This window comes from Aquarana catesbeiana, linkage group LG06, assembly GCF_042186555.1.
Source record: "Aquarana catesbeiana isolate 2022-GZ linkage group LG06, ASM4218655v1, whole genome shotgun sequence".
NCBI lineage: Eukaryota > Metazoa > Chordata > Amphibia > Anura > Ranidae > Aquarana > Aquarana catesbeiana.
This window is the reverse complement of record NC_133329.1, coordinates 334,700,513-334,814,520: the sequence shown is the minus strand read 5'-3', so window position 1 is coordinate 334,814,520 and position 114,008 is coordinate 334,700,513. Positions and strand designations below refer to the sequence as shown.

The window sequence follows — 114,008 nt, the reverse complement described above, 5'->3', positions numbered from 1 at the left end:
CCTGTGCAGTGGTACACAGGAAAAAGTAGCACATGCGCTACTTTTAAAAATGCGCTGCTCCAAATCGCATGGTACTGTAGTACTATGCAATTTGGTGTCTGCAAATGCACTGCATTTGGGTGCCATTAACATTACATTGGCACCTGCATGCAGATCGTGGTGGCAGTGCGGGTCGAGAAACGCACACAAAATTTAGAGGACATTTTCTAAATGCATGTATTGATTTTTCGAAGAAGACCACTCGCAATGCGTGACTAGCTGCACTTAAAGTATAATTCTATGCAAGCAGGTTCTGATTAGATGCTCTGGACATGGATAATTCTGGTATAAGGCAGGGACCATTAAAAATGTAGGAAAAACGTGATCTGGAAGGCTTAAAAGTTGTTTATACTTCCCAGGTGACTTTGGCTGCTTTTTAAAAAGCACACAGTAGTGCTGTTGTTAATAAGGCCTAAATATATTTTTCAATATGTTGCATTATGCTTTTCTGTAAAATCTATTTTTTTTCACTGAGAGATACAGGAATGTTAGGACATTCTTAAACGGTCAAATCATACTGCTGTATTCAGGAGGTTGGGCTCACTGGCAACAAAAAACAAGCCAGCCACGTACAACCCCAATTCCAAAAAAGTTGGGACACTGTGTAAAAGTCTACATAAAAACGTTTTGCAAGTCATTGCACATCTCATAAACCCATATTTTATTTACAATAGAAAACATATCAAATGTTTAAACTGAGCAAGTTTACAATTTTCAGAGAAAAATAAGGTAATTTTGAAATTGATGGCAGCAACACATCTCAAAGTGGGGACAGAGCCATATTACCACAGTGTAGCATCTGCTTTTCGTTTTAACAACACTGTGAACGTCTGGGAATTGAGGAGACCAGTTGCTGGAGTTTTGGGAGAGAAATGTTGTTTCATTCTTGCCTGATAAAGCATTCTACCTGCTCAATAGCCCTGGGTCTTCTTTGTCAAATTTTTTTTTTGGTTAAGATGTGCAAAGTATTTTTAATTGGTGAAAGGCCAGGACTGCAGGCAGGCTAGTTAAGTGCATGAACTCTATTATGAAGTGATAATGTTGTCAAAGCTGAAGTATGCAGTTTAGCATTGTCCTACTGAAATATGCAGAGCCTTCCTTGAAAAATATGTTGTCTAGATGGGAGCATATACTGCTCTAAAACCTGGATATATCATTCAGCATTGAAGGTGCCTTTCCAGATGTGCAAGCTGCACCCCCATACCATCAGAGATGCAGGATTTTGAACTGAGCGCTGATAAGCCAGAAGATCCCTCTACGCTTTAGTCTGGAGCCAGCTGCTCCTGTCACCGCCACAGCCCTGTGCTCCAGTAAGAATGACAGTCACTGGCTCACTGAAGACCAGCGGTCTTTGATCGCTCAGTTCTCAGTGTAGAGCTGGCAGAGGACAGCTGCAGGATCAGATAAATGCTGCAGCCATCTAGGTGAGTATGTATGTTGGTTTTGTCAACCGGTACTTCTCTTAAGTAGTGGGAGTGTATGGATTAATTTTGGACAACAAGGATATTGTTTAGTGTCACTTAAGGTGATCACTAACTGTAGAAAAGGGTAGGCAGAGGTGAGAATATATAATAAAAACCAACATGGAAGATCCTCTGGACGAGCGGGATGAGAAAGGAATCCCTTCATCCAACACCCATTGGTGTTTTACGGGTGTGGTAGCCACGCTGCCACCTTGCTTAATCAGTTGTCTAACATACCTCCCAGAATCCTCCACCAAGAAGCGAGGGGGTAATAATTCTAGCACTAGAAATTGATGATGGGAAAGAGGAAGGAATCTTGGGAGACTTACTCAGAAGACCAGTTTGGTCATAGAAGAGGTACTATCGTCAAGTATTAAGGACACTGCAGAAAATCTGCAGTAGGGCAACAGGGGTAAATGGGAAGAATCTGCTACAAACTATAAGTGGTAAAAAGTCCACAGAGAGTAAGCTTTATAGTGAGGATTTGAGGCGGGCAGTTCCACCAATTTGTAGCTAGACAAGTGTTACAGACAATAGGACCCTCAGCATAAACTGAGAAAATCTAGGTAACTCACTCTTCAGGGGAGGTCTACTGAGTGTTCCTAAGTAATGTCAATAGGGTGGACTAAATGGTCAGTGCTATGGTTGACCTTGTAGTACAAGAGGTCCCTCAGGGAAGGGTTAATGCCATGGAGAATTAAGCATTAAAAGGGGAGCAACCACCTGCAATTTAAAAAAAAAAGCTATCATTCACAAAGATACGCTTCTACCAGAAATCAGGTGTGAGGAACCCAAATAAATCTGGGATGCTGCTGAAGAAGATGCCTGATTCAAGAGTCTATACAGAGCAAAGCCTGAGCATCCAAACTGTAAAAAGGTTAGTTACCAAGGGACCTAGTAGGATGAACAAATAGGTCCCCACTTACAAACGTTGGGGTGCACCTTCATGCAGATGAGACAGAGGGCTTTGAGAGGGAGGTCGATAGTAGTTGCTTTTGAGGTACTACTGCAGTAATAAAGATTGAGGTTCCATCTACTCATCTCCTGCATTGAGGCAGGCACTCAGTCTGACTCCCAGTAGTATTTGGAATGACCTTGTCAAGTGCAGCTCCCGAGATGCCTTTCCTTAAAGGGCAAGTGAATCAGATGTTCTTTGGGTGTAGCCTTGATGTCCAAGGCATGTAGCCAAACTGCCCTATGCATATGAACAGACATCACTTTTATGCAATAGATGAGCTTAGATACTTGTAAAAGGCCATCACATCTGAAACACAGGGCTCTAGACATTTGTTTCAAGATTACCAGGACACAAGGGTTTGCTTTGGAGGGGTCCACGTTAAAAGATTTTAACCATAGTGACATGGATTCACAAATCTAATTCACTGCCTACAACACCTCTTCAATTAATTCAAACAAACCTACTGTAAGTGGAAAGTCCAATTGTTTTGTTGGTGAAATCACCAAGGGAAGAACATCTTCAACTTGTTCAGATTCAGGGGTATGTTTAACTGGACAGGACTAGAGTGTCTACACGGTGGACAGGGAATACTTAGCAATAAATTCTCTTTCAAAGGGAAACAGCTTCTCGACATTGTCAGGAGGGTCCATGTTTCTATAGGTTGTTTTCAGTCCTCAGATAGGAAAACGCCTCATAAATCTGAGTTGTATGAAATTTGCTCAGATATTCTCTTCAGGAGTAGACTGAGGATACTGAATCAGAGATGGTAAAAGGGGCTTTAGGCACATTAGGGATGGAGGCCCAGCAGGGTCAGAGTAATGCCGCATACACACGAGCGGACTTTACGGCAGACTTTGCCCGGCGGACGGGATTTCGTCGGACAATTCGATCGTGTGTGGGCTCCAACGGACTTTGTTTTCTCAAAAGTTGGACTGACTTATATTTGAAACGTTTCAAATCTATCCGACGGACTCGAGTCCGGTCGAAAAGTCCGCTCGTCTGTATGCTAGTTCGACGGACAAAAAGCCACGCTAGGGCAGCTATTGGCTACTGGCTATGAACTTACTTATTTTAGTCCGGTCGTACGTCATCACGTACGAATTCGACGGACTTTGGTTGATTGATTGTGTGTAGGCAAGTCCGTTCATTCGAAAAGTCTGTCGGGCAAAGTCTGCCGTAAAGTCCGCTCGTGTGTACGCGGTATTAGAGTTTGTTGTGGATAGTGGCAGAGCGGGGTTTAGAGCCTCAGAGCAGATTGCGCCATTAAATGTGCACAAAACAGCAAGAAATCTTAAGTGGGCAAAACAGGTCTTGTGGTTTCAGCCCCACCCCACAGGAGTTGTAGAAGACACTGTTGAGCACAGACCTGTGTGAGCCCTCAGAGTCGCACTAGAGGCTGTGCCACAGGTTTGGATCTGGAGATCACTGTGCAGCTCAAATTAAATACAAAGGTCCAGAAAGTGCCACAATGCAGAGTTCAGTGCCCAAATGTCACATTCCAGGCTAGCCCTGAAATCTTCTGTTCAGCAGGGTCTGGGTTATTAATCAACTGCTTGGTAGAGTTCAACACCCCTTGCAGGCAAGTGTTTGTGGCACATACCGGTTATAGATTTTCAAACTTATTTATGAAAGTTGAAATTTCCTTTAATTTTCAGGCTTTGTAATATTTACCACTGATGTCAATATATGTTTTCTGCCATGGTTATTTCTTGCACTATGCACAATTGATGTGAATGGTACAAAATAGTGATCTGCAGAGTTTATGTAATTGTACATATCAGTGCTTCATTTAAAAACAAAAACAATCAAGTAAAATAATCCAACTGTATTTTTATTAGAGGGAGCTCTTGGGTGAAAACAAGCACAAGCCAGGCTGAATTTGTATGGATATTTTGTTGCATATGCAAATATTGCAGCTTTTTTTGGGGTCAATAAAAAAAAAAAAAAAAAATCACACTGGACATAATATATGTAATGGTTCTTGTGTTTGTACAAAATGATTCAGAGCATGGCATCATACTTTAGAGTTCAACATCAGTCATATTTAGTGGTAGATGTTTTACATTTCTGCAGCGAACAGTTATAGATAGTACAATATTTTTAAGTACTGTAAGTGATCAGTGTGCTTATATTCAAACTCATTAAACAGTCAAAGCTCCACTTGGCAACCCAATATTTCGTTTTATTGGGACCTATGTACTAAATCTAACTTTTTATAAATAAAATCAGTTTCTTGAGTAATAATGGGGACAGGTCAGAAGTGTGGCATCCTGTAAACTTGTATCTCCTCTGGTGCTAGTCACGTGGTCTCTGATAAAAGTCTGGATCAGAGGTCAGGCATAGTGGTGACTGGTTAACTCTGCTAATCCATTGCTCCCCAAGCTTATTTGGCTAAGACCATGTGATCAGTACTTCAAAGAAAATTCCAGGTTTCCTGGCACTGTAAACAATTAATTTGGACCAAACTAATTCTTTGCATGCCAGATAAGACTGACTGCTGGATAGGCTGTAATATACTGTAGTAGCTTGTCTTTGTACAGTAAGCAGCTCTGTGTTCTGGCAGAGGTACCAGAGACTTCCCTTCTACTCCAAGATGTACAAAAGAGTTGCCCAAACCACATACCCACCATTCAGGTGGTGCCTTGTTTTTTTTTGTTTTTTTTTTTTTTTTTTTTATAATCAGTGAATACAAGGCTTCTTCTGGCTGTTCGTGGTGGAGATTGTGATATCATCTACCCAACTCAGCCAATCAGAGGAAGCCTTGCATTCTCTGATAAAAATGCATGGCTTCTACTAAAGCCTGGTACACACTAATAGCGGGTTGAAGGGGGGAGAAAAAAAAAAAAAGATCGGTCAGAGCCTCTGTACTAATGATCCAACGTTAGTACAGCAATCTCCCCCGCTGCGCTTTTGTGTTCTCCCCCCTCCCAGCTGCTGGTTTCCAACATGCTCAGCCAGCTTCTATTAGACCGGCTGACATACACGCGGGCCAAATGTCGGCCAGTTTTTTGAGCCATTCTACTGGCTGACCTACACATGGGCCGAATGTTGGCCAGTTTTTATTGAACCAGCAGATGTCTCCCGACATTCGGCCAGTGTGTGCTAGGCATAAATGGCTGAGATGCAGTGACTTTTTATTTACCAGTAGAAAGAAAGTCACTGATACTACTGCTAGAAAACAGCCCTGCTTACTGTACATAAGGCAAACTACTACAGTATGTTTCAGTCTAAGCAGTGGTCGGTTCATTCTGGCAGGGAAATAATTCATTCGGGTGTTTGACATTTCATCATATATTTGTAGAAGAGAGGCCGAAGCCACCCAGGAATGCTCTAACCCCAAGATCAAAACTACAACATAACAAATATTGTACCATTATTGACCACCAGCTAATAACTAGTTGAACATTAATGCATTAAAGTTCTGAAGTAGAATTTATATTTACTTGCTACTTTATATGTCACAATAAAATCATATGGCTTAATTTTGGCACTTCTTGCTGTTTATGAATTTGCATAAGTGTTTGCCATTGAGTCAGGAAATTGAAATGCATAAGCATCAAACTGTCTTAACTAAAGCAATAAAGTAGTTTTAAAGGTCTAAGTTTTTTAACTTTAATGCATTCAGGTAAAAAAAACTTCTGTTATTAGGATATTAGGATCCCTAATACAGGGGGTCCCCTAGTTACAAACATCCGACTTACAAACAACTCCTACTTACAAACGGAGGGAGACAACAGGAAGTGAGAGGAAATCTACCCCTAGGAAGGGAAATTCACTCCTGTAAGAGCTATTATGGGGAAAAGGTACCTCCACTGATGCTTTACCACCAAGGTTTGTTTGCACAACAAGCCAACATTTTCAAAATCCAATTGTCATTGGGACAGAAAGTGAGATAAAATCTTCTGAACAGGGGCACGCACAGCAAAACAAATGTTACAGGGGTGTTAACCCTTCCCTATGCTACCCAAAAAACTTAAAAATATTTTTTCTGGCTGGAGCTACACTTAAAAAATGTACCTGTTCTGAATTACAAACAGATTCAACTTAAGAACAAACCTACAGTCCCTAACTTGTTTGTAACCAGGGGACCCCCTGTATTTAGGGCTACTCCAGTACCACGCCCTTATAGAATTTAACACAGCGCTGGCTGGAGATCAGGCTCAGGTAAGTATAAGGAGGGGCTAAGGGGATCATAACAACATCATAACTCCCAAAAAAAAGGTCGGACTTTAACCGTTTTCCGACCGGCTCACGCCAATATACATCGGCAGAAGGGCGCATACAGGCATAATAACGTACCTGTACGTTGCCCTTAAAGAAGCTGTTTGCGGCGTGAGTGTGATCGCGGGGACACCCGTGATCGTCTCATGGACAGGAAGAACAGGGAAATGTTGATGTAAACAAGCATTTCCCCGTTTTGCCTAGCAACACTGACACTGATCACTGCTCCTTGGGGAGCAGTGATCGGTGTCATGTCACACATAGCCCAGCCCCCTCACACTTAGACCCCTTTCACACCGAGCCGCCCCGGGTGTCAGCGGTAAAGCAGCGCTATTTTTAGCGCCGCTTTACTGTTGCTTTAGCGGCGCTATTTGGCCATTAACGGGGCGGTTTTAACCCCTTGCTAGCGGCCGAAAAGGGGTTAAATCCGCCCGCAAAACGCCGCCGGTATCGCAGCGCTGCCCCGTTGAATTTAATGGGGAGCAGCCATGGAGGAGCGGTGAGTTCCCCGCTCCAAAAAAGCTGCTGGCAGGACTTTTTCTGACGCCCTGCCAGCACACCACTCCAGTGTGAAAGCCCTTGGGCCTGAAAACGCCCCCAGTGTGAAAGAGGTCTAAGAATCACTCCCTAGGACACACTTAACCCCTTCACTGCCAGCCACATTTATGCCGCGTACACACGAGCGGAATGTCCGACACAAAAAGTCCAACGGAAACTTTTCATCGTCTATTCCGATTGTGTGTATGCCGCATCGGGACTTTTTTTTTTCGAAAATTCTGACGGACCTAGAAATGGAACATGTTCTAAATATTTCCAACGGAACCAATTGCTATCGGGAAAACCAATCGTTTGTATGCTGGGCCGACGGACCAAAAACGACGCATGCTCTGAAGCAAGTATGAGACAGAAGCTATTGGCTACTGGCTATTGAACGTCCTTTTTTTAGTCCCATCGTATGTGCTGTACGTCCGTGTTTGGTCGGACTTTGGTTTGACCATGTGTAGGCAAAACCGCTTGAATGGCATTCCGTCGGAGAAACCTTCGAAGTTTATTCCGACGGCAAAACCGGTCATATGTACAAGGCATTACACAGTAATCAATGTATTTTTAATCGCACTGATCACTGTATAAATGTGAATGGTCCCAAAATAGCGCCAAGTGTCCTGTCTGCCATAATGTCGCAGTCACGATAAAAATCAATGATCGCCGCCAAAAAAAAAAAAATGAATAAAAATGCCATAAAACTATCCCCTATTTTGTAGACGCTATAACTTATACGCAAACCAATCAATAAATGCTTATTGCGCCTTTTTTTTTTTTTTACCCAAAATATGTAGAATACGTATCAGCCTAAACTGAGGAAAAAAATGTTTTTTTTTAATATATTTTTTGAGGATATTTATTATAGTAAAAAATAATGCTTTTTTTTTCAAAATTGATGCTATGTTTTTGTTTATAGCGCAAAAAATAAAAAATGCAGAGGTGATCAAATACCACTAAAAGACAGCTCTATTTTTGGGGAAAAAAGGGCATCAATTTTGTTTGGGAGCAGTGCCGAATTGCAAAAAGTGCTCTGGTCTTTGGCCAGCCAAATGGTCCGGGGTTTAAGTGGTTAATGGCACAGAAAGGAGCACATGCGATACAAGTAACAAATACTTGTAAAATTCTATATGATACCATGTGTGCTCCTTTCTGTGCGGTCATGGCTGTCCTCTTATTGAGGTTTTGATATTATTAGGATCCCTCCAGCCCCTCCCCTTATGCTTATCTGAGCCCTATGTCAATCCAGCGCTGTGCCTGAGAGCTGCATCTTTCTCTGCTTGTTCTCTCCTCACAGGACCGAGAGGAAGCAGCGGGAGCCATTGTCGCCTGCTGCTGTCAATCGAATCCCGTGACAAGGGAGCATGGGGCGGGGCTAAGCCACGCTGTCTGTCTGCACGAACACAGCCACTGGTCCCAATTTGTCAGCCATGCAGCTGCATGTCACCGAACACAGACAGTGTGCGTCCCAGGCCACACGGCTGTCAAATTGCGACCAGTGGCTATGTCCATGCAGCTGCTATGTCTCAATAGACATGAATGGGAATACCTGGCATGTGGAGGCACAGAAAACATGTGCATCCCGCGCAGGCAAAGACGGCCCTTCGCACAGTCGTACCCTGAGGTGCTTCCGTGTGGAATTAGTTAAAGCCATTGTTCTCATTGTTTAAAATATGTACGGTTTTAAACAACATTTCTATAGAAAACTAAACATAATATATTAAATTTGTTAATAAATATATTCAGATTATGTACAAAATATTTTACAGCAGCACTGTGTAGTTGTTATTACAAGTACATGAAGGGAGGGTAGCCAAAAATGCTTTACCTTAGAGGGGGAACAAAAAGTCCAGACTGGTCAGCTAAGCGCCTGTGTCAATGGGCTTTGGTTCTCTTCAAATGTGTCTGTATTCTTATACAAGTCAATGGGAATTCAAAATCCACTTTGAAGAAAGTCAAATGCACATGTCCATAAATGCTGAATGATCTCAGAAGGGTCTCACACTGGTAACATTGACAAGCCTAAAGGCTGTCAGCCCTGGTCCTAAGTAAGGGTGACAACAAAATGGAGAATGTTTCCTCACATCTGAAAATGGTCATCTCATGTTTATGGCCACTTAAATGCAGAGATTTATGTGATACAGCATTCGTGTTATAATTTTCATTTGACACTGAAAAATGGAAGAGCTCTAAAACGTAAAAAATGTATCAAACGCCACATTTAATACTGCATCACAGTTGTAGATTTCTGTATAGCAGGCAGCAATCATGCTACACGATCGCTGAGACAAGAGAAATTAGCCATAGTGAGAATCTGTTTTCAGTTATTATGAGCAGACTAACAGACTTGTCGTAGAGTAACAGTAAAGCGCAGTTGTTAATACAACAATATGACTACCCCATGTGCATTTACAAACTAACAATGTGCAATGTTTTAAAAACTTTACATGTTTAAAGTTGCAAATTACAATATCTCTAAAAATATACATTCAAAAACGAGGTATTCTCTTTAAGTAAGCTTTAAATTCCTAAAAGACACTATTAGGGTCCATGCACACTGGGCTTAAAAAAAAAAAAAAGCTGCTTTTTCAGGAAAATTTGTGTTTTGCCTGTAAAAGCAGCTCAATGTTATCCTATGTCCATGCATATTAGGATGTTTGGAAGCAGGCAAAAAAAACCTTCTGGTTTGCATTTTAAAGGAGTTTTCCGGCAGAAAAAAAATGCTAAACGCCTGTACAAAATTCTCTATATAGGCGTTTTCTTTTCTGCCAAAAAGAATTGGTGTGCATGGACCCTTATGCCATGCAACATAAGAATTTACATAAAGGTGCCTTGCATGGCCAAACAGCTCCACTCAACATAACCAACCGCAACATATTTAAAAGACTATACAGCAGACAGAGGTGAAGGATGTACACAGTTTACTGCTGGTTACACACTCCTGAGGTGCCAATTTATAAATCATTGTTATGGCTTAACTAGGCTCATACCATTTCTTTAAGGCTGGGTTCACACTAGTGCGCATTGGATGAGGGTCTCCTTGCATCTAATTCGTATGACATGAGAGTCTGCCGGCTCTCAGTGGAGATGGTTCACTCATCTCCGTGGTGGCCACAGAGCGAATTGCACAGGGGTCCTGAGCGTCTTTGGCTCCGTTTCAGGTCCGAATTTAGGCAAAAATTCGGGCTCCGATTTGTCCCTGAAATGGAGAACAGGGAACGCCGAACTCCTGCTGTCAGCTGCATCCGCACTAAGTGTGAACCCAGCCTCAAAGTAAAAATTCTAGCTTTTTTTTTTTTTTTTATCAAGCACAGTATTGTGCTTTACAAAATAGCTTGCTGTGTCCTTTGCTTTAGAACTCAAAAGCAAAGTCCCATTCATTTTGAATCCATAACAACAAAAAAAATGCATGGAACAGGAAACCTATCACATGACTGGCTAGTCATGTGACAGGGCTTTCCTATCCTGAACTGTTCTCTGCAGAAAACACTCTGAAGGCCCCGGCAGGCCCCTCATCACACTCTGCATTTTTTGAATGAAATACAAAATGGAGGTGTACTGTGGAGTAGTCCATGTCTGCAGATAGTGCCATCTGTTCTATATTATAAATAAGGACCCAAGTCATCCGACAGCAGTTCAAAAGATAAAAAAAAATATATGATGATAAATATATTATCTTATGGATGGCACACAGTATATATATAGTTTGCTGCAGCGAAACATGAGGCTCAATTCACCAAGCAATGTCTTAGGCAACTGAGCCTCTAAATTTAAAAGTCTGTCCATTCTGCAGTAAAATATGTGTAGTGCACCAAACTGAAGATCATTGCCCACATCTCTACCTTGTATAGAGAAAGGAATGTTGTAGCCAACAAGATGATAGTACATCTATGAAAAGGCTCGGTAGTGCTAAGTGTCCTCATATCCTCATCACATTTTAATTAGACAGGAATAGAGATGCAGAAAGACTAGGAAAACAGAACTGCTGGATATTTGTGAGCACTGTAATGCAAATGCATGTAAAGCGATGATTGCACAAATAAAATAAAAAAATCCCCCTATGTGTGCCCAGCCTGCAATTATCAGGAGTAGCTTGGGACAAGCAAAACATAATGCACTATTTTGTCCCCTTCCCATGGTAATCTAGGCTCAGTGGGGACAAATAACATGATACTCTATAGGGCAGAGCAGTACTCGGTGCTGTCCTATTTATTCTGAGATTGAGGCAGCCGAGTGAACAAGTCCTACAAATGACTGAACATACATGAATAGTCCACCAAGCTACTCAAAGAAAGTGTGAGCACTAAGGTTGGGGAATCCTCACCATATGGCAGAGGTAACTAAATTAATAATGCAAAATTTACCCCTACATTTAATCAAATGTTGACATTTGGGTACGTTGTATGTACAGTTCTAGCAGTGTTTAGCTTTGTTAGTCATCATAAAATGTTTTTTTTTTTCCTTCAGTTAAAACCCCCAAAAAATACTTAGTAAATAAATTAATAAGAAAATCGCAAGGGTTTCATTGTGCTTCAAAGCCATAACCCACCCAACAATGCCAATTCAGTGTTAGATGGATTATTTTGACAAAGAACAGACCAAAAGCTCCAGTGGCAAAAGTGAATGGCTTTAGAGCATGGTCAGTGCCGTTTCCAATTATGAAAGCAGCAGACCAACTCCACCTCTTGGTTTCTACCATAGGAGTAAATGGAGAGTTTGTATTAGACACAAGAGGGGCAGGAACTCCAGGTGGCAGATTTTACCCCTAGGTGAGCAGTCACTGTGAAGTTGACTTATTAAAAATGAGGGGCACAAAATTTGGGGCAGCTCTGCATTGTAGCCAATAAGCTTCCAGGTTTTATTGGCACAGCTTAACTAAACAAGCTAAAACTGAATGGCTATTATGCAGCGCTGCACCAGATTTTTGCACTCTCCAGTTTTAGTAAATCAACCCCTGTGTGCTTTTTCACATTGGTTCTCTGCAGCAGGGACTAGCTTGAGCACACATACAGTACAAGCTGAGCCGCAAACTAGTTCTGTGGCCTTTTCCACGGCGATCACAATACTTTTAACAGTGCCAGGTTTACCAAGGCTTTAAACAGCCAACCCTGATGATTTTGCATAGCTATAAACACAAACACGTCAGCGTGCTTATGTTAATGGTGTCTTCAGAAATGTTAGATACAAGTATTAAGACATACAATATCCAAGACAATGGAAACAAGTACACAAAACTGCAGATGTGTCATCTTCTCTGGTATGGGACACGTCTAGTTTTCATCATGCGGTAGTAGAGGTTTTCATCTCGAAATTCGTATTCGTCTGTGATATGCTGAATGATGCCTCCTTTCAGCAGTCTCTCTCCATACTTAACTGCTTCGCCACGATCGGAAGATAATCCCACTTCAACAAGCCAGCTCACCAAATCCGAGCCCCAGAAGATTATAGCGGAGTTCCTGGCACCACACCTGTGTGTCAAAGGAATGATTCACCCAAATGCTCTGTAACTCTTGTGCCAGGGCTGTGATTGGCAGCAGGTAAAGAAAAATAAGAGGGAAAATAGGATAGCATGATATAGGCAGGTTAGATCAGTACAGGGTCATAGAACATTAGAAGCCAGTAAGGGGGAGTGGGAAGAGCATGAACTAAAAATACATTTGTGTATAAGCTGTAGGAGCCAACTGGAATAGTCTACAATTTGGAAAGAACACATATTGATGTAGGGTTTGGGAGACGTGTATTGTTATTATTATTATTATTATTAATATTATTAACGGGCATGTAACAGTTCCAATTCAAAGTTTAGAAAAATGTATGATTATTTCCATGAAATACCATGACACCCCTAAGCTCCTAATTGTCAGGTACCCATACAAATTTAGTTTTGCTCCTGTTCATGGCCACATCTCACCATGTCCACCATATGTCTGAAGCAAGGAATAAAAAAAAAAAGTCTAATAATGCAATGGGAGCCTTCACTGTTTTGCTTTACATAATGTAGCTTAGTAGTGACCATAAATACATAGACCAGAAGGGTTTGTGATCCTAGAGAGCTTCCAAATGGCACATTTGTAATTCTACTGTAACAAATATAAAGTGGAATTGGCCTTAAACCTGAGCCCCCTACTTCTAACACCTTTACCAGCAAACGTGTAATGCCTGGTACATACACTACAGTTTTTTTTTTTTTTTGTGCAACCCCGCAGCTCTGGTCGGAAGCTGCTGTAACCATGCGAGGTTAGTCCAGCGATCTCCCCCGCTGAGCTGTTGTGTGCTGACAGGGGGGACGCCCGCATCCCCCCCCCCCCCCCAAGAACCCTGCCATTGGCTGAGAGTGCTGGTCAGGTTTTCAAGCATGCACGTCTGACATACACACAGTCAGAATGTCGACCGGTATTCTGCCCGTGCGTACGGGGCTTAAAAAAGATGTATATACTTCTCCATTTTCAGTCCGCTCCAGTTTGGTCACATGATCTGGTTCCCCTATGTCAGCCAGCACCGCTTCAGGAAAGAGGAGAAAGCACCAGCAAAGGATGGACCATTGAAGCCTATGAGTGAGTTCACCTCGCCAGGCTTTATTAGCCATTGTTGGAACGTACTCTCCTCTCACCTGCAGGAGCCAATAGCTGACACAGGGGAGATCACATGACCAGACTGGATCGAGATGAAAATAGTAGATGAACGCCGCGTCTCCGTGTCTGAATGGACACAGGAAGCTGCGGCTTGGCTCGGTTGCCCCCATAGCAAGCTGCTTGCTGGAGAGGCACTCAACAGGAGGGAGGGGCCAGAAGCACCAAAGAGTGACCCAAGAAGAGGAGGATCTGGGCTCCACTGAGCAGAACCACTTCACAGAGCAGGTAAGTATAACATGTTTTTAACTAAAAAAAAAAAAAAACGAGACTTTAAATCTCACTTTAGGGTGTTTCCAGTGAAGGGTGCTGTAAATGTATATTAACATTTTAAACAACAGTTTACTTCTAACCATTGTGGAAAAAGTTTGGGGGAAGGCCGCTTTTCTGTTTCAGCATGGTCTTATGGCTGAATCTGCAAGAACACACTCCAAAATCCTGTGAAGCCTTCCTAGAAGAGAGGGGGCTGCTCTATATCATTGTCCAAAAAAGAAAGCACAGCGATGGCTGTCTACTTTACTGACCTTCTCCAACTAAAGCCTTATATTGAGCTTTAGGAGCTTGAAAGGGGGTGCCTGTCCTCTCTCTCATCTGTGTTGTCAATCGATAATTACAAACTGTTCACAGAAATGTAGTAAAATAGCTCAGCAGATGTGCTGAAAAAAAATGGACTAAACTGCACCACTTACTGATTGTAAATGGAAAATGTGAAATATTAATTTGTAATATATATATATTTATAATATATGTGATATGGCTCTGTGGACAAATAGAACAAGATTTACATGTAGTGCAAATTAAACTGCAGACTGTTACAGTCAGGAAAGCAAACAAGAAACAGAAATGAAGGAAGCGAGGAGGAAATGGCAAGAAAAGGGATGAATACAGACTTGCTACAAAAGCAACATGCATTAGAAAAAATTATGAAGTAAAACACCTTTGTCCACCTGGGGCATTACTGTTTGGTATGTACCACTGTATACATTTTAAAGGGTTGTAAACCCTCGTGTTTTTTCACCTTAATGCATCCTATGCATTAAGGTATAAAAACTTCTGACACTGTCCAGTCCCCCCGGTTTACTCACCTGAGCCCATTCGTTCCCTCGGTGGAGACGTGCTCTTTCTCTCTGCCCATTGTCTCAGCTCTTGATTGGATATATTGATAGCAACGCAGCCATTGGCTCCCACTGCTGTCAATCAAATCCAATAACGTGGGGCCGAGTCTCGCTTTCTTTGTGAATACACGCAGAAGCAGGACTCGGGAGCACGCCTGCATGGGTGTTCACCAAGGAGAGCGTTTCTCCAACGTGGACACCTGTTGCGGGTAAGAGCTACCAGCTCCGCCAGGTGACCCCAGAAGAGGACGATCGGGGCCACTCTGTGCAAAATGAACTGCACAGAGGAGGCAAGTATGACATGTTTGTTATTTTTTTATTTTATTTTTTTAAAAGGAGGGGTTTACAAACCCTTTAAGAGGTGAACCTAGGAGGAAATAAGAGGGAAATCATTGGCGATTGCTAAATATTCTTCTTAGTTAGTCACTCCCCGAAACACTATGCAGGATGGGAGATACTAAACACATACTGTTTAATTTACATGGTCTCTTATATTTCTGTATGTGGATGATGGCACTGTAATTATTTTAATAAAAAAAACAAACATTGAAATAACTTTTTCCTAATCAATATACAGCTGTCACATGACCCAAATTTTTCCCAGACTGTCTGCAGGGAAACAAGCAGGAGGAGCTTCTAGTCCTCTATTGCTGGTCACGTTAAAAAAAAAAAAAACAGCAGTAAAAATAAATAATATCAATAAACAAACAGTTTTAAATGGTCATCTAAATATATATTTGAAATCAAATCTTTATTATTTTGTGGAAATAACATGGTGTGGGCGGATTTCTGCCAGTCACAGGCTATGTCACGCCCCTCCAGGCTGCGTCTTAGAATAAGAGGGAAGTTAAAGTGATTGTAAAGGCAGAAGCATTCTATGCTTTAAGATAACAAGCCTTCTGTGTGCAGCAGGCCCCCCTAATACTTATCTGAGTTCCATCTAGATCATGCAATGTTGCCCCTTGTCATTGGCTGAGACAGCAGAGCGGTGCCATTGGCTCCTGCTGCTGTTAGTCAGCCAATGAGGAGAGAGAGGGGGCGGGTCTGGGCTGCGGCTCTGTGTCTGAATGGACACAGCTCAGGTGCCCCCATAGCAAGCTGCTTGCTGTGGGGGCATTCAACAGGAGGGAGGGGCCAGGAGCACTTAAGAAGAACCTGAGAAGGGGGGGATCTGTGCTGCTCTGTGCAAATCCATTGCACAGGGCAGGTAAGTATAACATGTTTGTTACTAACTAAAAAAAAAAACCCCAAAAAACTTTAGTATCACTTTAACCGGTTCCCGACCGGCTCCTGTACAGTTACGTCGGCAGAATGGCGCGGCTGTGCAAAGTAACGTACCCGTACGTTACTATGAATTTGCCGCCGTGTGCGCGCGCCTGCCGCGATCTCTGTGAGTCAGGTTGCAGGTCCCGCGGACTCGATCACCGCGGGCATACGCGCAATCGCCTCACGAAGAGGACGAACGGGGAGATGCCGTTGTAAACAGCATCTCCCCGTTCTGCCTAGTGACAAGTGTCACTCGATCTCTGCTCCCTGTCATTGGAGCAGAGATCAGTGACGTCACACACCAGCCCATCCCCGACAGTTAGAAATCACTCCCCTAGGACACACTTAACCCCTCCCCGCCCCCTAGTGGTTAACCCCTTCACTGCCAGTGTCATTTATACAGGAATCAATGCATTTTTATAGCACTGATTGCTGTATAGATGAAAATGGTCCCAAAAATGTGTCAAAAATGTCCGCCATAACGTCGCAGTCACAATAAAAATCGCTGATCGCCGCCATTACTAGTAAAAAAAAAAAAAAAAAATTAATAAAAATGCCATAAAACTATCCCCTATTTTGTAAACGCTATAACTTTTACGCAAACAAATCAATAAACGCTTATTGCGATTTTTTTTTTTACCAAAAATATGTAGAAGAATACGGATCGGCCTAAATTGAGGAAAAAAAATGTTTTTTTATATATTTTTTGGGGATAATTATTATAGCAAAATGTAAAAAATAATGCGTTTTTTTCAAAATTGGCGCTCTTATTTTGTTTATGGCGCAAAAAATTAAAATCGCAGAGATGATCAAATACCACCAAAAGAAAGCTCTATTTGTGGGAAAAAAAAGGACGTCAATTTTGTTTCGGAGCCACGACGCACGACTGCGCAATTTTCAGTTAAAGCGACGCAGTGCAGAATCACAAAAAGTGCTCTGATCAAGAAGGGGGTAAATCCTTCCGGGGCTGAAGTGGTTAAGCCTCCATTAATCTACATAGAATATTCCACCCACATTGTGTTTAGCTGGTTAGTGGGCATGGAGGAGGAGGGAGGGTGTGGGCTGTCATTTACAACTGTGTAAACACCTACATGTGTGACTCTATAGTCACATTGGCTGCTCAGATGTGATAGGGAAGAAATAGAACCTCACTGAAAACTGAGCATGTGCAGAGTTGCCAAAACAGCTGCAAAATTCCTATCTGAATTAGGGACATTAACAGAAGGGGGAGATAGAGAGCAGCAGGATCAACCAGGTTTATTGCAGAATACAGAAAGTGAATCTCATAGAGACTGTGATAGTATGAACAGCATGTAATACACCATTTATCGATAGTTTATGATGTGGGTTTAGTGACATTTTAAGACTTTTTGCACTTCATTGGAAGCATACTTGTTTTAGGTCTCTGACTCACTAGGTAGAGAAGCCAGTATCAAGACAACAGTCCCAAAAAATGTTACCCTGCACTAAAATGTTGAGAACCAGTCATTGGTGTAATCCTCTCAGATTTGGTAGGCTTAATTTTACAGAGAACTAAATACAGTGAATGACACGGTAGAACAGTAACTGGTGTTCGTAATATTTTGGGTATTATTTTTAGATGACAAGGTGACATGTTATTAGTATAGCTCTCCAGCTCAGTGACAGTGGAAATACCTTCTCTCCTTTACGATATTCCTAACACACAGGTCTTTGTGGTATTGTACAAACTGGTGGCATGTCATGCGGATTTCTTCTGGCAGCCGGGTCTCCTCTACAGCCGCACTGGGTTCTCTGCCATTCCACAGGAATTCAAGTCTAAATGTGCAAATAGGAGACATTTCACAAAACAGCCAGATTTACACAGCTCACAATGAACGTTTTTTTTTATGTAAAATTTTGTTTAAAGAAAGGTTCGTTATAGACCCCAAGGGTGATGGGGTGAATAGATAAAAGTTTGGGAGTGTTCTGCACTAAATAGAAAAGCAACTTGTGTGTGTGTTCATTGGTGTGGATCCAGGAACTAAGGTAAAGGGGGGCAGCTAAGAAATGTATAGAACTACAAATCCCTGCTTTAATAGAGAGCTAAAAATGTTTAATAAATCTGACTTGTTAATGGATAACAACACTTCCGAGCATGTATCTTAAAGTGGTTTGTATTCAGATCCTCATTTAAGCAGCTGGTTTCCCTGATCCTACAACCAGGTCTCAACTTCGCTCTGAGCTTTGTCATACCACCTCACTATCCAATGGAAACCTACTCAATAGCGAGATCGCACTGAGTGGAGGGGGGTCCGTTTGTTTTAGAGAAAATGTGTCTAGTTCAATTTAATTTATGTGTGTTTTTGATTAACAATTTTTTTGCTTGAGGGTCTTTCCCAAGGCTCTGATGGAAGCAGCTGAACCTATTTAGTTTCACTAGGGGTAAATCACAAGTCACTGGCTTAGAACAAATGACTTTGAGAATGGATACTTCCATCAGAAGCTTTTCAACAGGGCTTTTTTTTTAATTTTTACTCCTGACAAAGTCCTTTTAAGATCCATTTGAAGGCCGACACATTTTTATGTCTTTATAATACTTTACTCATGTAGGTCATTAATTGTGGCTTATAAATGCTTGGAAGTGCCCTTAAAAACACCTTAGTAAAAATGCTGCTTTCTTCCCGCTCACTCCAGTGATCTATTTTGCCATAGTTTAGTAACAGCTACACCACTTAGCACAAGTGTCCTCGCCCAGACATGTGCTGCACTAGAAGAATGTGTGTATCTGACTAATTCTTTTACTGAGCCCTGACTGCAAACTGAACTGGATCTACCTCTGGTGCCCGTTAGACCACACAGACATATTTAGACACCTTGTATAATTGATAACAGGAATAGGGAGGTAAGAATATGAAAATGGAGGTTGTTGGTACATTGTCTATCTGACTAGATATTTTTGTGACTTGACCTTGGCTCTGAAAGACGTTAGCAGAATACCAAATTACATACAATTCTACAACCACAGCTAAAAAATGTTCCATATATAACAGTCTAAAAATGTCAGCTTTAAGTGTTTGCTGTGATGTCCAGCACTGCATCTCTAAATGTTCAGTTTGGTACATATATAATTTGTATACAGGCACAACTTTCATACTTTTGGCTCTGTATGCCACCAGGATAAAATTAAAATGAAACAATCCAAATGAATTTGAAGTGCAGACTTTCAGCTTTAATTCAAGAGGTTGAATATAAATATCAAGTACAAATTTTAGGAACTGCAACCATTTTTTACACACACCCCCATTTTCAGGGGCTCAAATATAATTGGACAAATGAATATAAATCATAAATAAAATGTTCATTTTTAATATTTTGTTGAGAAGCCTTTACTGGCAATGACTGCCTGAAGTCTGGAACCCATGGCCATTACCAAAGACTGGGTTTCCTCCTTTCTGATGCTTTGCCAGGCTCTAACTGCAGCTGTCTTCAGTTGTTCTTTGTAGGCCTTTCTGTCTTTAGTTTTGCCTTCAGCAAGTGAAATGCATGCTCAATTGTGTTGAGATCAGGTGACTGACTCGGCCATTGCAGAATATTTCACTTCTTTTCCTTTAAAAGCTCTTGGGTTGCTTTTGCAGTATGTTTTTGATCATTGTACATCTGTACTGTAAAGCGCCGTCCAATTAACTTTGCTGCATTTGGCTGAATCTGGGCTGACGGAATATCTCTAAACACAGCAGAATTCATCCAGCTGCTTCTGTCACATCATCATAGGCATGCGCAGCCTATTGCATTAGGATGTGCACCCCAAAGCTCAAACACACATGCGCATATACAGTGAGGCAAAAAAGTATTTAGTCAGCCACCAATTGTGCAAGTTCTCCCACTGAAAAAGATGAGAGAGGCCTGTAATTGTCATCATAGGTATACCTCAACTATGAGAGACAAAATGTGGAAACAATTCCAGACAATCGCATTGTCTGATTTTTGAAAGAATTTATTTGCAAATTATGGTGGAAAATAAGTGTTTGGTCACCTACAACAAACAAGCAAGATTTCTGGCTCTCACAGACCTGTATCTTCTTCTTTAAGAGGCTATTCTGTCCTCCACCCACCTGTATTAATGGCACCTGTTTGAACTTGTTATCAGTATAAAAGACACCTGTCCACAACCTCAAACAGTCACACTCCACTATGGTGAAGACCAAAGAGCTGTCAAAGGACACCAGAATCAAAATTGTAGACCTGCACCAGGCTGGGAAGACTGAATCTGCAATAGGCAAAATAGGCAAGCAGCTTGGTGTGAAGAAATCAACTGTGGGAGCAATAAATAAATAAATTATATATATATATATATATATATATATATATATATATATATATATACACACACACACACACACACACACACAGTGGGGATGGAAAGTATTCAGATCCCCTTAAATTTTTCACTCTTTGTTATATTGCAGCCATATGCTAAAATCATTTAAGTTCATTTTTTTCCTCATTAATATACACACAGCACCCCATATTGAGAGAAAAACACAGAATTGTTGACATTTTTGCAGGTTTATTAAAAAAGAAAACTGAAATATCACATAGTCCTAAGTATTCAGACCCTTTGCTCAGTATTTAGTAGAAGCACCCTTTTGATCTAATACAGCCATGAGTCTTTTTGGGAAAGATGCAACAAGTTTTTCACACCTGGATTTGGGGATCCTCTGCCATTCCTCCTTGCAGATCCTCTCCAGTTCTGTCAGGTTGGATGGTAAACGTTGGTGGACAACCATGTTTAGGTCTCTCCGGAGATGCTCAATTGGGTTTAAGTCAGGGCTCTGGCTGGGCCATTCAAGAACAGTCACGGAGTTGTTGTGAAGCCACTCTGGACGGCCAGCTCTAGGAAGGGTTCTAGTCGTCCCAAACGTCTTCCATTTAAGGATTTTGGAGGCCACTGTGCTCTTAGGAACCTTAAGTGCAGCAGACTTTTTTTTGTAACCTTGGCCAGATCTGTGCCTTGCCACAATTCTGTCTCTGAGCTCTTCAGGCAGTTCCTTTGACCTCATGATTCTCATTTGCTCTGACATGCACTGTGAGCTGTAAGGTCTTATATAGACAGGTGTGTGGCTTTCCTAATCAAGTCCAATCAGTATAATCAAACACAGCTGGACTCAAATGAAGGTGTAGAACCATCTCAAGGATGATCAGAAGAAATGGACAGCACCTGAGTTAAATATATGAGTGTCACAGCAAAAGGTCTAAATACTTAGGACCATGTGATATTTCAGTTTTTCTTTTTAATAAATCTGCAAAAATGTCAACAATTCTGTGTTTTTCTGTAAATATGGGTTGCTGTGTGTATATTAATGAGGAAAAAAGTTAACTTAAATGATCTTAGCAAATGGCTGCAATATAACAAAGAGTGAAAAATTTAAGGGGGTCTGAATACTTTCCGTCGTGTGTGTGTGTGTGTGTGTGTATATTTTAACTAAAACATATAGAATTAGGTGTAACAATCTAAAAAATTAAAATTCAGAAGTGCTATAATGGTGTGAACCTCCCAACTAAAAAGTTGTTGCACTTGTAACCTCAGTAACTTACTGAAGTTACGTATTCATCAGGGTATAACACGCACAGGCAGTCAGTGCCCATCTGCAGCCTCACCATTGCCATCAATGCAGCCTGATCAATGCACATCTGCAGCCTCACAAGTGCCATCAATGCAGCCTCATCAGTCCACATCAATGCAGCCTCACCATTGCCATCAGTGCAGCCTGATCAATGCCCATCTGCAGCCCAGAGGGGACAGGGAGGGGGCGGGACGAGCGCCGACAGATTACATACAGTGAAAATCTCCTATGATAGACAGAACAGTGGTCCCATAGCAGCCCAAGAGATGGGACTTCCTATTACAGAGGCCGCCAAGTAAACAGGAGATTCTCACTGTATGTAATCTGACGGTGCTCATCCTGCCCCCCCTCCCTATCCCCTCCGAGGCAGCTAAAATTTAAGTATTGGTGTATAACACGCATGCACTATTTGCACCCAATTTTCATGGTGAAAAAGTGAGTGTTATACGCCAATAAATTTGTATTGCAATTATCTATAGAGGGGTTTCCACCAGCCTTGCTAAGTTTAAAAAAAAAAAAAAAATGCATGTCTTATTCTCATTTTGATGTGTATTACATGTGAAATCACACATCACTGGAATGACTGAAGTTAATCTGTATGGCAAATATCTGTAGGAGGGGTTTCCACCATCCCTGCCAAGTTTCATTTTTTATGTCTTTTTTCAGTTTGATGTGCATTATATGTGATGTTACAAATCACAGAGTCCGGTGTTGTGGTAATATTGAAGTTTATTGAGATTTCCATACATTAGAGGGTTCCACCATTATTGTTTAGTTATTGAATAGTAAGTTAGCGCTACACTTTTTTTTTTGTGGTGTGGGAACATATAACAGTGCTTAGCAGCCTTTTACTGACACTTTTTTATTTTACCTCCAGTAGTTTATTGTAAATAGTGTGGTGATTAAAATTTTATACTAAAGATCGGCAGGTGGCATTAATAAACATCAACGGATTTCAGTTGTGCCCCACCAGGCCGGCCCCCCGTGGACAATGTGCCTGGCTGCTGAATTCATCTTCCCATCCCTACACTCAGTGCACTGATGGACACTGATTGGCAGCACTGATAGGCAGCACTCATGGGCACTGATTGGCAGCACTGATGGCTACTGATAGGCAGCACTGGTTGGCAGCACTGATGGGCCCTGATTGGCAGCACTGATGGGCACTGATAGGCAGCACTGTCACTGATAGATATTACTGATGGGCAACACTGATTGGCAGCACTGGTGGGCATTGATAGGTGGCACTGATTGGAAGCACTTATGGGCAGCACTGATTCGCACTGATAGGCGGCACTGGTGGGCACCAATTGGTGGCATTGGTTGGCACTTATAGGCAGCACTGATTGGCACCGATAGGCAGCACTGATTGCCACTAATTAGCACTGATAGGTAGCATTGGTTGGCAATGAAAGGTGGCACTGATAGGTGGTACTGACTGGAACTGATAGGCAGCACTGATAGGTGGCATTGGTAGGCACTGAGGCAGCAAAGATAGGCAGCACTGATGGGCACTAATTGGTGGCATTGGTTGGCACTGATAGGCAGCACTGATAGGCAACACTGATTGCCAGCACTGATAGGTGGCACTGATGGGCAGCACTGATGGGTACTAATTAGTAGCATTGGTTGGCATTGATTGGCAATGAAAGGTGGCACTGATAGGTGGCATTGGTTGGCACCGATTGGCACTGATAGAGGAGAGGGGGAGTTTCACATTGAGCAGTCAGCGAGGCTTGAAGGAGCCGCTAAGTGTGTGAAACTGTCATGTAATATAACTGCCAGCTGTCAAAACTCAGGGGTGATGTCGGGGGTGGGCGGGACCGAACAGCTATCAAACACCAGCCAATGATTGCTGATGACTGCTTAAGAAAGGTGGTGGGAGCGGCCCACCCAGCCCCTATCCCATTGGTTGGTGTTTGATAGCTGTTCGCTCCCGCCCACCCCCGAGTTTTGACACCTGGTCTCTCTCCCTGCATGCAGTTACATTACATGACAGTTTCACGCACTTAGTGGCTTGTACAAGCCTCGCTGACTGCTCAATGTGATACTGTTAAGCAGGCAGCGCACTATACACTATCTTGCAGTATTTCAGAGCAAATCTCGGGAGACAGCCGGCATGCAGCTACACTAACACGCGGGGGGTGTGCACATCCCACACCCTGTGCACACGCCTATGCACATCATGAATGGACATCAATGACCCAGTGCCACTGGAAGCCATGCATGCCCATGCCATCATGCTGCCTCCACCATGTTTTACAGAGGCTATTGTGTGCTTTGGATCATGAGCTATTCCAAGCCTTCCCCACACCTTTTTCTTCCCGTCATTCTGGTACAGATTATTCTTAGTTTCATCCATCCAAAGAATAATTTTCCAGAACTGGTCTGTTTTTTTTGGCAAAGTCTAACCTGGCTTTTCTATTCTTAAGGCTTATGAATGGTTGAACCTTGGGGTGAACCCTCTGTATTAGCTTTTGTGATGTCTTCTCTTGATTGTGGACTTTGACAATGATACGCCAACCTCCTGGAAAGTGTCCTTCACTTGTTGGGATGTTGTGAATGTTTTTTTTTTTTACCATAGAGAGGATCCTGCAAACATCAACCACTGTTGTCTTCCGTTGAAGTCCAGGTCTTTTTATGTTGCTGAGCTCACCAGTGTGTTCTTCATTCCTCAGAATGTACCAAGCTGTTGATTTGGCCACTCCTAATGTTGCTGCAATCTCTCTGATGGATTTGTTTAGTTTTTGAAGCCTTACAAAGGCCTGTTTCACTTGCATGGACAGCTCCTTTGAACGCAAGATGTAGGTAGTTTCACAGCAATAGATTCTAAATGCAAATACCACACTTAGAATCAACTCCACACCTTTTATCAGCTTAATGAAGAAAAAAGCCAGTAGCCCACAACTGGCCATGAAACAGCTTTTGGTTCAATAGTCAAATTACCTTTGGCCCCTTGAAAAAAGGGGGGGTGGCTATTCTTAAAAGCTGTAATTCCTAAACTCTTTCTCTGATTTGGATGTTCATACCCTCAAATTAAACCTGAGAGTGTGCACTTTCAGCCCATATCATTATATACGGTAACTATAGCTTGAATATGTTTTGTTAAATACCTGAAAAACAAACTAAAATTGTGCCTGTGTCCAAATATATATGGACCTAACTGTACATCTTCTTAAAAGATATTATGAAATCAACAAGACCATTGGTTGGAACTTTAACTATTCTGGGTATTTTGAAATATTGCATGCAAATCAAAAAAAATATTGCAAGATATACCTTTTTTTGAATGGAAGAATAATCAAGTGTTTGTCCAATCCAAAAATGGCAAATGACAGGAAACCCTATAGAGATCAATCAACAAAGTTATAAACAGAAAATGTATGTGATGGTGTGAATCGCTGCAATCTCCTCCTCCAAAGCCACATAGCCCTAACAAAGTTACATTTTGCCCCTGCAGCAACAAGTCTCCCCATACTTGCCTGGTACATGTCCCGGCCAATGGTGTCAATGCCAATGGCATAAGCTTACTGATTATACTAGCTCAGGTAGCATTTAACAGTGGCACAACGTACCCATTGCAGTTGTCTTGCATACAATGTGTTGTACACATGGTAGCCAACAGTCTAAACCTCTCCCATTAAAAAGAAATTCTTACTGGTTGTTTAGTTATACTCCTTTCAAAAATGAAAATTTAGCTTTGAAATACATACAGGGAAAGCTGCCTACCTGCTCAGAACTCCATTTTTTTTTTTACCAAGGCAAAGTTGTAGTGCATATCGCCAACCCACTGTATTTTGTCAGTAATCTGGGAAGCTGTTTTGCATAGCTGTTTGGAATGCTGGACAAGTACACCCCTCCCCACCCAAACGGCCCACCATGTGTCCCACATATAGAAAGCATTATGTAACCCAAACAGTCATTACCAAGTACCTCTCAGCCAACAATCACAATAAACCTGTCTTGGAAGTTTGAAATGCATTGTAAAACATTAAGGAGAGAGAGCGGTAAGTTACATAGTGCAGGCTTTAGGAGAGCCACCCCACATGCAAGGGACTCTGTGAAATCTGACTGCAAAGAATTCTAGTTATATTCAGAAATAAAGAATAATACAGCTAATGTTAGTTCTTCCATTAAGAGTGTTCACAGGAAAAGCTCATGTTCTGTAAGCCATGGCATTCCTGTTTAAAATGCTTCCCAGCCACTTCTACACACACACACACACACACACACACACAGTATCTCACAAAAGTGAGTACACTCCTCACATTTTTGTAAATATTTTATTATATTGTTTCATGTGACAACACTGAAGAATTTACACTTTGCTACCATGTAAAGTAGTGAGTGTACAGCTTGTAAAACAGTGTAAATTTGCAGTCCCCTCAAAATAACTCAACACACAGCCATTAATGTCTAAACCGCTGGCAACAAAAGCGAATATACCCCTAAGTGAAAATGTCCAAATTGGGCCCAATTATCCATTTTCCCTCCCCGGTGTCATGTGACTCATTAGTGTTACAAGGTCTCAGGTGTGAATGGGGAGCAGGTGTGTTACATTTGGCATTATCGCTCTCACTCTCTCATACTGGTCACTAAAAGTTCAACATGACACCTCATGCCAAAGAACTCTCTGAGGTTCTGAAAAAAAGAATTTCTGCTCTACATAAAGATGGCCTAGGCTATAAGAAGATTGCCAAGACCCTGACACTGAGCTGCAGCAAGGTGGCCAAGACCATACAGTGCCCTTCAACCTCCGCAGCAATGTTGGCAGCACTCATACATCTATTTCCCAAAGACAACCTCTGAATATGATGCTGAGCACGTGCACTCAACTTCTTTGGTCGACCATGGTGAGGCCTGTTCTGAGCGGAGGTTGAATCGTGCTAAAACAGATTGGTGATCATACACATCATCACCAAACCAAATATTTAGAACTAAGTGAAGAGTTCCCCTTTAGTGTATACATAATATACAAAACACATGTCAAATGAATAATCAATCCAAAAATAAAATGTTCAAAGTGATAATAAAAAGTCCATGTATAAAAAATAAATCACCCAAGTGATATGAAAGTATCTTAAAAAAGTTCCAAAAAACATAAATTCTTGCTGTGAGAAGAAAAAAGCGTGCTTGCTCCACCACCGTGAAATCAGACTGGCCGCTTACCAGAAACTCATGATCCCCTGTCACAGAGGATCAGAGAAAGCTGTTTGTTAATACTGCTTCGAACCACGACCAATGGATCAGAGACCTTATACCGAGATGGGACATCAAAGACTGCAGGGTCAGGCTAAAGATGTTCACACTGACAGGTACTCAGACATCAGCCTACAGCATTGCAGATACGGTCATAGAAGGAAAAAAAGGCTCCATATAGTGTAAAATCATTGACTTTATTGGATAAGTAAAAAGTTAAACTCGCATGTTAGTAGACAATAGTAGGCATGTAGTGTAGTCTGGAGCGCCGGCCGGAAGCTCACAGACAGCTCGTCCTACTGGTAACAACAGCAGCAATGGGAGGTGACGAGAACGCGTCGCGTTTCGTGATAGAGTCACATCATCCAGGGGCACGGGCGGCACGTCTCGTCACCTCCCCTTATAGTACTAAGAGCCTGACCAAGCCTCACTTTGAGTTCCACTCCATCGGCAGACTTGCACAAAAAATTGAAAAATCCCAAGCACTGATTGGTGCCTCACTAAACCAAGCCTCACTGTGAATACCGAATCATCAGCGAGCCTACCCAGGTCAGATAATCCCAAACACTGAGTGGTGTCAGGTGCGCAAGTGTGTGCACAATCACTGGAGAAATAATTAATCATGAATTGCAATAAACCGCTGGCTGGAAGGGGGTATGAGGTCAGGTATCTGGGAACCATAGAACTCATATGGAGATAGGTACCCCAAAAAAAACAATAAAATGTCAACAAATTACTAAAATTGTCAAGTCCACCAGTGCGATCCGTGTCACAGACTGGACATGAATTGACTTGAGCATAAGGAGACATGCTAAAAGATAAAATAAACAAAGGCCACCCGGTGGCCATGTTAAAAATTGCAAAAAGATATATAAAAAGATAATAAACTAATAATAAGGATTCATTTAAAAATATCAATATTATTATTAAATATTGTTTATTTGTCTTTTGGGATCTATTCTTGCAATGTTTTCTATCAATATTTTCCTCAAGACGAATTTGTGGGGCTATGGTCCTATTACAGTCATGATTAGGTTTATTGGTTCCAATTGATTCAATATATCCATTGGGATTAGTTTTCTGACATGGCTCTATAGTGCTGTGCCATTTTGAATACAGCCACTAGGTGGCCACCGTGCTTTTCATTGACATGTCTCCTTATGTCTTTTATAAGCCAGGTCCTGTCTGTGATACGGACCATGCTGCTAGATGGGACCTATTTGTTTAGGATTATTTTGAGGCTTTTTTGCCTTTATTTTATTTATACAATATAGGTATGACTTCTGTGTGTTCGTAAGGATACACAGCTCTATTACCTAAAGTTTATTTTATTTCTATTTTCATTTATATATCTTTTTGCAATTTTTAACATGGCCACCGGGTGGCCTTTGTTTATTTTATCTTTAGCATGTCCCCTTATGCTCAAGTCAATTCATGTCCAGTCTGTGACACGGATCGCACTGGTTGACTTGACAATTTTAGTAATTTGTTGACATTTTATTGCTTTTTTTGGGGTACCTATCTCCATAGGAGTTCTATGGTTCCCAGATACCTGACCTCATACCCCCTTCCAGCCAGCGGTTTATTGCAATTCATGATTAATTATTTCTCCAGTGATTGTGCACACACTTGCGCACCTGACACCACTCAGTGTTTGGGATTATCTGACCTGGGTAGGCTCGCTGATGATTCGGCATTCACAGTGAGGCTTGGTTTAGTGAGGCACCAATCAGTGCTTGGGATTTTTCAATTTTTTGTGCAAGTCTGCCGATGGAGTGGAACTCAAAGCGAGGCTTGGTCAGGCTCTTAGTACTATAAGGGGAGGTGACGAGACGCGCCGCCCGTGCCCCTGGATGATGTGACTCTATCACGAAACACCGCGTAGGGCAGAGCGACGTGTTCTCGTCACCTCCCATTGCTGCTGTTGTTTCCAGTAGGACAAGCTGTCTGTGAGCTTCCGGCCGGCGCTCCAGACTACACTACATGCCTACTATTGTCTACTAACATGTGAGTTTAACTTTTTACTTATCCAATAAAGTCAATGATTTTACACTATATGGAGCCTTTTTTTCCTTCTATGACCGTATCTGCAATGCTGTGGGCTGATGTCTGAGTACCTGTCAGTGTGAACATCTTTAGCCTGACCCTGCAGTCTTTGATGTCCCATCTCGGTATAAGGTCTCTGATCCATTGGTCGTGGTTCGAAGCAGTATTAACAAACAGCTTTCTCTGATCCTCTGTAACAGGGGATCATGAGTTTCTGGTAAGCGGCCAGTCTGATTTCACGGTGGTGGAGCAAGCACGCTTTTTTCTTCTCACAGCAAGAATTTATGTTTTTTGGAACTTTTTTAAGATACTTTCATATCACTTGGGTGATTTATTTTTTATACATGGACTTTTTATTATCACTTTGAACATTTTATTTTTGGATTGATTATTCATTTGACATGTGTTTTGTATATTATGTATACACTAAAGGGGAACTCTTCACTTAGTTCTAAATATTTGGTTTGGTGATGATGTGTATGATCACCAATCTGTTTTAGCACGATTCAACCTCCGCTCAGAACAGGCCTCACCATGGTCGACCAAAGAAGTTGAGTGCACGTGCTCAGCATCATATTCAGAGGTTGTCTTTGGGAAATAGATGTATGAGTGCTGCCAACATTGCTGCGGAGGTTGAAGGGGTAGAGGGGGTCAGCCTGTCAGTGCTCAGACCATACGTTGCACATTGCATCAAATTGGTCTGCATGGCTGTCGTCCCAGAAGGAAGCCTCTTCTAAAGATGATGCACAAGAAAGCCCGCAAACAGTTTGCTGAAGACATGCAGACTAAGGACATGGATTACTGGAACCATATCCTGGGTCTGACGAGACCAAGATAAACTTATTTGGTTCAGATGGTGTCAAGCGTGTGTGGCAGCAACCTTGCCTACAGTCAAGCATGGTGGTGGGAGTGTCATGGTCTGGGGCTGCATGAGTGCTGCCAGCACTGGGGAGCTACAGTTCATTGAGGGAACCATGAATGCCAACATGTACTGTGACATACTGAAGCAGAGCATGATCCCCTCCGTTCGGAAACTGGGCCACAGGGTAGTATTCCAACATGATAACGACCCCAAACACACCTCCAAGATGACCACTGCCTTGCTAAAGAAGCTGAAAGTAAAGGTGATGGACTGGCCAAGCATTTCTCCAGACCTAAACCCTTTTGAGCATCTGTGGGGTATCCTCAAAACAGAGGGTAGAGAAGCGCAAGGTCTCTAACATCCACTAGGTCTGTGATGTTGTCATGGAGGAGTGGAAGAGGACACCAGTGGCAACGTGTGATGGTCTGGTGAACTCCATGCCAAGAGGGTTAAGGCAGTGCTGGAAAATAATGGTGGCCACACAAAATATTGACACTTTGGGCCCAATTTGGACATTTTCACTTAGGAGTGTACTCACTTTTGTTGCCAGCAGTTTAGACATTAATGGCTGTGTGTTGAGTTATTTTGAGGGGACAGCATATTTACACTGTTATACAAGCTGTACACTCACTACTTTACATTGTAGCAAAGTGTATATATATATATTATATATATATATACACACACAGTGGGGATGGGAAGTATTCAGACCCCCTTAAATTTTTCACTCTTTGTTATATTGCAGTCATTTGCTAAAATCATTTAAGTTCGATTTTTTCCTCATTAATGTACACACAGCAACCCCATATTGACAGAAAAACACAGAATTGTTGACATTTTTGCAGATTTATTAAAAAAGAAAAACTGAAATATCACATGGTCCTAAGTATTCAGACCCTTTGCTCAGTATTTAGTAGAAGCACCCTTTTGATCTAATACAGCCATGAGTCTTTTTGGGAAAGATGCAACAAGTTTTTCACCCCTGGATTTGGGGATCCTCTGCCATTCCTCCTTGCAGATTCTCTCCAGTTCTGTCAGATTGGATGGTAAATGTTGGTGGACAGCCATTTTTAGGTCTCTCCAGAGATGCTTAATTGGGTTTAAGTCAGGGCTCTGGCTGGGCCATTCAAGAACAGTCACAGAGTTGTTGTGAGGCCACTCCTTTGTTATTTTAGCTGTGTGCTTAGGGTCATTGTCTTGTTGGAAGGTAAACCTTCGGCCCAGTCTGAGGTCCTGAGCACTCTGGAGAAGGTTTTCATCCAGGATATCCTTGTACTTGGCCGCATTCATCTTTCCCTCGATTGCAACCAGTCGTCCTGTCCCTGCAGCTGAAAAACAACCCCACAGCATGATGCTGCCACCACCATGCTTCACTGTTTGGACTGTATTGGACAGGTGATGAGCAATGCTGGTTTTCTCCACACATACCGCTTAGAATTAAGGCCAAAAAGTTCTATCTTGATCTCCTCAGACCAGAGAATCTTATTTCTCACCATCTTGGAGTCCTTCAGGTGTTGTTTAGCAAACATGCAGGCTTTCATGTGTCTTGCACTGAGGAGAGGCTTCTGTCGGGCCACTCTGCCATAAAGCCCCAACTGGTGGAGGGCTGCAGTGATGGTTGACTTTCTACAACTTTCTCCCATCTCCCGACTGCATCGCTGGAGCTCAGCCACAGTGAACTTTGGGTTCTTCTTTACCTCTCTCACCAAGGCTCTTCTCCCCTGATAGCTCAGTTTGGCTGGACGGCCAGCTCTAGGAAGGGTTCTGGTCATCCCAAACGTCTTCCATTTAAGGATTATGGAGGCCACTGTGCTCTTAGGAACCTTAAGTGCAGCAGAAATTTGTTTGTAACCTTGGCCAGATCTGTGCCTTGCCACAATTCTGTCTCTGAGCTCTTCAGGGAGTTCCTTTGACCTCATGATTCTCATTTGCTCTGACATGCACTGTGAGCTGTAAGGTCTTATATAGACAGGTGTGCGGCTTTCCTAATCAAGTCCAATCAGTATAATCAAACACAGCTGGACTCAAATGAAGGTGTAGAACCATCTCAAGGATGATCAGAAGAAATGGACAGCACCTGAGTTAAATATATGAGTGTCACAGCAAAGGGTCTGAATACTTAGGACCATGTGATATTTCAGTTTTTCTTTTTTGATAAATCTGCAAAAATGTCAATATGGGGTGCTGTGTGTACATTCATGAGGAAAAAAATGAACTTAAATGATTTTAGCAAATGGCTGCAATAAGACAAAGAGTGAAAAATTTAAGGGGGTCTGAATACTTTCCGTCCCCACTGTGTTTATATATGTATATATATAGATATACATCTAGATAGATAGATAAATAGATACACACACATACCTCTACACACATATACACACACATAATGCTGCACTCAGCTCAGGGGAAATTTCCGCATATTCACTGTAAAATATTTCTGCTACGAGAAGCTAACATTTTACCCTAGCCAAAGAGTGAGATTTACATTGAAAACAAATGATTACTTACTTGGCCAAAATTAAACACAGCACAAAAGAACTGAAGCTCAACATACAGTCTCCCTGGCACCAGATTAAAAAGCCACCAGAAGCAGCTGGATACATTCTGTAGAAGAAAAAAAAATGGTGAGAATAAAATGTTTTGCATGAAAATCCTCCCTGAACAGTTTTCTCAGCAGGTAAAAGACATAACATTCCTGACTTTCTAGGCAATGAAGAAAATCTGTAATACGCACTTCCAGCAACACTCATCCATTCAGTTAATTGGTTGGTGAGTCAGCCTGTTTGGTCTTTTTTCATGCACTTTAAACACTGCCTGTTTATTTGCAATTCACTTTAGTCTGCAGGTTATCTAGCTACTGGAATATAAAGCAAGTCCTCAAAGTGAACCTAACCTAGCTACAATTATGCCAAAATTAAAAGTACTGATATGTGTAGGCACCTTGTGGTGTCTTCATATTATTTATTGTGGTCCTGTGAAGCCTCCACAGTTCTTAGTTCCAGGCTGTACACAGGTCATCAACGTGTATCCGAGTCAAAATTAAACTCCCCTTTTTCATTCAACTAACAAGTACCAGAGTCTCTTTTTCCAAATGACATTCTGCCAAATTGACAGTTGAATACATGGAAATGGGTTTGTCTCCAGGTAAGAACAGGGTTCACTCTGAACTAGAGGAAGGAGTCGAGGCTCTAGGTACAGCCTTGGGCATAGGGTCAAAGGGGTTCCACAGGGACAAAGGGATCAAAATGAAGGCTACTACATGGTGCCTGCATTTCTGCATTATTGTTCTGATCGGGACAAAACCTCAACACATTTTCTTAGTGTTGAAGCACGCTTGCACCTTCCTGCCTTGCACATATTTCTATTGGCTAGTGATGCAGGCCATTCGTGTAATGTGCCAATTGGAATGTGTGGGTCTGGGGCTCAGCAGCAAGCTCTGACAATACCAAGCAAGCTCTGAGCTTTGCCTAGTCAGAAGGGTTGATATTTGGGTGAATCAGAGGATACTGAAATCTGCTGCAGGTATGTGCCTGGACTTCAAATCCATCACAAACTTTCAATATTATGAAAGTAAGAGTCTCTTTAAAAAAGGTAGTTTTTATATCAGGTCAGATCCAGAATCATATAAAGAGAGGTCAACCTTACGCATCACATTACTACTTTATTTATAAAATACAATAAAATGCGGAGAAAAAAATTGCTAAAATGACATGCATGTAGTCAACTATTATATTCTTTGGACAGGAAATCCCCCAACTCTCCATCACAGGTATAGTCAATAGACGTATTCCTACATCAATATCCTGCAGATTCACATTAGCTGACGCATTTCCAGGAACAAGCCCTCTTCTTCAGAGCTAACCAGCTTGTACACATACTAGTCTCTCTTTATAGTCAAGGCAAAGTATGAAGGTGATGCACAAGGTTGGTGCATTCTCTCTTTTTATGATTTTAGTTCTGTTTGAAGATTTCCCTAATCAGAAGGGAGCAGCAAGGCCTGGAATAGGCTAATGACATCACAGGAACTGGTTCGGTGCATGAGAATTCCCTGATCTGTGTCTGATCCAAATCCTTAGCGCTGGGTGCTGGCAGTGTGTTTATATCCATTTATATCAAGGTGTTTTAATGCTACTCATTCCAAATGGAAAATAATTCATATTTAGCGCTCATTCCAAGATAGAGATCATAGGTGTGGTGTAAGGTTGTAAACAAAGACATGAAAAAGCATTTACACCACTTTACATGTATACTTAGGGGACAGTGAAGGCCATCCCCAGAACATAACAAACACCTTAGTTACAAATGCAATGTGACTAGAGGAATGGTTAAGCTCAAGGAAATACTCCACCCTTTAAAGGAATAGGGGAGGACTGAAGCATTTTTTTTTTTTTTTTTAGTTGGAATCCTCCTTCATTCCAATATATATATATATATATATATATATATATATATATATATATATATGGTTTTGGAATATGCCTCAGATCAACTTGGGTAGCATACACCTAATAAAAGCACCACTTAGTGCAAATGTTAGTATCATACAACTAACCATCCCAGAAAGGTGCCAATATAATCAACTTACAGCAAATAGGCCAACAATGAGAAGTAAGCAGAGTAATACATGTCTGGCAATCTGTCTGTCTCCGCTGTGCAGGTGTTGTTGCTCTTCCTGGGAAAGAGGACATCTCTGAGAGTTGCAGCGACTCAGACATTCATGTGCTTGTGGAAAGAATGGGCACAATTACACCAAATAGCCTATAAAGTGATGACTTATTAAGAGCAGGCATGAAGAAAATGTGTCCTCGAGATCAGAGCAATACCCAGCGGTGCGCTTGCGGGACAAAAAGTCATGCAAGCAGCATCTTTGGGGCAGTTTGGGAGTGGTGTATACACCGCTCCCAAAATGCCCTGCGCATTGAAACACGGGCGCTTGTAACCCTTTCTTCAGCCGCTAGAGGACAAAAAGTGCTGCTAAAACTACAGTAAAGCGCCGCTAAAACTAGCGGTGCTTTACCGCTAATGCGCCCCTGCCCCAGAGTGAAGTAGTAAACAGGCAAAAGTGGAGCTGGGGATTCAGGAGCAAAAATCTTAAAATGGATCTTCACCCAAAAGGTGAAGTTCCGCTTTAAGTCCTCCCCCCTACCAAATTTGGCAAGTAATTTTTTCTGGGGGGGGGGGGGGGGTTGGGTTGAGGAAAGTGGGTACCTAGTCTTTACAGGTACCCACTTCCACTTGGATCGCCTAGGCGAAGTTCTCCTCTCCCCCTCCCTGCAGTCTTCTGGGACACGTCACAGGTCCTAGAAGACTGCAGGACCATTTACAAAGTGCAGTGGGCAACTGGCTGCGAACCCGCAAGCTGTCACAGACGAGTGCCAACACTTAAGATACCGGTGAAAAACTAGCCCGGGTGAGAACGGCGCTAGATAAATGGACAGGTAAGTGTCCTATAATTAAAAGTCAGCAGCTACAGGATTTGTAGCTGCTGACTTTTAATTTGTTACATACTGGAGAACTGCTTTATGGATATAAACCCAGATAGTTTGCCCACATCTCAAGGAGAGGGCACACCAACAGAAGTTTCTTCACAGAGAAAGTGCTAAAAATAAATAAAGCAGGGCCTGAAATAACATGCGATTCACTCGCTATGTCTTAGCCCCACCTCTGACCTAGGCTGTGCTGACTTCAGCAGTAGGAATTGAAAGGTATTGCCTCAAGAGGTTAATAGGGGAGGTAGGGGTGGGTACCATCATCCTATAATTTATATAGTGAAGAACGGGGAGATTAGTCAAGGGCTACTCCAAAAATTTGCCCTTGATCGCCAATGGTGATTAGGACTATCTCGGTACCCAAATATACAGTAGAAAATTTATAAAAATAGCATTTATTACAAAATATACAAAAAATATATATACCCGAATTACAACAAAGACAACTAGGTAGTTGTTGCAAATATTCCATATGACAATAACATTTAAAATAATTTGGAAGCCCCCACAGATGTAAGGAGGCACAATGATGTAGGTGTAAATGTGGTCCTCAACAAGTTACAAAAACAAGTGGGTACTGAAATAGTCCTAATCATCATTGGGGATCAAGGGCAAATTTTTGGAGTAGCCCTTGACTAATCTCCCCGTTCTTCACTTCAGCAGTAGGAAGATTACCATTAAGCTGTGGACAGGACTTACCTAGTACAAAAGGGGAGCATGTGCACTGTGGTGGCAACGATGCAGAGACTCTATAAGCTTGAAGATTGTTGCCACCAAGATCAAAAAGGGATGAGCGACTGGCAGGATGAGCAGGTAATTTATCTCTAGTAAAAGTTTTTATAAAGGGCACAGAGGCATTAGAAAAAATATTAGTAAGGGTTTACCATTTTTTTTTGGGTGGGGGTGTTTACTGACACTCTGTAACCCTTAACAGGCTATAAAGATGATTGCAGCAGATAGTGTCCCCAATCTGCCTGAATGACAGGCCACTCTGATGAGGCAAGACTGAAGCCCTGAAGAAGTAGGATGTTTACTATATATATTTAGCACCTAATTTGCAAAGTCTGACAGGACCTTTAAAAAGGCTTTCTCCCATCACCACTGTTAGAATGCACCAGATTTTCAAATTCCCAGCAAAACAATTAGGCCACTTTCACACTGAGGCACTTTAGCGCTAAAAAAAAAAGTCCCTGCAAAGCGCCTCTCCTGTCACTCCAGTGGGAAAGCCCAAGTGCGCTTGCAGGACGTTAGAAAAAGTCCTGCAAGCAGCATCTTTGGGGCGGTTTAGGAGCGGTGCATACACCGCTCCTCCACCATCCCTGCCCATTAAAATAAATGGGTAGCGGCGATACACGGGTGCTATTAACCCCTTCGTCGGCCGCTAGCGGGGGTTAAAAGTGCTCCACTAGCGCCCGAAAAGCGCAGCTAAAGCGACGATAAAGCGCTGTTAAAACTAGTGGCGCTTTACCGCCGACGCCCCCAATGCCCCAGTGTGAAAGTAGCCTTATCGTATGTTTAAGTTAAAGAAAGCATAAGAGGTTATGAAGCCATGTAGAAAAAGAACTCTGGAAGGGTTTTCTAGATAGCATGTAAACACAACAGTCTCCATACTGTACCTTCCTCTATGCTGGGAGCTTCATTTATATTCATAACATCTGCAGAGTCCACAGGCTGGCACACACTTCCGTTCTCCTGACCACATGCACACATCTCTGTACAGAGGAGACAGCACACACTGTTATTACTGCTCTGCAGCCAATGCAATAGAAAGGCCTACTGTATTTTTCACAGAAACCGCTGCAATAAAATTTTCTTAGATACAAATGTATTTGGTTTCCTGGAATTACCAGTTTTTTTTTACAGTGTTACAGCATACATCTCAGTGAAAGGTTTCAAATGAACATATGATTTCTCCACAGCATGCCAGGTGCCAAGTTTACCAATTCAGTAAAATTCAGCAATACTGCTGTACCATGAAAACCCCTACCGGCTATTTTCGGGGTGAAACATTTAACATGTCCCTTGATTTCCCCCCCCCCCGTGACAGCAGGCTAAAGATCTTCTCTCCGTACCTGCTGTCACTATTTGAAAAGAGCATGGCTGGGTGATAGGAGCCTGCACGGCCGCGCTCTTTTCTTTTCAGTGACAGGTGTTGACTTGTAGTTCCTAATGAGCTATCATGGTGCTGTTAAGTACTCTAGTAGTTCATGGAGTCTTCCTGTCTTTGTGAAACTGCCTGCCCATATGATCTGCGGGCAGACAGGTTACACTGACAGTCTGCAGGAGACCTGCATGGATGCAGTGGTCACAGGTGCAAAGCTTTCCAGGATCCTACAAAATAAAATAGTAAATGCATATTTTTTTTTACCTGCAAACAAATTTGCATCTATGTTTATTTTTTTTAAAGTGAACTTATGGTTTAAAATTACACTGCAAACTCAGTTTATAATATGAAAACTGCAGCTCAAAATGATCTGCAGATCCAGACACAAAGTTGAATGCAAATCATACCTTTACCTGTAAAAGAAAAACTTGCACCCAGCCCCACTTCTCAGGCTTCCCTACTGGTCTTGTGATCCTCACTGACCAACTAGGACATTTGGTGGGTAGGGTAGGAAAGAAAGGCCTAAACTCAACTTTTACAGAAAAAGGTGGTATTTGCATAATAATCCAAATGCTTAGATCTCTGGATCTACTCATGGTTTTGGCATACTGTGCTTTCAGTAAACATAACCTTGTTTAATAGATTCTTATTACATGCTAATGTTAGTGACATGTTTACTTTACATCAAAAATGGATTCAGGCTGCAGGGTTTTTTCTTCCCCCTCTCATGTGCTCTTACCATGCAGCTACACTGCAAAATGAAACTTCCACAGGAGCAAAAGCCAAGGCTAGTGGGGCAGTTCATGCATAAAAATACAGCAATGCTACCTCAAGCATCATTCTATTGAAGGGACCACGTGGGGTCTGCCATGTCTATATCCTGTTGCTGTGGTAGGAGGACTAAAAAATGTGTAACGCAGCTTCTGAACACCTAAAGGCCTAAAAAAAAAAATGCAAATTATGGGATATAATGCACTGTGTTTAATTCCCACCAGGCGCCTAATGCATGAAGTTTTTTACGTTCTTTTTTTGTGTGGATCTCCTTTGGGCACTACAATTTCCTTGCGCTCTTGAAAAGCATCCAAGTAGGTTATTTAGCTCCCACCCAAATTTTCACGCATCTGTACGACATTACACCATACACTTTTGAAAAAAAAAATTGATGTGAATGGTTGAGTGTCCTCTGTAAACTGCAGCAGAATATGTCAGGCCAACATAAATAATAGAACTGGACAAGGGCGCGCTTCCCTACGCACCAAAAGGCCATGTATCTAAAATTTAAAGTGGTTGTAAAGGCAGAAGGTTTTTTTTAATCTTACTGCATTCTAGATTAAAAGCCTTCCGTGTGCAGCAGCCCCTTTCAGCCCCCCTAACACTTACCTGAGGTCCCTCTCTGTCTAGCGATGTCCACGAGTGTCTCAGCCGTCCGAGATTCTCCCTACTGATGGCCTGAGACACAGCAGCAGCGCTATTGGCTGCTAGCCAATCAGGATAGAGAAGGGGTGGGGCTGGGTCAGGGCTCTGTGTCTGAATGGACACAGGGAGCTGTGACTCGACTTGGGTGCCCCCACAGCAAGCTGCTTGCTGTAGGTGCACTGTACAGAAGGGAGGGGCCAGAATCACAGAAGAGGGACCCAAGAAGAGGAGGATCCGGGCTGCTCTGTGCAAATCCACTGCAACAGAGCAGATAAGTAGAACATGTTTGTTATTTTTATAGGAAAAAAAAAAAGGAGACTTTACAATCATGTTAACCTTTATTATAAAGGATAAAAGGTATGTAAATGACCAAACCATGTATCCCTATAGGGTGAGGTCAATGCCACTATATATGAACCACTATGTGGTAATATTTACACCTACCAAATTAATTGGTAAAACTTGGTGAGACTGCTCTTGATATTCAAATATAGACAACATGAGGATTAATATATCCTCTTACATTCAGTATAAAGGCTCAAGGCTATTTAGAGGCCTTTTGGTGCGTAGAGGAGGTGCACCCTCGTCTAGTATCAATATTACAGTCTTTTGTATATTTGCAACATAAATAATACATGTAAATTCGTTTTTAACGATACCAATGAACATGGTTTACTGCCATAAAGCCTTTGCCTACCCGGTCTGAAAGTAGAGGGTGTACTTGATCCGACAGGACTGTCTGGCTTGGATTCAACTGTAACATCTGTTCTGTTACTGCTGCTATGCGAGGACTGATTCAGCACCTGATAGTTGCCATCTTGTTCATTTCTACTCATGCACATAAGACAAACACCAGACAGCAGTATACTAACAGACAAGATTACTGCTGTGCTGATGATCTGCATCAAAACAGAGAAAAGTGATGTTATACTTTACAGAGGTAGTTGTGGGTATTATAACCCTTTTTTTTTAACCCCCAACTGTGATCCAAGCTCCTCGTATTGTAAGAAGAGATGTTGTGGTATTGTACAAAGAGAAATTAATAGAAGAGGTTAGAATAGTTTACCTGTTATAGACTAAGATTCCAAGGAAAAAAATATTAACTCAACCCCAATAGTTCCACCCCTTTTCCATTTCAGACCCTTCACACATGCACAGTTTATTGGTTTAAATTATTGAAAAGACACTATCACTTTGTCGTTTCCCAACTCACCCACTGATACTGACCCTGCAAGCCTTCTCCTGACTCCAATGACATCTTTCATCATCACAACTGGTAGCAAAATTTCCATTTTTTTAGTTGGTGTTGGACACCAAGGACAGCAATGATGTCACATCTTCCCTTGTGTGACCATGCTCGGGCCTAGAGCTTGGCTGCTTGACCTGAGCACTGTCACATGGTAGGTAGTCACGTGCTCCCTATGCACCCCAGAGCCAGCAGGAGGGCAAGAGAGCACTGGAAAGGTGGGTATCAGTGGGTGGGGGCCTCCTTACACATACACTGTCACCTAAATGTGCAAAAAACCAAGTGTCTTTTTACATTTTTATCTTATAGTCTTACCTGAGACTTCCCATAAAAGAAAGCAGAATCAATGTTGTCTAGATCACGTTCCCCTACACTCAGAAGGATGCACACCACTAAGAAAGGAATGCTGGTTAAACAAAAAAACAAAACAAAAAAAAAGTGTAATAACCATAATGCAATTTTATTAAACACACATACTGGGTCCCTTCCTGGACCTAAGTGACACCAAAGATCAGTTTGGGAGTCCCTTAATGATATGTATGAATAGCAGACTTAATCCCAGACTTCCTCACTGCTGGAGTTTGTTAATATCCTTGTAATGTGCATTGATCACCCAGAGGGGATTGTTTTTTTTCCCCTCAAGAAAAGTGGAGATACTCTTTAAGTCACTACAGTATAACTGTCACATATCCAATATGAGTGGAATTCCTTCTAAATTTTTTTATCACATATGCCACACATGCTATATCCAAATACATTGCTACTGGATACTTACCACCAACCAGCTAAAGCTAATACCACTACAGGAATGTTCCCAATTTCTCTCTTCTTTAGTAGAAATAGTGATAACGAGAGAAGACCTGGAAAAAAAATCATGTGCCAACATTTATATAATATATATATAAAGAAACGTGATTTTGCGCTAACCATACAAAAAAAAAAAATAAATAAAAAAATTGTGCTGCTGCTCGTGTTAGTCCATAAATACAAAAGACCCAAAAAATAAATAGTAAATAGTGTAACCAGCGCGCATCATATCTTAGTGTGTATTAAATAGAAGTGATCCCGATAGTTATGACTACTATTGGTATACCACACTTAAAGCCATTTCAATCCGGCCAAAAACTCATGAAAAACGTTATTACTATAGACATATATTTAAAAAAAATCGTGAAATTGACTTATTTTTCTATATTAGGAACATTTAAATCCTATACTCACACCACGTGTTCAACAGTGAAACAAAACATGTGTTATTAATTACAATGTTACTTATGAAAATCAATCCGCAACAATGTAGTGAGCACCCTGAAACATATGTTGCTAGTAACAATGTTACTTGTGACTATCAATTCGCAACAATGTGGTGAACACCATACATATCCAAATTAGTGCTAAAAATGTTTATCAGTGGGACACTTATTCCCCTTGAACATCTTAGATGTAGAAACAATGATCAGTCCTTGATGGAAATATGCTAGGTTGATATTAGCACCAATCTTCTTTATAGAAAGAGACACACCGATATTCCTCCTTTTCACAAATATGGTAAAAAAGGCCGCTTACCGGATCAGATGGATCTCAGGTTAGCGAGATCAGATGAGCATGTTGCATTAGCCTGCCGGCCTTAGATTATCACCTGGGCGTTTTCCTGGGAGATTTCCTCAGCCACTGCGCTCCAATACACAGGCAGATCTATCCTCACTGATACAATGTATCCGGTTTCAAAATATTAGTTCATCCATACAGAAGATACACCTCAGTGGGAATAAAACGAAAAGGGCTCCATAGTGCAAATGTGTTTTATAGATTTATTCAAAATCTTTTTCACAGTCACTTTAAAACAATTCTTTCCACTGCAAATGTTCACAGCAACACTCCACTGCACATCAGGAACTACAAATCAAAAAAACTCCCAAGTATACACCAAACGGAACTCAGATAAAAAATGGGAACCAGATAAAAATTAGCTAAAAATCACCATACATGCAGAGCGGGAGCAAACCGGCTGTCTGCATGGAGAAAGACCAGACAAACGTGATGGCATCACAGCCTCTAGCTCCACCCGACGCTTTTCCCCTAAACAGGCTTCCACTGGGAACAGAGACATGACTGAGTGCTGACACATCACGTTTTTATACTCATATGGCAGGAGACACAGGAAGTGACATTCCCACATCCCCTTCCTGTGGTCACTTGATATAAAGTTATTTTTTCTTCAAAGACTGCTCTTTAAATATCAAAACTAACTACTTTTCTTCACCACTAGATAGGGAAGAAAGAAATTAGCTCAAAAACAAGAAAAATTTAGAAAAATTTAAAAAAATTAAAAAATTTTTTTTTTTGAAAAATATTTTTCTTTCATATGTATAATTGGGCGTTCCTGATTCGCACTTCCATTTATTATACATATATCAACCTTTTAATGACATATATTACTATTAATCATCCTCTAGTTCACTTTTAATCAGCTCCTCTGTATGGTTATGCAGCAGTCTAACCAGAAAAATACAAAGGAACTTCACATAAGGAACCAGAAATTCTCTCCTAGCAGAGGATTAATATAAAACTTTTCATATACCCCTGACATTATCTTCAATAAAAACATATAAAAATACAAAGGATCAGTACAGATTCTCAAAAAATTCTTGTTAAAAATTCTCAAAAAATTATTATTTTTAGAAACTAGGAAGACTATCACCCATTATCTATTATCAATGTAGCAATTGATATCCCACTCCACGTTGAGTCCTAGGGGTCTATAACATTGGAGGTCATATATCCATCTGGTTTCACGGCGAGAGATGGACCTTCTCACATTGCTTCCCCTCCAATGGGGGGATATATGCTGCATAACCATACAGAGGAGCTGATTAAAAGTGAACTAGAGGATGATTAATATAATAATAGTAATAATATTTTAATGTCATTAAAAGGTTGATATATGTATAATAAATGGAAGTGCGAATCAGGAACGCCCAATTATACATATGAAAGAAAAATATTTTTCAAAAAAAAAAAAAAATTTTTTAATTTTTTTTAAATTTTTCTAAATTTTTCTTGTTTTTGAGCTAATTTCTTTCTTCCCTATCTAGTGGTGAAGAAAAGTAGTTAGTTTTGATATTTAAAGAGCAGTCTTTGAAGAAAAAATAACTTTATATCAAGTGACCACAGGAAGGGGATGTGGGAATGTCACTTCCTGTGTCTCCTGCCATATGAGTATAAAAACGTGATGTGTCAGCACTCAGTCATGTCTCCGTTCCCAGTGGAAGCCTGTTTAGGGGAAACGCGTCGGGTGGAGCTAGAGGCTGTGACGCCATCACGTTTGTCTGGTCTTTCTCCATGCAGTCAGCCAGTTTGCTCCCGCTCTGCATGTATGCTGATTTTTAGCTAATTTTTATCTGGTTCCCATTTTTTATCTGAGTTCCGTTTGGTGTATACTTGGGAGTTTTTTTGATTTGTAGTTCCTGATGTGCAGTGGAGTGTTGCTGTGAACATTTGCAGTGGAAAAAATTGTTTTAAAAGTGACTGTGAAAAAGATTTTGAATAAATCTATAAAACACATTTGCACTATGGAGCCCTTTTCGTTTTATTCCCACTGAGGTGTATCTTCTGTATGGATGAACTAATATTTTGAAACCGGATATATTGTATCAGTGAGGATAGATCTGCCTGTGTATTGGAGCGCAGTGGCTGAGGAAATCTCCCAGGAAAACGCCCAGATCTGCCTGTGAATTGGAGCACAGTGGCTGAGGAAATCTCCCAGGAGATAATCTAAGGCCAGCAGGCTAATGCAACATGCTCATCTGATCTCACTAACCTGAGATCCATCTGATCCGGTAAGCGGCCTTTTTTACCATATTTGTGAAAAGGAGGAATATCGGTGTGTCTCTTTCTATAAAGAAGATTGGTGCTAATATCAACCTAGCATATTTCCATCAAGGACTGATCATTGTTTCTACATCTAAGATGTTCAAGGGGAATAAGTGTCCCACTGATAAACATTTTTAGCACTAATTTGGATATGTATGGTGTTCACCACATTGTTGCGAATTGATAGTCACAAGTAACATTGTTACTAGCAACATATGTTTCAGGGTGCTCACTACATTGTTGCGGATTGATTTTCATAAGTAACATTGTAATTAATAACACATGTTTTGTTTCACTGTTGAACAGGTGGTGTGAGTATAGGATTTAAATGTTCCTAATATAGAAAAATAAGTCAATTTCACGATTTTTTTTTAAATATATGTCTATAGTAATAACGTTTTTCATGAGTTTTTGGCCGGATTGAAATGGCTTTAAGTGTGGTATACCAATAGTAGTCATAACTATCGGGATCACTTATATTTAATACACACTAAGATATGATGCGCGCTGGTTACACTATTTACTATTTAACATTTATATAATGTTTATAATTCTTTCAGTTTTAAAATAATGACTAACATATAAACAAAGAGAAAAATAGGCTCCACTGTGCTATAGTTCTTAGATTATTATTGTATTCTAGTAAATATATGTGGTTAATTAAGGAAATACATTGATTCTTTTTAAAAATGTAAACATTCCTTAAAGTGGTTTTAAAGCCCAAACATTTTTTTATCTTATTGCATGCCCTGCATGAAGGTAAAAAATGTTTAGGCATTAGTATCACCCCTTCGCTACCCCTCTTATACTGTACTTACCTGAGCCCTCACTCGATCCAGCACTGTACCCATCTGTAGCGGCTCACAGGCTTTACTGAGGCAGCGGGAGCCATTGGCTCCTGCTACTATCAGTCAAATCCTGTGACGAGGGAGCAAAGAGTGGGACCAAGCCACACTGTGTTTTTCTATGGACGCAGGCAGTGTGGCTCAGGCTCGATGCCAAAGGTGTGCCACAATAGGATGTGGCTTCTTATGGTAACAGACCACTAAGAGAAGGAGCACTGGCCAGAATTTTCAGTCTCTGTTCGAAAATAAGGCATGCAACATGGCACTGCACAGGTTAATCAGGACTTCTGTCTGTAGTCTAAGATTTAACATTTCCTGTGAAGAAACAGCATATCCCACAGTCCCTGGGGCAGTGAATCTAGTGCTCTGAAGGTGAGAGCTAAATAGTAATTACAGTGCCTTGCAAAAGTATTCACCCCCTTGGCATTTTCTGTGTTTTGTTGCCTCACAACCTGGAATTAACAGGGATTGTTTGAGGATTTGCGTCATTTAATTTACACAACATACCCACAACTTTGAAGATATTTTTTTATAATTGTAAAGCAAACAAATAGGACAAAATAACAGAAAAATCAACGTGCATAACTATTCACCCCCGTAAAGTCAATACTTTGTAGAGCCACCTTTTGCGGCTATCACAGCTCCAAGTCGCTTTGGATAAGTCTCTATGAGCTTGCCACATCTTACCACTGGGATTTTTTCCCATTCCTCCTTGCAAAACTGCTCCAGCTCCTTCAAGTTGGATGGTTTGCACTTGTGAACAGCAATCTTTAAGGTCTAACCACAGATTTTCTATTGGATTGAGGTCTGGGCTTTGACTAGGCCATTCCAACACATTTACATGTTTCCCCTTAAACCACTCAAGTGTTGCTTTAGCAGTGTGTTTGGGGTCATTGTCCTGCTGGAAGGTGAACCTCCGTCCTAGCCTCAAATCACACACAACGTGGTACAGGTTTTGCTCAAGAATATCCCTGTATTTAGCACCATCCATCTTTCCCTCAACTCTGACCAGTTTTCTTTGATGGCCAAAAAGTTCAATTTTAGTCTCATCACACAAGAGCACCTTCCTCCATACATTTTGGGAGTCTCCCACGTGCCTTTTCGCAAACTCAAAACGTGCCATTTTGTTTTTTGCTGAAAGTAATGGCTTTCTTCTGGCCACTCTGCCATAAAGCCCAACTCTATGGAGAATACGGCTTATTGTCGTCCTATGTACAGATACTCCAGTCTCTGCTGTGTAACTCTGCAGCTTCTCCAGGGTTACCTTAGGTCTCTGTGCTGCCTCTCTGATTAATCCCTTCCTTGCCCGGTCTGTGAGTTTTGGTGTGCGGCCGTCTCTTGGCAGGTTTGCTGATGTGCCATGTTCTTTCCATTTGGTTATGATAGATTTGATGGTGCTCCTAGGGATCATCAAAGATTTGGATATTTTTTTATAACCTATCCATGACTTGTACTTCTCAACAACAGTGCCCCTTACTTGTTTGGAGAGTTCCTTGGTCTTCATGGCAGTGTTTGGTTAGTTGCGCCTCTTGCTTATGTGTTGCAGCCTCTGGTGCCTTTCAAAAAGGTGTGTATATGTGATGATAGATCATGAGACACTTAGATTGCACACAGTTGGACATCATTTCACTAATTATGTGACTTCTGAAGGTAATTGGTTGCACCAGAGCTTTTTATGGGCTTCATAACAAAGAGGGTGAATACATACGCACATGCCAATTATTTTTTTTATTTCTGAAAAATAGTTTTATGTATATATTTTTCTAATTTTACTTCACCAACTTAGACTATTGTGTTCTGATCCATCACATATAATTCAGATTAAAAAAACACTGAACTAAAGGCTGTAATGTAACAAAATAGGTAAAAAGCCAAGGTGGGTGAATACTTTTGCAAGGCGCTGTAAATCTGAAACAGACACAAACAGGCAGAGCAATTTACAGAGAAATCATTATGCAGTCTTGCATCACAAATGTATAAGCTTTAAAGCGGTAGTAAACCGCCCAAAAAAAAAAAAAAAACTAAAAAAACCTGCAAGGCAATAGCATAATGTGCTAGTATGCATCGCATACTAGCACATTATGAAATACTTACCTTAGGCTCCCACTGCTCAGCCGGTCACAGCCGAGCGGGCTGACATGTTCCCTTGGCGTTTCTTCCAGGTTCGCTGGCTCCAGCGCTGACGTCACTCCCATGCATGCACGCGGGAAGTCCTTCATTCTGTTCAGCGGCAGCGTGAAAGGTTAATATCTCCTAAACCGTGCAGCTTTAGGAGATATTCATTTTACCTACAGCTAAGCCTTATTATATTCTTACCTGTAGGTAAAAATTACCAACCGGACAATACAACCGCTTTAATGTGATGAAACACAGAGGAAATGGCAAGGCGTTCACTGGACCCTATGTGACCAGATACAGAATACAAATACATAGGAGAATCGATTAGCCATGACACTACAAACTGCAACCACAACCTGCGAGCCCATCATTACAAGGTAAGGCAAACATACAACACAGGGTATAAAACTACACCAATACATAGTTAAAACAAAGAAAAACATTTGAAAGTGTACAATGCCTGTAACTGATGATAAATAAAATTTGATGCAGCACACATCTACCAGAGTTCCATGTATTAAGTAATAAAAATACCTGTCCACAAGTATGTACTGTAGAGGGCACCGTATAAGATTACAAACACTAGCATCTGTCCCACCACATTTCTCTCTTGTATTATGAAGTTCCATAACACCATTCCAATGCAGACAATCAGCTGAAGAAAGAGGAAATACAAATTAAAAACAGACAGCAATGTTGAACTAAGATGAAATGCAGACTGAGTTACAGTGGGGAAAATAATGATTTGATCCCCTGCAGATTATATTAAGAAATGAAGGGTCTACAATTGTTATCATAGGTGTATTTTAAATGATAGAGACAGAATATCAACCAAAAATCCAGAAAAAAACATATGATACAAATGTTATAAATGGAGTTGCAGTTCATTGAGTAAAATAAGTATTTGGTCACCGACCAACCAGCAATAATTCTGGCTCCTACAGACTGGCTACAGTATGTGCTCATGTGATACACAGATTAGTCCTGTCAATTTAAGATGGTGCTCCTAACCACAACTCATTATGTGTACAAAAAAAAAAAAAAGAAAAAAAAAAAAAGACACCTGTCCACAGAATCTCTTTCTTCCATTCAAACCTCACCATCATGGGCAAAACCAAAGAGCTGTCAAAGGACATCAGGGACAAGATTGTAGACCTGTATAAGGCTGGAATGGACTACAAGACCAGCAGCACTAAGCTTGGTGAGAAGGAGACAACTGTTGGAGCAATTATTCGCAAATATAAGAAATACAAAATAACCGTCAATCGCCCTCGGTCTGGAGCTCCATGCAAGATTTTGCCTCATGGGGTAAGGATGATCATGAGAAAATTGAAGTATCAGCCCAGAACTACATGGAAGGAGTTTGTGAATGATTTTAAGGCAGTTGGGACCACAGTCACCAAACAAACCATTGGTAACACAATACGCTGTCATTGATTGAAATCCTGCAGCACCCGCAAGGTCCCCCTCCTCAAGAAGGCACATGTGCAGGCCCTCCTGAAGTTTGCCAATGAACATCTAAATGATTCAGAGAAAAATTGGGAGAAAGTGCAGTGGTCAGATGTGACCACAATTGAGCTCTTGGCATTACCTCGACTCGCTGTGTTTGGAGGAAGAAAAATGCTGACTATGACCCTAAGAACACCATCCCTATAGTCAAGTACGGAGCTAGAAATATTATGCTTTGGGGCTGTTTCTCTGCTAAAGTTACAGGCTGACTTTGCCACATTTAAAGGGCCAATGGATGGGGCCATGTATTGTAAAATCGTGGATAAGAACCTTCTTCCCTCAGCCAGAACACTGAAGATGGGTCATGGATGGGTCTTCCAGCATGGCCATGACCCAAAACATACCGCCAAGGCAACAAAGGAGTGGCTCAAGAAGTGACCTAGCCAGTCTCCAGACCTTAATCCTATAGAAAATTTATGGAGGAAGCTGAAAGTTCGAGTTGCCAAGCGACAGACAAGAAATCTTAAGGATTTAGAGAACACCTGTAACGAGTGGACCAAAATTCCTCCTGAGATGTGTGCAAACTTGGTCACCAACTACAAGAGACGTCTTACCTCTGTGCTTGCCAACAAGGGTTTCTCCACCAAAGGACTAAGTCATGTTTTGCTTGGGAATCAAATACTCACTGAACTGCAACTCAATTTATAACATTTGTATCGTGTTTTTTTCTGGATTTTTGGTTGATATTCGGTCTCTATCATTTACATACACCTATGATAAAAATTATAGACCCTTCATTTCTTTATAAGTGGGCAAACTTAAAAAATCTGCAAGGAATTTAATAATTATTTTCCCCACTGTATGTCATAGAAGCAAGCAGCGAGATTACCCTCACATGCTAAATGTGATGAAACATAATGCCACACTAGGACACCACCAGTAAAAAATACATTATTAATAATAATAAAATCTAAATATGATTTTTTGTCAAGCATAAGGGAGAGTCAAAAGGTCTATAAAGTTTTTCCTCATTGTTGGTGAGTTAATTCAAGGTTTGCAGCCACCCATAGAAGTCTTATACAGATCATTCTGCACTAGACCACACACCCAGTTTATTGTACCGTGAAAGGATTAGCACACCTAAAAGCTTATGTTCATTTAAAGATTTACACCTTATAAAACACACACCTTGATTTCCAATGATAAGGTATACATTAATGGCGGCAATGCATTTGTAGCAGCAGCCAGGACTGCACAGATTTAGCAAGCACTGCTGAATGTACCACTGCATCACAACGTATGTAAATTGCGGCTTGCAGTCATTATAGAGTAAAATATATGTTCAACTAATAGGGTTACATCAACACCAGTCTGCCAAGAGACATAAATTACCATGTGAGAAGCAGCTGTTAAAAAGACTGAGCAGAGCTCTAGGTGGCGATGAAGGTAAAATGTGAAATGAAACAGACACGCACATAAAGTTCATGTATAAGCTTACTAGCCCCCTCATATAAAACAAAAGTAGTACTGTAACAAGCTAAACTCCCGGACAGAAAAGTAAAACAAATACAATTAAATGTGAACCTTTCATGGATTTCAAAGCAAGGGTGCTGCTACTTAAAAGCAGTTAGAAAAACATTCTTGCTAGTGCCTTATTAGCCATAAAGCCCTTATCTGTGTGTCTCTACACAGTGGTATTAGTTTAAAACATATGAAAGAGAACATAGCGATGACCTCAGAATGCTGCTGTTCCTTTATTGTCAAAGTACCAAACTTACCCTTTCAGCAGCCGGTGTGTTGGAATGACACGTCTTTGCTTCTTCCTGGCCATAGCAGTCCAGGAAGAAGCAAACCATTTGGGATGGTTGAATACCCGTTACCGCTGCCACATGCTGTTCTTCCCATCAACTTGTTTTTTCTGTAGCGATGTACAAACCAGAGGGGGGGAAGCACAGCGTGTGGTGGGCGAGCAGGTATTCTATATTTCAGGAAGTGTGGAATACTTGCTGTGACCAATGAGAAGCAAAACAGTAGTGCTTCAACATGTGTAATTTCCCAGAAGATAAATGTTAGTAAAATCAATGCATACATTACCTAAGAACCAATTAATAGAATATTTTTAACTTTAGACAAGACTGTTACTGTATGACAAATGTTTAATACATTCTGCATTGTATGGTCACACTATCCAAAATGTGATATCCTTCCATACATTCAAAAGTGAAAAATTACAGCAAATATGCGAAAAAAAAAATTTTATAAAAGACTCACTTGAGCCAGAAGTAGATTGGCAGTCAGCAAATGAGGAAGTCTTTTATATTTTTTACTCAAAAGCAAAACAGCAAGAGACCAGACCTGCAAATAAATGCATAAAAATGAATCAAATGGACAAATAAATAATATCATTGTGATAGGTTGCTCCCTCCACCCCTGCTCGTCTCACTGGAGTTTAGTGTGAAGCATTGTGCCTCCACGTTCCACCTTACATCTATAGATGGATTTCCCCTCAATCTTGGAGTTTTACCCATTATTATACAGATGTAATAAACACTACTCTACCAAAACACAAAATTATATACCTTTTTCTCTTCGTCCCATACAGCTCTGTACCTATAAGAACAAATGAGTGCTCTTTCCATTTTTTGGGGGAGGGAACTGCATCCCACCTATTTCCTGCATGACACAGGCACTTCAGAAAATTTCTAAAATACACAGTTAAAACAATTTACATACTGAAGTTTTGTCATTCAGGTTAGCCAGTTCTGTTAAAAATAATAGCAGTGTGTAAAAAAGTGAGTAAGGCCCCTTTTACACGGGGCAGATCAGTCTGACAGCCTTTGTTTGCTCAGCAGGGATCACTCCGCTGATCCCGGCTGAGCAGGCGTTTGACAGGTCCGTCTACGCTCACTGTGCAGATCTTTGGGGAGATTGGGTGAAAACGGACCGCCTGTCCATTTTCATCCAATCCAATAGACGGATGGAAAATAGGACCATCATCCGTCTGGATTTGGCGGAGAGGATTGGATAGCAGCGGGTGTCAGCTGATATCCACCGCTTCATAGGGGTGAATGGGTGGTCCGATCAGGTCCGCCTGAAAAACTGACAAGCAGACCTGATCACATAGCACGTGTGAAAGGGGCCTAAGAGCTCAAAATCCTTATAATAGTTTTTTTTCCATACACACAAATGCATTGGGAACACTGCACAGTCTATTCCAAATCAAAAACGTGAAGAAAAATGTTGTTATTACTTTACAGAAAGTGGAGAAAAAGAATTATTAGGCTCTTCCAAAAAATAGCAGTGTCTGCATTTTTCTTTACAAATGCAAACATTTACTGCATAAACTGAAAATGCTTGAAGATTTAGCTTTCCTATGAATCACTGAATATTTTTTTTTTTTTCCCAAAATCTTTTTATTGGTTTTTAAAAAGAGAAACAAAAACAGATAAAGAGAACAAACAGTTAAACATACATTGGTCTAATATGATGTCTATGTGATCCTTGCAGGAATCACACTTTCACCTTATTCATGAAAAATATATTATGAAATCAGTCATAGCGGTACAGTTTACTGGGTCATGAGGTGGTGCTATGTGCAGTTGTACATGGTAAAATAACATATTGTAGATTATTGTGTACACCTGGCACCCGCTTGGGAGCTACTTTGTGATTGGGGTCTACTGAGAGGCCTCTGAAGCGGTGGAGGGATCTGCCAGCCACTTAGACCAGACTTTGCTATATTTGTTGGGGCAGCCTCTGTTGTCATATGTGTCTTTATACAGAGGTAAGCTATTGTTAATTAATTGTTTCCACAGGGAGAGAGGAGGGGGGGTTGGTTTGCGCCAACTAAGGGCTATAGCTTTACGGGCATAGAACAGGAGCAATCCCACCAGTGTGCGTCCCGCCACCGTAGGAATTAGTTGTTCTACCAGGCCTGGTATGCAGATTGACATTGATGGTTGTAGTGGCACAGAGGTGATTTGTGTGATAAAGTCCAATATCTCCCTCCAGTATCCGACAATTGCCGGACAGGTCCAGAAGATGTGGGTGAAGTCCCCAGGAGTCCCACCACATCTCCAACATCCGGGAGGGGAGTCGGGGTTCATTTTGTGTAGTCTGTGAGGGGTAAAATATGCCCGATGGACTATCTTGAATTGGATCAGGCGATCTCTCAGAGGGACCAGGGAGCTAAATGGGAAATCCCATATGTCATCCCAGTCATCGTTGTCAAAATTGGGGATGTCATGGGACCATTTAGATCTTAGCTTTTCCATAGTCGGGAGGGAGGTGACAGTCAGGTGTGAATATAATTGAGAAGTGGGTTTTTTCGCACAATCTGATCTAAGAAGGTCCTCCATTGAAGATTGGACTAGTTGAGGAGGGGAGTTGGAGAATTGGTGACTAAAGGCATGGGAGAGTTGAAGGAATCGGAAAAGAATCACTGAATATTTAGTTGTACAATCACTGTTTCTGAGAACTGCTTCACATCTGTTTTGCATGGAGTCAACCAACTTCTGGCACCTGTGAAAAGGTATTCCAGCCCAGGACGATTGCACTACATTCCACAATTCCTCTGCATTTCTTGGTTTTACCTCAGAAACAGCATTTTTGATGTTACCCTACAGAGCTTTCTATTGGACTAAGGTCCGGGGACTGGGCTGGCCACTCCATAACGTTAATCTTGTTGGTCTGGAACCAAGATGCTGCTCGCTTACTGGTGTGTATGGGGTCGTTGTCTTGTTGAAACACCCATTTCAAGGGCATTTCCCCTTCAGCATAAGGCATCATGACCTCTTCAAGTATTTTGATGTATTCAAACTGATCCATGATCCCTGTTATGCGATAAATAGGCCCCACACTATAGTATAAGAAACATCCCCATATCATGATGCTTGCGCCACCATGCTTCACTATCTTTACAGTGTAGTGTGACTTGAATTCAGTGTTTGGGGGTCGTGTGACAAACTGTCTGCGGCCCTTAGACCCAAAAAGAACAATCTTGCTTTCATCGGTCCACAAAATGTTGCACCATTTCTCTTTAGGTCAGTCAATGTGTTCTTTGGCAAATTGTAACCTCTTCAGCATGTCCTTTTTTTCAACAATGCGACTTTGCGGGAGCTTCTTGCCGATAGCTTGGCTTCACATACTGTAGGCATCTTTAAATGGTTATAGTACTCAGAGGTAACTTTAGACCTTCTTGGATCACCCTGATCATTTCGGCTACTCTTCATAACATTTGTATGGTAGTTTTGCATTTTCTTCCACGTCTTTCTGGTTTTGGTTACCATTTTCAAGCATTTGAGATCACTTTAGCTGAGCAGTCTATCAGTTTCTGCACTTCTTTATATGTTTTCCCCTCTCCAATCAACTTTTAATCAAAGTACGCAGTTCTGAACAATGTCTGGAACAACCATTTTACACATTTTCAGAGAGAAATGAACTGTACCCAGCATGTAATAATTATATTGGTGAGGGTGTCTCTGTAAGGTGCCACATCCTAATTGACGAAACAAAGAAAGGGTGTCCCCTAAATGGACTTTTAAGGCACTGAAATTGTTTAATAAAATATGCTTTTTCTATAAACTTAGTATACACAATAAAGATAAAATGTATTGGAATGGTTACAGTTACTGTGTACAAGGTACAAAATCACCACGATTGACAGTAAATTTCTCGTAGTTATCCGACGCGTTTCAGAGTATCTATGTCTCCTTCTTCAGGGGTGTCAATAAAAAGGTCAATCATATAAATATTTTGTGGAGATATCGTAAACAAAACATTCCGATAAAGTTCAGTAAAAACAAGAAATATGCGGTGTCTCCAAAAGTCTGCCAGTTTCAAATGGCTGATCTTCAAAGCGTATGATGGCATCACATCAACTAGGAAATGAATGTGGCCAGGCTAACCTGGGGGAGTTGGACGCCTGACAATACTGAAGCCAAAGGAAGGCCTAGCCGTGTTTGTATGGGAACAATACAGTTTGTTGAAAAGTTGATATGTCACACTATATAGTAGATGTCAACTTAATATGTGGGAAGCAGCAGCATGGGGACACGTCCTGGCATCCAGACCACCTGGCATTTGCTGCCTCTGTCCTTAAATAAGGGCCACCTGCTTTCTCCTCACTAATTGAACTCCACACTGCTATTATTTTGAACACGTCCCTTTCAAGTAATGATTCAATTACACAGAATCAGCAACATGCATGTCATGACTGTTGGTTTTCTATTACTCTACTAAACCGACTAGTAAATTATTTGCCATGTAGAAATATAATTATACCAAAAACAGTGATTGATCTGGTTAGTGACGTTGGACTGCTATTATTTTGAACACAACTGTAGGTACTATTACCATTTCCTATTCTAGCTGTAAAACCTCCTTTGACCCCTGCCTGCCCAACCCACAGCATAATTAATCTGCCAGCTGACTGTCCATTGATGACAAAGGTGCAACAGACACAAAGCAGAATAGAAAATAGTGGTCTTGGCTGCCTGGCTATGCAATGTGACAGAGATATGTAAATCAGATGATGGGAGTAACAGAACAGAAATCCTAAAACAGGCAACAACGTACATGCTTGAAAATTTAATCTATAAGCTTAATCACCTGTGTGGAGTTCTGCTTAAAGGGGTTGTAAACCCTTGAGGTTTTTCACCTTAATGCATTACCCAGCATGCACCTCTCCAAAGCTTATCTAGGAGATATCGATTGGGCTTCACCTGCCCACAATCATGATGGTAACGGCCACAACAGGAGGGAGAAAATTGTAAGTAATAAATGTATATTTTAGAAAGCGCCATAATTTAGCAAGTATAATCGTCTTTTAATTAAAAAATGAATAATGCTCGGATCAATTAAAAAAAAAAAAAATTGGCCGGAACTCCACTTTAAAATACATGGCAATAATCATTGGAGAACAAAGTGATATGTTTAACTAATTCAGCTGTGGACATACAGAACCGTTAATCACAGTAGTAGAGTAGCAGCAGCCATCAGCTTGTGAGGGTTTTGTTCAGCTGGCTACCGGCTTTAAAGTGAAAGTGATGCAATGGCTGTATAGCTGCCGATCACTTTCACAGAGCAGGCAGTGCTGTGCCCCCCCCCCCCCCCCCCCAACGTCTCCGGCCCAGTGCTATCACATGGGGATTTATTAACGTAAAAAATAAAGTAAAAAATAAAATTATAAAAAAAATGTATTAAACTTTTTTCTTTTTAAATGCTGTCACCCTCATTGCCATGCACATATGCACAAACACAAACGCACAACCACGGTGCTCAGGCATATGTACTCTGCGGTTGTATCATTTGCATGACGTATCACTGCAAATGTCAAAACAAGAGCAATAATTCTTGTACAAGAGCTCGGGGTTAACTCTAAACTGAGTTGCTGTAAAGGCTTTTAAAGAATCACCTATGGAGATTTTTGAGTACCGTTGTTTTTTGCAATATCACAGGCACATGCAATTTTAAGACTTGGCATATTTGGTATCTAGTTACTCGCTGCAACCTCATCTTTTATATTTTATCAAATATGGGTATTATATAGTTTGTATTTGCACTGCAGGGCTTCTGCTTTCAGAAAATATATAATGTTCTGGATAATTTTATTGCCAAAAATTAAGATTTTTACATGTGTGCAAAAATGAAAAAAAAATTGCTCTAGAGCTGAACTGGTTAACATTTAATTTAGCAGATACATACTAAATATCACTTGTAAACTTACCAAGGCAATCAAACTGACAATGCTGATATCAAAGCTGACATTTTGCAAAGACGACATTAAACGTTTAGGGTCCATTGAAGGAATAGTCAGTAGCCAGGCGGAAACATACATAATTGGAGCAGATACAAAGGTACTGATCACCATACCAGACGTGACCTGGAATAGAAAAACAAAAAAGTAGGGATCAGACACCCCCCTGGGCACCTAGTGTTCTTATTTTTCTCTAACACACCATCCTACTTCCTCCCCAGCTTGACCCAAACAACTATTTAGAGTGAAAGTAAACCTGAAGTTCAGCTTTAACAGTCAAAAAGAAAGGCACACACAAATATATATTTTATATACAGACACACACACACACACATAACATACATACATATATACATACACACTGTATTGCCATTCACATAACAGATAGAATATGATGCTCAGAAACAATGACTTCAAATATTCTAGCTCAGAAGTTAACCTCCCTGGGAAAGTATTACAAGTCTAAATAATGATATCTTTATTCATACTTACAATCTCTACTTCCATGTTGAACTGGTTGGCAAATATAGCGACACCGGGTGCAACTGGAAAGATTCCATATAGAAATGCATAGTTAGATAAACTGGTGTGGTTGACATCTGAGTTACTCTGGTCCAACACTTCCACCATTTCCCTGCAGATAAGAGGCAGAACCAACCTAAAAGAAACAAAAACACCAAGTAACTGAATGTATCTACAGTGCCTTGAAAAAGTATTCACACCCCTTGAAATTATACACCTATTCTCATAATACAACCAAAAACATAAATTTATTTTCTTGGGACTTTATGCGATAGACCAAACACAAATTGTGAAGTGGAAGGAAAATGATAAATGGTTTTCAAATTTTTTTAACAAATAAATATCTGAAAAGTGTAGCGTGCATTATTTGTATTCAGCCGTCTTTACTGTGATACCCCTAACTAAAATCTAGTGGAACCAAATGCCTTCAGAAGTCACCTAATTAGTAAATAGAGTCCACCTGTGTGTAATTTAATCTCTGTATAAATACAGCTGTTCTGTGAAGCCCTCAGAGGTTTGTTAAAAATTCCTTTCACAAATGCCCTCCATCCAATCTGACAAAGCTTTAGCTATTTTGCACTCTCTAGATGTGCAAAGCTGGTAGAGACATACCCAAAAAAGACTTGCAGCTGTAATTGTGAGAGGTGGTTCTACAAAGTATTGACTTGGGGGGGGGGGGGGGGTTGAATACAAATGCATGCCACACTTTTCATATATTTATTCGTAAAAAAATTGAAAAACATTTATTATTTTCCTTCCACTTCACAGTTATATGCCACTTTGTGTTGGTCTATCACATATAATTCCGATAAAATACATTTAAGATTTTGGTTGTAACATAACAAAATGTGGAAAATTTCAATTGGTAGAAATACTTTTTCAAGGCACTGTAAGCAGATTAGTAGGTAGGGGTGTTTGCACATCATAGCACGGAAGGTTTATGTTATTGGATTCACTGTAAGCAAATTCATTTAACCTCCCTGGCGGTTTTCCCGAGTGTGGCTCGGGGTTAAAATTCAGGACCATTAGGGGTAACCCCGAGCCACACTCGGGATTACATCGCAGGATCCTGGTGTGGCTTTACTTACCTTGTCCCCGGGATCCTGCGATGTCCCCCGCTGTGTCTGCGGGCTCCGTCCTCCTTCGAAGCCTCTCCGTGCCAGGCTCCGTTCCCTGCGAGCGGCGCGACGCCGGGGCGGTGCCTGGCGGCAAATTCAAAAAAGTGTAAAATCATAACACATACAGTACTGTAATCTTACAGATTACAGTACTGTATGAAATTATTTCACATCCCTTTTGTCCCCAGTGCTTTGTCCTATGCCCTGCATGTAGTTTTATATTATATATACTGTTCTTTCTGCCTGGAAACTGGAGATTGTCCATAGCAACCAAAAAGTGTCCCTTTACATCAAAAGTGGCTTTAGACCAGCTAGAAAACAGCGATAGTAAATTAGAACACTTGCAGAATTGAGTGATAGTGAATCGTGGGGAAATTTTATTATTAATTTTTTTAATTTTATTTTTAATTATTTATTTTTATTTATTATATTATAATTTATGTTTTTGTGTTTCAAACTTTATCATACCCGGGATATCTACTAGACTCTTGTTTGGACAGATTTAAGTGTGTTATTGTTAAGAATTACAGACCTACAATATAAAACGCCAAATTTCCATGCAAAATAATTGTACCGCTTTCAGCACCTAAAATCCGAAATAATCATACCGCCAGGGAGGTTAAAGTGCATTTACCTATGCCTGACAAGGCAAGTAACAACTCCAGAAACTTACCAAAAACAGTTTAGGATAAGACATAAGGGTAGTAGTGTGAACCAGCCCTTAAAAAGAAAATAATGTTCAACCCCCAAAATGCAAAACGAGAACTAAAATCCATGAAAATACCCTAGTGATTTCTGGACAGGAATTGAGGGAAGTATAAAGAGATACAAAAGGTTTTGGATAAAGTTACACTTTAAGTGTTTTTTGCTGTCATACAGGCTTTGGACAATAGAATTTATAAAAAAAAAAAAAAAAACTGCTTAAAATACACATAAGAGGGAACATGCTGAGCCTAACCTTGGCAGCGCATGTAAAAAGGCAAATAAGACTTTTGATTGCTTTGCAAATTGCTTAGTCAAACAGATGAGACATTTTACAATCTAATGAAAGAAAAAAACTGGCAAGCTGAAACTCAAGGACCATAAATCATACTCACAGCTTTGCAGTGATAAGTAGAAGCAATGCAACAAAAGAAGATTTCTTAAGCTTGCTAGTCTGTCCGACCATTGTAAGACCTAGGTAAAATAAAGCTGATCCCGAGAAAGAGCTAGCCAGACCATCCAAAAAATTCTCCAAGTAAACAGGAATCTTCTGTCCAAGTGCAAAGTTAAAGGCAATGCCTATAAATACCATAAATACAATGGGGTTCTGGAAGACACGAAGAAGTGCAAATCCTACGATCTTCACTTTGCCTTGTGTGGTGACAGGATTTTCTCTCCATTTTTGGATCTCACAGAGAACAAAGCCCAATGGGTTCAGCATCATGAGGGACACAGGGGCCACCAAGTATATATATTGGAGGTATTTAGGATATGTCGTTTGGTACAAGGCCTCAACTAGAAAAAAATCAGACAAGTAGATTACTTACCGATTAGCAAAAATCTGGGATAAAGAAGGTCTTGTTAGTCATTAGTGATCACAGGCAGCACAGGAAATAGCAATATTGGTCTGAACAGTGAGTGATAGTAATATTTCATACTGATTATATGGTTCTGTGGTTCGTTGAGCTCCTGGTGTCTCTGCTACTTGGTAACAAAAAACAAATTACTTCAAATCATGAACAAGCAAAAGCAGCCAATGCCAGCAAATAATGGCTTACAGGCTTGGAATTTAGGCACATTATCATCCTGCCTAGAACTAAACCTTATAGATGCATAGATGTCCAGATCAAATTTAGCATCATCTAAAGTTAGTATGTTGTTAAATTGACAAATACTCTAGGACTAATTTGCATGGCTAATTGATACCTTGTTTTAAAAAAAATTTGCTCAGCTTTTTCCTTATAGGCTTACAAATAGACAAAAATGTGTTTTTGACCTTATTTTCATGGCAGTTATGGTTTTTGCTGAAGTGAATATGTGTCATCGTTTACCTCTGTATGTACAAGCTTTGGGGAGAAATTTATTTTCGACGCTTTCATAACAGGGCACTATGTTTATCTATGAGAGCAGACACTTGGAATCCTGCCAGCCTTCTAAACAAGATCCACATGTCTTTGCTCAGGGGTGACAAACTCAATCTCATCACAGGCGCAGCAGCATTAACCAGAAGGTTTCATAAAACCCATAAAACATGTACGAAATAAAAATCAAAAAACAATTATTCTGGTTCTGGAGGGCTGGAAGGAGCTAGTCAAAAAAAAGAAATGGATGAAGGGTGTCTGTGGAAAAAGGTATTTTTGGCTTGCTTGTAAAATCTTTTTTTTTTTTTTTTTTTGGGAGTACAGTACAGGACACGAACTTCCATTAATCAAGACCATGGGTAATGCTGCTACCGCCAGGTGAGGACACTGGCGAACAAAGCTGTTAGGACCGTTTTACCCCTCCTGCTTCCAGCAATTCTCAACTCTTTGCTAGTTCTCTTAGCCGATATACTCTACTGGGTGCAGGTTTCTAGTCTATGATTTCTAATTCTACCTGAAAGACTAGTGCCCCGTACACACGGTCGGACATTGATCAGACATTCCGACAACAAAATCCTAGGATTTTTTCCAACGGATGTTGGCTCAAACTTGTCTTGCATACACACGTTCACACAAAGTTGTCGGAAAATCTGATCATTCTGAACGCGGTGACGTAAAACACATACGTTGGGACTATAAACGGGGCAGTAGCCAATAGCTTTCATCTCTTTATTTATTCTGAGCATGCGTGGCACTTTGTGCGTCGGATATGTGTACACACGATCGGAATTTCTGACAACGGATTTTGTTGTCGGAAAATTTTATAGCCTGCTCTCAAACTTTGTGTGTCGGAAACTCCGATGGAAAATGTGTGATGGAGCCTACACACGGTCGGAATTTCCGACAACAAGGTCCTATCACACATTTTCCGTCATAAAATCCGACCGTGTGTACGGGGCATAAGAAGATTCCCACTTATCTTCACACATAGAAATCCCTTTCTCAACCCAGCTGCACCTACAGCCACCACAGCTACCCTCCTGCAGCTTCTGGATTAGTGCCCCTCTCCGAGCTTTCCCCTGGTGGTTCCCACCTGTACAGTGGGGCATAGTTGGCCCCGGGGTGCTCTACAGGTCCAATCCACATCAGTGTAGTTCAATCCCTGAAGACCCTCTCCATGAAAGAGAGGGTATGCCCTCCCAGAGGGCCAAACTTTCCCCTGGTGGTACCCACCTGTGAAGCCCAGAGTCCTAAAGTAGCAAGTCTGGGGCTATGCCCCTTCCTTGTTGGGACAACCCCCCCTCTCCATTTCTGGGGTAGTCTCTGGATCCCTGCTTTCAGTGCGCAAAGGGTGCACAGCATAAGTACTTTAAATGCTCTATTACAGCTCAGCTGCACCTTACAAAACTTTTTCCCCCTTGCTCTGATAATTATATGTCACTTTACAAGACACATTATCCTTGTTGTGGTAATTGTGTGACATCTTCTATGACATATTTGGGTGGGCAATAGCCCACTAAGTGTGCATAATCCTGTACCTGGAGGCGGTACAGGATTATGCACACTTGGGCACCATCTGGAGCAGATTCTCTGCTACAGGACAAGGAACAACCCTGCTCTTTCTTGAGGCCTTAGTCTCCACGTTCGCCTTTAGCAGGTTACCAGCAGCTTTCAGTCGTGAAACAGGACCGCATACTCTTTCTGCTCCACAGCAAATAGGTTGTGTGTACCCCTTAGGGTATCCCTTTGTGGTGGATGTCAGGCACATGGGAAATGGTTTAAGAGTGCAGGCCAGCACACAGTGTGCACGGGGCCATCACAACATTATTCTCTCTCCCCAGAACAGCTGGCAGTGGGGTCTGGGCTCAGTCTTTTCTTTCATTATATGAACTCTTTTCAGCATATGGACAATGGCAGATAGCAGAGGGGTAGAGCAGAAGAGGCACAGAGCTTGAACATTAGATAGCAGAGCTACAGATATTAGAATGTTCTGTCCTGGCAGCTTTCAATGGAGGCTGGACAGAGCTTGTATAGGCTCTCCTATGTATGCAGTGGTTGTCATGCATCCACTCCTCTGTGTGCCTTTCATTTAGAACTTTAGAATTTTATATTTGTTTTCCTGTTGGAGGGTGGGCAGACAATAGTGGAGGGTGAGCGGTGGGCTATCAACTCTAACTCAACAACCACTGCACAGATTTGAATGGGATCAAGCACTGTGTGCATTGGGTCTCTTGGACAAGGATTTTTATCTTTTCGTGACACTCCTTTAATAAATCAGAAATTCATGAAGTGTGAAAATATGTGCCATGTCTGCATTTTAATCACATTCAATCGCATTGTAATCACAACCAGTTTTTCCTCATTTTAACTACTGCATTTTAAATCTGAACTTCAGGCATATAATAAAAATAAAAAAAAAAAACACCATGTAAAGTTTATGTGCATTCCTCCAAAAATAAATACATGTATTTATTTCTTTTTTTTAATATACACTTAGTATCTGAATCTGTCTTGATACCAGCCTATACTGTAAAGATATATAAGATACGTGCAGCGCTGTAAATTATTCAAAAGTGAAGCGACAAAATGTGAGTATCAACATAAAAATGATAAATGTTCCTTATTAGTAAAACAGTCCATCTTGATTGTGAAACAATTATAGTCACCACGTGGATAAATAGTGAAAACAGTGGTCAAAATAATCCCCAAAGTAATGAAGGCGTATCATGGATATTGGACCTAAAAATAGCTGATGTTATATAGGTCTAGACAAGCCTTTAATGTCCAATAGCAAAAGTGTAGGTCAGAAGAAAATATACAGGTATAAATCGCCTTGGAGGCCTTCTCAGGGGTTTGATGTAAAAAAATAAAGATTGTGCAGATACCACCACCCATATGAATGGAGGCTTACCGAAAGGTTGGGACCCAAGACAGCGTATGCTGTATGAGTCAAACAGGCTTAAAAGTTGCCCCCTGGCAAAGATGAGGAGATCCCAATGGTACACTGGAGAAGAAATCCTAGGGGTGCTTCACCGGGATGCCTTCACCATATGGAGGATAGAGACGTCCTTCAGCATTCAGGGTCTTCCAACTCCATGAGAGGCTGAACATGGAGGGGCATATGGAGAAGGCATCCCGGTGAAGCACCCCTAGGATTTCTTCTCCAGTGTACCATTGGGATCTCCTCATCTTTGCCAGGGGGCAACTTTTAAGCCTGTTTGACTCATACAGCATACGCTGTCTTGGGTCCCAACCTTTCGGTAAGCCTCCATTCATATGGGTGGTGGTATCTGCACAATCTTTATTTTTTCACATCAAACCCCTGAGAAGGCCTCCAAGGCGATTTATACCTGTATATTTTCTTCTGACCTACACTTTTGCTATTGGACATTAAAGGCTTGTCTAGACCTATATAACATCAGCTATTTTTAGGTCCAATATCCATGATACGCCTTCATTACTTTGGGGATTATTTTGACCACTGTTTTCACTATTTATCCACGTGATGACTATAATTGTTTCACAATCAAGATGGACTGTTTTACTAATAAGGAACATTTATCATTTTTATGTTGATACTCACATTTTGTCATTTCACTTTTGAATAATTTACAGCGCTGCACGTATCTTATATATCTTATGGTTTTCAGCAAAAATTCTATTTGCAGTGTCAGCGGCTTACACGTTTTGAGGTAATACGTTTTGAGTGAGCGCAAGGTTATTTTGTTTTTTCTATACTGTAAAGAGCATTTTCCCACTGACTCGTAATGTAAGGAGCATTCTTACCACAGGAGTACCCTGACTTTCCAGTGTAATGGAACCTGTCTTCTACTGACCATCAATGTAAGCTGGAACTCCTCGCAATGACCACCGAAAGGGGACCCTTCTCCACTAACCACCAATGTAAAGGAGCAATTTACTCCCCAGCTGTATAGGGAGGAAGTTCACCGATCACAAATGTAAATGAGCACTACAATTTTTACTGATCGCAATTTTTCTGGTGTTTAAAATTTATTTAATTTCAATATTACTGAAAATAATTGGGTGTCAAACATGCACATTATTTATCTTTTTTACTTTGAAAGTTCTTATTTATCCAAATCATGGTATATCTAGTAGTAGTCAGTCACAGTCAGCTGGACCTGTCCTGTAATGCTGGAGACATTTTGCACTTCTCCAAGCCATTTCTACAGTTTTGAGTGTCAGGTAAATACATAGTTACATCATTAGTATGGCTTAAAAAAAAAAAAAAAAAAAAAAAAAAAAAAGAAGAAGGAAAGGAGTCCATCTAGTTCTACCAATATATAAGTATTCAGACCCTTTGCTCAGTATTTAGTAGAAGCACCCTTTTGATCTAATACAGCCATGAGTCTTTTTGGGAAAGATGCAACAAGTTTTTCACCCCTGGATTTGGGGATCCTCTGCCATTCCTCCTTGCAGATCCTCTCCAGTTCTGTCAGGTTCGATGGTAAACGTTGGTGGACAGCCATTTTTATGTCTCTCCAGAGATGCTCAATTGGGTTTAAGTCAGGGCTCTGGCTATGCCATTCAAGAACAGTCACAGAGTTGTTGTGAGGCCACTCCTTCGTTATTTTAGCTATGTGCTTAGGGTCATTGTCTTGTTGGAAGGTAAACTTTCGGCCCAGTCTGAGGTCCTGAGCACTCTGGAGAAGGTTTTCGTCCAGGATATCCTTGTACTTGGCCGCATTCATCTTTCCCTCGATTGCAACCAGTCGTCCTGTCCCTGCAGCTGAAAAACACCCCCACAGCATGATGCTGCCATCACCATGCTTCACTGTTGGGACTGTATTGGACAGGTAATGAGCAGTGCCTGGTTTTCTCCACACATACCGCTTAGAATTAAGGCCAAAAAGTTCTATCTTGATCTCATCAGACCAGAGAATCTTATTTCTCACCATCTTGGAGTCCTTCAGGTGTTTTTTAGCAAACTCCATGCAGGCTTTCATGTGTCTTGCACTGAGGAGAGGCTTTCATCGGGCCACTCTGCCATAAAGCCCCGACTGGTGGAGGGCTGCAGTGATGGTTGACTTTCTACAACTTTCTCCCATCTCCCGACTGCACCTCTGGAGCTCAGCCACAGTGATCTTTGGGTTCTTCTTTACCTCTCTCACCAAGGCTCTTCTCCCCCGATAGCTCAGTTTGACCGGACGGCCTGCTCTAGGAAGGGTTCTGATCGTTCCAAACGTCTTCCATTTAAGGATTATGGAGGCCACTGTGCTCTTAGGAACCTTAAGGGCAGCAGAAATTTTTTTGTAACCTTGGCCAGATCTGTGCCTTGCCACAATTCTGTCTCTGAGCTCTTCAGGCAGTTCCTTTGACCTCATGATTCTCATTTGCTCTGACATGCACTGTGAGCTGTAAGGTCTTATATAGACAGGTGTGTGGCTTTCCTAAACAAGTCCAATCAGTATAATCAAAACACAGTTGGACTCAAATGAAGGTGTAGAACCATCTCAAGGATGATCAGAAGAAATGGACAGCACCTGAGTTAAATATGATTGTCACAGCAAAGGGTCTGAATACTTAGGACCATGTGATATTTCAATTTTTCTTTTTTAATAAATCTGCAAAAATGTCAACAATTCTGTGTTTTTCTCTCAATATGGGGTGCTGTGTGTATATTAATGAGGAAAAAAATGAACTTAAATGATTTTAGCAAATGGCTGCAATATAACAAAGAGTGAAAAATTTAAGGTGGTCTGAATACTTTCCGTCCCCACTGTATATAATATATATATATATATATATATATATATATATATTCACCATTTTTTGCGATATGGCACTGCATCGCTTTAACTGACAACTGCTCAGTCTTGCGACATTGTAACTACACAAAATTGATGTCCTTTTTATCCCACAAATAAAGCAATTTTGAAAAAAAAAAAAATTATATATATATTATATATATGTTTTTTTTTATTGTTTTTACTAATAATGGCGGCGATCTACGATTTTTAGCGGGACTCCGCCGGTGGGCGTGCGCTTGCCCACTATATCCAATGCACTGCTGCAGTATATGTGCGGTGGACGGTCCAGAAGTGGTTAAAGTAAAAGTAGAAGTTCAGCCCGACACTAACATCCCTGCATCTACAGACATCCATGATCTAACACTAACCTATCTAGCCCTGTAAAGAAGAAATCAGTATTCATACCTTTTTTTGAAGCTGCTATGGTTCAGTCTCCAGCGGCAGAAGCTCTGCAGAGGACACAGCCTACAACAGCTGCAAAATGAATGGGGAGTGACGTTACCCATCAACTTACTATGGGGCTTCCGTTGTTGGATGTGTCCTCTGCACACGCCTCCACAGCGAAGCTGACAGCTCAGCGTGGGATCAGGTTGGATCAGCTTCAGAAAAGGTATGTATACTGATTTCTTCTTTACAGGGTTAGATAGGTTAGTGTTAGATTGTGGATGTCTGTAGATGATGGGATTTTAGTGGTAGGGTGGACTTAGGCTCGGTTCACACTAGGGGCGGCACGACTTGCAGGTCGCCTCACCGAGGCGACCAGCACACAACTGCCACGGCGACTTGCAAAACGACTTCTGTATAGAAGTCTATGCAAGTCGCCTCAAAAAAAGTAAAGGAACCTTTTTCTAAGTCGGAGCGACTTGCGTCACTCCGATTAGAACGGTTCCATTGTACAGAACGGGAGGAGACTTGTCAGGCGACTAGGTCGCCTGACAAGTCGCCCCCGTGTGAAGCGGCACTTATCCTTTACCAAAGAAAACCCTTTCTCATTTAATGCTGTCAGTAATGGCATCACATAGAAGAGAAATGTCACAAGGCCTGAGAAAGCAAATAGTTTCTTTACACAAGAAAGGTGAAGGCTACAAGAAGAGCAGCAAAGCTTTACTTATCAGTCAGAATACTGTAGTAAAAGTGATAGAAAAATGTAACAAAGCTGGAACTGCAACCATCTCACTGTCAGGGCTGGGCTCAGCCCTTCCTTCTCTGAGCTGGCCGCTCAGCTGTCGGCTAATTGCCAGCTCCTATCTATCCACAGTGACACACCTGTTGTTGATGTCCTGCTCGTCAGTCCTGCCTACTTAAGCCGTCCAGTCCAGAGGAGCTCTGCCTTCGCCTTGGTCACATCACAAGAAACTATCTCCTGCGTTCCTGTTTAAAGACTAGCTTTGCCGACATCCCTTCTGACTCCAGATCCTGCTTGCTGTTCCACTACTTTGATCCCTGACTTTTGCTTGGCTGACTATCCGTTCCGGTTACTGAACTTTGGCTGTTTTGATTACGTTTGTTGTTTTTACTTTTATTATTAAACAAGTGTGATTTAACTGTACTTCTGTCTCAGTCTGATTTCATGGTTTCTGACACTCACAGAGACGCCCAGGCCATTCACCGAAGTTAAAAGTGGAAGTTAACTTCCATGCATGACTTTTACCTATAGGTAAGCCTATAATAAGGCTTACCTATAGGTAATGTATATATCTCATAAACGTGCGCCGTTTAGGAGCTATTTAGTGTACATGCAGCCAGTGACATCACTAGCACATGCATCTGAAGGAACGGCCACCCGTACCGTTTCTTCAGAGCCCCATGCCTTGACCGGTGGCATGTGTGGGAGTAACGTTATCGCGGCTCCAGCCAGTCATAAAGCCGGAGTCCGCGAATGCGGAAGAAAGATGGGTGAAGAAGGAAGCAGCCTCAAGATCTGACTTCTCGGCGTGGGAGGGCTTCATTTTAAGGTAAGTTTAACATAATGTGCTAGTATGTGATGCATACTAGCACATTATACCTTTACCTTGCAGGGAAAAAAAAAAAAAACACACACACACGTCTTCTGATGAGAAAGGTTGAAGAAAATAGCCATGCAAGTCCACTGCAGTTAGCTAAAGTAGAAAGCCAAAACTAGGGCTATGGTTTCCCGTGACACAATATGGCGTACACTGCAGAGGAATGGCATTGCATGGGTGTCGTCCACGAAGGAAGCCTCTCCTAAAGCCCATGCACAAAAAAGCCCGTCTAGAATTCGCCAGGGCCCATGCTGAAAAAGAAGACTACAGGGACTCTGTAGTCTGGAGTGATCAGACCAAGATAAATGTTTTTGGAACTGATGGCTTTAAAACTGTATGGTGTCACAAAGGTGAGGCGTACAAAGAAAAATGCATGGTGCATACGGTGAAACATGGTGGTGGCAGTGTCCTATGGGCTGCATGAGTGCTGCTGGTGTCGGGGAGCTGCTATTCATTAATGGAATCATGAATTCACAGATGTACTGCTCTATATTGAAAGAAAAGATGTGCCCTTGGTCGTCGTGCACTTTTCCAACATGACAATGATCCAAAACACACATCTATTGCATTTCCTAAGAAGAACATGGTGAAAGTGATTCAGTGGCCAAGTAGGTCTCCTGATCTGAACCCAATGAAACACCTATGGGGAATTCTGAAGAGGCAAGTTAAGCATCACTCTCCATCCAGCATCCAGGCTCTAAAGGAGGTCGTTCTTGAAGAATGAAAAAAGATAGATGTTGCAATATGTCGCCAACTTGTTCATTTCACGCCTAAAGGACTTGGTGCGGTCCTTATAAATCATGGAGGTCATACAAAATACTAGATGTAGTAGTTTTTGTTGTGGGGTGTATTCATTTTTGCATCAACAAATTTGAGTAAAACTGAAGAGGATTTTGTAATGTAGGTTATATTATTAACCTTACTTTCGTGTAACGAGCTAAACAAATGTTCTATAAGGCTGGATTCACACCTATGCATTTTTAGTGCTTTTCGCATTTTGCAGATTTGCACTACAGAACGTGTTCCATAGGAAACCATGGTAAATGGACTGTAGTGCAAATCTGCAAAATGCAAAAAGCACAAAAAATGCATAGGTGTGAATCCAGCCTAAAACTCAGTTTTGTCAAAATTTTGGAAATTGTTTTTGTGTTCATTGCGATATTGATTAAAGTCTTACTTTTCAAAAAGGGTGTACTCATTTATGCTGAGCACTGTACATTGCAATACACCATCTCAGTGAAAGTATGAAATTTTCCATGTTTTGTGATGTTACAACCAAAAACGTAAATGTATTTTATTGGGATTTTATGTGATAGACCAACACAAAGTGGTACATAATTGTGAAGTGAAAGGAAAATGATAAATGGTTTTCGAATTTCTTTACAAATAAATATCTGAAAAGTGTGACGTGCATTTGTATTCCGCCCCCTGAGTCAATATTTTGTAGAACCACCTTTCGCTGCAATTATAGCTACAAGTCTTTTTGGGGATGTCTCTACCAGCTTTGCACATCTAGAGAATTACATTTTTGCCCATTCTTGTTTGCAAAATAGCTCAAGCTCTGTCAGATTGGATGGAGAGCTTCTGTGAACAGCAATTTTCAAGTCTTGTCACAGATTCTCAATTGGATTTATTTCGGGACTTTGACTGGGCCATTCTAACACATGAATATGCTTTGATCTAAACCATTATATTGTAGCTCTGGCTGTATGTTTAGGGTTGTTGTCCTGCTGGAAGATGAACCTCTGCCCCAGTCTGAAGTCTTTTGCAGACTCTAAAATGTTTTCTGCTAAGATTGCCCTGTATTTGGCTCCATCCATCTTCCTATCAACTCTGACCAGCTTCCCTGTCCCTGCTGAAGAAAAGTATCCCAACAACATGATGCTGCCACCATCATGTTTTACGGTGGAGATGGTGTGTTCAGGGTGATGTGCAGTGTTAAAGTTTTCCATCACACAAAGCATTTTGCTTTTAGGCCAAAAAGTTCAATTTTGGTATCATCTGACCAGAGCACCTTCTTACACGTTTGCTGTGTCCCACACATGGCTGCTCGCAAACTGCAAACGAGACTTCTTATGGCTTTCTTTAACCACTTGACCACTTAAACCCCCTTAATAACCAGACCAATTTTCAGCTTTCGGTGCTCTCACACTTTGAATGACAATTACTCAGTCATGCAACACTGTACCCAAATGAAATTTTTGTCCTTTTTTTTCACACAAATAGAGCTTTCTTTTGGTGGTATTTAATCACCACTGGGTTATTTATTTTTTGCGCTATAAAAGGAAAAAGACCGAAAATTCTGTAAAAAAATGCACTTTTCTTAGTTTCTGTTATAAAATTTTGCAAATTAGTCATTTTTTCTTCATATATTTTGGCCAAAATTTATACCACTACATATCTTTGGTAAAAATAACCCAAATCGGTGGATATTATTTGGTCTTTGTGAAAGTTATAGAGTCCACAAGCTATGGTGCCAATCCCTGAAAATTAATCACACCTGAAGTACTGACAGCCTATCTAATTTCTTGAGACCCTAACATGCCAGAAAAGTACAAATACCCCCCAAATGACCCTTTTTTGGAAAGAAGACATTCCAAGGTATTTAGAAAGATGCATAATGAGTTTTTTGAGGTTATCATTTTTTCCCACAATTCTTTGCAAAAATCAAGATTTTTTTTTTTTTTTTTTCAAAAAATTGTCATATTATCAGGTTATTTCTCACACACAGCATATGTATACCACAAATTACACCCCAAAACACTTTCTGCTATTACTCCCGAGTATGGTGATACCACATGTGAGTCTTTTACACAGCATGGCCACATACAGAGGCCCAACATGCAGGGAGCACCATCAGGCATTCTAGGAGCACCCAGGCCAATTCTGACTATCCTACATGTAAAAATCCTAATTTATTTGCTAGAAAATTACATAGAACCCCAAAACATTATATATATTTTTTTTAGCAAAGACCCTAGAGAATACAATGGCGGTCGTTGCAACTTTTTATCTCGCACGGTATTTGCGCAGCAATTTTTCGACGTGTTTAAAAAAAAAAAAAAAAAAAAAAAACAGTTTTGTGCTTAAAAAAAAAACAAAAAACAGTAAAGTTAGCCCAATGTTTTTGCATAATGTGAAATATGAAGTTATGCCGAGTAAACAGATATCTAACATGTCACCCTTCAAAATTGCACACGCTCGTGGAATGGCGCCAAACTTTGCTACTTAAAAATCCCCATAGGAGACGCTTTAAAATTTTTTACTGGTTACATGTTTTAAGTTACAGAGAAGTTCTAGGGCCAAAATTATTGCTCTTGCTCTACTGATCGCAGCGATGCCTCACATGTGTGGTTTGAACACCATTTTCATATGTGGGCGGGACTTACTATGCGTTTGCTTCTGCATGCGAGCACACGGGGACAAAAAATTATTTTATTTTTTTTTAATTGTTCATTTTACTTTATTTTAGTTTGAGGCTTTTTTCCAAAAAATAAATTTTTTGATCACTTTTATTCCTATTACAAGGAATGTAAACATCCACTGTAATAGGAATATGGCGTGACAGGTCCTCTTTACAGTGAGATATGGGGTCAATAAGACCCCACATCTCACCTCTAGGCTGGGAAGCCTGAGAAAAAAAAAAAAAAAGATCCTAGCTTCGATCGTAGCGGTGAGTCGGTAGAAGCACCTGAGGGCGGCGGGAGGGGACGTCCCCTCTCGCCTCCCGTAAGAACGATCAAGCAGCGGAACAGCCGCTATGATCGTTCTCATGGTGTAGGGAATCGCCGGCTGAAAAAGCTGATATCTGAATGATGCCTGTAGCTGCACCCATCATTCAGATATCCCCACACAAAGTCAAGCCACATACAGAGGCCGAGTACAGCCGAGTATGGCAGAGCATGGCTGAGTATGGCAGAGTATGGCTGAGTATAGCCGAGCATGGCTGGGTATGGCTGAGCATGGCAAAGTATGGCTGGGTATCACCGAGTATTGCAAAGTATGGCTGGGTATGGCGGGGTATTGCAGAGTATTGCAGGGCATTGCAGAGTATTCCAGAGCATTGCAGAGTATTGCGGAGCATTGCAGAGTATTGCGGAGCATTGCAGAGCATTGCAGAGTATTGCAGACTATTGCGGAGTATTGCAGAGTATTACGGGGCATTGCAGAATATTGCGGGGCATTGCAGAATATTGCGGGGCATTGCAGAGTATTGCAGGGCATTGCGGGGCATTGCAGAGCATTGCACAGGGAACTGCAGAGTATTGTACAGGGAATTGCAGAGTATTGCACAGGGAATTGCAGAGTATTGCAGAGTAGTGCTGGGTATTGCTGAGCATTGGGGGGGGGGGGGGTCTGAGCATGGAGGGATGGATGGATGGATGTGACTGCACATGTCACTGAGCAGCGCTATGGGCACTACACATCCAGCCCACATCGCGGCTCCCATCCGATCTCTCCCCCTCTGTACCGATCGGTACAGAGAGGGGTTTGTTTACATGTGATCGCTCCGTCATTTGACGGAGCGATCACATGGTAAACGGCCGCGAAATGGAATCGGCAGTCACGGATGTTCCCGTGTGCAGGAGCAGTTTTCTGGAATCACGTCATATGATGTGATCCCAGAGTTATCCAACCGCCCTGCAGCCGTCATTTGGCTATGGGCCGGTTGGCAACTGGTTAAACAATGGTTTTCTTCTTACCACTGTTCCATAAAGGCCAGATTTGTGGAGTGCTCGACTGACAGTTGTCCTGTGGTCAGATTCCCCCACCTGAGCTGTGAGTCTCTGCAGCTCCTCCAGAGTTACCACGAGCCTCTTGGCTGCTTCTCTGATGAATACTCTCCTTGCCCGGCCTGTCAGTTTAGGTGGACGGCCATGTCTTGGTAGGTTTGCAGTTGTGCCATATGCTTTCCATTTTCGGATGATGGATTGAACAGTGTTCAAAGCTTGGGATATTTTATTTATTTATAACCTAACCCTGCTTTAAAACTTCTCTACAACTTTATCCCTGACCTGCCTGGTGTGTTCCTTGGCCTTCATGATGCTGTTTGTTCACTAAGGTTCTCTAACAAACCTGTAAGGGCTTCACTGAACAGCCTTATTTATTTCTGAGATGAAATTACACACAGGCGGACTCTATTTACTAATTAGGTGACTTCTGAAGGCAATTGGTTCCACTAGATTTTAGTTAGGGGTATCAGAGTAAAGGGGACTGAATATAAATGCACAACATACTTTTCAGATACGTATTTGTAAATTGAAAACCGTTTATCATTTTCCTTCCAATTCACAATTATGTGCCACTTTGTGTTGGTCTATCACATAAAACTCCAATAAAAATACATTTATGTTTTTGGCTGTAACTTGACAAAATGTGAAAAATTTCAAGGGGTATGAATACTTTTTCAAGGCATTGTATATACACGTATCAAAAGATGACACGGTAGCTCTCAATAGGTAAGTAACAAAGAAGCATAACTACCTTAGTATACATCAAAGTTTTAGAGCAGCATATGCTCCCATCCACACAACATATTTTTCAGGGAAGGCCTTGCATATTTCAGCAGGACAATGCGAAACTGCATACAGTATCTATGACAACAGTATTGATTCATAGTAGAAGAGTCTGGGTGCTTAAAGTGATTGTAAACCCTCTTTTTTTATTTTTTTTAAATAAACAAATCATACTTACCTCCACTGTGCAGCTCGTTTTGCACACCTCGTGTTCTGGGGTCCCTCGACGGCTCTCGCAGGTCCTCCTTGCATCAGATAACCCCCTAGGAGAAGCGCTCTCTCAGGGGAGTTACCTTGCGGGTGCGCTCCCGAGTCCAGCATTTGCATCCATAGACACAAATGCCGAACTCAGCTCACCCCCCCCATCATTGGATTTGACTGACAGCAGCGGGAGCCAATGGCTGTGCTGCTATCAATCTATCCACTCAAGAGCTGGGACCCCGTGGAGAGTGGCAGAGCGTATCTCCGCCAAGTGAATGAAGGGGTTCAGGTAAGTAAAACGGGGGGCTGGGGGGCCGGTCACTGCCAGGTGTTTTTTCACCCTAATGCATAGGATGCATTATGATGAAAAAACACAAGGGTTTACAACCCCTTTAACTGGCCTACCTGCAGTCAAGACCCTTTACCAATTGAAAATATTTGGTGCATCTTTTTTTTGCAAAGATGACCCACTTTGAAGCAGTTAGAATGCTATATCAGGCAAGAATGGGACAACATTCCTCTCCCAAAACTCTAGCAACTGGTCTCCTCAGTTCCCAGATGTTTACAGAGTGTTATTAAAAGAATAGGAGACGCTACACCATAATTAACATGGCCTTGTCCTAACTTTTTTTTTTTTATTTCCGACTTTTTTGAAACGTGCTGCTGCCATCAATTTCAAAATCACCTTATTTATTTTCTTAAAAAACATTTTCTCAGTTTAAACATTTGAAAAGTTTTGTATTTTTCATTGTGAATAAAATATGGGTTTATGAGATTTCCAAATCATAGCATTTTGTTTTTATGCAGATTTTACAGAACGCCCCAACTTTTTGGAACTGGGGTTGTACCAGCATTTATATCCACACAGGTGGCACCAACACCTTAAACCAAAACTTCACTCCCTCAATCTACGTTGGCATGTTTAATCCTTATGGTGCCAACATTAGTAAATATATAAGACAGTACAACGTTTACTGGCTTTAACCACTTGCCGACCAGCCACCGTCATTATACCGCAGCAGGTTGGCTCATTCCCGCAAATCGCTGTAGGTGTACGTCGGCTCCTTTAAGAGCCATAGCAGGCTTGCACCCGCTGCATGGTGAGGGACCTGATGTGTGTGGCCGCGATGTTCGCCGGCCACACGAGATTGCGGGAAAGATAGCCAGAGCGGGAATCTGTTAGTGTAAACAGACAGATCCCCGTTCTTCTGACGGGAGGAAAGAGTGATCTGCTGTTCTTAGTGATTAGGAACAGCGATCTCTCTTTTCCTCCAGTCTTTCCCATCCCCCCACAGTTAGAAACACCTCCCAGGGAACACATTTAACCCCTTGATCGCCCCCTAGTGTGAACCACTTGCCTGCCAGTGACATTTACACAGTAATCAGTGCATTTTTATAGCACTGATCTCTGTATAAATGTGAATGGTACTAAAAAAGTGTCAAAAGTGTCCGATCTGTCCGCCGCAATGTCGCAGTCCTGCTAAAAATCACAGATTGCCGCCATTACAAGAAGAAAAAAGATTATTATTATTATTATTATTAATAAAAATGCCATAAATCTATCCCCTATTTTGTAGATGCTATAACTTTTGTGCACACCAATCAACATACCCTTTTTGCGACTTTTATTAGCCAAAAATATGTAGAAGAATACATTGGCCTAAACGAAGAAAATTGTTTTTTTTTTTTTAAATTGGATATTTGAGGTCTTTTTGTTTATAGCAAAAAAAAATTAAAAACCACAGAGATCAAATACCACCAAAAGAGAGCTCTATTTGTGGGGAAAAAAAGGAAGTCAATTTTGTTTGGGTACAACGTCGCAGGACTGCGCAATTTTCAGTTAAAGTGACGCAGTGCCGTATCACAAAAAATGGCCTGGTCATTAAGGGGGAAAATCTTCCAGGGCTGAAGTGGTTAAACTGTTTTTTGTTTTTTTAAATTTCTTCAGTTACTACCTGGTTTCCAGGCCTAGGCAAATGACTCAAGATGGCCACAGCCAGAAATGCTAGTGGGTGTTTTTTCGAGGCGATTTATCTGCAAAATGAATCATGGAGACATGGATGGATGGGCAAGTTTGCTTTGAATATTAAAAATGAATTAAAAAGCATTTTTGGTTTGTGGTTCAGTGTAGTTTTGCTTTTATCCAATCAACATAGAAAGCCAGATGTTACTATCCAAGAACAGGATGGGAGGTGAGCACATTGTGGAATCACCCTGTTCCACATATAATGCTGTTTTAACATCTCTACCCTTGTGTTGTAAATCGAAGGACTAATACCTATGAAGTCCTCCTGACACTATGATAGTAATTATGTCACTTTACTCTTATTGCGGCATGCCATTCGGACACAATTTGGGTCTTTAATCGTTGAGCTCATGGAATCGTCCATTGAGGCTCTATTGGCGTATCCTGAAATCTCCAAGCTGGTGACGACCTTTTATGGCCGTCTCCAGTTGATGAGAGCTGATCCCTTTCGTAACTCTTAGCGCAAATGGCTATTGCTGCTGTCTGAGCTTTCTGAAGAGGATTGGGACGAGGCTACAGGAGGTATGCTTTCAGGATATTATCAGCACGGCTGATCAATTAATTCAATTTAAGTTTATTCACCACCTACATTAGAGGTCGACCGATATGGGTTTTTCTCTGGCCGATGCCAAAGCCGATATTTAGAAATCGCGGTGGCCGATGGCCGATATACGATGCCGATTTTTTAGGGCCGATATATTAGGCCGATTTTTTTTTTTTTTTTTCCCTTCATCTCAAAAAAAATCTAACAGTTAGACTCCTTTCACACTGGGGCGTTTTTCAGGCGCTTTTGGGCTAAAAACAGCGCCTGTAAAACGGCTCCCCTGCAGTCTGTGTGAAAGCTCGAGTGCTTTCACACTGAGGCGATGCGCTGGCAGGATGTTAAAAAAAAGTCCTGCAAGCGGCATCTTTGGAGCGGTGTATACCGCTCCTCCACCACTCCTGCCCATTGAAATAAATGCGCACCGCTGCCGAAGCGCCTGCAAAGCGTTTCGGCAGCAGCGCTTCAGGGGCGCATTTAACCCCTTCTTCGGCTGCTAGCTGGGTTATAAGCGCCCCGCTAGCAGCCGAATAGCGCCGCTAAAATGATGGCACAGCGCCGCTAAAATTAACAGCATTTTACCGTCAACGCATGCCCGCTCCAGTGTGAAAGCAGCCTTAAGTAATAAGTGATACAGAAAATTTTTTATATTTAAACATTTATTAAACAAAACAAACCTCCAATCAGTTCAATTGTATGTAGAATTTAGATTAAAAAAAATAACTATATCTTAAATATTAAATACACAAAAACAGGTAATCAAAACTTTTGGACGAAAAAAAATGGGCTAACTTTACTGCTTTTTTTTTTTTTTTTTTTTTTTTTATTAAATTTCATTAGTGTATTTTTTTTTTTAAAAATTGCGTTTGAAAGACTGCTGCGCAAATACCGTGTGACATAAAATATTGCAACAACCGCTATTTTATTCCCTAGGGTCTCTGCTAAAAAAATATATATAATGTTTGGGGGTTCTAAGTGATTTTCTAGCAGAAAATACAGGATTTTTACTTGTAAGCAACAAGTGTCAGAAAAGATTTAGTCTTTAAATGGTTAAACTGAAAACTTCTCCACGGAGTTCAGTCTATTGATAAAAGAACCTGAAGAGATACAATGTATCTTCTTATCAGACTTGGCAGGCTGCCCAGAGGAGGAGAGAAGAAAACTTCAGACAACTTGCAATTGACTTCAATTACAGAAGTCATTTGCAAGTCCCGCTGAATCGGCTTTTTTTATCAGCACAATCGGCCGATGCCGATTAAGTAAAAAAAGCCAAATATCGGCCGATATATCGGCCGACCTCTAACCTACATTATACTCCAGCCAAGCTGGTCCGCATGGGATTGGGTTCGGATATACAGTTGTGCTGATAAGTTTAAATACCCTGGCATAATGGCAACAGAAACTACCCAAATGACCCTGATGAAAAGTTTACATACCCCAATTCTTAATACCGTGTTATTGCCTCCTTTAACATCAATAACAGCCTGAAGTCTTTTGTGGTATTTGTGGATGAGGCTCTTTATCTTCTCAGGTAAAGATGCCCATTCCTCTTGGCAAAAAGCCTCCAGTTCCTGTAAATTCTTGGGCAGTCTTGCATGAACTGCACGTTTGAGATCTCACCAGAGTGGCTCAATGATATTGAGGTCAGGAGACTAAGATGGCCACTCCAGAACCTTGACTTTATTCTGCTGAGCCAATGACAGGTCGACTTGGCCTTGTGTTTTGGATCATTGTCATGTTGGAATGTCCAAGTACGTCCCATGTGCAGCTTCCTGGCTGATGAATGCAAATGTTCCTCCAGTATTTTTTGACAACATACTGCATTCATCTCACCATCAATTTTGACTAAATTTCCTATGCCTTTGTAGCTCACACATCTCCAAAATATCAGCGATCCACCTCCGTGTTTCACAATAGGAATGGTGTACCTTTCAATATAGGCCTTGTTGACTCCTCTCCAAATGTAGTGTTTATGGTTGTGGCCAAAAAGCTCAATTTTGGTCTTATCACCCCAAATTACTTTGTGCCTGAAGGTTTGAGGCTTGTCTCTGTGCTGTTTGGCGTATTGTAAGCGGGATACTTTGTGGCATTTGCGTAGTAATGGCTTTTTTCTAGTGACTCGACCATGCAGCCCATCTTTCTTCAAGTGCCACCTTATTGTGCATCTTAAAACAGCCACACCACATGTTTTCAGAGAGTCCTGTATTTCACCTGAAGTTATTTGTGGGTTTTTCTTTGCATTCCGTACAATTTTCCTGGCAGTTGTGGATGAAATTTTAGTTGGTCTACCTGACCGTGGTTTGGCTTCAACAGAACCCTTCATTTTCCACTTCTTGATTAGAGTTGGAACATTGCTGAATGGCATTCTCAATTCCTTGGATATCTTTTTATATCCCTTTTCTGTTTTATACAGTTCAACTACCTTTTCCCGCAGATCCTTTGACAATTTTTTTGCTTTCCCCATGACTCAGAATCCAGAAACGTCAGTGCAGCACTGGATGAAAGATGCAAGGGTCTGTCAGGAGTCCAGAAACTCATTGACCTTTTATACACAGACATACACCAATTACAAGCAAACAGATCACAGGTGAGGATGGTTACCTTTAATAGCCATTCAAACCCCTTTGTGTCAACTTGTGTGCATGTTATCAGGCCAAAATCACCCGGGTATGTAAACTTTTGATCAGGATCACTTGGGTAGTTTCTGTTGCCATGATTTAAAAAGTGTAAACACAGTTGATTGATAATAAATGGCTTCAGCCAAACACTAACCATGAGTGAAAGAAAAGTTTTTGTGTTTTAGCATTCATATTCTCTGAAAAATGGCCAAGAAATCATACATTCTGCATAGGTATGTAAATGTATGAGCACAACAGTAGCTTGTTCTAGATGTGATCTGACTGTTGCAAACTTTTTTCATTTGTTTTGGAACTGTCCTGGCCTCTTGTCTTTCTGGAAGGACTTATTTGATTTCTTTGAGCACAAGCTTAACCTCCCGATACCTCACACTCCCGAAGTTGGACTTTTAGGTGTTCTCAATGATTTTGTTGCCAGAACCCATGCTAGAACTCTGCTATGCATACTGTTATTTTATGCTCCTAAAACTATTTTACTGCATTGGAAGGATGCTGGCTCTCTCACGGCTCATGCATTCTTTCATACTGTTCATGGTGGTCTACCCAAATTTAAGTTGATATATAAAAAGTAGGGCATGCCCTAAGACATTTACTATAATATGGCAGCCATGGTTAGATGTCTCTGAGGCCTTCTGGGGGGGGTTGGGGGCAGGATGTCCTATCATCACAGCTTACGTAGTGAGGTTCTCTAATTGTTGTAAATTTACATCATATACACAAGGACTTGTTAAATTTGTGGTGCATTGTTTTGTTTTGTTCAGACTTCTTTGCTAAATGGAGCATCACTGGGAAGTGGCGCTGATAAAGGGGAGTGCATGTGGTGTTGGTGTGCATGTGTATGTGTGAATGTTGTTGGGGTTCCCTGGCATGGTGTATTCCCTATAACCCTGCTCCTGACAATCTCATCCCTTAGGAATTTTTGACTTAACTGTCAGAGTCTTTGGAGCCTGAATCCCCACTTTTGGGTATTCACATGTTGTGTGAACAGGAATAATTGATATTGCTTGTATTTTTCCTATGTACCTTGCGCGTCAATGTTGTTTCCCCCCCTTTTTTTTTTTGTTTCTTTGTTTTGTATTTTTATTTCTGTTAAAACTAAATAAGCACCTTTAAAAAACAAAAAAAACGATGTCACTAGAACAGGGCGATTCCACAAAGTTCACACATTTGCCTGCCCATGGTGAATGGATCAATGTGTCAGTTCTACCCGTGTGGATATAAATGTTGGGTTATGTTCCTGACACTTTTGTAGAATTGAAAATGGTTAAGGCTATGAAAAGTCTACAGCTTTACAGAACAAGTCTAGTTAAAAGGTGATTATTACTAGATGTAGGTTATAACAGAATAATTTGGTTAACTGAATGGTATGTAAACCATAGAATTAAAGTGATTCTAAAGCCTTAAGGCTTAACTCCAACTTTATTTTCACTAGAACTGAACAGAAGGATCAATCCCAGCATAGATCACACCTCTGTACCATGTTGCTGTAGACTGAGTCCCTTCCACAGCCACTTCCTGCTGCATCTCTAGCCTAAAGCACCCTCTGTGGTCTTCGAGACTGTGCAAATGATGTAACTTTCTTCACAGATCTGATGGTGGGTGGGATGGAATACATCCTAATTAGCATTCAATCCCACACAGTCATACCTACAGGAAGAGTCCAAACCTTCCAAGCCGCTCTGGTCCGGTCACACGCTGAGCTGTCAGTGACAGCTTCTGTGTATGGGAGTGTGCAGAAGAGGCAAATGATAACCGAAGCCCCATAGTAACTCTATGGGCAGCGTCACTTCTCAGTCATTGTTGAATCTCTCCTGCACAAAGTATCCGCCGCCGGAGACCAGACTGGAGCGGTTTCAAAAAAGGTATGTATAGTGATTTTTGCTTTACAGGGTTAGATAGATTAGTCTTAGAATGTGGCTGTGAGTAGATTTGGAGATAGTTAGTTTTAGACTGAAATTCCACTTTAAGGTTTTTTACCTTAATGCATTCTAAGGTGGCCTTCTTTTGAGCACTCGCCAAAGAGGAGGAGCCTGGAGCACCGGCGTGGGACCCCAAAAGAGGAGGATCGGGGCTGTTCTGTGCAAAACTGCTGCACAGAGGAGGTAAGTACAACATTTATTATTTTAATAAAAGAAAAAGGGAAGCTTTAGTGTTACTTTACATTGAAAAATTATACTCTCAGCTTAACCAGCTAAGTGTGAGAGCAATTCGGTACAGACTAGCTTATGGATGGTAAAAAGCAAACAGGTATGTTTACACAAGAACTTGAGATGAAAGATATATCAACTTTCTCAAACAACAATGCACATTAGGTGATTTCAGATCCACATATCCCACACTATATCAAACTTTATTTTATTAATTTACAACTGGATGTTTAATGGACCAATATAGTAACATTCTATATTCTGGTAACCCCATGATATTAAGACTTGTATTGATAGTACTCAGTATATGAATTCATTATGTTTTTTTTTTTGTATTTTACATGCTTTGATTTATACCTTTTAATGTAAGGGAAGACTAACATTTTCACTTTTTTTCTGGCTTTTAATAATTTTTATTGAATTTCATTATTATTACGGAATATAATTTCATATAAAAGAGTGGGTGCCAAACATGAATTTCACAATAGTTATCCTTTTTTTTATTTTTATATTTGAACTTACGGTTTGTGCTAAGGTACCTTAAAGTGTTTGTAAACGATCACCTTGTAAACAGCCCACTCAGTTTAAAATGGAAATGAAAATAAAAATATTTGCACATAGATATAAAAAAAAAAATAAAAAAATTATAAATCCCTTTTTCCCCTTTTTTTTATAAGCGATCACATTCCCTCTGTTCTGAGCTGCATAAGAGCTGGGGGGGGGGACGGACACTGAGCTTCCCAGTGAATGGCTGTACTGGGTGGGCATGTCAGTATAAGTCTGATCATTGGAGGAGTTACCAGCAGGAACTGACCACAGTGTGTTATCCTGCTTACTGTGGTCAGTTTTTTAGAAGGAAAGCAGAGGGACCGGCAGGATCACCAGAGAATTCACACAAAAGAAGAAATACAAAGAGATCAGGAGACTTTCTCATAAAAGTACATGGTACAGCAGACACATCAGGATTATGATATGCTGGTGGAACAAACACTTTAAAGCTATAGATATAGTAATTATTAGCACAGGTTCACAGAGACCTAAGAGTTACTTAAAATGGTTCCTCCTTGTTAAAAAGGTTGTGAAAAGCTGCTCTACTCACCCACAACCAACTGCAGAGGCATGCTTTTGGATAAAAGGAACCAATTTCCCTATTGAAGAGAACCTGACAGTCCCTGATACACAACGTTTGTCTTTGCTTTCTTTGGATTTACATGAAGAAATAAATACATTTGGACTTGTATACTTTTGGTGTAGTGCGCATATTTTTCTTACACTTTCCCATGGATATCAGCCATTGTCATCCCTTGCGCACAGCAGTAATTAGGCAGAGAGGAAGAGGCAACACTAATAACCAAATCAGGCTCAGCTGTATGCACATGTACTGCCGTGTACATGCCGACTGAAGTAAAGAGCAGGGCTTATGTGTTATGAGTGTGGTGATGCTACTTAGTGACTGTAAGGGATCCTTTTTAAAAAAAATAAATAAATAAAAAAAATAACAAACATATCATATTTACTTCCACTGTGCAGCTTGTTTTGCATAGTACCTGCTCTTCTGGGGTCGCTCGGTGGCTCCTCCCCACATCAGATAACCCCCTAGGAGAAGCGCTCTCCTGGGGGGTTACCTTGCGGGCGCACTCCCGAGTCCAACATTCGGCGTCCATAGAGGCCAAATGCAGGACTCAACACCGCCCCCCCCAGTGCCCGCTAGGGCTGGGGAAAAAAAATCGATTTAAATCTTGAATCGAGTTGAGAGGTCAAATCGATTCAAAATTTAAGTAAATCGATTTTTTTTTTCACCGTGCCGGTCCTGAGGAGCTGCAGGCAGGAGTTTTTAGGTGAGGCCGCGGCTTCGGCCTAGTCCGCGAGGCCGGACGCCGCAAACTAGGCCGAAGCTGCGGCCTCGCCTAAAAACTCCTGCCTGCAGCTCCTCAGGACCAGCGCGGTGCCCCCAAAAAAACAAAGAAACTCGATTCGAATCGTGAATCCAGTTTTTTTTAAGAAAATCGCATTTTTTAGAAAATTGCCCAGCTCTAGCGCCCACCTCATCGGATGTGATTGACAGCAGCGGTAGCCAATGGCTGCGCTATCTATCCAATCAAGAGCCGAGAACCCCAGGCAGAGAGACAGCGCGTCCCCAATGGGTCAAGTTCCAGGGCTCAGGTAAGTAAAATGGGGGACTGGGGGGGCGGTCACTGCCAGGTGATTTTTCACCTTAATGCACAGGATGAATCAAGGTGAAAAAACACGTACCTTTACAACCCCTTTAAGCCCTCGTTCACTTTGGAGCAACTTGTTGCACCCTATTGTCGGCAATGGCCATGGTCAAATCAATGCGACTCCAACTTTGCGGTGCTGCATCAAATTGAAAAAGTCGTTCCTGCACTACTTTTAGCAATTTTGGGTGTGACTTGCATAGATATCTGTGCATGAAGCCGCACAGATGTCTTTAAATTTGCACTGACATGTGGCTTTGAATCCGTGCGATATCAGATGAAGTTGCACAATTTCAAAGCCGCATTCAATGTGAACGAGGGCTTATTGTCCATTTTAGCAAGTGGGAGGTGACACCACTGTATTCTAAAAAAAGGAACCGGTGTCACCTTGCTGGCTGAGGTATATGACTGTATATTAGGTGTGTATTTAGCAGTTTCCCTGGAGGTCAGTGGTAAGAAAACTATACAAAGAGTACAAGATTACTTACCAATAGGATAGCCAAGTGCAAAATCATTGCTCTGAGTAGCAAATATAGGAAAAAGTCCAGCTTTGCTGAAACGAGTTTGTGGATTTGCCACCAATAAAGTTAACACACAAACTATGATAAAGACTGAGGCTTTGGCAATAAGGATGCTGTAGAGGAACGACCAGTTGACATCTGAGAAGTTCAGGACAACCATGTTTTTAAAAAGCAACGCTGGAAGTGCAAACCGGGAAACATAGTTGCCTAGTCCTTTTGCCTGAGTAGGAGTTATTACGTTGGCTCTACCAGCAATGTATCCACACATAATGATACCGAAACATTCCAAGAGTGCAGGAAAAAGTCTGTTGATGGACATTGATGGACTGCCATTGGTGGTATTGGCGATATCGGTCAAATTGTGCACAGAGAAGTTGCTCCATACGGCTTCCATAGAAGTGTCCATGTTTTCGGTTATTTCTCTTAACGTCAGTTTCTGTTATGCAGATTCATGATGGTCTTTGAAAGAAAAACAAAAAAGACAAAGTCATAAAAACATAAACATATGCATAAAAGGTCTGGGGTAAAGCTGGATAGTGGGAGAAAAACCATGCAGATAGTGTCCCTGGTGGCATATGCATCCAAAGCCTCAGTGCTACAGGGCAAGACTAACTACTTAGCCACTTTACAGAACATCTTTACATAAAGCCAGTGTCCTGTCAGTGATTTTCTATTTATTATATTCACAAAGCATAAGAATTCGTGAGAGTCGTGCTCTTGGATAGTGACTACAAAGTTCCCAACACTGTATAAATCAGTGATAATGTGCTTCACAGTACACACATTTTTAGCAACATGAACCATACAAGACAACTGGAGCGATATAAGCGAAAAAAGAGCAGAAATTTGGGGGAAAAAAAAAAACAATATTTACTTCTATTTTAAAAGAAATCCAATAAAATCAAATTTTGTCATAAATTTAAGCCAAAATGTATTCTGCTACATGTCTTTGGTAAAAAAAAAAAAAAAAAAAAAAAAAAACCCTGTTAAGTGTATAATAATTGGTTCGCGTGATCACATGTGTGCAGATAATCATTGGGACATGTGATTTTACCGTTAAATTTGTGGGGGACAGGTGTTTTTACTATGTGGGAACATGTGTGTGGGGACATGTGTGTGGGGACATGTGTGTTTTACATTGTGTACAGGTTTACATGTGTGTTTTACACTGGTGATCAGTGTGTAAAAAGCTGTAAAACTCAGCTCATACTCACTGATCACCAGCCGGCTGCAGCGATTGGCTCTCCTCTCCTCACTGACAACTTCTGTGTGAGAAGAGGAGAGCCGATCACCTAGCAACCGGCTCTCTGTTTACATCACATGACGGCTGTGATTGGACACGGATGTCATGTTATCAGGTGGGCCAATCACAGAGCCCTCCTGCCGATCGGAGATGCGCCGTGTCTGGGTGCCACGAGCGCATTAGGATCACGCCGCTGCGCGGGCACGCGTGCGCGCGATCCGCCTCCTTCTGAGGGACATTCCTGAACATCCACTCAGAAGGAGAGAGCGCCCACCCGGCGGTACATACGCAGTGACCGGGTGGGAAGTGGTTAATTCAATATCCCACCAAATAAAATCTAACCAGTAACATAAACAAGGGGGACATTTACTAATACTGGAGAGTGCGAAATCTGGTGCAGCTGTGCATGGTAGCCAATCTTAGCTTCTAACTTCAGCTTGTTCAATTAAGCTTTCTATTTTTTTTTTTTGTCAAAGAAGATTGTGATGTGTGCTATGCATACTAGCACATTATGAACTCTGCCCAATGCCCTTTTTTTTTTTTTTTTTTTTTTAATTATGCGGTTTACTACTGTTTTAAATCTGAACTCTGGAACAGGCAAATATTGAACAAGAGGAAAGTGTATTTCTTCCAGATCTGTACAGTAATAAAGTCTGAGGCGGCATTCATGATAGCCTTCCATTGCTCAATGTCTACACCCATAGTATCAATGAATTTCAGAGGAGTAAATAACCCTTTGAAGCACACCATATCATCTTCATGTCCCCGAAAGTTTCACCCTGCCATAGGTGGCCTACAGGAGATTCACCTAACTGAAGAGACTGTGCGCTGCTTATATTCCTGGGCCTGTAAAGTTTATCATTTCGCCCATAACTCCTACTCACAAGGTGTTAGTGTGTTGATACACAGATCTCTGGCATTTCAGGAACTTGACTCATAGGTGGACTCTAACGGTCGTTGCATTTTTATTTACTGGAAACTTAATAGTTGAACCTTGGTATTGGCTTTTGTGTATATCCCTCCTCCATTTGCAAGAGAGGTTTTGCAAACCCTGATGTTCTACCTGGCTGACAAACCAGACCTTCCATTGTTGATAATGGGGGATTTCAACTGTTATCCTGACCCTTACTTAGATTGCCATCCTCCACTATCTCAGCCTGGGGGGACTAGAAGCACAGTTTTTGGGAGATTTCTGTCATAGGTGGAATTGCTGGATTTATGACGTTTTAAAATAATTGTAAAGCCTTGTTTTTTTTCTATGTAAAAAAGAAACATGTTATACTTACCTGCTCTGTTGCAGTGGATTAGCACAGAGCAGTCTCATTTCGGGTGCCTCTTCTGTGCTCCTGGCACAACAAGAAGGGGAGAAGGGTGCAGATTTTTCTTTAAACGGTTTAATGTACAGTAATAGACAAATGGCAACTCATATTTAAGAAGTTTAACCTTTAGAACAAAGCGCCTGCACCGCCTCCCGGTCACCACTGAGGGAGCTGACATGTTGCGTCGGCGTTCCTTCCGGATTCGTGGCTCTGGCGCTGTGGGTGGCCAGAGCAGCGATGACGTCCCTTCTGCGCATGCGCAGAAGACCTCCGTTCTGGCAAAGATCTCCGGTTTTCCGGCAGAATCAGAGCACATGCGCCGCTGATGTCAGCAGCTGCATGCAAGGTGAATATCTCCTAAACCGTACAGGTTTAGGAGATATTCATTTTACCTACAGGTAAGCCTTATTATACAACCACTTTAATGCATAGAATGCATTAAGGTAAAAAACCTTTTGACTTTACATCCCCTTTAAATTCCCCTCTACTAAACACTTTTCGCGTTTTTCTAAATCACTTTTATCTTTATCTCGGATAAATCTTTGTGTGGGCAATGCTCTTATGATCGGTCTAATTTCTAAAATTGATAACCTCCCATGCGGGTTATCAGTTTATCCTAAAGCATGCCTCCTATGAGGATACTCTTCAAAAATGGGAGATATTTACAGCGTTCCTTAGGGCCATATTTATAGCTGAAACGATTGGCCAACCGAGCATCTGATTTTTGTCAAAAGGGCGTGTGCCAGGATCTTGTCTTGCATACTAATGGTACACAATTGTCGTGCCACAAACACGAACGTAGTGACAAACTACGAGGAATTTCAGCTCTTGAGCGCCACCCTTTGGTCCCCCTTCTACTAATTTCGTGTTTGGTGAGCATTGATTTCGAGCATGTGTGTTTGTACTTTCGACTTTTGTGTGATGGATTTTTGTACTAGCCATACGAAAATCAGACGTCGAGCCGTTGTCCGCCGAAAATTTACTAGCCTGCCATCCAACATTTGTTGGCCGAAAATTGGACAACAATTGTCAAAAGCAGCGTACTAATGGTAAGATTTTAGGACAACAGTCTGTCAACAGACAATCCCCTGCCAACAATCGAACCTTGTGTACGAGGCTTTACTCTCTTATGTGGAGGACCAGGTTCGACAGTTTGAACTTGCTTTTATTGTTCAACCTACTGAATCCGCTGTGGAAGCCTGGATGTGGGCCCAGCATTCTCTTGACCGTCTGCAGAACTCCGATGTGGAACAAATGATTTTTCAATAAGCTTGCTTTCTTCGAGGAGGGGGAGAAAAACGGTCGCCTTCTGGACAAAATTGTCCAATCCCAGTAGGCCTCCCCATAATAGGTGCTATTCATAGAAAGTCTGGAAGGATCGTTTATACCCCAGAGTTAATTACTAAGGAGCTAGCAGATTTCTACACTGCTCTTTACCAACCACAGATATCTCACGCGCTAGAGCAGTGGTTCTCAACCTGGGGGTCAAATGACGATTTGCCGGGGGTCACCGAATCCGGGGCTGTTCCTGAATCCTGCACCGCTCTCCCAGCCACTTTGCGGCCGCCCAGCAGGGCTGTCCCTGGAAACTGTGGCCACCCAGCTAGGCTGTACCTGGAGCCAGAGGCCGCCCACTTAGCCTCTTCGCATCTGCCCATTCAGTTTACGGCATGGCGGAAATTAGTGGTATTAGTAGCGCACAACATGTTTTGTGAAGGTTCTCATTTATCCAGGTCATGATATACTACACTAAATGGAGTGCATAACAGAAGAATTGGGTAAACAGAATGGTATGTAACCTGTAGCACTAAATTAAAAAAAAAAATTATACTATCAGCATAATCCAGTCCAAACTAGTTCACGCATAGCAAAAAGCAAACTGGTAGGATTATGCAGAAACTTGAGCTGAAGGATAAATCAATTTTCTAAAAAAAAAAAAAAAAAAAAAAAAACACAAACACACACAGTAGGTGTTTTCAAATCCACATACCCCACAATTTATTCATCAAGGTCTAATTTTATTCATTTGCAACTGGAGGTCTACATGACCTGTATAGCCGCTTGCCGACCAGCCGCCGTCATTATACTGCGGCAGGTTGGCACAATCCCGCGAACCATTGTAGCTGTACGTCGGCCCCTTTAAGTAGGATAGCAGGCACGCCGATGCGTGTGACCGGCGGTCGCGATGATCGCCAGGCACGAGAACCAGAACAGTGACGTGTGTGTAAACGCACAAATCCCTGTTCTGTGAGGAGAAGACAGACAGATCGTGAGTTCCTAATAGCTAGGAACAACGATCTGTCATTTCCTCCAGTCACTCCCATCCCCCTACAGTTAGAACACACACTAGGGAACACAGTTATCCCCTTCCCTGCCAGTGACATTTACACAGTAACCAGTGCAATTTTTTAGCACTAATTTCTGTATAATTGTCAATGGTTCCAAAACTGTCAAAAGTGTCCAATCTGTCCCCCATGTCGCAGTCCTGATAAAAGTCACAGAATTAGCGATATTTATTATAGCAAAAAGTACAAAATATTATGTTTTTTTTTTTTTAAACTTTTTTTTTTTTTTTGTTTATAGTGCAAAAAATAAAAAATGCAGAGATGATCAAATACCGCCAAAAGAAAGCTCTATTTGTGGGAAAAAAGAACGTCAATTTTGTTTGGGTACAGCGTCGCACGACCGCACAATTGTCAGTTAAAGCAACGCAGTGCCATATCGCAAAAAATGGCCTGGTCATTGAGTAGCCAAATCTTCCGGGGCTGAAGTGGATATTGAAATCTTTTGTGTTCTAGTTAACCCAATGGTAATAATACTTCTAATGATAGTATTCTGTATGTGAATTACGTATTTTTTTTATTTTACATGCCTTAATTATTACCTGTCACCACATTTACATCCAGGCCAAGCTGAACAGCAAAAGTGATATTCACCATGAAGGATCCCCAACCCGAGCCCAGGGCCCTTTATTACTGTCCCGCAACAGGACTCTTTCACATGTCCTGCAGCGGGCCCCCTTTCCTGCCCTTACATTAGAATCCCCCCTTACAGCAGAGTTACCAGCCTTCCCAGAGCTCCCTTTACATCAGAGTTCCCCTTTACAGTACATCAGAGTTTGCAGGGTTTTGCCTTATAGTGCAAGGGGGAATTCTGCTGACCCCAATGTAAAGGGGGAACTCTGCTGACCCCTGGTCACCAGAGCCCTCCCTACCTCAGACTCTGCAACGTTTCCCCATGCACTGTAACTCTGCTGACTCTGATGTAAGGGGGAACGCTGGGTGCTCTGATGTAGGGGGGGGCGCTCCTACATCAGAGTTCCCCTTTACAGCAAAGTCCGCAGAATGAATACACTAGGGTAAAGGAGTTCAATGATATAAGAGTGGAGTGAGGATTCTGATATAAGCCGAGCCCAACCAAAGCCCACTGTCGGCTGAAGTCACAGCGCTGGTCCAGGCTATGAAAAATCATGACAATATGGTCAGGATTCACCCAGAAGCCTGGACCAGCACTTGGCACAGCCTCTCAGCGATCCGCTGAGAGCCTGAGCCAGCCCCTCCTGTCCCCTCCACAGCCCAGCGCTCCAGTGAGCACTGACTGGGCAATGTAGTGAGTCGGTGATTGACAGTCCTGGCTCTCTGCTCTGAGCAGAGGAGGAGAACCAGCGGTGTTTGAGCCGGCAGGGGACAGATGCAGCAAAGTCCATACTTCTCTTTTAAACCCAAAAGCAAATATCTATTATATTGCAGCTTAGAAATTCTTAGATGTGATGGCTGCATTAGTTTGCGTTTTAAGGCTTTCTTTCTTCTGTTTTTGTCTGGCAATCTGCTCCTTCATCCAGAATGGGGTACTCGAATACAGGAGGTGTGTTACTGGCTAGACCACCAGGAAAAAACAGAGGGAAAAAATGCCTAAAAAAAATGAAAAGTAATGCAGCCACCACATCTAATTGGTAAGCTGCAATACATGTTTGGTTTTGGGTTTAATATCGCTTTAAGTAAAATTCTGTTACTTACACAGCTGCCTGCATTTAAAAAAAATAAATCTAATGGTGTATTAAAAATTATAGAGCTGCATTCCTCTTTGCCTGGGAGTTCAGCTTTAACCAGGATACACTTCATTTAATGATAGAACTAAATTATCGAAATACAAAAACTTCCAGAAAAGAAAAAAAAGAAAATATTAGGGGCTTATATTACATATAAGATTTCTGCTGTGGCAATGAATCTGGAAACCTCATGTGATAATTACTACGTTAGCTTAAGCTGTTTTTCACATTATGTCCTTGTCACTATATCACACTACCAATGGAAACTGGCCAACACATTTAGCAATCTGTAGAACATCAACAACGGCACACAATATACATACAGTCAGGTCCATAAATATTGGGACATTGACACAATTCTAATCTTTTTGGCTCTATACACCACCACAATGGATTTGAAATGAAACAAACAAGATGTGCTTTAACTGCAGACTTTCAGCTTTAATTTGAGGGTATTTACATCCAAATCAGGTGAACGGTGTAGGAATTACAACAGTTTGTATATGTGCCTCCCACTTTTAAGGGTCCAAAAGTAATGGGACAGATTAACAATCATCCATCAAACTTTCACTTTTTAATACTTGGTTGCAAAGCCTTTGCAGTCAATTACAGCCTGAAGTATGGAACGTATAGACATCACCAGACGCTGGGTTTCATCCCGGGTGATGCTCTGCCAGGCCTCTACTGCAACTGTCTTCAGTTCCTGCTTGTTCTTGGGGCATTTTCCCTTCAGTTTTGTCTTCAGCAAGTGAAATACATGCTCAATCGGATTCAGATCAGGTGATTGACTTGGCCATTGCATAACATTCCACTTCTTTCCCTTAAAAAACTCTTTGGTTGCTTTCGCAGTATGCTTCAGGTCATTGTCCATCTGCACTGTGAAGCGCCGTCCAATGAGTTCTGAAGCATTTTGCTGAATATGAGAAGATAATATTGCCTGAAACACTTCAGAATTCATCCTGCTGCTTTTGTCAGCAGTCACATCATCAATAAATACAAGATAACCAGTTCCATTGGCAGCCATACATGCCCACGCCATGACACTACCACCACCATGCTTCACTGATGAGGTGGTATGCTTTGGATCAGGAGCAGTTCCTTTCCCTCTCCATACTCTTCTCTTCCCATCACTCTGGTACAAGTTGATCTTGGTCTCATCTGTCCATAGGATGTTGTTCTAGAATTGTGAAGGCTTTTTTTGATGTTGTTTGGCAAACCCTAATCTGGCCTTCCTGTTTTTGGGGCTCATCAATGGTTTACATCTTGTGGTGAACCCTCTGTATTCACTCTGGTGAAGTCTTCTCTTCATTGTTGACTAACTTGACTTTGACACACATACACCTACCTCCTGGAGAGTGTTCTTGATCTGGCCAACTGTTGTGAAGGGTGTTTTCTTCACCAGGGAAAGAATTCTTCAGTCATCGACAACAGTTGTTTTCCATGGTCTTCCAGGTCTTTTGGTGTTGTTGAGCTCACCGATGCATTTCTTCTTTTTAAGGATGTTCCAAACAGTTGATTTGGCCACACCTAATGTTTTTGCTATCTCTCTGATGGGTTTGTTTTTTCAGCCTAATGATTGCTTGCTTCACTGATAGGGACAGCTCTTTGGATCTCATATTGAGAGTTGACAGCAACACATTCCAAATGCAAATAGCACACTTGAAATGAACTCTGGACTTTTTATGTGCTCCTTGTAAATGGGATAATGAGGGAATAACACAGACCTGGCTATGGAAAAGCTTAGCAGCCAATTGTCCCATTACTTTTGGTCCCTTAAAAAGTGGGAGGCACATATACAAACTGTTGTAATTCCTACACCATTCACCTGATTTGGATGTAAATACCCTCAAATTAAAAGTTGAAAGTCTGCAGTTAAAGCACATCTTGTTCGTTTCATTTCAAATCCATTGTGGTGGTGTATAGAGCCAAAAAGATTAGAATTGTGTCGATGTCCCAATATTTATGGAGCTGACTGTATGTAAGAAATTCCCAGTTTATCTTATTCCTAATGGTTTTTCTGGGAATCTTCCAGGACAGCAACCTGAGCGAGGATTGGTTCCCCACTATACAGGAAAAACAGTGAAAAACCCTCCTGCCGCTGTTGCGTCACATATGGCGACCAATCACATTTGGCTACCCACTGGACTGCACATGCACGACGCCGCCATATGCGTTCCAACACTGTGGCAATCTGCGCTTGCTTGTGGCCACACCCCTGAGTCCAGGTTCAAGCCCCACCATCCAAGTGGACATAGAGTTACATTATAATTATGCCGAGCGAAACGAGGCCGTGCCCGAAGCGTGGCGAGCGAAGCGTGCCCGAGAGGGGCCCTGTAGCAAAGTGGTGTCTTACAACAGTGTTGGAACGCATATGGCGGCGTCGCGCATGCGCAGTCCAGCGGGTAGCCAAATGTGATGGGTCGCCATATGTGACGAAACACCCCCTTATCCCTTTGTTGAGATGAATGTAAACTTGAGATGAATGAATGTAAACTACCTCCACCAGTGCACGAGGGGAAAAAATCCCAGTTAGACTTATCAGTAGAGGTGCACCAAATGGAAATTTTGGTGCTGGAACCAAAAATGCAGGATGCACGAAAATGACCATTTTTAAAAAAAATTTATATAGAATTGTATTATATATTCAACCTTTTAATTAAAACGGAACTTCAGTAATTTCTTCATCTTTCCATCTATTAAATCTTCTGCCCTTGTTATTTTAACTTTGGATAGTAAAACATTTTTTTTTTCTGCCGGTAAATACCTCATACATCCCACTTCCTGTTTCTTGTCTGGTCATTAGCCTAGGCTTACGACATCAAGCACAGCTCTATCTCTCGTGAGAGTTTGCCAGGAAGGAAGGGGGGATGAGTCATAAGAGGGCCAATGAGAGCTGCAGAGCTGGAGGCGAGTCTCTGTGTGTCTATGCAAATCCATGAAGTGAACAGGCAGCAGCTTCAGCTGCCCACGGTTAAAATGGACTCAGTGGAGGGAGATTTCTGTATCATATTTGGCAAGTAAAGAATCGCAGTATATATAAAATAATATCCAAAGTGGTTGAAGGGAAGCTTCAGAATGGCAAAGATGTTTTTTTATTACAAATTATGTGAGCAGACTGCAGTTCCTCTTTAATATCATCAATTTAAAGGAATACGAATTTATTGTTGCCCATTATTGGCACCTTTAGCAAAAGAAAATCTCAAGGAAAATACATCCCTTTAAATTCTATGTATGTCTGCACATTGGTCCATTGGGTTTCCATTGCGGTGTTAAAAATCCAGCTTGGTGCATTTTTGGTCAGTTAAAAAAAATGCACCTCCCAGATGAAATGTATTGAAAATGCAGCAAGAATGCATCGCTGACGCAGCCGTTACATTTTTGATGCGGTTTTTGAGTGACATGACCTATGAAAAACACACCATAAGCACTGTAAATCATGGCAAGTCGGGTTCACTCTGTAGTGTTTTCAGACATCACATGTGATTTGTACCGCACTGCTGTGCAGATCACATGCGATGTCTGTGCGATGCAAATTCAGCCATACAAATTGGCTGATTTTGCATCGCATTCCAGCCAAAATCATGCAGGACCCTTTTTTTGGTCCGTACCAGAAACGGATCACATGGGTGTTCACACCTAGGCAATCCAATTCACGTCCAAATTGACAGTTCGCACTGCGATATGTGAATCAGTCTGGGGGTGTCATTAACTTTGTATTGACACTCCCAGCAGTTTGCATAGGGTAGTGTGAACCACCGGCGATGCAGGTGCAATGCGGGAATCCGCACTGGATTTGCAGAGTTTCCCTCATTGCACCAGTGTGAACTGAGCCCAAAATCGCTGGGAATTTTCCCGAAAAAAATCGACGCAAATTCACATTAAAAATCACGTCAAAATTGCTGAGCGTTTTCAGTGCCATTATCAGCACCTTCTTCTCTTATCGGCTGAATGCCAATAACACCATTTTCGGCCAAAATTTCAGTGCATCTCTACTTATCAGTAACATGTTCCTGGAAATCTTCCAGGACAGCAAACCTGAGAGATGATTGGCTCCCTAACAGGAAAGACGATCACACAAGCAGTGAAAAAAACCCTCCCATCCCCCTCCTTTACTGGAATGTATATGTCAAACGTACCACTGTATCATAATGAAAACCTACCAAAAAAACTATTACTTTACAGTCAGCATTACTGCAGTGCTCATTCAAAAAGATTAAAAAAATATAAAGACTTGTGCACATGAGCGTGCCACAGCGCCGTCCCTCCGAAGTTTGGCCCTCCTCCAACGCCAGGCCAATCAGAAAGAGCAGCACGCTTTGGGCATGCGCAAAATGGCCAGTTTCCCTTAGTGGAGATGGCGACGGCAGCACCCGCCAACCAATCTGAAGACTGGCTACGGTGCTGACATCACGGGCCCCCTGGATAGGTAAGTGACCATATAATAAAAGTCAGAAGCTGCTGTATTTGTAGCTGACAAATTTTTAATTTTTTTCCCCAGGCGGCATTCCTCTTTAAGGTGAAAAAAAAAAAAAAAAAGCACTGGAAAGCATCATAAATGCATTGGAAGCACGTCAACAACTCGCATGCAGAAATGCATCCGGACTGCGTTTCTATGTTGTGAGCTGGCCCTAAATAAGGACTTGTGTTCCAGTACATTTAACCATGTTCCAGTACAGCCCACTGCAGAAACAAAATGCAGTATGTTCTAGTTTTTTTCTGGTATAAACTGACCCTCAATGCAATATGCCTATATCTAAAGCACTCAAGATCATATTGTATGCCTTTGTTTACTTAGCAGTAAAATCTTTTGGTAACAGAAAAAAACAAAAGTAGCTCTTTAAATGTCAGGTATTTGTGCTGTCTCAACCTGGATTGCTACACAAACTGAACAAATGTTATTAATCCTCAGAGCAGAGAATGTCTGTGTGCAGACAAACAAATGGAGGGAACAGCACTCCGCACAGAACAGTTATTACACATAATACAACAGATGCCCAGAATCCAGATAACAAAAAGAATCCAGATACAGTAAAACCTTGGATTGAGCGCGTTTCGCAAGACAAGCAAAATTTTTTAATAAAGTTTGACTTAATATACAAGCGATGTCTTGATATACAAGTAGCGTCATGTCACAACTGAGTATAAAAGAGAAGAGAGGCGCCTCTTATGCCGCGTACACACGATCGGAATTTCGGCCCGCAAAAGACCGATGAGAGTTTTTCGTCGGAAAATGCGACCGTGTGTATGCTCCATTGGTCTTTTGCTGGCTGAATTCCAGCCAGCAAAAGATTGAGAGCATGCTCTCAATTTTACAGTCGGAAAAAGTTCCTATCCGAAAATGCGATCGTCTGTGGCAATTCCGACGCACATAATTCCTACGCATGCTTGGAAACAATTTGACGCATGCTCGGAAGCATTGAACTTTATTTCTCGGCTCGCCGTAGTGTTGTACGTCACCGCATTCTTGACGGTCGTAATTTCAGCAAACTTTTGTGTGACGGTGTGTATGCAAGGCAAACTTGAGCGGAATCCCGTCGGAAAAGCCGTCATATCTTTTTCCGACGAGAAAAACGATTGTGTGTAAGCGGTATAAGTGTAGCAATACGGATACATTTAATGAAGGTACAATATTTAGCAACATATTGCTACGCTTAGAGGCGCCTCTCTTCTTATTAATACTCTGTAGCTCCTGCTAGATTTTGTTTCTAATCCCCTTGTTGAGGCTTCCATTTGTGGATGGATATTTTATGGTTGCACAACCTATCACACTGCTATAATCTTTTTACATGGACTATAAACTGAAGGACTTATGAATAAATGGTTATGGAACTAATTAACTGAGTTTCCATTATTTCTTATGGGGAAACTTGTTTTGATATACAAGTGCTTTGGATTACAAGCATGTTTCCAGAACGAATTACGCTCTCAATCCAAGGTTTTACTGTCATCAGACTGAGAATACAATGTGATGCTATTTTTACAACACAGTGCCAATCATGATTGCAGTGCCACCATACCCAGCGACATTCATTTGATCATGGCGCCACCATGACCAGCCACAATCGTGTTTATGGTTCCACCATTTCCAGCCATAATCATGTGATCACAGTGCCACCTTGCCCAGCAACAATCATGGTGTCACTGTGTCCAGCCACAATCGTAATGGTGGCGTCACCATCAGGGCCGTCTTTAATATTGATTGGACCCACGCAGTTTTGCTCTCCACCTGCTCTGAGACATACAATAAATAGCAGCTAGACTCAAAATTAGTTTACTGAATCAGATCAGCCAGAGGTTACAGTGTATCATTACCGCTAACTGACTGGTTGCTAGAGGTTACAGCACACACTATGGCTCACTGATTAGTTGCTAGAGGTTACAGCACATGATTTCTGCTTGTTGATTGGTTGGTAGAGATTACTGCGGATATGACCTCAGGGGGGCATGATATACATATCAATGCTGCTGGACGTCCCTATTTACATACGAATGCCGGTAATTTACATGTAAACACAGGGTCTGCAGGTGAGTCATCTGTACACAACAATAGGGCAGAGCTGGGCAGTATTAGTAGCAGCACTTCACACTGAGATATTGGGACACAGAACAGGACTAAACCCTCAAGGGACGAGGGAAATTAAACCAGGATAGTTGGCAAGTATGAGACAGCTGCTTTGGGCCCCACAACAATGACAGGGCCCAGGGCAGCTGCCCCTTTTGCCTGTGATCGCAGTGCCACCATGCCCAGCGTCAATCAAGCGTGTGGTGTCACCATGACCAGACACAATCGTGTTCATGGTTCCACCATTTCAAGCCATAATGATGGGATCGCAGCGCCACCATGCCCGGCAACAATCATGATGGACGGTGTCACCATGCCCAGCCACAATGGTGTGATCACCTTCTATAAAGAGAGTACCGGAGAGCAACTTGATCCCATGACACGTTCTCTGATCAGGACATAAAAGTATAGATGGGATCACTTATTTAAACTGGGAAGCTGAAAAGAAGCAGAAAACGTGCCTACACCAGCCAAACACAATTTATAAAAGGTGACACCTTAAAGGTTGCTATCGGCAACAGCGTCAAAGTTGTTCTTTCTCCCTATTGCCATTACATCCCTCCTGTCCGGCAGCACTGGGGTCCCTGGCTCCAATCCTGCTCAGTACAACATCTGCATGGAGTTTGCATGTTTTCCTGTGCATGTGATGGTTTCCCCCCACACTCTGGTGGGATAATTGGCCCTGATGTGTGTATGTATGTATGGATGGAAGATGATGGGGAGCGTAGATTGTAAGCTCCTTGGTGTCAGGGACTGATTTGGACACTATAGATGTGAATGGCCAGTGCTGTATAAAGACCTGTAATGAATACCCGGATCATCCCCATAGCAGGGCACAGTGTACGAGCACACAGAGCGAGTGACCCCGGTGTATTGATCCTGCTGTCAGCCCCCCTCACCCTCCTCTCCTGCAGTAAACACAATGATGTCATGTGACGGTGTGCCTCATATGCCGAGTAAAGGTCACGTGGTGTTATAGTGTCCCCCCCCCCGAGGTGGTCTGTCGCTGTGTGTACATTACACCTGCCCCGGGCTTACCTGTATTACCACCAGGGCGGCTCGTCCACCTTCCCCATCCCTGGCTACCCTCAGCAGCCGCACTGACAGGCCACACCGCACTCCGCGGCTCCGCACACTTGCGTAACTTCAATTACAAAACAACATTCCCTCATTCAGCAAGCTCAGCGCAGATCTGACGCAGCGTACCGACCAATAACGGAGCAGAGCCCGACCAATCAGGGGAGCCTGCGGCACTCCAACCATCCAATGAAAGGCGTGAGAAGGGCTCGTGTCACGTGAACAAGCACGACACGTATTGGGCGGAGAGGGACATGAGGAGAAAATACTTAGTTGCGCTCTATAAATGAGCGAGCGGCTGAGGGAGGACAGACATGTGTGGGCAGGCTGGAGACCAGCTCATGATTCATGGAGTATTGTGTAATATAGAAATATATAATAAATATTGGTGACAGGAATGATAAGGGTTCCCAGCTAATGTATTGTGTGGAAACCTTGGAGCAGAGCACTGAGGTGACCACAGAATTATCATTTCACAACAGTGACTACCAACTGGGCTCATGAACAGGGCTTGGTGCTGGTTTTCCATTGCTGTGAAATCTGAATGGAGAAATCTTAGCCAAAGATCCATATAATAAACATTGTAATGACACAATGCATTTTGGACATTAGGGCCTTAAAGTGTCACTCCAACCAAAAATGAAAAACTGTCCTTCTCTGTCCTTTGAAAGTTTTCTTAAAGTATGTGCTCACTTATATTGAGATTCACATACATCCTCAGTATATATACATTATAGTATTATATTACGTTTTATATATATATATATATATATATATATATATATATATATATATATATATGTATATTACCAAAAGTATTGGGACACCTGCCTTTACACGCACATGGCATCCCTGTCTAAAGCCTAATACACACGATGGGATTTGCGGCAGGGAATTGTGTGATGGCAGACTGTTTGCCTAAAATCTGACCGTTAGTGCGCTTTATCAGACAATTGTTGGCCAATTTTCCGCCAACAAATGTTGGATGGCAGGCTAGTGAATTTTCAGCGGACAACGGTCTGTTGTCAGATTTTACTATCGTGTGTACACGAGTCCGTCACACAAAAGTCCAAAGTACAAACACGCATGCTCAGAATCAATGCTCTCCAAACACATTAGCAGAAGGTGCCCAAAGGGTGGTGCCCAAGAGCTGAAATTCCACGTAGTACGTCACTGCGTTTGTGTTTGTTGGCCGACAATTGTGTACTGTTTGTATGCAAGACAAATTCACGGCACACTGCCTTTGGACAAAAGTCTGGAGCTTTGTCTGCAGAAAATACAATCGTGTGTACGGGGCTTTAGTCTGTATGAGGGTTCAGTATTGAGTTGGCCCACCCTTTGCAGCTATAACAGCTTCAACTCTTCTGGGAAGGTTGTCCACAAGGTTTAGGAGTGTGTCTATGGGAATTTTTGATCATTCTTCCAGAAGAACATTTGTGAGGTCAGGAACTGATGTGTATGAGAAGGTCTGGCTCGCAGTCTCTGCTCTAATTCATCCCAAAGGTGTTCTATCGGGTTGAAGTCAGGACTCTGTACAGGCCAGTCAAGTTCCTCCACCCTAAACTCGCTCATCCATGTCTTTATGGACCTTGCTTTGTGCACTGGTGCGCAGTCATCTTGGAACAGGAAGGGGCCATCCCCAAATTGTTCCCACATGAAATTGTCAACGTCTTGGTATGTTGACGTGTTAAGAGTTCCCTTCACTGGAACTAAGAGACCAAGCCCAACCCCTGAAAAACAACATAATCCCCCCTCCACCAAATGATTTGGACCAGTGCACACAGCAATGTTCATAAATACATGGATGAGTGAGTTTGGAATGGAGGAACTTGACTGGCCTGCACCTCAACCTGATAGAACACTTTTGGGATGAATTAATGGAGACTGCGAACCAGGACTTCTCGTCCAACATTAGTGCCTGACCTCACAAATGTGCTTCTGGAAGAATGGTCAAACATTCTCATAGACACACTCCTAAACTTTGTGGACAGCCTTCCCAGAGGAGTTGAAGCTGTTATAGCTACAAAGGGTGGGCCAACACAATATTGAACCCTACAGACTAAGACTGGGATGCCATTAAAGTTCATGTGTGTGTAAAGGCATGTGTCCCAATACTCTGGTAATATAGTGTATGTGGAACAGGGACCTTAGGGATTCTGCTGTTCCCTGTGCTGCTATTAAAATGTCTGATCCCCTAGCGTCATTAGAAGCTGGAAGTAGCAGTGCCTCATAATTTATCTCACAGCCCTGGGCAATCCTGAGGCTTCTCATTCCACATGCACCACATGATAATAATAATAAATGGACCAACAATAATAAACCTCATCATTTATTCTAATGCCTCAGGCCTTTCCGGGTCACATCCATTCTTCATGCACCAAACTGTTCACTGAGCACTGGCACTCCTTCCAGGTGTCAACGTTACTTTCTGGGCTGACATCAGTGCTAACGAGAAAGCCACTGATAGGTTAAAAGAAGGAGTTAGGGGTCACATGACAACAAATACTTTAAAGAAAAGATACTTTTATGTGTATTCATTATCATTCTACTACAATAAATGTAGTAGAATGATAAAGCAAGCTTATAGCAAACATTTGATGATGATGATGATGAGTTTCCTCCTATTTTGACCACAGCTTGAACTACAATTAAGATGGTTGAAACGCGTTGGCATCTTTGTTATGTTTGGATTTACTTGATTTTTATGCTAACAAATGTTTGATAGGGATTTTTGGCCATTTCTAAGCTATTCTCCAATTGGATGGCTTCTCCTGGTCAGAAACAAGCCTTTGCTGGTGCACTGGTGTTCTTCAAGCCTGAGGAGGATGAGGGGGTAGAATGCTCTTGTTGTTTGCTTGCTCTATTGTTATGAAAGCCCCTCTGCAGGGTTCTATGGCCTGGTGCAGCCCTAATCTTGTCACGTGGCGTTCATACCAGCACAATGCAAAAAACAAATCTGCTGCATATGGTTATGTGAACTGAGACGTTCGGTGCTGTACAATTTTTCAAGTCCAATGTTTGGTGATTACTGCTGAGATTACTGCTGAACTCAAAAAACATTCAGAATTTTGTGCAGTTTTATATGTGTTTGTTAGGAAAGGCATAGTATGGTCAGGCATATCTCTATACAGAGTTACTCCAAGGCATGCTTATACACAGGTGCGCATGTGTGGGCCAACGCACACACGAGTGTGCATGCCTACGCTAATAGAGGCGCCAAATGGGCTATTTAAACAGGACTGAAACACTGTATCCCTGCCATATGGTCTATAACCATAGGTGTGCGCAGCCTATTGCATTAGGGTGTGCACCCCAAAGCACATGCATGTGTGTGTGTGTATATATATATATATATATATATATATATATATATATATATATATATATTTATCACTAGAGCAATGGACAGTGTCGGTAGAGCAGTGGACAATGTCAGTAGGGCAGATGTTTGTGTCAGTAGAGCAGGGCACGGTGTCAGTAGTTTATTTTTTATATTTTCTTTATTATTACTTTTTTTACAGTTTTATTATTTCTTACAATATTTTTTCACAATATTGTTTTATTATTGTTTTTTACAATTATTTTAGGAGCCCCATTGGGGGACTTCGGTGAGATATCAGGGGTCTAAACAGACCCCTGATGTCTCACTTTGAGACAGGGAAAGGGATTGAGGGCAGAGATTCCCCAGTCCTATTCTCTGCAGCCAAGTAGCAGGGGGAATTTGCCCAGCATAGGGTGATTAGGGTGTGCCCAGGCACACCTGACACACCCTGTGCGCACACCTATGTCTATAACCCTTCCTGTATAATCTCCTACCCATTCCTGTGTCTGACCTTCTGCTGCAGACCCAATCTGCCTCTGCCTATGTCTGAACTCTGCCTGCACTGACCTTTGGCTTGCTTCTGGTTTACGTTTCTGTCTGCTCCTTATGCTGATTAACCTCATCATTACCATCTCTGGCCTGGACTTTGACTACTCTTCTGTCTTCCGTTTGCACCTCACCTGTCTGTAAGTTACTGACCCGGCCCGCCTGACTCTGCTCTCTGCTCAGAAACCTGCGCCTGCCAACCTACACTTTTGCTGGCCATACACTGTACAAAAAAATTGTCTGAAATTCGGTCATTTAGACAGTTTGTCTGTTTTTTGGCCAGTTAATGTGCACAAAATCGATAATCATTTGGACGTTTTTGAGCCGAAAAAACGAAGGACAAGTTTGGAAATTTTCTGCGAACGATAAATTAAAAGGTTAATGTGTTTCCCATCCAAACTGTTTGCACTAGATATTTGTAAAAAAACGAACAAAAAATTGATTCATTTATGTCCACTGAATGATTTATCAGTCATTACATGATGGCACTATCGTTTGCTCTCACGGCTGAATGTTCGTTTTTCGAAAATGGGTTCGGCCGATTTTTCGTTTAGTGTATGGCCAGCATTAGTTATCTATTAGTTTTCCTGTGCCTTCTGTCTACTGGTGACCTCCCACACTCTCCACAGCCTGTCTTCTCTGCTGCTTGGCAACTAAGGCCCAGCCTGCATCCAGAAAATGCACAGATGTCTCATCCGCATCAGTTGCCGCAAGAACTGTCAGGCACTCATGCCACTCCATGCTCTGGTGCCTCCTGTTACCTTATCAGGGGCCCTGAACTGGAGGTGTAAGAGATGCCTACCTCTCCACGTCAGACTCCACCACCAGGTATGTGACAGTTTTTCTATATCATTCATTGGGGGACATGGCTTCATTCAGACATAGAGGAGGTTTGCGTTTGCAGCAAATCCATGGGATGTGCAAACTTTGCAAACCACAAGCTGAAAAGTTTGCAGATTTGCGACCAGCAATAAGGAACAACCTAAAATGCATAGGTTGTCCAGCCCACTTTCTATAAGGACTGAAGTCACACTATTGTTAGTGATCTGCAATTTTCCATACTGGATAAATGTTGATCACTGCTAGGGCACATTAAAAACAACTGTTTTCTACTGTATGCGCCCTGTTCACACTGCAATGCCGGTGTGATGTGCAGTGTGGAAAAATGCAGCATGTCTGAATTTTTCTGCACTGCACTGGATGGCACCGCATATCACCGCACAGCAGTGCAACACACCACCCTGCTGTGCAGTGACATGACTGAAGTGCCACTATGTAACACTTCAAATAAGGTTGTTATAAAGGACTGAAATGCGCATCGCACTACTCCCTGCCAGAGCCAGCACCACACTAGCCTGCATGGGAAAACACTGTATTTTACCATGCAGGTTAGTGTGAATGTAGCTAATGAAAAAATGGGAGGGGGATATTATAGCAGTGGTATTGTCAGTGTGGGTTGGAACTGTACACATATAATCATTCAGTTGATCCTTTGATGCAACTGAAATGACTGAATTGAATAAGATTTGTAAACCACAAACAGTACATTTGAACAATTTAGTGTATTTTCATTGATTTTGGCCATGGTGGAATTCTATTGATGATTGATCATTTCCAGTCAATCTAACAAATATCCGCCTGTGTCAACCAGGAAATTCCTAGTATGATCATTTTTTAAAAGATAATTTCTTAAAGACCATATTTTCAATCATCACAGTATGTGTTGCATAATTTGATATTTTAAGTGTTGATGAATCTCTTGTTTGAGATCCCACATACTGTAACTACATCAATCGAAAATCGATACATGTTGGTCACCTTTAGGGCCCTTTCACATGGGTGGACCTGTCAGTTTTTCAGGTGGACCCGATTTGACCCTCCAGTTTACTCTATAAAGCGTGGGTGTCAACGGACATGTGTCTGTTCACACCCGCTGACATCTGATCCGATCCTGTCCGCTAAAAACAGATGGATGGGGTTCCCCATCTGTCTGGCAGATCAGATCAGATGGCAGTCAAGTGTAAACTGACAGGTGGTCCATTTTCATCTGACAGCCCATAGAGGAGAGCAGGCTGTATGTGTGTCCACTCTGCATAAGCGGAGTGGACACGAACAAGCCATCCACCTACTCGTTGAGGATCAGCGGACAGATTCCCGCAGGATGAGCAGGAAGACTCCAGTGGAGCCTGCCCCATGCAACATCCCTGGGAGTTTGCTTGCTCAGCTGGGAATCTGTCCGCTGATCCCCACTGAGCAGGTGGATAGCTTGTTCATGTCCACTCCGCTTATGCAGAGTGGACACAGACACAGCCTGCCCTGCTCTATGGGTGATCGGATGTAAATGAACCTCCTGTCCATTTACACTCAACGGCCATCCGATCTGCTAGACGGATGGAGAATGGATCCCCATCCATTTGTCTTTAGCGGATAGGATCTGATCAGATGTTGACAGGTGTCAATGGACACATGTCTATTCAGGCTCAGTTCATATATATGCAAATTGGATGCATTTTGAACCGCATCCAATTTGCATGACATGTGAACCAGCAAGTTTCTCTATGAAGCCGGTTCACATATCTGCGGGCCAGCCGTGGTCTGTTTTTTTAAAAGAGTCCTGTGTAATTTTCAGTCCGGTTCAGAGGCGATTTTAAGTAAAAATTCACACCTGAATTGCACCTGAATCGGTCAATAAAACTGCACTGGACTCCTTTTAAAAAAACACAGGGAGACCGTGGCCAGACATATGTGAACTGAGCCCAACACCCGCTGCTCCATAGAGGCAAATGGATGACCTGATCTGGTCCGCCTAAAAAACTGACAGGCGGACCCAATTGGTCCGTCTGTGTGAAAGGGGCCTAAGGGGCCCTAGGGAGAGCTGACAATTCTGTGTAGGAAGAGATACTTTTTTTTATCTTTCTTTAATTTTGACATTGGCACATGTCCCCCATGGCAGTGCCCGACCTCCCATTCCTTTTTGGTAATAGCTTGCTTGATAGTTCTACAAAATTATATAATACAGGCATACCCCACTTTTAAGTACACAATGGGGTTTATTTACTAAAGCTGGAAAGTGCAAAAGGCTCACTTCTGCATAGAAACCAATGAGCTTCTAACCCCAACTTGTTCAATTAACCACTTCAGCCCCGGAAGGTTTTACCCCCTTCCTGACCAGAGCACTTTTTACAATTCGGCACTGCGTCGCTTTAACTGCTAATTGCGCGGTCATGCAATGCTGTACCCAAACGAAATTTGCGTCCTTTTCTTCCCACAAATAGAGCTTTCTTTTGATAGTATTTGATCACCTCTGCCGTTTTTATTTTTTGCGCTATACACGGAAAAAGACCGAAAATTTTGAAAAAAAATGATATTTTCTACTTTTTGTTCTAAAAAAAATCCAATAAACTCAATTTTAGTCATACATTTAGGCCAAAATGTATTCGGCCACATGTCTTTGGTAAAAAAAATGTCAATAAGCGTATATTTATTGGTTTGCGCAAAAGTTATAGCGTCTACAAACTAGGGTACATTTTCTGGAATTTACACAGCCTTTAATTTATGACTGCCTATGTCGTTTCTTGAGGTGCTAAAATGGCAGGGCAGTACAAAACCCCCACAAATGACCCCATTTTGGAAAGTAGACACCCCAAGGAATTTGCTGAGAGGCATGTTGAGCCCATTGAATATTCATTTTTTTTGTCCCAAGTGATTGAACAATGACAAAAAAAAAAAAAAAAATTACAAAAAGTTGTCACTAAATGATATATTGCTCACACAGGCCATGGGCATATGTGGAATTGCACCCCAAAATACATTTAGCTGCTTCTCCTGAGTATGGGGATACCACATGTGTGGGACTTTTTGGGAGCCTAGCCACGTACGGGGCCCCGAAAACCAATCACTGCCTTCAGGATTTCTAAGGGCGTACATTTTTGATTTTACTCCTCACTACCTATCACAGTTTTGAAGGCCATAAAATGCCCAGATGACATAAAACCCCCCCAAATGACCCCATTTTGGAAAGTAGACACCCCAAGCTATTTGCTTTGAGGCATGTTGAGTCCATGGAATGTTTTATATTTTGACACAAGTTGCGGGAAAGTGACAAATTTTTTTTTTTTTTTGCACAAAGTTGTCACTAAATGATATATTGCTCACACAGGCCATGGGCATATGTGGAATTGCACCCCAAAATACATTTAGCTGCTTCTCCTGAGTATGGGGATACCACATGTGTGGGACTTTTTGGGAGCCTAGCCGCGTACGGGACCCCGAAAACCAATCACTGCCTTCAGGATTTCTAAGGGCGTACATTTTTGATTTTACTCCTCACTGCCTATCACAGTTTCGGAGGCCATGGAATGCCCAGGTGGCACAAACCCCCCCCAAATGACCCCATTTTGGAAAGTAGACACCCCAAGCTATTTGCTGAGAGGCATGGTGAGTATTTTGCAGCTCTCATTTGTTTTTGAAAATAAAGAAAGACGAGAAAAAAAATTTTTTTTTTTCTTTTTTCAATTTTCAAAACTTTGTGACAAAAAGTGAGGTCTGCAAAATACTCACTATACCTCTCATCAAATAGCTTGGGGTGTCTACTTTCCAAAATGGGGTCATTTGGGGGTTTTTTTTGCCACCTGGGCATTCCATGGCCTCCGAAACTGTGATAGGCAGTGAAGAGTGAAATCAAAAATTTACGGCCTTAGAAAGCCTGAAGGCGGTGCTTGGTTTTCGGGGTCCCGTACGCGGCTAGGCTCCCAAAAAGTCTCACACATGTGGTATCCCCATACTCAGGAGAAGCAGCAGAATGTATTTTGGGGTGTAATTTCACATATTCCCATGGCATGTTTGAGCAATATATCATTTAGTGACAACTTTGCGCAAAAAAAAATAAAAAAAATAAAAAATTGTCTCTTTCCCGCAACTTGTGTCACAATATAAATTATTCCATGGACTCAACATGACTCTCAGCAAATAGCTTGGGGTGTCTACTTTCCAAAATGGGGTCATTTGGGGGGGTTTTGAACTGTCCTGGCATTTTATGCACAACATCTAGAAGCTTATGTCACACATCACCCACACTTCTAACCACTTGAAGACAAAGCCCTTTCTGACACTTATTGTTTACATAAAAAAATAATTTTTTTTTGCAAGAAAATTACTTTGAACCCCCAAACATTATATATTTTTTTTAAAGCAAATGCCCTACAGATTAAAATGGTGGGTGTTTCATTTTTTTTTTCACACAGTATTTGCGCAGCGATTTTTCAAACGCATTTTTTGGGGAAAAAACACACTTTTTTACATTTTAATGCACTAAAACACACTATATTGCCCAAATGTTTGATGAAATAAAAAAGATGATCTTAGGCCGAGTACATGGATACCAAACATGACATGCTTTAAAATTGCGCACAAACGTGCAGTGGCGACAAACTAAATACATTTTTAAAAGCCTTTAAAAGCCTTTACAGGTTACCACTTTAGATTTACAGAGGAGGTCTACTGCTAAACTTACTGCCCTCGATCTGACCTTCGCGGCGATACCTCACATGCATGGTGCAATTGCTGTTTACATTTGACGCCAGACCGACGCTTGCGTTCGCCTTAGCGCGAGAGCAGGGGGGACAGGGGTGCTTTTTTTTTTTTTTTCTTTATTATTATTATTTTTTTATCTTATTTTTAAACTGTTCCTTTCATTTTTTTTTTTTTTAATCATTTTTATTGTTATCTCAGGGAATGTAAATATCCCCTATCATAGCAATAGGTAATGACAGGTACTCTTTTTTGCAAAAATTGGGGTCTATTAGACCCTAGATTTCTCCTCTGCCCTCAAAGCATCTGACCACACCAAGATCGGTGTGATAAAATGCTTTCCCAATTTCCCAATGGCGCTGTTTACATCCGGCGAAATCTAAGTCATAAAATGCTCGTAGCTTCCGGTTTCTTAGGCCATAGAGATGTTTGGAGCCACTCTGGTCTCTGATCAGCTCTATGGTCAGCTGGCTGAATCACCGGCTGCATTTTCAGGTTCCCTGTTGAGACAGGAGAGCCAGAGAAAAACACGGAAGACGTTGGGGGGGGAGGGGCATTCCCTCCCACTGCTTGTAAAAGCAGTCTAGAGGCTAATTAGCCGCTAGGATTGCTTTTACATGAAAGCCGACCGCTGGCTGAAAAGAATGATACCAAGATGATACCTAAACCTGCAGGCATCATTCTGGTATAACCACTCAAAGTCGTGAATGGCGTACCTGAAGACAAAAAAATGGTTAACAATAAAGCACAGTAAACGGTAACGTATAAAAATTGCATACCTGAAAAGCAAACATGATAAAACATAATAACAATAAAACATTGCAGAATAGAATACAGTAAAAAAGAGCAGAACAATAGAGAGAGAATAGAGAGAGAGAGAACAATAAAACGACAACTATTTTTTTTTATTTTATATTTTTGTATGTGTTTTTTTTTTTTTTTTTTTTTTTTTACACTTTTTTTTGTAACTAACTTTTATAACGGTAACCGATTCCAGGTTCGGGTCTCTCAAAATGCGATGGCATCTTGGGAGACCCTGTGAAAGTGTGTCCTAGTCTGTGCAATGCTGTACCCTACGCTAATACTCAGCTAGTGAATGGTAGCGTTCAAAACATTCACCAATGCAAAGACCAGGATTGTCAGGACAGGAGGGACAATAATAGCGGGTGTCACGCCTATATCCGCGCTTGCTGCAGACACAACATCTTTTTTGGGGGGGTTCGTTGGGTAGGGGTACTCGGGAGGACATAAAGAAAATGCCTCTCATGCAGCCGACTGCATTTGGTTGGGGATGTGAATGGGGGAAGTACGGGCGCTGCAGAAGCGGTGGGTTCCCAATTAGGATTGGCGAATGCAGCAGGAAGGGCACTATGGGCACGACGGGCCTGTGTTTGTCTTCTTGGTGGCAGCGGGACACTACTTGTGCTTGCCACCTCACCAGCTTGAACTGCACTTATGGGACTCGCCACGTCACCAAGTGTTACTGCAGTGCTGGTTTGACTACGACCGGGGTGTACTAGGCCGCTGGCGCTTGCCAGTTCACCAAAACGCTACCAAAAAAACTGTTAGCGATCGCAAGGATCAGGCCTGACTCTGCGAACGCTGCAGTTATGCGTTTAGTGTTTTGTAAGTGTCAGTGATCGATCGATACTGCACTTGGCTGGGCTGGGCCGGGCGGAGGGGCAAAACGCAGGTGCTAGCAGGTATCTGGGCTGATCCCGCTAACACTGCGTTTGTGGGAACCCTAAACTGCTGGGGACGCTAGTATAGATCTGATCGGATCAGATATTGATCCGATCAGATACTATACCACTAAGGGAGGCGTATGCTGCGTGCGTGGGTGTTAGCGGTACTGGCGCTAACCTGACACTGCTTGGGGCTGGTGCTTGCCAGTTCACCAAAACGCTACCAAAAAAACTGTTAGCGATCGCAGGGATCAGGCCTGACTCTGCGAACGCTGCAGTTATGCGTTTAGTGTTTTGTAAGTGACAGTGATCGATCGATACTGCACTTGGGTGGGCCGGGCAGAGGGGCAAAACGCAGGTGCTAGCGGGTATCTGGGCTGATCCCGCTAACACTGCGTTTTTGGGAACCCTAAACTGCTGGGGACGCTAGTATAGATCTGATCGGATCAGATATTGATCCGTACAGATACTATACCACTAAGGGAGGCGTATGCTGCGTGCGTGGGTGTTAGCGGTACTGGCGCTAATCTGACGCTGCCTGGGGCGACGCATATCACCGCCGGGCGATCAGGGGGCTAAACTTTTATTCGGTAATAAACGGCGGGTGCCCTGACACTATAAAAAATAAACAAACTAACCAGCGTCACTCGTAACAGTTATACGGTGATCAGTGGTGAAAGGGTTAACTAGGGGGCAATCAAGGGGTTAAAACATTTATTAGGTAGTATATGGGGGTCCCTGTCGCTATAAAACGCTGACGGCGAACCTAAATATTTACCTCACTAACTAGCGTCACCAGCGACACTAATACAGCGATCAGAAAAATGATCGCTTAGTGACACTGGTGACAGGGGGTGATCAAGGGGTTAAAACTTTATTAGGGGGGGTTAGGGGGGTATCCTAGACCTAAAGGGGGGTAATACTCACTGCCCTAACACTGTAACTGTCACAAACTGACACTATGCAGTAATCAGAAAAAAAAAAAAAAAAAAAAATACTGCTAATGTCAGTTTGTGACAGGGGGGGGGGGTGATTGGGGGGGGATCGGGGGGCGATCGGGGGTGTAAGGTATGCCTGGCATGTTCTACTGTGTGTGTTTGTGTTGTGTGCACTTACATGTCTTCTCTCCTCGGCGCTGGACGGAAACTGCCAGACCGAGGAGAGATGACATCACATCCTCTGCCTGTGTGAAACTACACACAGGCAGAGGAGGATTCCCATTGGCTGGGAGCGATCGCGAGGGGGGGGGCCACGATCGGATGGTCTCCCCCTCGCCTCCCGACGCTCCCAGTCAGATGCCGACCGCCGCTGGCACCGGGGGGGGGGTCCGATTGGACCCCCCGCCCGCGGGAGGCAGATCACGTATATATACGTGATTCTGCCTGCCCGTGCCATTCTGCCGACGTATATCTACGTTAGGCGGTCGGCAAGTGGTTAAGCTTTTGTAATAAAACCTGGAAGCTTATTGGTTTCTATGCAGAAGTGAGCCTAATTTTGCACTTTCCAACTTTAGTAAATAAACCCCATTGTGTACTTAAAAGTGGGGTATGCCTGTAATAGTTACCATACCCATAGACTTCAATAGGGTTCCTGTAACATTCACTTCAAGCAAGATTTACAATTTTGTTTTGTGAATGAACCCAGGCAGATTCATTCATTCAGTAACTACAGGTTGGGCACCAGGGCGGTAACCTATGGGTTATTCATCTATCTACAGGAGGTTTTGAACACTAACTTGATCATAAGGAGCCAGTCTCCTAACAGATGAAGCCCCATCCCTGCTCTGCAGCCTTAACTGGAAACTGGTTATCTTATTGTGACAGCCCTGCTACAGGCCCTGTTCCTGGAGTGGCATACCTAGATAGTATTAACATTGCGAAGGGTAGATCAAAGAGTTTCCTGAGCCGAAGAACCCTGTCTCCTAAGATGGTTCTAAGGACTTGTTTGCATTCGATGAGTAGATCCCTGTTGAGGGTGGGGTTCTGGCTGGTAGCCATGTTGTTTTTGGTGATTACCGTTTTTTTTTACTGTACTATGCATATTTTATTTTCTTACATAATTGATAATATCTGTGTTCTCAAGTCAGAAGGACACTTGAAAGTCAAGGAAAGAATGTTAATGACATTGCATTACATTTGTATTTAAATAGAACATGGTGATTTTTTTTTCTCCCGATGTATCTGTGCATGCCAGAATACACTTTTTTTTTTTACCTTGGAAAGCACTTTTATTTTCATGTGATCAAATAAAAATCCCAGCCTAAGCAAATATTAGTTACAAAAGGATCAATTCACTAAAGGATTCCGCATGTGATATGAAGGTCACATGACCGATTTTTCAGAAATCTCACATGAGATAATAATAAGATAATAAGAGAGTCAATTCATCAATTCATCGAATGTGAGGTAAATACCACAAAAAAAAAAAAAAAAAAGGAAATTAGATGAATGATTAAAGTAAATTTACTAAGAACACACACATTTGTTATTTATCACCTGCCAGTAGGTAGTCGGTATTTTAGCAACGTACAAAATAACAATGAGGGGAACTCTGCACTGGCCAGTAAATTAAAAGTATACAATGTATCAGTGTGGAAATGTTCTGTCCTGAGCTCAGGAAGGAAAGTAAATTGTAACATTTTCACTAGAGGGAATGAAAGCACGCTAGAATGTTTTCACACTTTCACAATATTTCTGTGTGCATTTATTTACAGAACTACTTTCCTCTAGTGCATAGTGCAGTGTTAGCATGTAAGACAAATTGTGAAAGAACGCCAAAAATAATGCATTCAGTAAATAACGTGTTTTTTTAATTGAATCAACTATTTTTTGAAGAAAAAACTGCGGGGGAAATTCAATAATGCTGGGCTCCAGTGGCGGCTGGTGGGGATTTTTTTTTGGGGGGGGGGGGCGGAAGGCAAACAACCCCACCTGGGCCACCGGTGGAGCGGCACTAGCACAATTGCCCCTACCCACCTCCCGTGGTGCGGCACTAACACCCCCAGCAAACCTCCCCCAAACGCTGTCTGCCGGTCAGTCCTTACCCTGGATGTGGGCGGTGAGAGCAGTGGTCGGGTCTTTATGAAGTGCGGAGCTAATGTGGCCATCTTCCAGCGTGGTCGCCCCTGTCCTTAAGTGTAGCAAGCTCAAGAAAAGCTCCTCCAGTGTCCTCTCCTGGAGCAGCTAGGCGTCCAATAGGATCGTCTGATGTTTTGACAATCAGGAAATGGGTTTCATACCTGCTTCCAGATTGGGTGGGAGGAGGATCAGTGTTGCAACTTCGAATATATTAATTCGCTGTTGCAACACATCTGGGTGGGATTGGAGCGCATCCTCTGCGACCCGAGCCCACCCTATTTTGAAGCCTATTAGAGCCTCTGGCTCTAAGCAGGTGCTTAAAAAAACCCATGGCCGCTGTAATTCATGCACCCGGTGCCCTGAAATGGGCCAGATGCATGAATAGGGGGTGGCCGCAGCGACCATGGATAGATTCATGCTATGCATGGATCTATCCATTGCATATAGGGAGGTGGCGAGGAGAGAGGGCGCTGTGCCCGGGTGCCCCTAATGGACGGGCTGCCACTGCTGGGTTCACACTATTGCCGCATGTGGCCAACAGCAGGGGTCCGGTGCGTCCCCGTTCACCGTTTCAGGTCCGATTTCAGCCAGAATTTTGGGCTGAATTCAGACCTGAAACAGACCAAAAGTCGCACAGGACCTCTGTGCAAATTTGCACCGGAGCCGCAGCGGAGATATGTGAACTGGCTCCATAGAGAGCAGGTCAGTCTGTTACCATGACAATTGGATGATAACCTGCATTCAACTGGCATAGGTGTGAACCCAGCCTAAAGGATTTTGCATGCAATATGAAGGTCACGTGACCTATTTTTCAGAAATATCATGAGAAAATAAAAGCGTCAGTTCATAAAAGTAAAGTATCAAATGTGAGGCAAAAAAAAGGAGGGATAAATGATTAAAGTGAATTCAGTAAAGAACACACACATTTGTTATTTATCTCCTGGCAGTAGGCAGTCTGTATTTTTTTAGCATTGTACAAAATAAGGTTCCATGCACACTTGGCATTTTGGTATCTCAGGCAGAATCGCTTTGATTCTGCCCGCAATCTATAAACACACTACAATTGCAGAACACAGATTTAGTTGCTATTATTTTCAATAGCACCTAAAACGCAGTGCTGTTTTGTCACCATTGTCGTTCGAGTTATTGCGCAGCAATCGTGGCAAATCGCATTGTGTGAAGCTTATCGGCCAAAAAAGCTTTAGAGCTTTATTAAGTGATGCGATTTGATGCGATTGCCGCATATTAAATCATGGCAAAACCGCACCACATTTTAGGTGCCATTGAAAATAATGGCACCTGAACCTATGTTTTGCAATTGTATTGTGTTTTGAGATCACAGACAAAATTGCAGTGATTTTGTCATAGATCCGAAAACACCAAATGTGAATAGAGCCTTAAAGTGATACTAAAGTCTTGTTTTTTTTTGTTTGTTTTTTTGTTAAAAATAACAAACATGTTATACTTACCTGCTCTGTGCAGTGGATTTGCACAGAGCAGCCCAGATCTTCCTCTTCTTGGGTCCTTCTTTGATGCTCCTGTCCCCTCCCTCCTTTTAAGTGCCCCCATGACAAGCAGCTTGCTATGGGGGTACCCGAGCCAAAGCTCCCTGTATCCACTCAGACACGGAGCCGTGACCCGGCCCTGCCCCTTTCTCTCCTCACTGGCTCACAGACTTGAGCAGCGGGAGCCAATGGTGCCGCACTGCTTTCTCAGTCAATGAAGAGGGGGGCCTGGACAGCCGAGTCTCTTGTGTAAAATCGCTGGATTGAGATGAGCTTAGGTAAGTGCTGCTGCACACAGAAGGTTTTTTCTCCTAATGGATGGAATCCATTAGGAGAAAAAACCTTCTGCCTTTAAAACCCCTTTAAAATTAGGGGAACTCTGCACTGGCCAGTAAGTTAAAAGTATACAATGTATCAGTGTGTAAATGAGCCTTGAGCTCAGGAATAAATTGTAATATTTATTTAGAGGGAGATCATTCTGCACATGAAAGAGCACTGGAATGTTTTCATAATGTTTCTGTGTGTATTTATTTACAGAACTATCTTCCTCTGGTGCCATTTTAGCATGTAAAAACAATGCAAAGAAAAAAACAAA

General features: G+C 41.8%; 1 protein-coding gene across 2 annotated transcripts; it reads right to left on the bottom strand.

Annotated features, from left to right (window-relative positions):
* Positions 1 to 4,270: 4,270 nt before the first annotated feature.
* On the bottom strand, positions 4,271 to 97,947 carry GPR155 (G protein-coupled receptor 155). Of its 2 annotated transcripts, none has more exons than XM_073633864.1 (16): positions 97,711 to 97,944; positions 83,468 to 83,959; positions 58,957 to 59,356; positions 56,712 to 56,877; positions 56,190 to 56,345; positions 50,735 to 50,818; positions 47,549 to 47,669; positions 40,954 to 41,038; positions 40,494 to 40,584; positions 39,630 to 39,831; positions 37,029 to 37,124; positions 34,509 to 34,645; positions 32,432 to 32,527; positions 25,096 to 25,160; positions 17,888 to 18,028; positions 4,271 to 12,689 (listed from the first exon to the last, which is right to left on the bottom strand). In XM_073633864.1, exons 2-16 carry the CDS (start codon positions 83,904 to 83,906, stop codon positions 12,467 to 12,469), a joined length of 2,502 nt encoding a protein of 833 aa, XP_073489965.1. In that variant the 5' UTR covers positions 83,907 to 83,959; positions 97,711 to 97,944; the 3' UTR covers positions 4,271 to 12,466. The 2 variants fall into 2 exon arrangements, with proteins under 2 accessions (XP_073489965.1, XP_073489966.1); XM_073633865.1 differs by having other exon boundaries at positions 12,607 to 12,742; positions 97,711 to 97,947.
* Between the last annotated feature and the right edge of the window lie 16,061 nt (positions 97,948 to 114,008).

Excerpts from the sequence above, each read along its gene's own strand:
- GPR155 (XM_073633864.1), bottom strand. The coding sequence starts at position 83,906 with ATGGACACTTCTATGGAAGCCGTATGGAGCAACTTCTCTGTGCACAAT. Across the intron at positions 47,670-50,734 it reads CCAATCTACTTCTGGCTCAA|CTGATTGTCTGCATTGGAAT; the intron begins GTGAGTCTTTTA and ends CTCTTTCTTCAG. Across the intron at positions 40,585-40,953 it reads TTAGCTTTAGCTGGTTGGTG|CATTCCTTTCTTAGTGGTGT; the intron begins GTAAGTATCCAG and ends TTGTTTAACCAG.